The sequence below is a fragment of the Sphaerodactylus townsendi genome, linkage group LG13 (assembly GCF_021028975.2).
Source record: "Sphaerodactylus townsendi isolate TG3544 linkage group LG13, MPM_Stown_v2.3, whole genome shotgun sequence".
Taxonomy (NCBI): Eukaryota; Metazoa; Chordata; class Lepidosauria; order Squamata; family Sphaerodactylidae; genus Sphaerodactylus; species Sphaerodactylus townsendi.
This window is the reverse complement of record NC_059437.1, coordinates 38,504,255-38,648,433: the sequence shown is the minus strand read 5'-3', so window position 1 is coordinate 38,648,433 and position 144,179 is coordinate 38,504,255. Positions and strand designations below refer to the sequence as shown.

Below are 144,179 nucleotides of genomic sequence, written 5' to 3'. Positions count from 1 at the left end.
TAAGCGAAGCTTCTGATGATTCTCATCATTTAGTTCAAGGTTTGGACTATTGTTTCTTCTTCAGTTGTAATCTGGACTAAGACCGTATTCACACCTGCCATTCAAACTTCTTTCTTAGCCCCTCTCCCACTGCTGGTATGTGGGGAAAAACAGAAAGGTGGCTTTAAATGGGCTTTTATCAGGTTTCTGAATCAATGGACAGCCATGCCAAAGGAATGATTTTTCAAGACATCCCATTCTCCCTGCTCTTTGCAATGTGATTCCAGACTAAGAAATTCGGCGATGCAATTTGATAAGAAGACTTATGCATTTTGGGGATAACATAGCCGTGGAGTTGAAGGTAACATGTGGAGGCAATTATTGCCCATTGTATACACATTAATTTCTTTTGTGCCCTGATTGTGTCTGGCTGATCCACTGTGGCAGGGTTTAGAAGTATGGCGAATATTTTCAAAAACCAGTGCAAACTCCTGGCAAGTCACCCATTTCCCGACAGAAATGCTTAGACAGAATAAAAGGAATAAAAACCAATGCAGGGCATGTTTCTGCCACATCCCTGCAACAGTCTAGCATCCAGAGATGTCATAAGGGTGGTTGCATAATATGCGCTTTCTATCCGGTATGTGGTTTGCAACATTTTACATCCTCCAAGTCTGTTTCCTGTAACGGGAGGATGTTGGAGATTATGCGTCTACCCTGCAAACGTATGCCAGTCTTACATCACTTTAAGAATTATCCTACACTTTATGGAGAATAAAATGAGGTGGTAGCATTCTGGAAAGGCTACTGTTAATATTCCTCTTTGTTTAGGGGGGGGAAAGGCTCTCTGTATATGGAAAACTAGCACATCAGGTTTACAATGCTAGCAGAGTTACAACCAAGTCCATTCAAAATCAATGGGTTTAGAGGGTGTAATTCTGTTTAGGGTTGCAAGTGCTAGTTCACATGTTGAGTGCCTTTTACCATGGGGGAACATTTTAAAAGGGACATCTTATCACCAGACTGAAATAAAAGCCAGAAGTTTTCCAACATATCATACTCTGTACAATGTGTAGAATTGCTCGTTTATGACTTTCCCCATAGAGTCCCTGGAACTGTAGGTTGGGAAAGTGCCAGAGTGTCCTGCCTCATCATCCCAAAATGACGGCTAAAGAAATTTAAGTTTGCATTATGGCTTTACCCTCAGAGGATGAATTTGATCACTTCTTTTTTTTATCCAAAGGCCTGTTTTCAAATCAATACAACTTTTTGTGGCTTTGGTTTACAATAGGCGAACAGCAACATAAGTAGACCATGATGTCACTTTTTTTAACCGTCTGCATATTTGGACAGATTTTGCTATTGCTCCAAATCATGTGGTGGCATTGATCCCTCCTACATCTACACCCTCTGAGAATGCATCAGCAACATTTTTGGCACAGGCTTCGAATTCCTGGGTGTCTTGATTGCTCTACAAGGCTAAATTTTAATGCAGCCATTCTGCTGCGGAAATAAAATCATACAGAGCAGTTATTAGCCCTCAAACCCACAGGAGGTGATTAAAGCATTGCCCTCCACAGCCACCCTATGGGTCCAATTAGCTTTGTGCCAGCCTTCCCCAGTTCCTTGGAATATAGAATCATAGAGCTGGAAGAGACCCCAAGGGCCATTAAGTCCAACCCCCTGCCATTCAGGAACACACAATCAAAGCACTCCTGACATATGTTCATCCAGCCTCTCTTTAAAAACCTCCAAAGAAGGAGATGAGGGAAATATCGCGGGGCATACCCACTTGAGGACCAGGAACCGTGGAAAATTCTTGTATGGAACAGGGTATTTCTCAACCCAGGATATTTGGACCGTGCGGAAACAGCCGTAGACCCTCTGGAGAGAAACAGGTTATTTCCAGGAATTGCTACTCTCCTAGATTGTAGAATCCTCTGTTACTCAGCAAATTGCTGGTAGCTCCTGGTGACTAAAACACCATTTCAGTTATTGGAGGTGCAGAAGTAGCAGGAGCAGAGGCTGCTGACCTTGTGCCAGTCTTTGACGGCTTACAGAATGTTGCTTCTTGCTTTCCTTTCCCAAACTGCAATTGAGGGGCTTTTCTGGTAGCTGTTTCTGCTGAGCCTAGTTTTCCTTTAAAAAAAAAAGCAAAAAACCATGAATCAGCTCCTGTCTCACCATTCCAGAATTTTGAGACAGTCTTCAAATTGGGAAATTCAAATCCTGCATTTTGGATTTTTAAGACTCTGAAGCTGCAATTTCATCCACGGGAGCTGATCTATGTATCTGGAGATTAGTTGTAGCTTAGGAAAACTTGGGAGGTTGGCAACCAATACCAGAACATAGTATACTGTAGTGTGAAGGCTGAAGACTTCAACTAAGTGGGAATTTTCCTAGCTTTCTTTATTGCTACCAAATAGTCTAGGGCCTTTTCCGTATGGGCCAATAAACATGGGTTAAGGGGGGGGGAGGGACTTCGCATGGATCCTGTTCCTAAAGTGAGTCCACTCCATGTTTCCCCACACAACCCGGGGGGTTTAAGAATCATGCTTTGTGTGATTCTTTTGTTTTAACGCACCTTGCAGCCACAGCCGCAAGGGTTGTTTGGAAGATCCAGGACAAATGTAGACTCCCACAATCAAATAATTAAACAAGTATTACAGATTGTTTTTCTTGCCCCATTCTTCCTATGAACCTCCGGAGACAATAGCTACTCAATTAGCTACCTGAAGGAAAAAAATGTCTATTTTGTGGAATCGCAGTGCTGTGAAAAAAGCCATAAGGTTCCCATAAATTCATTGCTAAAGACTGAAGTTAGACAAAACAGCCATCTATAAATCCTGGGGGACTGAATGATTCAGTGATATAAAACCTTCCAGGCCTTACTGTTGGAAACTGCTGGCAAATTATATTCCCCAGCTTAAGATCTCTGTGTTGTGTTGTGTTGTGTTGTGTCATATCTTCTGAGGAATGTAGCTGCCACTCACTTTTTCCTACCCTTTGCCCTGCAACAGAACTTACCTACATAAATGATTGTTGTGTAGGTGAAAGAAAGTCTTAAATTTTTAGAGGAAAAGCTCTGGGAACTTGTGCCATTTTTAAAATATTGGTGTTATTTAGAAATATGCATGCTGATCTCAGGTAGAGGCACAGAGACTCCAACAGAGACTCCACAGAGTGCCCCCCCCCAGTTCAGGGCCCCCAATATCAGTGGGACCCATTATTGGGACTTATGGGTCCTTAATGCCATCAGAACCCACTACATCTCCCTCCTCCTTCTAGGAGGATTAGGTTTAGGTGGGATGCCATCTTAGGATACAACAACTGCTGTTTTTATTATAATTATGGAAGTGATTACGATGATTTTATGTGGTTTTATGTTGTACACCGCCCAGAGCCCTTCGGGGATGGGGCGGTATATCAAAACAAACAAACAAACAAATAAATAAACATGGCAACAAGTCTGTTACCCCACATCTCATCCTCAGAGAATGTGATCCTGAACCCTCTAAGGGGCTCCAGCCAGTTCACAAAAGCCTTGTCTCTTCCAAGTGCAGCTTCTTCATCTGTCTCCCCCCACCCCTCCAAACTCCTATGGAGACTCTACGACAAATTTTCTCTTCACCATTAGCACTCATTGAGGATATATCAACCAACCATTCTCAATTGTTAACCCAACAAATATAGGGTCAGCCAACATCTGCAGTTATATAATGGTCAGTTCCCACCATTCTGCCAGAGATCACACTCAGGGTGAACAGCAGCTAAAAGCTGAAATACGAGTTTTAAAAACAGGGAGACATGTATTCCAAATTGCAATCTGCGAGTGTCCTTCCATGCAACACCCATCTGTCATAATGATGAACATTCTGCAAACAAATCAAAACAGGGAAATTTGGGACATTTCAAAGGTTGCAAAAAGTCCTGGCGTATATCAGAACAAAGTTTCCTGCTGCTGAAGTATGAGTGATCAGAATCAGGAGAAGTTCTTGTGATGTAATATACCAGTGAATAACATGCTGTCAGTATTTTCTTTTTTGATGAGGCATCATGGATTTGTTGTTATTTCAAATCTTTAAAAAAAAAACCCAACTCATGGATAAAACCAAGCAGGAAAAAGAGCAACTTCCAAGGTTGCTATCTTGTGTATTTTCCTCCTGGTTGTATTTTGGGCCAGAGAGCGGAAGAACCTCTGGTTTGGAGGCCCTTTAGTCACAAGGAAGCTCAGTAATGGCTGCAGAATGTGCCTTTTGTCCAGCCCTGGAGGATGCCAAGGCAAAAAATAGTTTTGTAAAATCTGATGCACACGCCTCCAACACTCACTAAAACACCATTCATTGCACATTCCGCGGGATGTTCAGCTTGTACCATGGCCAAAACTTACAGAATTCAGGGCTTTGACGTGCTCTCTTTCAGACAGAAAACCCTGAGTCATGAAGTCATGACGGTGAAGAGCTAGCAGAATAGGATTACTAATACAAGTTGGCTCCCATCACAGGAGAAATTCATTTATGTTTGGAAACATTTCCTAAGGGCATTACTTAATAGAGATACTACTTACTTCATTCATTAGTAAATTTGATACTGAAGAATTCAGGCTGAATTGTAATTGGGGTGGCTGAGAGAGGACAGGGCGGAGTGCATCCCTCCATCAGACCTTGACCCAACCTAGGTGAGGACCCCTTCCTTCCAGTTCCCAAATGCCATCAGTGAGGTCATCAGAGGGAGTGGAAGAAAAACAGAGCATCTCGCAGTATTTGTGGAACAAGCTCCTCAGAAATATTTGTTACTTTTTCAAAAACAGAAAACTGCTTTGAAACCCCTGTTTAAAAGCAGAGTGAAGAAGCAATAAACACATTTACTCCCTGCTCTGCTAACTGGCTGCTATTGAAAGTGGGTCGTGCTGATTTTATCTTGCATACATTTGGACTTGACAAAGAAATGTAAGGAACTTACAACTACCAGAGGCGTAGCAAAGGGGAAAAGCTCCTGGTGCACTGGTGCGTCCTCCACCCCCGTCCCACCCCGGAACACCCCCACCGTGCTCCGGAACACCACGCCACACCATGCCCTCGCCACACCCCCACAGGGGCGTGCGCCTGGTGCGTCGTGCACCCCCCCCCCGTCCCCTTGGAGCTACGCTTCTGACAACTACCCTGAGCATTTCTTATGTGCTGATGTCCCAGTGTTTACAAACTTCTGTTTCTTTTCGGCATATACATGCTAATTAATTTAGGGCACCATTTCATACATCTGTTGGTGGGCTCTAGTTCATGAAAGTTTATGAGGCTGCAGGGCTCTGATGATTTTGCAGTGTCAGGCTAACACACATAAACAATTAAAGCAAATCCAGACCTTAGTAATAAACCCTTCTGGGTCTTGTTATTTAGGCCTGGAATTGCTTTATTTCTTCTTGTTACAGTAGATGACAGGATGAAGACTCACAAAGAGCTCCTAGTAAACACCAAAATGCCACCATCCAGACTGATGGTGATAAAGTGAGAGATCAGAAAGACAGGAAAATAACAACTCTCCCCCTTTTTCTGCTTCGTAACCAGCCATCAGTATGCCGAGTCTCCCTTAGCCCTCTGCTCAAGTAGTAGTAATTTAATAGCAGTAATGATTAAAAATTACAAAAAAACCCACCTTTTCTCAGTATTTCATTGCCAAAAGGGTGGTGTTAAACAAAAAGGGGTAGAGAAGAGAGGCCAGCATTCAACAGGACCAGTAAGTGGGGGTAGATTTCTCCAAGCTCACATCTCTTTTCCGCGATGACCAGCTAAAAGATTCAACAGTGTTGAAAATCTGCGCAAGGGGGGAAGGAATAGGGTGGATGGGCTGGTTGCACCACCCTTTTCAAGGTTTAGAAACACTGAAGCAGTAAGAACTGAGGTGGAGCAGAGGGAAGAAGATTCAGGAAAAAATGTTCAAGAGTTCCAAAAGACAACCCTAACCATATGAACCACCTTCCATTTGGAACTGCAGCCTTCCTCTGTGCTTTTCATGGGCCAATGGCTGTGGCTTTTTTGCAGAGTGGTGGGCCAGTTGTAGGAGTCCTTTCAACAGACCTCCTCCCTTCCCCAATCTGGAGACAGTGACATCATTGAATGTCCTGATGGCAAGAAAGTCTGGTTGTCAAGATGGAAAAATATTGGAGCTCCCTTTTCCCCTACCACTGTTGTTCTGTTCTGGTGGAGGGGTATCCCCCCATTGCCCCAAGTGGAAGTGATGAAGGGCAGTCATTGTTAGAGAAAGGAATGTGGATGACAACTTATTTTTGTTTCCTTAATGTTAATGAGTTGTTTGCATAATTTTCATTACTTGGTGAACTGGAAAAAGACAACAAGAAGGAGGAAGATGAAGAAGCAAAATTTATTGCCAAGAGTCGTGGGGGGCAGCTTGTAGCTATATTCTGTCTATTCAAGGTTTTCCAGCATGCTGGCCAGATGTCGTGCAGGGGAATATACAGCCATTGTGGAATAGATGGCTGCAAGGTAACTGCTGCACGCTCTTGCCAGCTTTATAATCTGTTTTACGGACGCGACACTACAGCCCAGAATCTAGAAGTTCTGTTATACGAACAGTTGGGAGGAACTGAGTCTTCTCCTTGTCTTCAGGGGGAGGTCCTGTGTTTCCAAACTGATGCAGTAGCTAAGTAATAGTGGTGTCCAAGCCATTGCCCCTCCCTCCCCAGGCCAAGTCCATGGGATTTGAATTCAAGACTCCCCAAGGACCAATGCAAGGTGGGAGCAATTAGCCCATTGGTCATCTGCTGGATAACTCCTTCTAGCATCAGGACCCCTTCGTGCCTGCCAGCGGTGCACCATGGCCGTGCAATAAAAACAAGCCCAAGGCTGCCTGGCACTCTATCTGTGCTGAGACTGGTGCTCCCTCTCCTGCCAGTTCTCAGCATCCCAGTTGTCTTCTGACTGTGTGTTGGACCCAAAGGCTGGAAACATAAAAGCGTTGTCAAATACCCCAAAGCCAAACTGTCCATAGCCTTGTGGCAGGGTGAAGAAATGCTGATCCACATTCTCAAATGGCTGTCTGCTCTGATTGCTGATTGAGGCTGAAGAGTTGGAGCCATTTTCAATATTCCTGGGCTCCTCTGGAAGCTCACCAATAAAACCAGATTCACCTTGGGCAAATATAATCTGGCAACAGCAGCATGATCTCGGTCGAGCAGCAGTGACAGAAGTAGCGCCCGGGCTCAGGGGAAGCTTTGGCCATCTTGTTTCCCTCCCGCCCCACCATGCTCAAGTATTATTGGTTTTGAAGGATTTCTGACCTCTGGCCCCATGTTTGCTATGCTTTGCATTTTCAGACTTCAGAGAACGAGGAGATACTGCTAAGACCTCAAGGGGGAAACTTTTAAGGTTATGTTGTGAGACAGCTGGTAGGCTTAATACAGGTTTAATGGCATGTCATTCAGGCAATCTTATTTACTTCCAAACCATGAAAAGCTTCAAGTGCCCATTTCTACATATTAAGCCTCTGTTAGAGACACTGGTCATTCTTCTACAGGCCTGATGAAAACACTAGTCTTTACATGGTTCACAAACATCAGTAGGGAGAAGAGTCGATGTGCTTATCCGCTCCTATGCAATTTCCTCTGCTGACATGAGCAGGTAATAAGGTGTGTATCTTCATGCCATCTCTACCCTACCCTTGACTAGGGCCGCAATAGGTATGTTTCCACGCTGCCCCTTGTTCATTTTACCTTTCATATGCTTTTTGAGGACTCTTTTTCAAGTACTGTTTAACCTGAATACTATGAAGACAAGCCCTGGAAAAAGTAAATTACCAAAAAAAAAATACTTTATAGGTTAAGTGAACAGAAGTCCTGAAAATGCATGGCTGGAGCAGCACCAGGTGAGAGAAAGTCATGGCTGCTTCATCTCCTGTGGCATCTTGGAATTTAAAATATTTGGGTGTTCTCTGGGCTGTAATGTAGTGATCCTGTTTATCATTGAGTACCATACAGAGGCGTAGGAAGGGGGGAAAGCGCCCGGTGCACTAGTACGTCCTACGCCCTGCCCCACCCCGGAACACCCCTGCCCCGGAACGCACCTGCCATGCCCCCAGAATGCCCTCGCCACACCCCCACAGGGGCACGTGTCAGGTGTGTCGCACCCCCCTGCTGCCTTGGAGCTATGCCTCTGGTACCATATAACATGGCTGACCAGATGTATATTAGGACTGGTCTCGCATAACTATAAAGTGCTGTTAAAGGAATAGGAACTCTGCTTTCTTTTGTGTTTGATCATTCTATGAAATAATCTGTATCTTACTAAAAGTATAATAAAAGGGCTTGTCTTTCTTTCTTTTTTGCTTACAGGCTCCATTTTTGAATCTGGAAGACTCAGTAGTGGCCTGACAAGCAAAGCTGTTGGATAAGGTCATATTGCTAACGATGCTTTAGTGACGTACAGAACAGTCATAGATGACAGTGACACTAACTTCCCTGGTTATCTTTTGTTATCACAAATTGAAATTTATGTGAAAGGAAGTGGCTTGAAACCTTTCTAAACCCTTGTGGTACTTTCCCCGCAAAGTCTCACTGAGGTGCTGCTGTTTCTTGATAAACGATACCTTTGTTTAGGGAATTTTGAAATGTCTCTGTGCGCAGGTGTGGGATTTCCACGCAGCACAGCAGGAAAGACCTGGGTTTGTGAGGGACAGGAGACCACAAAAGACTTTCCCTTGCTCACCAGTTTCCTGAAAAACCCTTGCACCACACAGACTGTTTCCAAGAGGCATGCTTACGAACACCCTCTGTAATTTGTACCTTGGTAAGAGATCAAAGGGAGGAAGTTATGTGATCCTCAGTATTACTCAGTGTTTTATTAGGGGTGCATGTTGTGGTTTCTTGAATTTTGACTGAAGTGAAATCTCCTTTACAGAGCAATCCCAAGTTTTAGCTTTATAAAAAGGGAGAAAACTGCCTTTTTCTGTGCTTAATTTAGAATTTCATAAACTTTTTTTTTGCCATCAAGTCAGAGCTGACTTATGGGGACCCCTTAGGGTTTTCAAGGCAAGAGAGGAGCAGAGTTGGGTTGTCATTGCCTGCCTCTGCATTGCAAGCCTAGGCTTCCTTGGTGGTCTCCCACCCAAATACTAACCTGGGCCAACCCTGCTTGGCTTCTGAATCTGATGAGATCAGGTTAGTCTGGGCTATCAAGGGCCCTTTCTGCACAAATCTCCTAAAATATTTGTAAAATGTTTTCAATTACATGGATAGGACTTCTGTTTGGACTGAGTGATCTTTACTTACTACTATATTAGTCAGATTGGATGATGACAGTAGAAATTTGGGGCCAAAATACTCATTATTCTGAATCCTGGTGGATTAAGATTTGGACAAATTTAATTTCATTGTCAGCCTCAATAATCTATCATATATGGATGATTATTTTCAGCTAGGAGCCATATGGACAATATAGGATACGGTTATGGTGTTACCACTGTCTCCTACACCCAAGAATTCCCAAGAGCATCCCCCTGTTCTGTATGTAATACTCTCAATGTTGTGAAGACCACTGGATTGCAAAGTGCACCCAACTGGGCAAAATGCCACATAAGCACTTTGCTGGTGTCACTGGAGTCACCTCTGATGGTTGTCAGGAATAAGAACTCGGTTGTGACAACAGATAGGCTATTTCTGCACAGCCCAATAACAGTGCCCTAGGGACATAAAAACACCGTTCCTGGGGCACTGTCCGCATGTCTGGCAGTGCTGCATCAGGGAGCGAGGTTTTTCAAAAGTGGCGTTTTTTGGCCGGCATGGTGCAAACCGCACCGGTGTGAGAGTGCCGCTTTTGGTGTCCCGTTTACTCATCTCTCCTCCCTGCACAGCTCTGGAGGGCTGAAGGGACACGCCCACACTGTCCTCCAACCCCTGGAGGTTGGAGGGCAGTGTGGGCGTGACCCTCCAGAGCTGTGTAGGGAGGAGAGGTGAGTAAACAGAACAATACCATGCGAGTGGTCCCAGCCCCCACTGACATTAATTATGCCAGTGGAGAGCTGTTTGTGCCGCCGTGCAGAAACAGCCATAGTGTGATGACAATAACTAGGCCCTCATAAAATGTATGGGCGTGACTTGTCTTGAGCATCACTGTAACCAATGAATGAGGCATCCTTTTGCAGCATCACTATTGCCAGTCTATCTGATATTTGGTGCAGATTTCACAACTGGTCCTCAGTAGCCTTTTCAAGAGGTCTTCTCCCCCAAAGCATGGAAATGCTCCCTTTCTCCTTATTTTAAATTATTTATATCCTGACTTATTCTTTAATCAGGATCCAAAGACGTTTATTAAATTGGACTCCCCTCCTTCAGCTTATCCTCACAACAACTTTGTGAGGTCAGGTAGATTAAGAGATTATTCCTGTATGGGCAATGAAGCCTAGAAAATGTCTACTTAAATAAACAGTGATGAAGTTTAATGGGTGGTAGTGGTATTGGGCACACTCTGTCTGCTTAGATGGGACGGTCTGGAGTTTAAATCAGTTACAAGTCTGAGTTTTTTTGCACCACTTTGGCCACAAGCAGCCTTTTGAAGGCCTGTGGATTTGGACAGGAGGAATCAGTCCTGTTTTAAAGACTAATACAGTACATTTAGCAACTTCACTGCTTCCCATACTCAACTTACGTATAGGTAAACATTTTTTAAAAGAAAAACTAGTAACCACATGTCTCAGTGCAAGGATATTAACTTTTTTGGTTCAGTTACATCATTAGAGTGGCTGTAACATTTGACAATAACTTAGTTTTATCTATTCATTACATAGTTTAAAACAAAACCAGATGAAATCAGAAAAAAACATTAAGTATATAATCTGTATGGCAAGTAAGGCAGATAAAAATTCTCAAGACTGTGCCAATAGGAAGAATACCTACTAGTTCATTACAGTTAAGGCAACCCCATCTATGTCAGTCATAATCTGTGAGCTGCTGGAATTAAATTGATTGGCTCACTGATCTTCCTCTTCTTTACTGCACCACCCACTTCCTCCTGGCTAAATGCAAGGTCCACTTTCTGTACCTGCAAGAGTCAACAAAGAAAGAGATTGGACAGAGCTGTAATATTAAAACGTGGAGTAAAAACAGTCTAGAGGCTGGAAGATCTGTGACTGAGACTGCTTCTACATGGAACATCCGCATATTGTCCCCTATCATCCGCTTTCTGTGTTTTGCCTTGCTTTGCTGAAATCTTTCTCAAACCTTGTTTATACGATCTTTTTTGAAAGATCACAGTCAAAGCATGTCTATAGACTGGGGATGGAGAGGTGGCATTTTTTTCAGGCCCCACACACATCCGCACCATTTTCTTTACCTCACATTCCACCCACCACTCGCCATTGCCCCTGCTATTAAAGGGCTTTAAAACAAATCCATAATTCACGGATGATGACATATCTTATGAGGAAATAGAGTAAGATTTCACCAATATGAAAATACCAACCAGTTCTATTTTTCAACATCTGAGTCAAGTGGGATGTAGAAGTCCTGAATGGGTGCCTCAGGAAGGTAATGGATGAGGTAATGGGATGGATGAGGGCCAATAAACTGAAGTTCTGTCCAGACAAGACTGGGGTAATATCGTTTAATGGCAGAGCCACTCAAGGACTGAGGAGTCAGCTTGTCTTGGAGGGAGTTGCACTTCCCTGAAGGAGCTGGTTCGTAGCTTGGGAGTTCTACTGTATCCTGGTTTACAGTTTATGGTTGCAGGCTCAGGTTTCCTTCCTGGCACATAGAACCTTTATTCATTTTGGGCCAATTACGCACAAGGCGTTTGCTGCATGGTGGAGGTGAATGTCTGCTGGAGCAAGATTTCTTGTACAGACATATTTCCTCTAGCCCCACTTTCACTTTCCACTCTCTCCGTGGCAAACAAATCAACTTCTAGCACGATTTTTAATTTTGCTTCGCTGCCAAAGTGGGACAGATTTGCCAATGGGCACAGCTTTGCCCCGGACGTCTTCCCTACGTTGACAGCCAGTCAGCATAGTCTTAACCCCCCAAACACACTCCCTCATGCTGCTTTGCATGCTTCCCCCTTGCCCTGCTCCCTGTTGCTGACTATTCCCACTTCTTGTCCTGCTGTATCATTTTTATTGCCTGTGGCCTCCTTGCTCCTGCATATCTTTAGATCATAGAACCATAGAGTTCTATAGATCATAGAACCATGGAGAACCATGGAAGAGACTGAAAGAGTCATCAAGTCCAATCCCTGGGCATTCAGGAACACACAATTAAAGCACTCCTGACATATGATCATCCAGTCTCTGCTTAAAAACCTGCAAAGGAGGAGACTCCACCACTCTTTGAGGCAGTGACTTCCACTGTCCAATAGCCCTGACAGTCAGAAAGTTCTTCCTAATGTTTAGGTGGAATCTCTTTTCCTACATCTTGGATCCATTACTCTGTGTCCTAGTCTCTGAGGCAGCAGAAAACAAGCTTACTCCCTCTTTGACATGACATCCCTTCAAATATTTAAACATAGCTATCATGTCCCCCCTTAACCTTCGCTTCTCCAGACTAAACATCCCCAACTCCCAAAGTCTCTCTTCATAGGAAATGGGTTCCAGACCTTTTACCATTTTGGTTGCCCTCCTCTGGATATTCCAGCTTGACAATATCCTTCTTAAATTGTGGTGCCCAGAACTGAACAGAATACTTTAGGAGAGGTCTGACCAATGCACATTAGAGTGGTACAATTACTTTCCCCGATCTAGACACTATACTCTTGTTGATGCATCCCAGAATTGTATTGGCTTTCTTGGCTGCCATATCACACTGCAGACTCATGTTCAGTTTGTGGTCTACTAAGACTCCCATATCCCTTTCACATGTACTGTTGCCATGCCAGGTGTCACCCATCCTATATCTGTGCATTCCATTTTTTCTGCCTAAGTGTAGAATCTTACATTCATCTCGGTTAAAATTCATTTTGTTAGTTTTGGCCCAGCTCTCTAATCTGCCCAGGTCATTCTGAATCCTGCCCCTGTCTTCTAGGATATTAGCTACCTCTCCTAATTTGGTATCATCTGCACATTTGATTAACATGCTCTCTATTTCATTATCCAAGTCATTGATCTTTAGATAATAAAACCACAAATAACCATATGGATAGATCGAGAAATCAATAATAATACTTAAAGATGTAAAAAATAATAAGACTAATGGATCAGTCCAAACACCTGATTTGCCCAACATTTGATCAACAAACTGGGACATCTCTAGTCTCGTGGTTTTATACACAAGCAATCAGTGATTCCAGATCACACAGGGAGTTTTCTGGACAGCAGCGAGGTCCCTCACTGCAGTTGCTGCACTGCTGGCAGTGCCATTGAAAATAGTGTGGAATTACTTTATGCCATGTCCAGCTAGCTTGTCTTCTCTTACTGGGAGTAGCCCTCTAGGGGCTTACCAAAACATGTGTCGGTAAAATCTTTTAGGGAGATGTCAGGGATTGACTTTCTGCATGCAAAGAAGATACTCTACCACTGAGTCATGTCCCCTCCTTAAATGATTAGTCTATTAGCTGAGTGTTGTGAACCTGAGATCTTCTACATGTACTCTACAAATGAGCCATTTTCTTGTGGAAGGGGTGCAGGTATCAGTATGATGGGAATGAAATGGGCAGCTGCTTCCTCTTCCTCGCTTGCAATGGCTTTGCTGTTAATTGACCACAGTGTGAGTTCATAAGGATTTCCTCCCTGACTAAACAGCCCAATCTTGGTTTCCAGCTGCAGATGCTTCTTCACATCCTGCTCCTTCGGACTTGTAATGATGCCCCATATTTAGGGGATGCTGTAACCACTGTTGCCAAGTGGTGCCACAGCACTGTGTCACTGCAGTTGTCTTCCTGTTCCTGGCTCTCAAATAAGCCCCACCCCTCCACAATTTTACTTTATGATGATTAATAATAAATCTAAGAAAATTACATTGAAGAAAACTTTGGTCAACATTTTATGCAGAATTTTGAACTTCTGAAAACATCAGCATTGCACTACTTAACTCTATTTAAGTGAGGCCCCATGTGGATATTTCCCATGCAAGCATATTGGTTGCTTCTGTCAGCAGTAAACAGTTCTACAGTCTAACATAGTTGCACAGCGGCAACCACACTGACCACATTTCCTTTGTAGCTATGTTGCTTTCAAGGCCTGGGCTTTCTTCTAGGTTTTGCATAAATATTATTTTACCTTAACTTAAAAATAAACTATTTTTATAGAAGGTCAGGAAACCTCAGATGGTTACAGAGCAAATAGGCCTAAGAGTGAGTATAGACACTATTATAAGGAAGGATCTGTTCCCACAGCTTTCTGTTATTGTTGACAATCTGCAGTGATATCTTCACACAGTTAAAAAGGGGAAGAATGTAATTTGATTGGAGGGACCATCTTGCTGCATAGGGAAATAAGCACTTTGAAAAACTATTTTAAAAAAGATCAAGCACTGGGGGTCAAAAACCCACTGACACCAAGTAAATATCATGAGTAGGGACACCAGTTTGTGGCTAATGCATGGTCAGCTCAAGATATTTTGATGCTCGAGACAGAAAATCCACATAGCATCCCTACACACCCAGCAGTTAACATGGGGAATAAAATGTACTTCAATGCAAGTCTCACTGAAACGATTAGGAGTTATTCTGGTGCCAACAAAATTAACAAATCTCTTCAGGCACAATCTACTGAGATTTTTTTCTCTGCAAGCTTCTCATACATAAATAGAAATGGAAGAACTGCCCATACAGCTACCATTTGTTCCCATAGTTTTGTATATGAGAACTTTCAAATGAATAGTACCTACTGGGCTAGATTGTCACATTTCCCAGCAATCCTCAAATTCATATGATAATAAATGAAACCTAGTTTTTCCAGCAGGAACATGCTGTCATAATTGTAAATCTAATTTTCTTATTCCTCTCCCTTTTTCATTTGCTCACTGTATAAAGGTTTTGATTTAGAGATGCAATTTCCTGTTCCTAAGGGCCTGAAATTTGAACTCCTGAAGTTGAGTTATGCTGAATCATAGCATAAGTCTATTAATGTCAGCACTGCCCACTCTTACTGGCAGAGGCTGTCCTAGTAAAGGTATTTTACCTGACCTACTACCTGATCCTTTTAAAGTGGAAATGCTGAGGATTGCAAATGGGACCTTCTTAATCAAAGCAGATAGTTTATCAGGTTTAATCCTGGATCTGTGTGTGTGTGTGTAAATGAAATTCAATAAAGTTTAACAAATTAAATTTAGGAGCAAAGAACTAAATGTGTGACCTAGTGATGAAAAATATCTTGCTAAGCATTAGTAGTGCTAAGAAGCAGGAAGGAAACTGAACATAAGGCAACCATGCAATCTTGTAGAACCCAAGGCCAATTTTACGTAGTAAAATCAGAATTGCATACAGGAGATGGGAAATAATGCAGTAGTGTGGTAGATAAAAGCATATGCTACAAGACCCCCACCCCACCCCACCCCACCTCAAATATCAGCCTAGTATCATTGTGCTTAAGAGAAAGTGCTTATGAGTTGAAGCCACAACTATTCTGAATGGAGGAGCTGTGGATCAGTGGTAGAACATCTGGTTGGCTTGCAGAAGGTCCCAGGTTCAACCTCTGGCAACTCCATTAAAATATCTGGCTGAACATGATGTGCAGGACTTCAGCCTGAGACCCTGGAAAGCCACTGCTAGTTTGAGCAGACAGTACTGACTTTCATGGGCCAAGGGTCTGATTCAGTATAAGGCAGTTTCATGTGTTCAGGTACATATTCAAAAGTCAACAGAACTCAATAGTGTGCCCTTGGGCAAGCCACCTGTCCCTTCTGCACGGGCCAGTAAATCCTGGCTGGGGACGGGAAAAAACCTGTTTCATGGGGGAACTTCACATGGCTCTCGCCCCTAAAGTGAGGCTGCCCCGTGTTAACCCACCCCAAAAAGTTTTTTTTGAGAATCACGTTATCCACGATTTTTTTCTTTTTACCTCACATTGCAGTCGCTTGTGAGTGAGTGGCTGGCAGGGATGCACTTTAATCAGACGCGCTTCCCTGTGCTGTTGAGGTCCCACCTCTCCTCTGCATAGCCCCGCAGGGTCTCAGGGACGGCAGAAGGCTGTGGGGGTCCATGCCTGCCTGCCCACATAGCTACGCAGTGGAGGGAGGGAGGTAACAAAAAAAACCCTGCGGCGCCGTCCGAAAGTACGAGAGCAATCCCACTATTGTTCTGCGGGCTCCATTCGCTGCCTGCACGGAGGCATGCGAATGGGAAAACAGGAGCAAGGGTTACTTTATCCCACCTGCAACCTGCTCTCCCTGTGCTGTGCGGAAGGGGCCTCTGTCTCACAATCTTCTGTCTATAATGAGATGATAATATTGCAAGTCTTTAATATAGACTTGTTGGAAGACTGACAGGTCCTCTGATCTGGGGAGCCAAATAACAATTCTGCTCATCCACTGTGGATAAGACAAGAACAGATGACTGAATTGTCTGAGCAGTATAAATTCCAATCTGCATTCAAACTCTTCTTCCGAATGGAGTAAACACACACAAACCTACGTCTCATTAGACGTGGGGAAGGACTGTCCCCATACTCAAAAGTCTGATGCTCTACCGACTGAGCTATCTGGGCACCTACATTACATACATTAAGCAGCATAGGCCAGGTCGCAGGGAGTACCAAAAGTGCCAAGTTACTCTGGAAAACTTTCAAATAAAAACACAGTACCTTCCCATTTGGTACTGTGGATTAACAGGAGCAGCAGCAGACTTCCCCCAAGTATTTCCTCTTGCTCCATTTACCTTTGAAACAATTGGGAACATTCCACATAGGACACAATCCACCAATGCACAATCAAGTCAGGTGCAAAGCAGGAAAGTGAAATTAATTTTTTGATAGGGCAGCAATAGAGCTGACCCCAAGTTGGAAGAAGTTGGGGTAAAAGAGAGATTGAAACTGACCCCACCTACTACTTTTGGTACTTGGCAATAAGCCACCAAATAATGCAAATATGGACAGAAGAACTTCCAAGTGGATTGCATTTTGAGGCAAATCCAGATTTGTCACTATGTAATGTATGAAATAACCACTGAAAAGAAATGAAACAGTGAGCTCTGGACAGTTTAGGTCACATTGCTCTGAATATTTGAGAAATGTTCTTGGAAGTTTCTATTTGATACAGTACAGTGATAATAAACAGATAAACTGCTGCTTTTAAACGGTCGAGATAATGTCTGTCATTTTTTAAAAAATCAGATTGTCAGCTAGGGCTCCTCAAGTGAGAGGTTTCTATCTCATAACAGTTTTCAGAGCTTTAGTTCTTCTAAAATGTCTTCAGAGTAGGAAGAGATAGATCATGAATTGTTAAGGCTGAATAATCAGTAGAAAAGTGGATGATACATAAATAAAAAGTAGTTTATGTACTCAAAAACCATCACATATATTCATATATCAATTCTTACAAAAGCCCTATAAAGAAGTTTGGTACTGTGCTAGAGGCCTAAAAAATTCACATTTGGTGGCATGGTGAGAAGGCAAAGGTTTAGTGGAAAGATGTACTTTGAAATTGGTAAACTTATTGGATATTCCATTCTCTGTATTCTTATTTTAACTAGCTCCAAGGGGGCGGGTGTGTGCGATGCACCAGGGGGGCGCCCCTGTGGGACATGGCGGGGCCTGGCGTGGCAGAGGACACACCACTGCACCAGGTGCTTTCCCCCCTTGCTACACCTCTGTTCTATGTGCTTGATTGGCAGAACATTCACAACATCAGTGATTCTTATCATAAAATGGCCTTTGCTATGCTGCTGTGACATTAAAATGGTTGCATGAATAGGCTTTTATCACACACTTATATCAGGCTGCAAAAAAACTGGTGAAGAACGAGGTTTCCTGAACATGCAAATACCTCCATTTTTTACCAGATATGGCAATGGAGAGAAAAGGGACAGTGAAGCTATTCCTTCATGGGCAATGCTTTCCTATCAAGAATCTCCACAGATTTTTATGTATTTACATCATTAGAAAAGTGACTATGCAAGAAAGGCATTTTCATCTCAAGATCCGCTCCCTGGATATTTGTTGTCTCATAACCTTCCTTTTCACACAGACAATGATTTTGCACATCCCTGAATCACCACAAACAGGGTTAATCCTTTGTGTTTCTACCCTGTTTCTTCTTGGAGATTGCATCGCTCTCAGAAAACTAACAATTTCTGGCAAAGGGTGGAGGTGATCATTCTTGGGCCGGGGTGGGGGGGGGGGGGAGGAAACTGAAAAAAATTCTGAGACTAACAGGCAAACTATATATATTTGAAGTAATACCCTAATCCTTTTTTAAAAAAAGCTATTTATATAGGGGAGTATTTATAGTAAAGATAAAGCCAGAAAGGGGGTGCTTTGCCAACCATCAATGGCTTTTCCTAGCCAGGATTCCAAATGCATGCTTATCTTTGCAAACAAATCTTACAGGGGGAAAGCCACTGAGAGAAGGGAATTTGGAGCAGAGAAATGGTTGGTGGGGAAAATGTTAATCACTCCTCTTCACAATTGCTTCTGAATTCACTGTTCCTGAGGTAGCTTTGATTTTTAAGAAAAAACATATTGAAGTACTGTATTGGACATATTATCAAATAACATGTTCTTTGGTTTACTAGACTTTACCCTAGGTTGCAAGGAAAAAAGAGTAAGGCCATCCTGATATATTTTGAGAATTCTCTTGCCTGCATTTTGCTGCACTTAAGTACAATCTGAATCCATGTTTCTGACTCACAGCACTTTGTCCAAAGTTTTGTTATGTGATTTTTTTATTACTTCCTCTCTAATTCCATTGAAGTATGCACTAATTATTTATGTGCTTTGCTTCCTTTCCTAAGTGAAACAATAGGAAGGGAAAGTCCCTTTGATGAGGAACAGAATGAATGAATCATTGAAAAAGTAATGGCATTTCCAGGCCAGTGGCCTGTTTTTGTCTAGTGATCTGATTTCCTTTTTCCTTGAAGTGGCCACATGATTGTCTCTGCAAAAAAGAAGAGATCAGTTTTGTTGCCGATAAGAAATGCCAGTGAAAATGAGAACAGATAAGTTACTTTGGTACAAGAAAGTAGAGGGGAACATGTATTCATTCCCACTCCTTGCTGTTAGAGGTGTCCTGATATTCCCTTGAGATCTGGAGCATGGAATGAGTCATGCAACTTTACTGATCCAGATAGTCCTACTGTGCATTCAGTGAGTCAGCATATCTGGACTGTTGATTCAAAGAAGTATGAGCTGATGTGAACAAGCTTTTAAACTCAAAGATAACTCCCTCTAGCAATTTTCTTGTTCCCCTTTTCCAGAAAAAGTAGCTTTTTGTTTAAAAAAAATCTTGCCAGAAGTAGCACAGGAATACTTTTTCTCATACCCAGGTCCTTATTATCATCTTTATCTTAGTAAATCCTGTCCCGTTCCTTAATCTGTGTAGTGGTTTTTTGAAAAATTATAGATGTAACCTTTTGGTATTTTGATCCATGAAGATTTATTCATTTATTTTGTTATATCTATTTATATGTTACTATTTTTAATAGGCAGGCAGGCAGGCAGGCAGGCAGGCAGGCAGGCAGGCAGGCAGACAGACAGACAGATAGATAGATAGATTCGCTACCCACCTAACCTCTGAAGGCAGGGGCATAGAGAGCAAGACTTAAGAGACAGATATTAACCGGCAGGCTTGATAGTATGGGAGGAGACGGTCCTTCAAGAATTCTGGCCTTAAGCCATCTAGGATCTTAAAACAAGAACAGGTACTTTGCATTATGCCTGGAAACAGATAGGTAACTGGTGCACGTTTTTCAGCACCGGGGTGATACAATCCTTGTAACCAGCACCTGAAATTAGTTCGGCTGCTGCATTTTGGCCAACTGAAGTTTCTAAATTGTTTTCAGTGGCAGCCCCACAGAGAGTGCATTTTAGTAATCTTACTTGGATGTGATCAGAACATGGAGGATTGTGGCCAGATCATGTTTTTTCAGAAATGGCCATAGGTGGTGAACCAGCTACGACTGACAAAGGTGCTGCATGCCATTGAGAAGACCTGAACCTCGATCTTTAGGCCAGGATCCCATAATACCTCCAGGGGGTGTGCAACCCCTTCCAGAACAGTCCAGCTCTGCAATACCTAAGAAGCTTCTCCATTGATCGATAGCACCTCAGTCTTGGAACATTCATGAATCTCTACAGAGAATCAGGACTCCTTACTCAGAGTTGAAAATAAATGAGGCATTTAACAAACTGATAGGATCTTTGCATTAACCACCCCTGTAATACGCTTTCACACATGTATTCATTCTAATTCCTTCCCAGAAGGCAAGTTTCTACCTCACACTAGCACCATCATGTGGCTCATGTGATTATCAGCCTTCGAGATAAGACATGAAGTCTCTGCACATTTCTGGATTACAGTAAAATATGCCATAAACCCTTTCAGTAAGGAGAGGGGTAATTGAGCAACAAGTCTTGTCTCATTAAAACTGACTCTTTATGCTTTAAGCTACTTATGCATGGAGCAACTTTTTTTTAGTTAAGACACTTTATTATCAACAGCAGCTATCGCTCCAGAAGGTCCAGCATTTTTCTACATTCCACTGCACAAAGATTTTTTAAACATTTTGTTTGGTGTGTTAATGTGACATAATTTATAAAGTAGCTGGGCTCCAAATGGGGAAAGAGAAAATAAAATCTCATTCTTCAAGTGCCAGAGAGCCAGCTGATGTGACTCACTTAGGACTGTTCCAGAACGCAACACTTTACTTTGCAAGTTACATTTTGCTGTGACTGCCAACATAACTCAGCAGCAAGAGGGCTTCCAGATGTTGGGGTTCCCTGCATTTTCCCTCCCTCGGTCCCCACAGGGACAGGGACCGCCAGAGGGCTTTTTCTGTTTTTTTTTAACTAGTAATTGATGTAGTGATATACCATTATATCAGTATGTTGCTATGCCAATTACCAATTTTTAAAAATTGTCAAAAAGTCTCCTCACTGGCAGGAAGAATGAATGTTGCCAGCATTGATGAAGACAAAAAAAGGTGCCATGTAGACAAGACTAGAAAATCAAGACTTTCCCACCTACATTGCAGGCATCCAAGCTTTACTGAGATCTTTTGCAAAACTTTGCAGCAAACCATGGTTGAGCAAGATAATAGTAAAGCTGCGGGAGATGTGGGAGGTATACAAATGCACTACAGCGCTGTGTGAAAGTGGGGAAGAAACCTGCTTTCCAGCAGCATTGAACGTGGAGCATATGTCCCAGGTAGGCCTCTGCGGTCGGCAGAGGCCAATTTACTGGTGTCCCTGGCCCCTCCAAGATGCGGCTAGCCCCTACCTGGGCCAGGGCTTTTACGGCTCTGGCCCCTGCCTGGTGGAACACCCTTCCATCAGATGTGCGGGCCCTGCGAGACCTTAGCGAATTCCACAGGGCCTGTAAAACAGTTCTGTTCCACTGGGCTTTTGGTGAGGCCAGCCGCGGATTCCCCCTCCAGGATGCCCCTGTGTTGTGTGCCATTCCATCATTGGCACGCCCAATATAACATCTAATTTACACTGCTGCCCCTGCCCGGCCTTGGGATCGGGCGCCACACTTTTATAATCTTGTTGTACTGTATTGTACTGTATTGATGCTGCTACCGGTAGGTTTTATGAACTCTGTAAATTGTTTTTAACTTGTTTTTAATTTATTTTATTATGTGTAATGTTGTTTTTGGCCTATTGTGTGAAATACTGTTTTGGGCCTGGTTTACACCGGCCAGAGCCCTTCGGGAGTGGGTGGTTAAAAAATTTAATATATTAATTAATTAATTAATTAATTAATTAATTAATTAATTAATTAACCAACTAACTAACTAACTAACTAACCCATGTACAGAAGGTCTTAGTGATACTCACCTGGTGATATGTTTTAGCACCAAATACTGTTTCTGGATTTTCTATTCCGGTTTTCCTAGCGGCTTCTGAAACATAAATATAATTGAGGTTGCAAATCATCACATTGGCACCAACCAAAATGCCATAAAACAATGTGCAAATCTTTGGATTCTCCAGAATTTTTCATGAGGGTAGATGGGTGGGTGGAAATGCTCCAGGTCATAATCTAAAGGCCTTATCTTGTAAACATTCTGTGTGAAAGGCTTAGCAGGTTTTCCTTGCTGAAGAAAACAGTTAGGCACCCTTGAAAAAAAATGAAAACACGAGTACATAGGTGATGGAGCAGGATATAAATCCAACCAAATAAATAAATAAATAAAATTGTTGCAATAAGGACCTGGTTTTTTGAAAAGTAGGATTGCTACCTGCTCTCTTTGGATCCAAAGACAAAACAGCCTTGCAACCTGAATCTACATCGTCTTCAAGTATGCTCTTTTTATCCAATTTCTTGTTAATGGCCTGAAGGTCTTTCTGAAAAGCAAATGTTTAATACTCTGAGATTTTTTTTAAAACTAACTTCAGTGTACACATGAGTCTTCCTCTCACTTGAAAACGCTCCTATCCTAGCTTACAATGGCCCTACAGCTTGGCCCTACAGTAAATCCTTCCACCAGAATACTTTGTCTGTGTATATATTTGCTTCCACCCAACACTCAGGCTGATAACAGCAGCAGTCCCACACTATAACTGACCACTTCCCTCAGAGATGTTTAGTTTTTCACACAGTTAAGGCAGACAGCACTTAGCAGGAGCACTCAAGACTAAAAAGCCTCACAGATTTTTCTGACAGGGAGTTAACCTCCTCCTCCCCCTGCATCATATAGTTATTTGGCCAATCAGAGTGCAGGAGGCCACACTCAATCAGTTGACTCGCCTGTTCCTAGGACTTTCTACCTCACTCTGACTGCAAACAGCAACTGTTCTAGACAAAACTGCACTTTAAAAAATTCATATTTCCTTACAGTCCATCATAGGACTTTGGAACTCCTTCCCTGGGAGATTCTTCTGTCTCCCTCTGTCCTGCCTTTTTTGGTGTATCCCCAGTAAAACTGAGTGCCCCTGCTCCCTGGTTGTGTTGTTTGTATGTCTATATGTTTTTGTTGTATTGTTATATATATTTACATATACATTTTAAATGTGGTTTTGATGCTTTAAATGTTTTAATGCTTTGAGGTTTGCTGCACTGGGGATACTTTCAGATTGTAAGGCGACATAGAAATTTTAAATAATCAACTAAATGTTTATTTTTAAAGAATGTGCTTTTAAGAATTTCCTGAGCATGACACCTTAGTGCGGTTCTCCTCTTCCTCCTCACAGTCTAGTCCTTCATGGGAGATCTCAGTTGAGCCACTCTCTTGAACTAGGCTGTTCTCCAGCATCCCCATTCTTTTGCTCTCAGTTGTAACTCTCACTTTCAGAGCATGAAATCCAGTGGCAACTGATCCTACTTTTAGGTTCACTGGGTTGCCATCAAAAAGCAAGCAATCTGGTCTGCTACCTTCCTTAAAGCCAGGGGGCTGGTAATCATCTGGTGTGACTGCAAAAGATACATGCAATCCTACATTACACACAACCTTTAATCTGCAACAAGGGATAAATGCAATACCCACAGTAAGAACGTAGGTTGGAAAGAGGAAGAGAGAATACAAAAACAATAGTCCACTGGGTACGATGGCCACATGAGGTACCTTTATATCTGCATCTTGACTACAGTGCAAAGCATCAAGAAACAATGGAACACAGGTGATAAGTGGGAGTTGTTGTCTAAACTTTGTTGTGGCTTCAATGCTATCACTACAGTTGGCCAGAAACTAATATTGTTTCTACAAGTTCCACAAATAACTGATGATACACAGGTCTGATAGGACTTTGCATAGCCCTATGAAATTACTGATTGTTACCTGAGTGCTCAATCTGAGAATTTTATCTCAGACTGCCTTTTCATCCCTCGTTTTCAGATTCCATGCCAACTTGCCCCCAGGCTACCAGTTCTGACACACAATTTGATGGGAGCAGGTTCTCACTCTCTTTATTTCAGTGCTGTTTATTGATCACTAAATGGTCAGGAGGGAGGGAGGAGGGTGGCAATCTCATCACATACCATCATTGTAGTAGAAGAGCTTCATGGTCATGGTAATATCATTAGGAAGTGGTCCAAGATTCTGCATTAAGACATACAATTTGCGGATCAGCAGGATGCTAGCTTCCTTAATTTCCTCACTGTTTACTCTATTCATAATGTTCACTTGAGTGCTACAATCAAAACAAGACAGAAATCAAAGCTTGTCCCAAGCCACTGTAAAAGAATGAGAAACAGGGGTCAAGCCTCAATAACTGCTAAGAAGCAGGTTACTGAACCAAGCTACAGAAGCCCAGTGTAACCCATAAAACTAGTGTGCTTGTACACAGATACATGGAATTAGATGCAACTACTGTTGTTCTAGAGTTAAACAGCATGGTTGGGGTGGTCTTAGCCAACAGGAACAGGGGTAGCTGCCCCATGCTTAAGGGGGGGGCTCTTACCTCCCATAGTTCATCTCCCCAAAATGAGAGAAAAAGAAATAGAGTGGGTTCCTATTATCACTTGCAGCTGCCCCTAGTGATTCCTACCTACCTGATGTGGGGTGATATCCACCCCTACTTAGCCCCACCAAGGGAGGGGTGGTGAGAGATGACAGTGATTCTGGGGCTCCATTCTGGACTTTTAGCCAGGCCCCCTTGAGCACTGTGATGTATAGTTGAATGCTGGCAGTATGAACTACAAATATTGCACCAGATCAACAACAGCGTGCAACAATGCTACTACTAAACTGGTAACAGCTGCCATTGTAAGATGTAGTGTATCCATTTCAACTGCTATAGCCAACTACATTATTGCAAATAACTAACACCTCACATAAGCAGTCCATTCTCATGAATATGGCAACATCAGATCGATTAACTCATAGGAGATTGCAACTCCAATTCCTTGAAATGAAAAATTTCTACTAATAATCCAGTTCATAGAATGGGAAACATAATTTTGCAGTTTGCAATGCTGATATTTTATTGCTCATGTTACTAGGCCATCCACATCAACAGTTGCTTGCAAGAGTGGCCAGAAAATGGAACATGGGAACAACAGAGAGATATAGTAAGTCATTCTGCAACCTATAAAAGGGATGGAAGGGAATGAGATATGTACTAGAGGCATACCTCATTTACGTATGTGCCACCACAGAGCTACTTGCAGAGAACTTTAATCCTCTGAATAGATACACTGTGGCACATCATAGCACACTATTATGACAAGAGTGCAGCCCAAAAATGACATTAACAAGACGGCTTACCATCCACAGTATCACTCTCTAGTACATCAGAGAAAGCATGTGAGTTTGTTTGAGCAACTACCTATTTTACAGGAGTGGAGCGTCAATCTCTCTGGCATGACAGAAGCTAAAATAGAAAGAGTATTTCCAGCAGTAACAGGATCATTCTCCATGCCCCGGTTTCAAATACAGAACATCCACTGACACATACAGAATACAAAAGAGCAGCTGAGTCTTTTTCGTCACTCTAATGAGATAAATCAGAAAGAAAGACAGCCTTGCTGAGAGCACTGGGCAGTTGCCCAGAATTGCAAAACATATTGCTAATGCATGAATTACTGGAAGAAGGTATATTTCAAAAATACAGAGAGTTACTTACTAACACTTATTGCTAAGCATTTGAAGTTACACCTGTATGGATTTCCTTTAAAGAATGTGGGACTAATGCAGAGACAACTACATTTCCATCACAGAGACTATACTAAGATATAATTAGAGTGGGTTGAATGGCCTTCAGTGCATCTAAACATGAGAACTCGTCCATGACAGCCAGATGCAATTGATGCAGCAAAGATGACGAATGCATGACGAATTTTCCCACCTCAGAAAGTCCCTCCCCCAATCACTTATAAGTAAACTTACAGTCATTTACTAATAAGGATTCAAAAGCTGAATTGCCCAGGATAGGTTGTCTAAATGCTAAATATGTAGGGAATCCCTTTACAAGCTGAATTTCCACATAATTTCAGCCACATGAAATGAGTGGGAGGAGCATCTTATGCTGAGAAATTGTTACACTGGCACCTCTGCTAACACATCTCCCTTTGTCTGTTAAATCAGAAGACAGACTTGGCTAGCTCACTAGTGTGTCTCAGCCATGTAGCCTGATCCTGATTATGTACAAGTAAGTCCTTCTATGTTCGATAGGATTATGCCTTCGGAATTAATGGTTTTAACTCTTCAGCTGTTAATTGGATGCTATAATGAATTTACCAAACTGTTGTGGAGAATAAGAAATCAAGGACTGTAAAAACATGATATAAAAGATAAATAACAAAATAAAGGTCTGTGCACATGGCAGCATTTTCTTCATTCAAATATGTAAACATCTCTCTTGGTTTCTCCAGAAACAGTGACAATGTACCTAGAAAAATCCATCTGGGCTCCAGTCTTTGAGTATTTGAATTTGAACTGGTAGAGTTCTGTCACATGCTAGGGAACCAAAAAGAGAACAATTGTAACAAGTTATCACAACAGATATGCAGGGGTGAATCTACAGAACATGGTGTCCAGGGCAAGCACTGAAATTGTGCCCGACATCTGACACCCATCTTTGAGATAACTTTAGCATAATATCAGTTCAAAAACACAAGATCCTTACTATTTTAATTAACAAATTATTGCACTACATGAAAATTAATTATGACTACACTGCTCAATACATCCCGACTTCCTGAAATATACAACCACAATGGCATCTGCCCACAAAGAACTCAGGGAATTGTGGTTTATGGTATGGTACGAGGACTCCTTAGTCAAAGATCCCTTTGCAAAACTACAGTTGAAGAAGAAGAGTCTGGATTTATATCCCCCCTTTCTCTCCTGCAAGGAGACTCAAAGGGGCTTACAATTTCCTTTCCCTTCCCCCCCCCCCCAACAAACACTCTGTGATGTGGGTGGGTTTGAGAGAGCTCCAAAGAACTGTGACTAGCCCAAGGTCACCCAGCTGGCATGTGTTGAAGTGCACAAGCTAATCTGGTTCCCCAGATAAACCTCCACAGCTCACGTGGCAAGGTAGGGAATCAAACGGTTCTCCAGATTAGAGTGCACCTGCTCTTAATCACTACACCACACTGGCTCTCCCATGATGATATGATTGGGAACCATTACTGTTAACCAAATTTAAAACTGATGTTAAGTTTGTAAAGCAGGCATGCCTTTAATTCATTTGATTATTAGATTCTCGGATTAAGTATGATTCCTTCTTGCTGAGTGAACACCAGCAGGCAGGAAACACTTTATTTCTCCCCTCCACCCCGCCGAAAGCTCTTACTTTGGTTTCCGCTGCTCACACCCACCATTTTGTATGCTGCAGCAGTTTCCCCATGGGGGTTTCCTCTGCTTGTAGCTCATCTGTTTGCTATTTTTCTGTAAAAAGTAGATGAATAAGGTTTGTTTAGCCTAGCCATCATATGTCGTTTTTCCTTTTTTTATTTTGTGAAGCCACGACAACACAATTAAATCGAGAAGCCGCAGTATGTGCACGTTTGTGTTGCCGTAGCTTCGCAGATAATCCTCAAAATGAAAAAAGAAGAAAAAATGACACATGCACAGGATCACTAGGCTAAACAAACTTTATTCATCTACTTTTTACAGTGAAATAGCAAACAGATTAGCTGCAAGCAGGAAATTTCCACAGAGAATCTGCTGAAGCACGCAAAATGGCAGGCACCACTGTGAAAATGATAAGGGCTCCATGAAGCAGGCAGGAAAAAGGATCAATTTTGGCTAGCAGTGTTTGTGTTCTCCCGTGCTGTGGGAACACAAAATCCCAAAACAGATCTTTTTATAACATCCTAAAGATATTATGTTTATGCTGTGTGGAATCCACCAACAAAAGTCTTTCATTGAGAAGATATGAGGAAAAACGCATACCTCCACAGCAATGGAACAACATTAAATTTCTGATTAAAGAAAAAAAACCATGGCATAGGGCAGGAAGTTGAATAAGCACTGCTGGGAAATCCAGGCAGTGGATCAAGGAAATCAAGGAACTCAAGGAAAAACCTGCCAGGTGGAAGCTCCATTGCTGCAGAACTGTACTGCAGTTACGGCAGCAGTGGGGAAACTACACATGCCTGTCCATGTCTGGAGAACATCTCTATATACCTAACAACACTTGGGAATGATCCACACTCACACTTTGGATTGGCTCTTGTTTTGTAACTGGCCTCTCTTTGGCTCATTCCGCACACGCAAAATAATGCACTTTCAAGCTGCTTTCACAACTGTTTTTGCCATTCCGCACAGCTTCAAAGAGCCCTGAAAGCAGCTTGAAAGTGCATTATTCTGCGTGTGCGGAATCAGCCTTTGTAACATCCTCCATGTTTCTGTTGTGAACATAAACGTATAGGTCTAATGGATGTATAATGCATTCATCTGATGAAATGAGCTGTGACTCATGAAAGCTTATTCTGGATTACATTTTGTTAGTCTTTAAGGTACCATGGACTCCTATTTTATTTCATTCTAACTAGTAATAGTTTTTCCTCCTTGTGGACAGTCATATTCTAATCCAGCAGTGAGGATGTTAAATGGAAGGCTGGCTGCCTTGAACTCTCCTTCTGTGGCTGGCAGATCCGTTACTGGTAAAGATAAATGTAAAGTGTCATGAGAGGTATTCTTTTAATGGTAATTGGAGGCTTTAGAGAAGATTATTGGAAATGTCCCCCAATATTTGCCCCCATTGAGTAAGCATGTGTCATGTCTGTACATGTTGAAGAGAGCATATATTTTGATTCACTTAAATATAAAGCCATCATTTCTACAATATCTTGGATTCAGACATCACTAGACTCACTTCAGGTTCTTGGGGATTAGTATAGATCTGTTATGAGAAAGCAGACTGAATTAATATTGCCATTCCCTTTCCTTGTCACAATAAAATAAAAGCAAAATACAGTTAAATACAGTAAATGACAAACTGCAAAAATTACTGTAGGGAACTTTTTTTTCATTCTCCTTCCTGCACCTATAACCGTTGAATGAACTGAACAAATTGCGAAAACTTTCAGAACTGTCTATAATACCTATCTTTGCCTCAATCAAGCAGTTTTCCATTAACTCAGTTTCTATTCAAATAATTCAACACATTTTACCACCCACAATGATACCAGTGGTCAGTTTCCAAACCACCCACCACATAATGGCAATGCTTCCCCAAAAAATTAAGTTCTAACAGTACCTCTTAGCCCATTTGGAAATTTCAGTTGCAGAGCACCAAACTACAAACTGGTTTCAGGATTTTCTTAAAGGGGAGAGTCACCACCCTTTTTAAAACTTACCATGCAAAGAGGAGAAACTGCCTTTTTAATCATGATACAGGAAAATCAAAACTTATAATGCATAGACACCACTTTTAGCAGGCATTAAACTCCAAATATTGCTGGACATCCCAGTGGCCAAAAATTATAAGCTCCTTCAAATAATATATACTTTTCAACAGTTCTGATTCTGTCTGACAATACAGGGCTAAATAAATCCAGGGCACCTGGGAATACAGAGCTTGCTAAATCCAGGATGCCAAGACACCTAGACATTTCATTATGGTGCTTTGTATTTTCAGCAACAATTTCATTGTAGTGTCTCTGAGCAATCTTCTGAAGTACAATACTTATTCATCATTTCACATCAGAACATTTTGTTGTATGATATAAAAACTTCATGTGAGGTAAGGTATTGTCACTGGGGTGCTGTGTGGTTTCCGGGCTGTATGGCCGTGTTCTAGCAGCATTCTCTCCTGACATTTTGCCTGCATCTGTGGCTGGCATCTTCAGAGGATCTGAATCCTCTGAAGATGCCAGCCACAGATGCAGGCGAAATGTCAGGAGAGAATGCTGCTAGAACACGGCCACACAGCCCGGAAACCACACAGCACCCCAGTGATTCTGGCCATGAAAGCCTTCGACATGGTATTGTCACTGTTTCTGTAGATGTTAATTTTACATTATTCACTGGTAATAGATAAATTCGATCTTCTTTCTGGTCCCTGGGCATCACACTGAAGGGCAGAAGGCAGAGACCATCTTCAGAAGCTTTCAGAGCTAAATGTTTTCAGTGCAGGCACCAATTGCACATGCCTGGAGCATGCAGAGTTGCACTCATACTCAGCTCTTCACTGCAATGGCTTTTTATGCTTTCTGGTTCCAATTTTCAATTAAATGGATCTTTTTAAAAGAATAATTAAATTATGAAAAATTGGAGAGAGGTTAGGATTACAGTTTACATTTTTTGTGTAATAATGACAGACAGGTTACTGCTTGTTTTATACAATGCAGCAGTTTTCTCCATAGCTTTAATAAAATCAGAAGAAACTGTGAAGGGCTTAGAATTTATGCTAGCAAAAATGAGAAAATATGGTCATTAAAATACAAAACCTTAAAGGCTGAAAAATGCATCTGGCTCCTAAAAGTTTGGGCTGGCTCCTAAAGCTAAAGAACTATGCCAAGGTCATTTTTCATTTGCTTCTTTATTCCAGAAATCTCTAATACATTTGCTATATTCAGCACTTCATCCTATCAAGTCAAAACAAATGCTTAGGTGATGACCACAACACTAATTCAGAGTTTTGGTGTTTTGTTTTGTTTTGCTTTGTTTTGTGGTGATTCCTTGCAAGGGAGCGAAAGGTATCCCAACCCCAAATCTGAGATGGCAGTACATCACCATAGTGTGGCACCAACATAGCTACTCAGTTTCCTATTCTGTCTCAGTACAGATCTTATATTTAGCAAAAAGACTCACTTTCAAGGAGCCAAGAGCATAGCAATTTAATAGGAGTCCAGAGCAACAATGCTTATACCCACCATCCATGGTGCGGCATGCTGACTACAACCTTGTGTTAGCCACAGATGGAAAAAGTCAACCAAGACATATGGATGCGAGCATGCTTCCTCTATGTCCTACACAGATAGGGTTTGATTTCTGTCCTGCAAATACAAACTTTTTCACAAGGCAAACACACAGGGAAGGAACTGTGGCCACTCCAACTACATGCCTCCACAGGTCATTTGGCAGAGACAGTCACAGCAGCAGCAGCAGCAAGAGGAGGAGGAGGAGTTTGGGTTTATACCCCACCTTTCTCTCCTGTAAGGAGACTCAAGGTGGCTTACAAGCTCCTTTCCCTTCCTCTCCCCACAACAGAGACCTTGTGAAGTAGGTGGGGATGAGAGAGTTTCGAAGAACTGTGACTAGCTCAAGGTCACCCAACAGGAATGTAGGAGTGCAGAAACACATCTGCTTCACCAGGTAAGCCTCTGCCACTCAGGTGGAGGAGTGGGGGATCAAACCTGGTTCTCCAGATTAGAATCCATTGGCTCTTAACCACTACACCATGCTGGCTCTCAAGTCTAGGATCTATCTCCCACAAAAGTTCAGAGCTTGAGAAGGAGTTCTCTTTTCTCAAGGCAAAGGGAATGCCCACCCTATTAGCCCAAATTAGTCAATGGAGGTATGAGCAAAGGCAGAGCTTTCTCAGAGCATTCATGGGAATGTCTATCGTATGTGGAAGTAAAACTTGTGTCAGAAACCAAGATACTGACATTAAGTGTCAGGCTGAGACCTCTAAATCTTTACCCAAAACAGGCAAGAGTAGACAGAAGTGTCCCAGGGTAATGTTGACATTATTCAAACATAAAGTTTGCAATACTTACTGCCAAGACAGCCATATGGAGCTGTAGGGGGATGGGAATGGGGACAGAGAAACAGTAAAAATCTATACTTCATATAAAATGTAAAAAAACACAATAATTTGATGGTTAGACCAATGAAGAAATTGATGAATACTAATCACTTTGTTTAAGCCACTACAAATTTTTGCCATCAATTTTCAGCCAACCTATGGAAAATCCATACAGTTTTCAAGGCTACAGAAATTCAGAGGTGGTTTGCCATTGCCTGGCTTTGTGTAGCCACCTTGGTATTCCTTGGTTGTCTCCCACCCAATTACTGAACAGGGCTGACTCTACTTAGTTTCCGAGATCTGATGAAATCTGACGAGATCTGATGAAACTCAAGGAAAATCTGGCTTGTTTATATTAAGTGAAATATGATCTCACCCACTGATTAATGCTAAGGGCTAAATATCACATGATATTTGTCAATCCATATTTCAGATATGTTGAAGTTGGACTGTTCAGATCTACATTCAAGACACTGTTCAACCATCGGAACAGCCACTGTGCCGCACCCTTACCTATCTCACCAGATTGTTGTGAGGATAAGAGGGTTAGAAAACTATGTACCAAGCTGAACTACTTGAAAGAAAGTGAAATTAAAATGTGATAGAGCGCCACAAATGTACTTTAGATTCAAAAAGCAAAAAGCACAGGTTGGGGGGCACACGGACTGACCCTCAGTGTTTAACTCTCTCCTCTTTCTGGTATTGACTCCTTGACTGAAACTGGTTCTTCCAAGCTGCCCTGAGCCCTGGTAGGGAAAAGGGTAAGCATGTCTTTTTCTCTGGGTTGAAAGAATAGCCCAGGGAGCCCAATTTCTATTGAGCAAACAGGCAGAGAAAGAATAGTTTGATTTTTTTTACTCCCCCCCCCCCCCATCTTTTTCAGCACCAACATCCCAGTCTGATTTGCTCTCTACGGCTGATTTCTGAGGCTAAATTATACTCTGAGACATACAATCAGACCTCCGGGATCAAGTATAGTTTGGCCATTAAGCTTCAAGTCTGAATGATTCCTTCCTTTCTTGCATCATTTTTTTCGATGCCATTCAATCCTATGTTCAAGATGCATCACTGACACCTTGTGGCCAATTGGTTTAATGCATGCATTCAATTAAACAGATTTATTAAGTATATAATTCAGTTGTACCCACTATCTACCTTTATTAAAGGCCTTTCCATACCATGTTATGCAACTGTTAAAAGATGCTAGAGGAAAACAGACAATCCCAGCCCTGTGTTCTGTCTGCCCCAAGTGTTCGCCACTTATTTATAGCAAAACAGGTGGCAAAAAGCTCTGAATTAAGGGTGCAACTGCACATACTAAACTTTACATCAACTACACAATCACTTTAAAGTGTTTTTGTTAACACACTTTAAAATTAATTAAATGAACACTTACATAGTTCTTTTCCAGTGCATCAAAGCATCCCTGAATCCTAATGAGACAGAAAAATGTCTAGAATAAGAACATGTACAAAAGCACAACATTCTGCGCTGTCATAAGGCCTCTGGAGTTTACAGTTAACAGAATGAACAGCTTTTGGAATAATAAATAAGTAATGATACAGTAATTTCTGCCCTGATTCGGAGTTTTTACAGAGCCAGGGACCAACTATAAGCTCCTAAGATTTACTCCACATTTTCTTGTGCCTTACCATTTGACTATCTGCAGTGAACCCAGGCAGCTTTTATCTTCCCGGAGGATTTTTAGGCACATGTCTGAAAAGCACACACACACACACAAATAAATTTGCATTGTTGTTTTCCATATACCACACAAAAGCAGAATCCACTCCAATCCCAGGATTGTGGCATTCTGTACACCATGCTTACATCTATTTATTTATTTATTTATTTTATTATTTCGATTTTTATACCGCCCTGTCCCCGAGGGGCATCTGAAGCATAAGATAATTTTTATATAAAATCCCCAGAGATTTTCAAACAGACTTCATAACTTAAAATCTAGGGGCCATTTTACATGTTACTTTCAAGTGGATTTACTGTGTTTACAAACAACTACCTATTACAGCCCATCATATACCAGATAATTCTACTTGCACTTTGCATTTACTTATCCAGAATAGTACTTCCTAAAGTGACTCTATACTCATAGACTTCTTACCATCTAAATAGCGGGTTCCATAAGAGCTCTCTGGAAACAGCCCTCTGAGGTACGTTATACAGGAGACTGAAATTGCCAGCAGCCTTTTCATCAGACTCATAGACTGTTGCTCAGTAGCAACGCTGTTTGGAAACAGAACTGTCTCCTGAAAAGACAAAGATCTCCTATTGGTTTTAGAAGGCCAAGAAATAAATTAGAGGTTCATCCCCCCCCCCCTTTCAAATGTTTATTGTAGCCCCATGTTTTGTACCTTGGATGTTTTTGGCTTTGGCCCAGTGTGCACAAGTTGAGCAGTTGCCATATTATTTTAGTTAATTTTTTTCATGCGCTGTAGAGGACCTGCTGTAGAATCAGAAGCATTGGCTTAAAAAGAAATGAAATATACCCTACGTATGCCAGACCTGTACCCAGTATCTAATTTAATTATCACTAGTAAGAATTGGCTCTCAAAAACCAAACATTAGGATATTCAAAAGCAGGACCCTCACCCTTTCCTGAGCAGGCCAGTTATCTTTATAGGCTGGTATTAGGGGGCAAGGGGAGATTTCCAGTGCTGATGTGTTTTATTCTGACTACCAATTTATGATTGTTGTAAATCGCCCCTTGTCTGCATGGTGCTGTTTAAACTAATAACTCTTAGCATTCATTCAACACCTTAGAGAAAGTAAAAACATTCCACAGACACTGGTTGATTCCGCATGGGCCAAAAACAGCAGTGTGAAAATGGTGTGAAAATGGTCTAAAAGGGTTTTAAATGGTGTAAAAGGGTTTATACTGTTTTCACACCGTTTTCACACCACTCTTTTTGGCCCATGCGGAATCAGCCACTGACTTCTATCTCACAGAGGATTTCTGCTGCTGAAAAGAGGATGGTGTTTGATCATTCTCCCCTGCTGCTACAGACCTCCCACTTCTCCTTGATGCTGAAAGCAAAGGGTCCCTGACCCAGAGGATCAGCATTTCGGGAGGCACAGAATGGCTTCACACTATGTACAATTATTTTGCTGAAAGTGCATCAATACTGGCAACAGCTCTTGCTTTTGATCATTGACATGTGAACAACATATAAACTTTGGGGAACCACCGCCCGAACAGGACAAGTTTGTGGCTGTCTACATTTATTTATTTATTGCAGAACCATCTATGGTACAGATGGAATGTTTACCAAAAAAGTTTTTGGTTGTCTACATTTATTTATTTATTGCAGAACCATCTATGGTACAGATGGAATGTTTACCAAAAAAGTTTTTGGTTGTCTACATTTATTTATTTATTGCAGAACCATCTATGGTACAGATGGTATGTTTACCCAAAAAAAAGTTTACCGAAAAAATGGTATGTTTACCAAAAAAAATAATAAACACAGTGGCACTTTTAACAGCTAACGATATTTATTTAGAGCAAGCTGTCTTGAGTCGAAGCTCATTTCCTCACATGCATCACACGATAAATTTTTGTGAGTCTTTAAAGTGCCACTGACTGGACTTCTATTTTGTGGAAGGCTGGCATTAATGATAGGCAGGTTATCACAAAATGCCACGAGGAGAAAGGAGGAACTGTAGCCATGAGAAAGGCCTGTTCTAAATCATTCCTCCTGTACGAATCCCCTTGTGAAACAGAAAGAGCGGGACGGATGCACTTGCTATGCACAATGCATTAGGAAAGAGGTCGGAGGGAGAGAATTCCCAATCCCAAGAGTTTATTCTAGGATTAACCGTGCAATATACACGAAGAACAGCTGTGAAAATGGCCCCAAGAATGTGCAGAGACCGGTCCCTTCAGCGTTCCCGCTAAGGAATGGAGGAACGGTGCAAACTCCGCCCCACAAAGAAGCGGAGGAGGAGATGGAGAAAAGGGACAGCCCAGTTTCCTCAGAGCGGGATGACTGTCCCGGACCCGAGGCCGCCGTTTTCGGTCTTTTCCCTTCCCCGGCCAAAAGTGTGGCCCCGGGCTTTTAGGCGGGGGACGGAGAGGCTCCTCAACCTGAGGGGGGAAACGGGGAGGCAACTTTTCAGCGCCGCGGTCCGTTGCTGCTAAAAGGGAAGAGCCTCAGCCCGCTCCTCTCCTTCCCTCCGCCTCTCGCCCGCCTCCGTCAGCCCGCCTCTCGCCTCCTCATATTTCGATTTTTCTATTTTCCTTGTTCATTCACGGCAAGGCGGGTTTCTGCAGACAGGCGCTTGTGAATTTGGTGGCCCGGCTTTTGCTCTTTCGGAGGCTCTCAGTCTTAGAACGTCTCTCTGTTATAAAAAAAAAAAAAAATTCCAGTCATAATTATTGTGATTATGACTATGTCTCTGTGTTGTTATTACTACACCAAGGGGTGGCTTGCTTGGGTTGAATTAGCCCATCCCCTCACAACACCCCTGCTGCTTCATGGAGGATTCAAGCCCAGGTTGCTCGCCCCAATCCAGATCTGCTAGTCACAGTGAAAGCTAACTCCATCCTAGTTAGACTTGATTAGGAAACTATGGCTCTTTCCGCACATGCAGAATAATGCACTTTCAAACTGCTTTCAGTGCTTGTTGAAGTTGTGCGGAATAGCAAAATCCACTTGCAAACAGTTGTGAAAGTGGTTTGAAAACGCATTATTTTGCGTGTGCGGAAGGGGCCTATATTTATCCTATGTCTCTGTGTTATTACTACACCCTTTGCTCCAAGGGGTGGCTTACATTCAGAGGTGGGATCCAACCAGTTCTCAGTGGTTACTAATTTTTTCTGAGTGCTGAGAAAGAGTTACTAAAGCAACCTCCCTGCCCAATAGGGACTGGAGGTGCGTGTGTGCGGTGCCACCACTGTTTGAATCCTACCACCATCAGAACCTGTTATTAAAATTATTGGATCCCACCACTGCTTACATGTCTATGTCTATGTTATTACTACACTCTTTGCTCCAAGAGGTGGCTTACATGGACTGAATTATCCCATTCCCTCCCCCTCCCAACAACTCTAAGGCTTCATGGAGAATTCAAGGTCAGGCTGTTCGCCCCAATCCAGATCCGCTAGTGAAAGTTAGATTAGGAAACTATATTTATCGTATGCCTCTATGTTATTACTACATATATGCCTCTATGTTATTACTAGCCTATGCCTCTATGTTATTACTATCCTATGCCTCTATGTTATTACACCCCTTGCTGCAAGAGGTGGCTTATATGGGTTGAATTATCTCATTCCCTCCCCCTCCCAACAACTCTAAGGCTTCATGGAGAATTCAAGGTCAGGCTGTTCGCCCCAATCCAGATCCGCTAGTGAAAGTTAGATTAGGAAACTATATTTATCCTATGCCTCTATGTTATTACTACATATATGCCTCTATGTTATTACTAGCCTATGCCTCTATGTTATTACTATCCTATGCCTCTATGTTATTACACCCCTTGCTGCAAGAGGTGGCTTATATGGGTTGAATTATCTCATTCCCTCCCCCTCACAACAACTCTATGGCTTAATGGAGAATTCAAGCCCAGGCTGTTCGTCCCAATCCAGATCCACTACTAGTGAAAGCGAACTCCATCCTAGTTAGTTAGACTAGATTAGGAAACTGTATCTACTCTATCCTATCCAGAAAGGGAGTTTCTATAATGAATCAAGTATATTTGTTTGAATAGATGAAAGGCTCTGAGTAATTTTGTTCCTGGCACAAAGACTAGACGGGCTTTGCTGCACATAATAGCCTTTCAGCACATTCCTGAATTGCCAGATTTTTACATATACTTGAAAACAAAAACCTAACAGCAGTGGCGTATGGCTCTAGGGAAATACGCGTCCCCGGCTGCATGCTTTGGTCACGCGGGAGGTGGGCTCGATGGCCCTCCCTATTACGACGCGTAAAATGGGCAGTTTCCCTTGCACCATGCTTGTAGGCAGCACAGGAGCTGGGCACCCACCCTTTTCCCTGCCTGTAAGCCAAAGTTTCCTCGCTAACTCCATGTTGTAGGCAGCGCAGGGGAGTTGGGCAGCCCCTCTTCCCTGCCTACAAGCTGAGCGTGAGTTTCCCTCACGCCCAGCTTGTAGGCAGTGCAGGGCTAACAGATTGCTGTGAGCTCTCATTTCAAGAAAGAAATCTCTCTGGCTCTTTTCGATAAAGAGAGCATATTTATTTTAGACATTTATTTAGATGTTCTGAAAATCTTAATAGTCGGTTAACTGGTATTTCTTATTCTTTTAGAGTATGCTCTTGCAATGCTCAAGATATTGAAACCGTGCAGTGTACCCTCATGTCAATATTATCAGCGTCAGTGACCACAAAGGATTTTTTCCACTTCTCTTAAAACAGGAAGATAAAACTGATTATTTTTGTGCTCAATATTTGTTGGGAGATAAAAATCCTCATGTAACACTGGAGGTGGCAAAATGTTTGGTGGAATTTTTAGAAGTAAAAATCAGAGAACCCTAAAATCTGTATTTTGAAATGGAAATTGTATGTAAACTGAAAGAACAATTATTTTAGATGGTGAGATTGTCCTTTTTGGGGATCTATCTGCATATGGTTTGTTTTGTGTAAAGCTCTCATTTCATCCTTTCCTTATGCAGACTCATGGCAGTGGCTCAGAAGAACGAAAGAAAAGAAACCACCTCTCTCCAGAGTACGGCTCATTCCGCACACGCAAAATAATGCACTTTCAAGTAGCTTTCACAACTGTTTTTGCCATTCCACACAGCTTCAAAGAGCCCTGAAAGCAGCTTGAAAGTGCATTATTCTGTGTGTGCAGAATGAGCCTACGTGACTGAGGAGGAAAACAGCCTGTGCATGAGAAGTTCAGTGTGTCCCTGCACAGAAGACAATTTGATAAACTACAATCACAAGGAAGTGCAATACTGTTTTCTAACTGGTTGGCTGTAACAGCTGAAGAAACAAGTTCCTGCCTGAGCTGGTGAACTTTCCCCTAGTTACAGAGTTGCTTGTTTACCAGGAAAGGGGCTAGACAAAAGCTGCTTTAGTTACACTCTGAGGGGTTCAATAGTCTGAAGTTCTTCTAGCAAACTTCAGTACATATATCAGCATACTGAGCTGCTACCAACTGCTTAATGACTTTCTGAAGGATGTGTCCGATTGGTCTCTTGCCCATCTGTAAATCTTATAAATGGAGGCTGGGGCTGTTAGATTGCAAATATTGGCACTGGGAATGTAGAGGAATCCATCTGTCTAAAAAGTGGAGTCAACAAACTGAAACCATGGATCCAAGCACTAGGCAATATCCGAGAGCACCGTTTGCCACCGCAGAAGCTGGGATCTTTTGTCAAGAACCACCTCGGCTTGGAAACCCATATCTGGAAGATGTATTTCTCCAGGCTTACCTGAAATCATATCTACCACCCAAGGTTTGGTTTATATGTTATGTTATGTTGGGGGAAACAAACAAGAGTACTTTTACTTCAATGATGACATGTAATTCTTATAATTTGTATGACTTTAGATTCTCCAAAGATTTCTTCATGGCAAACATGAGGAGTATATTCTCAATGGAAAATGCCCTTTCCTCCTACATTCCCTGTAATCTGTTCATTTTGTTGGATAATAATAAAGAAATCCACGTTAGATAGAAACAAGTTTCCTCCACCCAGTGTGATTTTTTTTTTGCCTCTGTAAGTAACTATATGACTTCAAAATATACTTCACCCACATTCCAACTTTTTGTTTATTGGATAAATTCTGTATACAGAAGAGAGGTTTCTGAATAAAATGTTGAATGTACTCTGTAGCTGGTTTTATATCCATAGAATCTGTCTGAATGTGAAATTTATTAAAACCTTGTGTGTGTGTGAACACAGGCCCGCTGACGGGCGCATGAACGGGCAGAGGTCGGGCGATTATGTAATTCGGCCTGAAGACGGCTTCGGGACCGCTCTGCATGGACGGTCCTTGAGCAAACGCTAAGCAGCCGCGCCGCTGAGCCGTTACCCAGCCGTATCAAGCCTGTCGCTGAGTGTTTGGGATTAATGCCTGGCCCCAGCGACTACCCGTTCAGCCCTGTTGGCGGTCCTTCGGGGCCAGGTGTCAAACCTCGGCTTACCGAGGCCTTCGGAGAAGGTGAAGTGCCAGGTGGGGAGGCGATTGGGGGAGGCTGACATGAAGCCGCTGCCGTTCGCTCGGCAGCGTTCATGCCGGCGCTTTCCCCAAAAAGAGCTTGGGAAGCGCTCTGGGGAAACGCCGCCTTCAGGCCGGCCGGGCGGTGCGAGGGCGGCGCGGCTGCGTTGCAGCTGCGCCCCCCGTGCGAATGGCGGCCTGGAGACGGTGTTTTTACCGTCTCCAGGCCGCCATGAATTGCCCGTGCAGAAACGGCCACAGTAAGCACTGGATAATATCACAGGATATTTTATGAAACATTCAAGGAAGAAAAGAGGAAATGATAAAAGGAAGCAACAGTGCAGACCTTATGGAAACATATATTTCAGCAAGTTGAATCATATGAAGGTTTTTTGATCAGTAGCATCTGTGTGGCTCTGACACAAGACGAGTACTGTATTCATTTGTGTTTCTGAACAGGATGGTGTTTTGAAGAAGAATCTATGCCATCTGCAAAGAGAATTTCTCTAAAGAGGCCCCTACATTGTCATCTTCCAGACTGTTTAATCTATAATAATTTCTCCCTGAGATAGTTTTGCTTTCAGTGTGTTTTCACCCTGTGCCTAATTAATATTTAACACTTCTGAAAAATTGGCAATCAGAAGCCAGCCAGGAAGCTGGTCTTAAAAAACTCACTTGATTCTTGTCTAGGAATAATACTTTCATCTTACAATATTTCTTTTACTGCACTCAGCCTTGGGCATTCTCATACTGCTTAAGCAAGCCAAACTAACCATTTGGTCTGGAATGGGCATAACTGATTCAATCAATGTTTACAGAGAATCCAGACTACAGCGTCGCCAGCAGTTTGCACTCCATCATTTTCTGTTTTGCTTTCCCATCTATTTTCAGACCTACGTGTGCTTTCTGCCTTTGCATTTAAAAGGGTCCACATGATATTGTGCTCAGCGTTACTGGAGCATTCCTCTTTAAGCCAGGAGGAAAAAAATAAACCTATTTTAATCTGGCTCAACCCTGAGCTGGATAACCCAGTTAGCCCAATCTTGTCAGGTCTTGGAAGCTAAGCAGGGTCAACCCTGGACAATATTTACATGCGACACCACCAAGGGAATACCAGGCCTGCTAGGCAGAGGCAGGCAATGGCAAACCATCTCTGAAACCCCCACCAGATGGCCATCAGTTGGCTGCAACATACTAGCAAATAAAATCTGGCTCAAAGGGAATTTGCACAGTGGCTGTAGGGGAGTATTCATGTGGCTATCCCTTCCATTGATGCTACAGAAGGACAAGAGTTTGGATTTATACACCCCTCCTTTCTCTCGTGTAAGGAGACTCAAGGTTGCTACAAGCTCCTTTTCCTTCCTCTCCCCACAACAGACACCTTGTGAGGTAGGTGGGGCTGAGAGAGTTCCAAAGAACTGTGGCTAGCCCAACGTCACCCAGCAGGAATGTAGGAGAGTGGAAACACATCTGGTTCACCAGATAAGCCTCTGCCACTCAGGTGGAAGAGTGGGGAATAAAACCTAGTTCTCCAGATTAGAATCCACCTGCTCTTAACCACTGACTACACCATGCTGGGGGGGTGAGGTTTAGTTCTACTCAAAATGGTGTACCATTTCCCCCTTCCTTTTTAGCTCTTCACAGGATTTTTCCCTTTTGATCAACAGTGTAGTGTTGCAGCTTGGCTTGGTAGGGAAAGTGAATACGAGAGGAAAGGAGGGGCCCAGGGCTATGTGGAGGGGTCCTGACATGACTGCCATTGCACACAGGTTTTTGCACAGGTGTGGTGGGGGGAAAGTGGAGAATCAGGGGTGCAGGTAGCAACAGCGTAGTGGCTCAGGCATCATGTAAGTTGCATGCAAAAGGTCCCAGGTCCAGAGTGGCATCTCTAGTGAAAGGGTTTCTGGGGTTGGCAAAGACTTCTGCTTGAAAACTTGGAAAGTTGCTGCCACTCAGAGTAATCATTAGATTAGATAAACCTGTGGTCTGATTTGTTAGGAGACTTTACATGCGTTCATATTTTGAATTCTTTGTCTGTTCCCCCTTTTAATCCTGAATGTGTTCCTTCCTGGCTGTTTTTGCATGGCCAAAATATCCCAGGGTGAGCACAGAAAATATCTCTGGGCAGCCAGGAATTCCGCAGAGTTCCCAAAGCTGCACTCTGCCCTGGTGTTGCCCCACTATTTTTCCTTTGCCCTGCAACTTTCAAAAATCACCAAATTGGTGGTTCTTTTAAATGCCCCTGTGTGACCCCGCTGCCATGCAAACACCATGGAAGCAGACCCGGTATGTTTTTCTTTTTCCCGCCTCGCAACTTCTTCTCGCTCCTTCTGTCTCCCCATCACCAATCAGCAACCAGGGGCGTTCCGCCCACTGGGGGGTGGGGGGGTGGGAGAGGACACGGCGCTTCCCAAACCAGCCACACAAAACCCTGGAAATGCCTCCTGCACAAAGCAGCTAGTGATTTCCATTGGCGCTGCCCCGCCCCCCCCCACAGACATAGAAAAACACAGGCAGCTCAAGTGGACCAAGAGCACCCCAGCCCACCCCAAAGCAAGGAAGCAGCAAGCCTGCAAGACCATAGTGTGTGCGGTGTGGGGTGTGGGGAGGATGGGGGGAAATGTGAGGGGAAACCAGCCGCACAAGCCACCCTTCATACAGGGCGGGGTGGGGGGTGGGGCTCAAATTTTGCACTGGGCTACATTTTTCCTAGATACACCTCTGTCAGCAACTGACAGAGTCCAAATCCAGTTTGAAATACCTCCTCCTGTACACTATCTGGTTAGATAAAAGGAAGGAGGGGAATCTCAAGAAATCTTCAAGAGAAGGTAAAAGAGTGGAGGCTTCCAAGTGTGAGGGAGAGGGACCTATCAAAAAAGATTTGCGGGACACCAGGCACAGCTGAGATGTGCTCGCTGCTGCCACTCAAAAACAACAGCGAATCAGAATGCAGGTATGCTCAGATGTGTCCTGTGCCCGTGTGGAAGAAAATGAAGCATTACCTCCCAGTCCTGCCTCAGGTCCTGGAAAGAAGCGGGAGCCATGCAGAGGAAGAAACCGGGGCAAATTTGTCACAGTATGTAAGATCCCGGTTCTACCCTGGGATATTTTGACCGTGCAAAAACGGCCCCTGTTTACTTCTTTTCTTATACTAACAAAAGACTGAATGCCGTGGACTCTTGAGTAAATAAAGTAATTACAGTGGCAGACTGGTAAGAATAAATTGTTTTAAAGGAAAAGGGTACAAACTACAGATGCAGGAAGCGGTAGGATTTTTGCTGAACAGGACTGACTTCCAACTTGAGTAAATATATAGGATTTTTTTTTGTGTGCAAATGGGCAATGCCAGATTTTTGCAGGAATATAGTGCTAAATTAAATGTTGTTTTAGTTCTACGTACAACTTACTGAGTTTATTAAAAGTAGAAGTGACTAAAACTCAGTCCAAATAAGACAGTGGTGGTGGTGGTAGTTAGTGTTACTGCTGACCAAGATGGTCAGTCTACTCTGGCCAGTTAGCGTTGCCCTGCCCCTTCACTAACAGATTCATGACCCGAGGTGCAAGGTATTAGGACAAGGCCTTTTATATTGTGGCAACCATCCATTTGGCTATGGATTCTTGTATCAGACTTAGTAATTGTAAACTGCTACTGTGTTTCCCCGAAAATAAGACAGTGTCTTATATTACCTGGGGCGTACAGACTGCCGCGGTGGTTAAGAAAGCCCAGCAAAGACTGTACTTTCTGAGACTTTTAAGGAAGCAACAACTGGATGAAAAACTTCTGGTGTCCTTTTACCGCTGTGCTATAGAGAGTGTCCTAACCTACTGCATCTGTGTATGGTTCTCCAGTTGCACAGTGGCGAATAGGAAGGCGCTCCAAAGGGTGATCACTACTGCACAAAGGATTATCGGCTGCCCTCTTCCCTCCTTGGAAGAAATCTATAATTCCCGAAGCCTAAATAAAGCCCAAAATACATTCTGAGGGACCCGTCTCAATCATCAGCACATTCTCTTTTAAACTGTTACCATCTGGCCCAGGACGCATACAGGGCCCTCAGAACTAGGACAAAGAGGCTTAGAGACAGCTTCTACTCTAGAGCTGTGGCTATGCTAAACTCCGCTGCTTCATATTGATGTATTTGGGGCTGTGTAGGGATGGGTGGAGGAAGGGGAAAGTGAGGATGTTGTATGAGTCTGAAATTGTGTGCATCGAGGAATGCTGCTGTTAATTTCGTTGTGCGTGCACAATGACAATAAAATGCTTATGCTTATGCTTATATTAATTTTTGCTCCCAAAGATGCACTATGTCTTATTTTCAGGGGATGTCTTATTTTATCTGTGTTCTGTTCGTCGGGCATGCTTCCACACAAAAACTTTGCTACGTCTTACTTTCGGGGGATGCCTTATATTTCGCACTTCAGCAAAACCTCTACTACGTCTTATTTTCAGGGGATGTCTTATATTCAGGGAAACAGGGTAACTGATTTCTTGTTTTGGGGTTTTGGGGTTGGCTTAATATTGTTGCTAATTTTCTAATTCCACTTTGCATAATTTGAAGACTTAAGATTTATTGTCTTTGTAACCCAACTTAGGGTTTAAGAGGGATATTATCATTGATGGAAAGGGAGTTCAAGTCTCTGACAGTGTGATCCCACCTTGTGACCCATACCATTCACCAGACTTGCAACAAAAGAAGGCTTTAAATCTGTGCTCTGTTCATTATAACAATAATGTGCAATACAACAATGAAACGTGGTAAACCAATGCCGAACAATAATCAACATGTAATAGTTCTGGCCTGTTGTGCAAAACAGACTAGCAGGGTCTCAGTCCTTTGCAGTTTTCTCTAGCTGTGTCCTTTGGCACTGTTGGTGGACTTGCAGCTTTGCTGTTCTTTGCTGAGCCCTCTCTCTTGGTTATCAAGCCTTCAAGGGTAGCCCTGAAATATGCAAATATAGTTCATAATAACAGAACTCTGTGAAGTAGGCTGGCTCCAGTCACAGGCCTCTAACAGATCTGAGGGAATTGGAGCTCTTTCTTCCTTATATGTAAAATCTGAGCTCTTTAGCGCCCCCTATTGGACCTGGGTTACATCTTGACATAATGACGTGTGCTGGCTTTTGCTGAATTTTAACACTGATATTTTGTGTTTCTTTACTGATTGTCCTTACTCTTTTATTGTGTTGTATGTTGTTGTTTTTTACCTGGAAGGCATTTCAAATATATGTGGCGAAAGCAGTACGGAAGTGAATTTCCACCATGGTTAACAAGGGAGGTTGAGGAAATTATTAGGAAAAAAAAGATGTCTTTTAGAAAATGGAAGTCCAACTTAACTGATGAAGAATACCAGAGAGAACACAAATGGTGGCAAAAGAGAAGCAAGTTAGCTGTAAGGGAGGCAAAAAAGGATTATGAGGAACGCATGGCTGCGAACATCAAGACTAGCAACAAACAGTTCTTCAAGTACATCAAAAGCAGGAAGCCAGCTAGGGAAGCGGTAGGCCCGTTAGATGATGAAGGAACAAAAGGTGTGCGTGCTAAAAGATGACAGGGAGATTGCAGAGAAGCTGAATGAATTCTTTGCATCTGTCTTCACCCAAGAGGAGGTGAGGAAAATTCCTGCACCTGAACCAAGCTTCTTAGGAGGTGAATCCGAGGAACTAGCGAAGTTAGTGGTAGACAAGGAAGAAGTTCTGGCAGCCATTGATAAACTAAATGCTACCAAATCCCCTGGCCCAGATTGCATCTCATATCCAAAGAGTTCTTAAAAGAGCTCAAGCATAAAATTGCTGATGTTCTCACATTAATATGCAACTTCTCTCCCTGAAATCCCAGGCTCCATCCCTGAAGACTGGAAGATGGCCAATGTCACACCAATCTTAAGAAAGGGTCTAGGGGACCTCGAGGAGAATTACAAGGCCAGTCAGTTTGACATCTGGTTCCTGGTAAATTAGTAGAAATCTATCAGGTTAAAGATAAAATTATTAAACATGTAGAAAAGCAAGACCTGCTGAGAGGAAGAGTCAGCATGGCTTTGTGTAGAGGCAAGTCCTGTCTTACAAACTTACTAGAGTTCTTTGAGGGTGTAAACAGACATGTGGATAAGGGGGAACCAGTGGACATTGCCTACTTGGATTTCCAAAAGGCTTTTGACAAAGTTCCTCACCAGAGACTGTTGAGAAAACTCAGCAATGAAGGAATAAGAGGGGAAGTCCTCCTATGGATTAAAAACTGGTTGAGGAACAGGAAACAAAATGGTGGAATTATAAATGTGGAAGTTCTCACAATGGAGAGATGTAGGGAGTGGGTGTCCCTCAAGCTGATCCATTTTGGGACCAGTGCTCTTTAACTTCTATTCATAAAATGACCTGGAAGTAGGGGTGGGTAGTGTGGTGGCCAAGTTTGCAGATGATACCAAATTATGTAGGGTTGGTAAGAACCATAAAGGATTGCATGGAAGAGCTCCAAAGCGGACCTTTGATAAATTAGGTGAGTGGGCTAAGAAATCGCATAAAATGCAATTCCAATGTAGCTAAATGTAAAGTGATGCACATATAGGGGCAAAAAATCCAAACTTCACATTAACATCGCCTCTTACAGGGGTCCAGTGCTATCAGTCACAGACCAGGAAAGGGATTTAGGCGTCTTAGTTGATAGTTCCATGGGAATGTCAACTCAATGCCATGGCAGCTGTGAAAAAAGGCAAACTCTATGCTGGGGATAATTAGGAAAGAAGTTGATAATAAAAGCTCCCACAAGGATTGTCATGCCTCTTTATATAAGAGCGCAGTGGAGATGCGACCGCGACTTGGAGAGTACTGTGTTCGAGTTCTGGTCAGCCAAGCATCTCAAAAAAAAGGATATTGAGGAGATAGGAAAAAGTGCAGGAGAAGGGCAACGAGGATGATTGAGGGACTGGAGCACCTTCCCTATGAGGAGAGGCTGCAGCGTTTGGGACTCTTTAGTTTGGAGAGTAGGCGGCTGAGGGGGGATATGATTGAAGTCTACAAAATTATGCATGGGGTAGAAAATGTTGACAGAGAGACATTTTTCTCTCTTTCTCACAATACTAGAACCAGGGGGCATTCATTGAAAATGCTGGGGGGAAGAATTAGGACTAATAAAAGGAAACACTTCTTCACGCAATGTGTGATTGGTGTTTGGAATATGCTGCCACAGGAGGTGGTGATGGCCACTAACCTGGATAGCTTTAAAAAGGGCTTGGACAGATTTATGGAGGAGAAGTCAATCTATGGCTATCAATCTTGATCCTCCTTGATCTCAGATTGCAAATGCCTTAGCAGACCAGGTGCTCAGGAGGAGCAGCAGCAGCAGAAGGCCATTGCTTTCACATCCTGCATGTGAGCTCCCAAAGGCACCTGGTGGGCCACTGCGAGTAGCAGAATGCTGGACTAGATGGACTCTGGTCTGATCCAGCAGGCTAGTTCTTATGTTCTTATGTTCTTATGTAATGAGTTAATTATATTGCAAGACCAGATGTTTTCTGAGCAAAATTAAATAGCTTCTTTTATCAGTGCCCAAATATTTAATGTTGATTGCTGCCTCCCCTCTCCGGCTTGCACTCCTACTTTGTAGGTGTTTGCTGAGATCGATGTTGACCTTATGAGGTTTGGGGCTCGCCTGAAGAATGAAATTGACTCCTTGGGACGTGAGTGTGAGTTAAACCCACCGAGGCTGCAGCAATTTGATGCCTGGGGCCGGCGTGTGGACCACATAATCACCTGCGCAGCCTGGAAAAAGATGAAGGAGATCTCAGCCGAAGAGGGGTTGATTGCTGAAGCTTATGAGAGGCGATACTCCAACTGGAGGTAAAATGTAGATCTTGTTGGCCCCTGTAGCCTTGTATTTAGCCACACCTTGACATGCATGGGGCTGTATATTCTCAATACTATTCAGGCTAGGTGTTGTGAAAAATAAAAAGTGTTCTGGTTGTATTCTGTCCGTGGTTGAAGATCTTAAGACTTGGTATCACTGAACTGAGGGAGGCATCTTTTGGGTTTTTTTTGTTTCTCTTTCTGCAGCCGGGTTCATCAGGTAGCCAAACTCTACCTATATGCACCTTCTGCTGGCTTATTCACTTGTCCTCTGGCCATGACTGATGGAGCAGCAAAAGTAATTGAGGTGAGACTCCAGCTTACAGCCTGCGCTGCATCGTTTTTACAATCACAAAAAGGCATAAGCTGCAGCAGCTCAGAAATGCTCTTGCTAAATTAACCATATTCAAGAGGTGTCACCCTCCCCTCCAGATACTCACAACAACAACAAACCATTAGAAACGACTATGTAATGAACATATGGAAATATCCAATCTCCATCTGTTTCTTCCCTTTGTCCTTTCTACCATCTCATTTCCTGTAAGGAAGAATTTGGAACTGCTTGGTCTTATCTGTGTTACCGGGTTCAAGCTCCTTGGAGGAAAGGCGGGACACAAACATAACGAAGAAATTAACATTTGTCTATGTGACATATCCTTCCTCTGATCACATGAGCTGATTGCTGTTGTCTGTAGAGGCGCTAGAGGTGGCTGCTTGCTGTTTCCAAATGACCATCAGCGCAGATGCAGGAATGCCTGCATCCCATATTCTGCTCCCTTTCTGATGCTGGCAGGCCTGCCTCTGTGCTGATGGTAATTTGGAAACAGCAAGCAGCCACTGCCAGTACCTCTACAAGACAATGGCCCCTCCCGCACATGCAGAATAATGTACTTTCAATCCACTTTCACAATTGTTTGCAAGTGGATTTTGCTATTCCACAGTTGCAAAGTGGACTGAAAGTGCATTATTCTACAATGAAAGTGGATTGAAAGTGCATTATTCTGCATTGAAAGTGGATTGAAAGTGCATTATTCTGCATGTGTGGGAGGGGCCAATGACTGCAATCATAACAGCAACCTCCATTTTTGGATTGAGCAAACACTTTAGGAAGTAGATTGTCATAAATATAACAAACTCAGCCAAGGTGAAGACCCCAAGGAAGACACACTGGCAAAGCACAAGCGGTGCGCTCCTTGGTTCTCTTACAAGCCCCAAGGGCTCTGCCTACCGCAAAAGGCACGAGAGCAGTGCTTCTGCCCTGTCTCCCAAGAGTCATGAAGGGACTCAGGTAGGTTCGCCAACTCTGGATTGGGAAATTCCTGGAGATTTGGGAGTGGAACCTGGGGAAGGCAGGGTCTGGGGAGGGGAGGATATCTTAGCATAGGCTGACCAGCCGTCCCGCTTTTGGCGGGACCAGCCCGCCTTTGGACAATTTGTCCCGCATCCCGCGGGTTCTACAAATTGTCCCGATTGGGGAGGCTGCTGCACTGCCTTGGGGGCGCAAGGCAGTGCGGCAGCCTCCTGTGCGCCCGGAAGTCACTTAGGGGAAGCGCAAAGAGCCAGAGGCTTTCTGGGGCTTGCCGCCACGCTCTGTCACAGGGCTGGCAGTAACGGCGAAGCTCCCAGAAGCTCCCGCGGCGCTGATGTGTTGAGCGCACGCGCACGGCCGCCTCCCCATCCCGGATAACAAAGGTGACCACCTGGTCACCTTATCTTAGCAGGTTATAATGCCATAGAGTACACCTTCCAAAGCAGACATTTTATCCAGGGGAACTGATTTAGTTCTAGGATATCTCCAGGTCCCATCTAGTGGTTGGCAAATAGGGTTGCCAGGTCTGGGGGCAGGAAATACCTGGACATTTTGGGAATGGAGCCTGATTGGGTGAGGGGAGGGGATTTAGTGGGGTATAATGCCACCTTTCAAAGCAGCCATTTTCTCCAGGTGAGCTGCTCCCTTTCATGATAGCAGGAGATCTCTCCAGCTGCCACCTGAAGACTGGCAACCCTATTGGTAACCCTACTGGCAACGACCCCAACCTAGAGCTCACATCAGGCACCCAGTGGGATCGTGCCACGCCAGGAACGCCCAGCAGGACCATGGCAGGCTCCTAGCCTGGAGCTGGCTGCTGCCACCCCTCCCCCTCTGAGACACACCCCAGTAGATTTGGAGGCATTTTCCACAGCTAAGGAAATTCTGGTTTTTCTCCTGTTTTTCCCCCTTGCAATTCTTAACAGTCCTTGGGTATTCCCAGGCCCGTGCGAGAAGCCTATGCCAACTTGACATCACGTGATCCCAGGAAGTTCTGGACCTCTGGCCAGTGGATGACTGAACGTAAAGGGGGCTCAGATGTAGGTAAGTATGCCATAAAGTGGGAAGGCCACCGGACCTCTTCTCCCTGCTCCTTATGTCATAAAATCATAAGTTTTTAAAAAGTCAGTGAGACTTGATTGGAAGATCCATTTTTATGCCATCAAATTCATTTCTGTCAGTGGTTGCGAACCTATGGCACTCCAGATGTTCATGGACTACAATTCCCATCAGCCCCTGCCAGCATGGCCAATTGTTACAAATTGTTACAAAGTTACAAAGATTCCCTAGCAGCTAAGATCCTGCTTTTTTCCCTTGCAGCTAATGGCACCGAGACAGTTGCCCGGGAGCTGCCCAATGGCACCCACACCCTTCATGGTTTTAAATGGTTCACATCAGCCACTGACGCGGACATAAGTCTGACCCTAGCAAGGGTTGTGTCTGCTGAAGGGCAGATAGAACAGGTCAGTTTCCTGGGAGAAATGGGATAGTGGTGGAGACAGACACGGGTAGCATATTTCCTATTGACCTTCATCAGGGTTTACTCATGTGAGCATCATTCCGGCCACAGGGCTCCAAAGGTCTATCTCTGTTCTACCTGGAAACACGAGATAAGGAAGGGAAGCTAAATGGGATCCAGATACAACGGCTGAAGGAAAAGCTGGGCACAAAGCAAGTTCCGACAGCTGAGCTCTTCTTGGATGGAGCCAGGGCACACCAGGTAAGCCAAGCAAGTGTTTCTAGGGGGAAATATTGGCCCTAATCCTTTCATCTCTCCTACCTAACACAGTGAGATGGGCAGAAGAAGAAGAGGAGGAGGAGGAGGAGTAGTTTGGATTTATATCCCCCCTTTCTCTCCTGTAAGGAGACCCAAAGGGGCTTACAATCTCCTTTCGCTTCCCCCCTCACAACAAACACCCTGTGAGGTGGGTGGGGCTGAGAGAGCTTCAAAGAACTGTGACTAACCCAAGGCCACCCAGCTGGCATGTGTTGGAGTGCACAAGCTAATCTGGTTCCCCAGACAGGCCTCCATAGCTCAAATGGCAGAATCAAACCCAGTTCTCCAGCTCTTTAGCACTAGAACCAGGGGGCATTCATTGAAAATGCTGGGGGGAAGAATTAGGACTAATAAAAGGAAACACTTCTTCACACAACGTGTGATTGGTGTTTGGAATATGCTGCCACAGGAGGTAATGATGGCCACTAACCTGGATGGCTTTAAAGGGGGCTTGGATAGATTTATGGAGGAGAAGTCGATCTATGGCTACCAGTCTTGACCTGCCTTGATCTCAGATTGCAAATGCCTTAGCAGACCAGGTGCTCAGGAGCAGCAGCAGCAGCAGGCCATTGCTTTCACCTCCTGCATGTGAGCTCCCAAAGGCACCTGGTGGGCCACTGCGAGTAGCAGAGTGCTGGACTAGATGGACTCTGGTCTGATCCAGCAGGCCAGTTCTTATGTTCTTATGTTCTTAAGCACCACACCATTCTGGCTCTCAAGGAACTTGCTTTAGAAAGAACAAAGTCTCTGTGAGATTTGGGCAACCAGTGGTGACTGATATCTGGTGATGAATGCAGCCTGCTCCAAATTATAGATTTTTTAGAAGCAAGTTCCCACTTGAAAAGAGCATGACAGTATATAAGGTGACTAGTGAAATCTTCTAGAATCCATACTCTTCCATAACACGTTTATCAGCATACTTCATTTTTAAAAATAATCAAGGTTCATGGAAGGGTTTATATATTTTTTAATTCCCCTTCTTTACTTTCATAGCATACAATCCACTCTTGCCCCTCCTCTCCATCTCTGATCTTGAATAGAGTATTAAAATGCATTTTACCAGGACAAATGTTCTCATTTTGCATAAATATGGCTGCAGAGGTCGAGGGTGCTTACCACCATTCCCTTCATGTCAAGCCCATGGGTGAAGATTTAGATTGGGTCCAATACTTACAGGAAGGGAAAGCAAAGAGATTCTATGTGTTTCCCTATCCTTGACAGAGCATCCCAAACTCATTCTAAACTATTGCTTTGATGCTTCCAGATATCTGCATTGGGTCGTGGAGTGGCCTCCATCGCTAACATGTTGACCATCACTAGGATCCATAATGCCATCTCTGCAGTCGGAGGTATGAGGAGGTAATTTCTGTCCTCTATTTCTGTCCTCAACTGCCCTACAATATTTAGTGTAGAACCAAAGGACCTGAGCAAAGCAGCAAAATGTTGATTCAACAAATATATCTTCAAAGTTCCTGGCACCCAAATCATGGCAGTGTTGGAACTAGCTTTCTAATTTATTGCACACAACGAGGGTTCAATTTATCCGTTAGTATTCCTGTTTCTTTGCAGATTAATAATTGTTTGATGGTAGGTCCCCTCTTTAAGGAAAAGACAATACATTTCTTCTTAAAAATGGGATAGCTTGTTACCCTGAAAGCAGGCCATGTAGATGCTGAGGCAGGATGTTGTCACCTGAGAAGGGGAGAATGAGCTCGAGGGTGCGGAAAGGCGACACAGGCAACCACCTTGTGTGGAAAAAAAATTGGCCACAGTCTGTTTATTGGTATGCTGGCTGAAGGAAGCAGAGGTGCAGCATAGGGGACAGATCCGGCACTGGGCAGCACGTCTGCTGTCCCCCAGCAATCTTCCCCCAGCCCGATGCATGGGGAGAAAACAATACCCAGTGCAGCAAGATAGTGGGAGCCATCTGGGCGCTGGCCTCTGGATGAACTCCCCTTGCTGCCAGGGGGCGCAAGTCACCCACAGCCTCTGCCTGGGCATGCGGTACACATGCTTGCTACCACCCCCTAGGCCTGCTATGGAGGCCCCCACCAAAAGGGGAGGCCCGGCACGCAGGGTCTTCCTCCTCTGAACGGATCAGTCCCCATGTGCAATTTGTCAAAGAGCAAGGCCACCTCGCTCCTGGCAAAGCTTCCAAAGCCAACAACCAATCACACACCGCAGATCTGATGCCTTGCAGTCAAAGGTCCATACCTCGTTCCGACAGATGTAGAATAAGATCATAGTATGCATGCATGAATTCTTATTGACTTGTTTCACTCCCATTCCCAGAATGATCAGTATGGCAAAGGACTACGCCACCAAGAGACAGGCCTTTGGTAAGCCCCTAAAGGAGCACCCCTTGCACATGCAGACCTTGGCGAGAATGGAGGTATGCATTCTGAAGGGTGGGTTTACCTGTGGCTTGTGTACCTAGATCAGGGGTAGGGAACCTGCGGCTCTCCAGATGTTCAGGAACTACAATTCCCATCAGCCCCTGCCAGCATGGCCAATTGGCCATGCTGATAGGGGCTGATGGGAATTGTAGTTCCTGAACATCTGGAGAGCCGCAGGTTCCCTACCCCTGACCTAGATGAAATGCCTGGTGTAGATTGATCACCACAGTATTTGTGCTGCTTAACACATTCTCCTGATATGTTGGATGAAAACTACTGTCTATGGTAGGAGCCAATCATGAATAGCCTTCAAAGGTAGCCAAGTTACTTTGGAGGTGACAATTAATTTGGCCCTCTCTGTGAACTTGCTTATAATTGGCTACCTGTGATTCTCCCACCCTCTTTTAAGCTATGAATGCTGGGTCCCAGGAACACAAGAGGCATTTATATAATCAGTCAAAATACTGAACTCAGCGAGTCTAAGACCCCTTCCGCACACGCAAAATAATGCGTTTTCAAACCGCTTTCACAACTGTTTGCAAGTGGGTTTTGCCATTCCGCACAGCTTCAAAGAGCACTGAAAGCAGTTTGAAAGTGCATTATTCTGCATGTGCGGAATGAGCCTAAGAGTCTTTTCAAGTCATCAGTCATCACCTCCAGTGGCCTTGCTTTGGAGCATGTAGGTACAATTCAGTTCCTTATTGAACTCTGCCGGACGGTGGCTGTCAATAGACATCATCTCATTGAAAAACCTAATTCCTTGTAGTCTGTTTTGGGTTAGGGTAAATTCCTCTGGCCTAAGAAGTTTTCTTTCAACTCAAGTTATTCTTCCTTTTGAGAAAAGCCACTTAGGTTGAAGGATGTCTTCAAACTTTGCTCCGTGATGCAGAAGGAAACATGCCAATCAATATGCGCAACCTTAGTTCTTCATACACAGGAACAAATTGTCAGGTCTGAAACTGACCATTGCTATTAGATTTATCACAGCAGCTGAGAGTGTGATTTATGAGCTCAGCAGTTGGGATCTCAGATGGGTCCTGCTCTGCTCTAATTTGTTGTAAAACTATTTGCATAGCGTTCGCCCACATAGACAAACAGGAATGGTGGCCTTGTATACATGATCATTTGTACAGATTACTGAGAGAATGCATGCTAAGCATTCCGAAAGCTTTAAAAAGAATTCTACATAAATGTCAGCATTACTGGGGGGCGGGGAGGGGCAGGTGGTGGTATTAGATGTGGCCAGGAGCTCCGCTGCACAACAGAATCACATGTGCTGGATGACTCAGAGCACTTGTGAAGGAAAGTTGGGACTGTTTTCAGTGTCAGATTAGCACATTTGTCTTGTAGTACAGACATAATTGGTGAGGACCAATTCTCCAAATATAATATCTGTAGCTTTAGCTTGGTTTTGATCCGTTTGAGAGTGCTTAGTTCTCTTCGGGGGGAGGGGCAGATCCTGCATCCCACAAGTTATCCCCAACTTTCTTAACTTCATAGGTGCAAGCCCGTGGAGCATTCCTTCTCCTTATGGAAACGAGCAGACTGCTTGGGTTGGAGGACACCAAAATGGCTACTGAACAGGACCTGCACATGCTTAGGTTGCTCACACCTGTTGCAAAACTTTACACAGCTAAACAGGTACTGTTTCACATCCTAAACTTGGTGCTTTGCTCCTGTGCTTTCCTGTACTCCAAACCACAGATGAAATATGAACATGTGTTTAAATTATTGTTAAAATACCCTGTTCAGTTCCGCACTGTGGGTTTGGTTGCATGCTCAAGGACAAAATGCTGGCAGGGACAATTCCTTCAGTATTCTCTTGCCTGGGATCAGTCTCAGCCTAGGTCTGCTTCCTGATGACGTTTCACCATTCTCTCTTCTGTATACCTTAATCCAAAGAGGAAAGGCAGGGTATAAACATTTCAAAAGAAGAGTTTTTTCTACCACTTTTTTTTCTGCCATAAGGAGTCTCAAAGTGATTTACTACTGTCTTCCCTTCCCCCCTCAAAACAGGCACCTTGTGAGGTAGGTGGGACTGAGAGTTCTAAAAGAACCCAACGTCACTCAGCAGGCTTCATGTGGAGGAGTGGGGAGTCAAATCTGGTTCTACAGATTAGAATCTGGTGCTTTTAACCGCTACAACATACCGTTCCCATGTCTTGAACAAGCTGCTGTATTGTGCCCATCCCACTCCTTGACTGTACATAGCAGGCACCATGTGCATCACATTCAATAAATGTCTGTGAACCAAACTTAAGTAGCAGGACAAGTGAGAGTAGAGACATGGTCTGCAGACTATATAGGGATAATCACACATATGCACATCACAGTTTCATTTTACAGGCTATCGCTGTTATCTCAGAAGGGCTGGAGTGTTTCGGAGGGCAGGGCTATATGGAAGACACAGGCCTGCCAGCTGCTCTCCGGGATGTCCAGGTAAGGAAACACCACATAGTATAGTGGTCTTTCATTTTTTTCCCCATAGATGCTTCTTGAAATGTTACAGTGTCAGAGAAAGAAGAGAAGGGTCAGCATTATGGGGCTCTAGTGTATTTACTAATTTATTTGGAATATATATATGCTTCATCTCCAGAGACCAACTCAAGGTGGCTTATATTAAAAGACTGCAGCTGATTATGCATAAGGTGTTTGCTGCATGGTGAAGATGAATATCCACTGCAGCAAGATTTCTTGTACAGATGTATTTCCTCTAGCCCTGCTTTCACTTTCCACTCTCTCCGAGGCAAGCAAATCCACTTATAGCACGACTTTAATTTTGCTTCGCTGCCATGCATAATTGGCCTGCCACTAAAACAAACCAGGGCATAAAAACATACCCTGCCACTGCTGTCTCAGACTGCATTTTCATAAAGATCCCACTAGAACTGGTCCAGTTCTGTGGTCTGGTCTACCCACTCTATACCTTCCCTACATTCCAAATTGTTATGAATAAATGTTTAACTAAGCAAATATAGCACTGATACAAAGCACTGACTCACAATTAACCAGGTATTTTGGGCAACGCCAGTTACAAATAAGAAGTAATTATCTTCAGTTCTGCAGATGCTATTCTAAGGATGCAGCTGTTGTGAGGGATAATGTATATCTTCAAGAAGTGGCTGTTGGTGAAGGAGAAATGTAAGCCTTTGGGTTACTGAACTTTACCAGGCAAAAATAGAAAGGGAGCCTTTTCTCAGAGCTATAGAGAGCGCACCACATATACTGTGCTTACATAGACGTATCTGTTCACAGTTGGTCTAATTTTAGACCTGCTGAAAGCCATCACCACCGTGCACTGCAGCCCCATGCAACAAACCCCAGCAATGCCTTCACTTGTGCAAAGCACTCCTGGTAGAATGCATGTTTAATGAGAAAATGGATGCTGAACCTTTTCCCTACTAACTGCTTTCCCTTCAGCAGTGTATATCCCCTTCAAGTTTCAGATCATGTTTCGGGTTGGGAATGAAGGGAAGGATTAAGCAATTGCACCCCCTCCATTATGAAGTGTCTTCTGTTGAGGGGACTTTGCACTGGAGAAAGGAGCTGTTGAGTCTTTATTAGATCTAGCATTATTATAAGTTTGCCTCCAAGCTTTCCCAAATCCCACATTCACTCCACAGAGGAAAGATTCCTGCACACAGAATTTGTCAGGAGGGACCTCTAGATTTTCTTACTCTTTAGTCCCTTACTAGCTCAGTCTCCCTCCAGTATTCTTTCTTTTGGCGACTGTTTTGACCTGATGTGGGTGGGAATGTCAATGAGCTTCGTTTTTCCACATGGGCTATTCACTTGAACAGAGCTCTGCACCTCCCTTCCCATAACAGGTACTGAGCATTTGGGAAGGAACAACCAATATCCTTTCCTTGGATGTCCTGCGTGCCCTGATCAAAAGTCAAGGAAAAGCACTGGATGCATTTTTCTCTTCGGCACAGGTAAGCATATGCTGTTCAGTTTTGCTTTAGGAGGTGGTCCTTTGCCCCTCTGTTGCAGAAGCTTTTCAGTTCACCAATGAGCCCAGCAGCAGTGTACTAAATCAACTGCCCATGAAGTCTGAGCAGCTTTCTTGCTTTTAAACTAGTACTGAGGTGCTGTAAGTGAACAACATGGAGCCATGGTAAATTTGTCTTCTTAAAGAAATGGGCAGGATTACATTTGACTTCTGTTGTGCTGCTGTAATAAGAAAGATCCTGTTGCTCTATGCAATGCATTCAATCTTGTGTTAGCAATAGAAATCAAGATTCCATATGGCATCTCTTAGGGGAACATGTCTCTGAAGAATAGGACGGAGGGCTACTAGGTACATTTTTCTGGCTCGGTCTCATTCTTGCAAGTAGGAAGTGCAGTGACTCACTGCTTGGAAGACACTTCAGCATATTAGTACGAATGACACATCTGGAACGGAAAAGGGAAACACCAGAAAGCACAATGCAAGTTCTTCCAGGGCAGCCTTCTGTCACACTTCCATTCTTATGGTCTAAAGTCAGAAGCCGACTTCTTAGAATTTCAGTCTTAAACAGGGCATAATCAGGCTTGCAAACTTATGTTAACGTTAGTGTAGATGTAATGGGCACACCACAATTAAGACCCAAAGGAATATGGGAAGGGTCGACAGAGAATAAATAGGCTAACATCTTATTCTGCATTGCTTAGTCATGGATAAAAGATCAGTAACACTCTGTATGAACAAGGCCACAAAGTGTTTTGGAAGTGCAGCTTCAGAGAGAAAGGCATCATCATTTAGAACTTGAAGATAGTTCTCCAGAAGGTGAATAATAGCTATGAGCCAGGATAGCAAAACAGAACCTTAGTGTACAGAGATAGACAGAATAATTGCACTTTCTCCAAAGCAGTGCCTTCTAGTTACAAACTGTGGTTGGCCAGCAGCAGCAGATTTTGGGAAACTCAGCATGTCCAGCTTCTTTACAGGCCAAGTTGGATGCAGCTATCAGCCTCTCCGAACTGAAACCTTCTGCACAAGCAGTTCAAAGTGCTCTCCACAAGCTTGGACAGTTTATTCAGAAATCAGGCTCCAAGGCGGATGCAGAGATGCAGCTGGCAGCAAGAGACCTTGCCTACACTCTAGCCCGGACATATGGAGGTAATGAGGGTACAATTAAAGCAACCCTTTGCCAGTTAGTAAAATTTAAAAATGACAAAAATTATCATCACAGGCAACATACGGCTCTTAGATCCCATCTGTGGCTTTCATGCATGCATCATTCAGGTTATTAGAAATCAAGTCACATTTCTAGGCACTTAAATGAAAATACACTCAGTAGGTTTCCTGTTTATTCCCAGAAACTCAGCTTTGCACCAACTCATTTGCATACTTTTAGACTCTCAAGTGAACAGATAATCCACTTTGTTATACTTTATCACATGCTGTGTTGGTTTTGTTTGGAAACTGAGACCCTTGTTTGCATCAAGAACATACGAAAATTTTGTGCAACTGACTTAATTCTTTTTGGACCCTCCCCAGTGTATACTGGAGGAAGGATCTGTTTCTAGTATCAGGATTTGGGATTCCATTCTTAGCATCACTTACCTTCAGGCCCTTTTCACACCTTGAGAAGATTCCATTGCTGTCTGTCCATAGTTATTTTAAAATAATTATAGGCTCATTGTGTAGGATTAGGGGTGAAGATCATTATGCAATGGCCACAGATCTACATGCAGGTTGCTGAAAACGCTTCCATAAGGAATCTTGCCCTTCCCTGTTCTAAGGCCCCTACTGTTCCTTTGATGACAGAGGGGACTTAGATGGAAGGGGCTAAATCCCTGGACTATAAACGCCCACAAATGCCAGAGTAATTAAGCTGCATGTGGTAGATTTCTCCAATGGAATAAGACTGTTAATCTAGTTTGGAAACTTTAATTATGCATTTGCTGCTTGCAGGAGTGCTTTTACTGGAATATGCCACCAGACCCAGTGCCTCAGCTACGGACATCGTTACTGCTCAGAGGTATCAAATATGCCTAATTTCCTCTCCCTCCCTTTTTTTTCCTGCTCTCAGGTCACAACCCTCCTCCCCAGATGCTTTTACTATTATTTTGGCATTTTTTAACCTCTCCAATATGTCAGTGTCTTTTTTTAGATTTCCCCATTTGACTGAGCTGCTGTGATGTCACTGAAGGACAGGGGCAGTCATAATACAGCTGTTGTGAAGGATAGAGGGCTGTCTGAGTGGAACAATACCTTCTCCAAGGGGCCTAGAGGCCAAAGGGGTGTGCACTGCAGGACAGAAAGACAGAAGAGTATGATGGTTAGGCTCATGCAGGGTCTGAGACAATGGGTTGTGGATTTTTTAAAATCTACTTTCTGTGGCCTGGTACAAAATTAGATGATGATTTTCAGGGTGAATGTTATTTTTCCCTTCCCCACACAATTTCCTGTTTTTCCTTCTCTGGCAATCTCTGTATTCTCACTTTCCTCTGCTTCCTTCTGCCTTTCCCACCCACCAATTATCCATACCTTTTATTTTCCCCTTCAGCCATATTTATTATTTCATTTATACCTCACCTTTCTCCACAACAGGGATTGATGCAACTTACCTCATTCTCTTGTCCTCCATTTTATTTTCCCAACCATCGTGATGTATGACACTGAGTCAGTGACTGAGCCAAGACAACCCAGCATACTTCCATAGCAGAGTGGAGATTCGAACCTGGGTCCCACAGACCTTAGTCTAAAACTGTAATCAGTACAGCACAGTGGCTTTTTGGAGGTGGCAGCTGTTGAACAGTAGGAAGTAGCTTGCCCTGAGTGGTCATGCGAGCCATATGGTAGCAAGTTGCCCATTGGTAGCTGCCTGGCCTGGTCCCAATGAATCCAAGCGTAAAGTCCTGGAAAGGGCCCTCCCCCCTTTGCCTCTTTTACTGAAAGAAACTAAGGCCCCTTCCGCACATGCAAAATAATGTGTTTTCAAACCAGTTTCACAACTGTTTGCAAGTGGATTTTGCTATTCCGCACAGCTTCAAAGAGCACTGAAAGCAGTTTGAAAGTGCATTGTTCTGCATGTGCGGAATGAGCCTCAGTCTTGAAGATTGGCAGTTCTGTATGGCTGCCAAACACCCACTGAAGACATCTATTTCTTGAAACTACAGATGCTTTTACTATTATTTTGGCATTTTTTTTAACCTCTCCAATATGTCAGTGTCTTTTTTTAGATTTCCAATTTGTCTGCAACCTGTGGTATTTTTCAGATCTGTAGAGAGATCTGTCTTGTCTGTCCATGACTCCAATGTCCAGTTTTAAGTATCCCTAGCTTTAGCCACACTGAGTATATACAGCGATGACAGAGAGATAATATTTTCCAGTTCAATATTAGTCCACTCTTAACAAATCAAAGAAACACTGAACCAAACTTTAAATCTGAATCACAGTTTCAGCTTAAACGGGATACATTTATTGCATTTCTTGTAGGTGGTGCCACCAGGAGCTTTGCCCTATAGACAGAGGAGAAAAAGCCGGCTCGTACAACACTGAAGCAGCTTTTCTTGATCTCTCTTTGGTTTATACCGGAAGTCCAGTTTTGGAAGCAAAATTGTGACCAAGAATCAGAACATTCCATCCGCTTGATTGGAACAGAAGAAGCTGCAGGCGTAGCTCTGTGTATCTGATAAAGCAAAGCCATTATTGTCATGGTGATCGTTGGAGTGAATGACACTATGACAGCACGCCTCATAGCACCAACTAATCTACCTCTTCCTGCCAATGAAAGAAAAGTGCCCCAAAATATTATGATGCTTCAGTAAGGCAGAAAAGACTTGTAATTTTAATTTTAAAAAACCAAAGTTTCAAAAGTTTGATCTGCTGCTGAGAAAGCAATATTTTGTTTTAAGTTAGCGTGTCCAGTTAGGCAGCTCCATCTTCTTCTGTCCACGTCTTAATCAGAACACATGGCTACAGTGCGCCAGTCTTGATCATTTCTTACTGCGGTACTCAGGACTTAGAGGAAAGTCGCACTTGTTTTGAAACAAGAAAAATTACTTCATGACTTATCCGGATGAGGTGATGGTTAGAATGAAAAAATCTGCAGATGTTGATTTGTAGCCCTCCCACCCTATCTCTTTTTCCTAAGATCCACCTCCCTCTCACATTTGGCCATACTGCATCCTTTAAAGAAACAAACATTAACTCGGATTTAAGAAGAGTTGGATTTATATCCCCCCTTTCTCTCCTGCAAGGAGACTCAAAGGGGCTTACAAACTCCTTTCGCGCCCCCCCCCCCCCCCGCAAAAACACCCTGTGAGGTGAGTGGGGCTGAGAGAGCTCAGAAGAACTGTGACTAGCTCAAGATCACCCAGCTGGCGTGTGTTGGAGCGTACAGGCTAATCTGAATTCCCCAGATAAGCTTCCACAGCTCAGGTGGCAGAGCAGGGAATCAAACTTGGTTCCTCCAGATTACAGTACACCTGCTCTTAACCACTATGCCACTGCTGCTCCAGTGTAATAGAAGTGTAATTCCATGCTGCTTTAGTATAATATAACTGCATTGGGTTGTGCTGTGTAGGTGCAGCTGAAATTTTCTTTTCCAAGCATATACCAAAAGACATATGGAATAAAAGACAATAGGAATGATCCAGCTGAACTTATTTGCTGTTCATTAAACAGTGAACTGTTCAGGCAGGCAACTTTGAAATGAAGACACAGCACGATCTTCATCACACCTGAAATTAACATGTTGGAAGGGCCTGTAAAGCCAGCCCCTTTCGCATGTAGCATCAGGATGAAGAATGTAGAAGTCAAGTGTCTAGTGTAAAAACTGTACTGTTGAGTTTTCTTACTTCAGTTTAGTGTACAGTAAATGGGTATTTAGGTAAGACCCATGAAACCAAATTGCCCTCATTTGCCAGTGGAAATACTTCTGTTGTTTTCATGGGAGACTGCATTTGACCAATATCACTGCAGAGCTATTTTACATGCTGGGCATAGCTGTAAATAGGCCTTTTAAACAAGGATGAGAGTACAGCACAGGTCTTAATGCATGAGCCTGGTATCTGCTGCCCCCACATGTGGAAGAAAATAATCTTAATCATTGCCATCACTCCCTCCTTCTCAGGACCGTAGGCTGGATGAGATCTTGAGCTTTCGTATTCCCTGCTCTTATACCAAGCAGAAAATCAATCATGGGGAAAAAAGACCTTGTGTTCAAATTGTGAGGTCACTCCAATCATCCATTAATTCTTTTCCCTATCATCATAGAAGGAAGCAGCTTGCAAGTTCAAGGACAAATTCCAGGTGTCCAGTTACAAGTTAGCTGGCCATTAAGTCATTTATTTAATGCAACATAAAGTGAACATCAGCTCTCAAGATTTGATACTGAGAACTGCTTGCAGGGCTGGTTAACACAGTAGAGAGCATGCTCTGCTGAAAACATGCATTTAAGTTATGGACCTGACTGACTTTGTTCCTGTGCAGTGCTTGCAATCTTACTATGGTACTTTTAAATAAGTAGCGATGATGAAATGTTGCAGAGGGTTCCCAGTTTAAACTCATGCAACCATTTCAGTTTGCAATTTCAAAAGGCAGCAGGGTCAAAGGTTTCTAAAAATGTGGAATTACTCAGTGTATGTACAGCCAGACCATCCACCTCCAAAGTGAGATTAACTGCTTCTGAAAAACTGGAGGGCGGGGAGGGGTTGGTAACGGTAGCCTCACCACTTGATGGGAGAATACAGATCATTGGTTTTTGATGCTAGGCTTTCAATTCCACAAATGTTCTCAAGGAACCCCCCAAAGACACTGGAAGACAGGTAGTGGTTTTTACATGGAGAGAAAGGGACTTTTAAGCTTGAATATTCCTGCCAAAACACAGAAGTTGAAAGGGAAGTGCTGGGCCTATTCAGACACATGTAGCTACACATAATCAGAAAAATACATAAAACATGGAAGTGGGAGCACAGGAAGGGTTGCTTACAGCAGCAGTTATCACCCCTGAATGAAGTAGTAGAATTAGACAATACGTTTTAATGTCACTCCACATAAAAAACTAGATGCAAAGAGAAAACCAGCACAGGAAGCTTCTGCCCCTGCTGTGGTTGTATTCTGTTTACATAGGAGATAACTCCTGTGAAATACTCTCTGTTGACAGTCTGAAATTATGAAGTCCGTTCTATCAGCACAGCATTCTACTGCCTTGTTCTCCATTTCCTGCATGTATCAAGAAAGCCCTTAATAACGGCTCCAGAGTTGGAATTTTACACTACACTGAAGCAGGATTTAAGCGGTCAGAAAATGGAACTTGTCTTTCCCATATACTTTGGGTTTGTTTGGGACTGGAACAAAAAACACCTCTGGACCAACTTTTAAATGTAACGGCCACTATAATGGACAGAGAAATCTGAAGAATCAAAATGCTTCCTGGTTCTTAAGCAAAACATGAACAGTGGGCAGATCACTTGTCTTCTAAAGGCAGCAAACACCTTACCCTGGACATTCTGTGCTGCCACTGCCAGAGGCTTATAGGGAAACAGGTGGGAATGGAACCAAGAGCACTCACCATCACTGAATACCAGATGGGTCTTCTAGACAGGGCAAATCCAAAAGTAGGAAGCAGGTCAGCAAATGCTCCCATGCAAAACTCTAAACTTTATTTACTTTTATTTATATATTTAACAATTCTAAAGTATTTACGTCTTGCTTTGACAAAAAAAATGAAAAATATAAAGGAGACACTGTACTCCTCTTTAGGAAAGAAAGGGTTATATACAGCTATGTCGAGATAGTTTCCTGCTTTACATACAAAGAAAAATATTAATAAAAAAGTGCTTCATTCATCAAAAAAGACTAAGAGCTGCAAGCGTTTATTCACACTGTACATCACAGACCCCAAAAACCCGTATCAGAACCTCTTGGCACCTGTCGTTATGAACTGCAGAATATCAGACTTGCTCTCGCCATCTACTTGTACCAGAAAACACACAGCCGTCAGTGTGTGATGCTATTCCATTTCCCTTCAAAACTACAACACCGCCCCCCCGCATTAATGGACCAATACAGAAAATCTTTTTCCTCCCATTTCCTGTTCCAAAAATCTCTGCTGTACCTAGAACTGCAACCTATACAGAAATACTATGCACTGCTGCATAAACCCCAATAGTTTCAATTGATATATTTAAAAGTCCAAATGGGAATTTGCATGGATTCTCCCTGTTGGAAGAAGTGGAGAATGCCAAGAAGCTAGACTCCACAACTGCCTTAAAGATAAAAAAGACTCTTCTACACTAGACTCTTGGGATCGTGGTTTGCATTTCCTGCACACCTTCTTTGTATTGTGTTATAGACAATACGTGGACCTTTCTCAAATAACCTGGACAATTCAAACATCGAGAGTCACAGAGGCTGACACATCTTTTCCACAGATCAGATAGTCCAAACAATCTGAGTCTTATGAATTTCATTTCAGAAAGCAATCACCTTACGTGACACAGAAGGCGAACTCTTGTGTTCGCGGTAAATTTTTTGTAACTGTCTGCAGGCTCTTTTCTTAAAGCTGGTCCACACATTTATGACACTATGGCTGCAAGAAATGATCTCCCTGGAGTGGCTCCTCCTCCTGTACAGTTCAGACACACCAGGTGAAGAATTCTCATGCCATCTTTGTGGCAGGTACTAACTCTGATGTGGAAACCACAAGCAAAACTCGCAAGAATGCTGTGCAAAGCATTATTTGCATCAAGCTGACCATGCCAGCGCAGGAGAAGCCACCTCACAGATGCCATTCCAAGAAGTTATAGTGCAGTAAGGTAACATGCAGACTAATCCGAATTCCAGGGATTTGGGGCAGAGGGGGCGAGGTGGCAGGCAGGAACTGCTTCAGTTTAGCCATGACAACAAATTGGGGAAAGTTGTATTATAGCCCTTCCAGCTATCAAGCAGATTAAAATTGGGGTTACAGGCCAATATAACCACCACCACCCCGCCCAAATGTGAACACTGTCACATTTTAACAGGAAAACATTTTAAAAGTGATTTTAAATGTAAGGGAAGTTTAAAAAACATTTTTGGTCCAGTCATATCTTTAAATGTAAGATTTTTGTGTGGGAAGGAAACTGGGAGAAATTCTGCTCAGCATAAAATCATGATGTGGAGAACCTGACAAGCCACATTATGCAGGCAGCCTCTGCCTGCAGCCCCTGGAGTCTCCTGCGTAAACCACTCTTAAGAGGCGGGGAGATGCTTCACAGGTTCTAAAGAGCCCTGCCGCCAATTTGTTTAAAAGAGGTGCCAGTTTTAAAAACGACCCTGTGAACAGGTGGCCTGCCCCATCACCTTCCTTCTCACGTCCCTCAAACAAGCACATACTTTCTTCAGCCATAACCGCCCTGACGTTTCCCACTCCGAGCCACAGGTTGGCTGACATTGGCAAAGAATCGTCCGGCGAGGTGAACTGCAACCAGCTCCCGCTTTTCATGCAGCAAGGATAACTAGACCCACTCTAAGAACAGAGAGGGAGAGAGTTCTCTTGAGAAGGCAGCTTCCACTTCTTCTAGCAGCAACAACTTCCCATGCAACAGTGCGTCGCTGGGAAGTAACAGGAGTGACTGAAAGCACTAGCACTGATGCTACAGGTATTCACAATGTCCCTGAACTGATTGCACCTACTCTCATCTCGGTAAGACAGGAGTTCTCTGTCTGCAGCACAGTTCATCAGCAGGGCAGCAAAAAAAAAATGCCTGTGGGGAAAAACAGATTCCAGGCCCAGCCCCCTTTTCACAGTCTTTCAGCAAAATCAACACAATATAACACACAAGTAGGATGAGAAGGAAATGGGGAGCAACAGATGGAAAGGAAAGGTTTCCACACTCCACCAGTACATCCTCATGCGCGCCCTCTGAGCAGTGTTCCATACTCCCCGCTCCAAAGTGCTCGGCCTCTCCAGTCCGACCAGCTTCAGTCCATTGAGGATGTGCATGTCCACTTAGGGGGCAGAGGCGGTGGCCTCTCCCCCGACTTCCTTGCAGGCTGGAGCTTCAGTTTGAAGTGGCAGTAATAGGCTTGTCCAGTTCAAGGTCAAGGCTGGAACTACTAGGGTGCAAGCTGCTGTAGCAGGATTTGCAGACCCGGCTAGGTTCGAAGAGCTGCTGGCTGGGGACCGGCACCTTCTGGTTACAGCAGCTGGAGCAAAACACATTCCCACAATTCCTTCAGTCAGGAACAGGAAGAAAAGAAATTGAAATAAATTTGCAACTGAGGAGTGTAGTTTCCACAACAAGAATACATAAATGCATTGCTTGCAAAAAAAAAAAAAAAAAAGGGTTGGGGGAACCCATTGGTCTAAGGCTAGTTGCCGAAGAACAGAGCTTGGCCAGAGGACACAAAGAGCTCTCCCTCCGGCAACTTGCAGTGGACCAGATCGCCATGGGATGGTGATGTTCTTATGATGCCAGCCCAAAGCAGGAGTGAGGACCTGGAGGGAGAAAAAAGGATGATACCTCTTAAATTTTGAGCTATTGAGGCCTTATGCACCACGTGTGGGAGCGATGGAACACTTCAGCTGCTCCGCCACGTTCTTCTGGTTAATGTTTTCCAAGGGTTAAAGGAAGAGAAGCAAATTGGGATAAAACCTCAAAATTGGCTAGCTGGTCACTACTCCCAAAATATACAGCAATGGTAAATTGAGCCAGCTGCAGCCCGGAGGAACTGCAGTAGCATCGTCCTTCAGCATGGAGAGTGTGAGAGTCAACAAGGACCATGCAAAGCCACACAGGTGAGCAGCCAGAGATGACCCAGCCCATATGCTCTGAATGAGAAAGCAAGTCACATTCCTGTCAGGTATCAGTCAGCAGGGGCACTCTAGCACATGCGCCTTCAGCAGGAAGGGGTGTGTGTGTGTGTGTGCATGTTTATATATGAAAGAGTGAGAGTGTCAGAGACCAGAAAGTGCAATCCCACACTTTTGCTCTCATATCCTCTCCCCCGCAAAAGGGGTTCTGATCAACACAAATTGACAAGGCAGAAGATCTCTGTCCTCCAAATCCAGGCAAGTATTAAATAAAAACTCATGCAGTTTACTTTAAGTGGTTTGAGTTTTTGCAAGTTAATTTTTTTTACCGACACAAAAGCTTGCAACTCGCATCTGTTCCACCTCAGCATTCTGTACCTGTATTGACTAACAGAGGGAAGGCTGAAGCACTCAGCAGGTTTTATGGGAAGAACAATCTGACGATGCATCTCACACAGCCTCGACTGAAAAGCTCCAATGCCAGAATGGGGTTTTTCTGGATGCTAATAACTAGTGCGATGACAGTCAAGCAAAGAGCCTCCACATTTTCCATCTCTCAGCTTGACCTTTCTAGCGTGGCAAAACAGACTCTAGATATCAAGCTCTATCCTTAACTCTGGGAACTCACAGACTAGACTTGGGCAGCAGATTTGGAAGTCTTCTTATGGACTCCAATAGAAACTGCTATTAGGAAAAAAACAGCAGGAGTGAAAACTTTAGTACAGTGATTTTTTAAAAAAAAGAGTCATGAACAAAGCCATTCCAATGTCCTTGTGGCTTTGATACCAAAGTGATGATAAATCACAGCAGACACTTGCCAGGGACTAACATTTCCTTTAAGAGAAATTCCTGAACGTTTTTGAAAAATAGAGTCAATCAGTATTATGTTCAAATGTCATAAAAGAGACTATTTGCCCTCAATCAGGCTCTTCACAAGGCCTGCCCAGAGTCACAGCCCAAATGGTCCAATTTCGTCTAATTCCACAATTGGTGGTCACCTATTTCATTTCATTCTTCTCTACCAGATTCCTCTGAGCGTACTGCTGGCAAAGATCGTACTGCCCCTTGCTGCCTCATCCCAACTACTATCCATACCAGCCTGAGCCTATCAGTTCCAAAAAAGGCTTTTACTCTCTTTGATCAGGCTGCTCAAGAACTCTCAAACCTCCCTCAGACCTCTCTGATACTAACAAGAAGATACTCGATGGTTCCTAAATGTAAACTCATTGCCTGATTTCAGAAGTGAAGTATTCCTCAGTACTCACGGAAAACACTTGGGGAGGAATGTGAAACAGAAGGCTGGATTATAAAGTTTATTGTGGGGAGAGATGCCTGATTCGATGACCACGGACTGAATCGCGCTACGCAGGATGCCGCCATTCACCTCAGGCTTCATTATATTTATGTATGGGGGAAAGGGGAGCGTAGGGGAGGAAGTTAGTCTGGAGAAGTTATCAGAGAAATGCAGACAGACAACAGAGGCTGTTGCAAATGCTCACCAAGTCTGATCAACACGTTCAGGGTCCCTGCAAGGAGGGGAGAGAAAGCTCAGCGGGGAGACTAAACTGAATAAGTTTGAAAAGAGTGGCAAGGTAGTTTTTTACTTCAGTCTTGACGGAGAGTACTATATAATGGATTTTATTTTGTTACAACTATTCCCCCACCCCCACCAAAAAAAAGTGGGCTGTGAAATAACAATTTGTGCGTTGTGAGAAGAAAATACCACTGTACCACTCACAGAAAATGCTGCAGCCCAGTCCATCCCTACATAATTAACCACTTTGGACTAGGACTTCCAATGCCCAGAACACTGACTCATACAGAGACAAAGTGGGTGGGCTTTATTGAGGAGTAACTCACCTTCAGGACTTCCTCACCATGGATGGAGGGGAAAATGTGCCTTGGAAATCAAATGTTTTGTTAACTGTTTTGACTATTAAGGGGGTGGATGTGGCATTCTTCACCCCAAATTTAACAAACTGCCAAGGCCTACTTGTTCCTTACAAACCTCAGACACTGAAGATAATATGATTCTGATTTCAAACAACAAATGGGAAGTTTTCAGTACTTCAGTGCAAAACTTCTGTACTATTTTAGGCCAGAGTGGAAGCACTCTGTGTATTACGAGAACTACCTTGTGTTCAAAAGTAGAGTATAAGGCAAGCAACTACCCAGATGCTGCCGTAATTGGCAGAATGAATTTGGGGAGGAAAACTAATTACAAAAAGAGAAAATACTGCTTCATGGCAAACATGACACAAATAAGCAAGACAACATAAAACAAGCAAACCTACTAAAATAAGGGCAGAGGACCAACCTTTTCAAGTTCCTCTGGCACATACAAAAATAATCACAAAGATGTAGCATTCACAGAGTACTTTCGATTGGAAGAAGCAAGACCTGCCCTTGCCAGATATAGGCATTTGGAAATGCATAATAGTATTAATTTTTCAACTGACTCCAAAGGAAGCAATGAGGCTCTAGCAAGGTGAAAAAGGTGCACAGGCAGCAGCACTTGGGTGCTAATAAGGAGGCAGTGGGGGAAGAAGAATCTATTTCATGGAATTCTAAACAGTGAGAAGTTCTCTGAAACAGCACTGCCCCTGTGCATACGCCCTGTTCATTTCAGTGGACTTGGAACACCAGAACTACCCAATGGGCTGTGCCCCATGTTAACAGGGAGGGACTGGGTGTACCATATGGATTTTCTGCCTTGAGCTCTAACAAATTTGAGGGGAAGCCATGACCACATCAATTATAAACTGAAGGGGATAGGCACATCTCTGACTGTAGCCCTCTCAGCAGGTGTAGTGCAGTGAAGAGTGGTGGACTCTAATCTAGAGAACTGGGCTTGATTCCCCACTCCTCCACATGAAACCTGCTGGGTGACTTCAGGCATGTCACATTCTCTCAGAACTCTCGCCCCACCTACCTTAGAAGGTGTCTATTGTGGGGAGGGGAAGAGAAGAACATTGTAAGCCACTTTGAGACTCCTTACAAGAGTGGGCTATAAATCCGGACTCCTCTTCTTCATGTTGGCCCCTTAGTGAGGGAGCCACACAGAGGTAACATAAAGGAACCAGTATGCTTTCCCCATGGGCCAAATATTAGCTCTTGAGGAGATGGGGTAGACGGAATTTACATCAGAGACATGGTGCATGTGGGTGTCTGTTGCTCTCTAGCTGACTACAGGCAAGCTACCACCACTCTACCTCAGTCTAACACCTACAAGGGGAGAGGGAGAAGGGAATAATACTGATTTACCTTGCAGGACTATTACAAGGATTCCTTGAAATTATGGACAAAAACACTTCGAGCCCTTGAAAACATCCTATGTAAATCCCAGGGTATTTTTTTTTCCTTGCGTTGAAGAAAACGAAAAGGGGCAGCATATTTCTAAACAATCCTGCAGCCTGTAATGAGCAAATTGCAGGGAAGGACAAAGAACTGATTTCCCACAAGAGACATGGAGCAGATGCAAACAACATGAAGTGCAGCTATCCTTGCAGCCCTACTTTTCCTAGAAGGGGCTTATGCTTCCTGCAGTAGGAGATATGATAATGGCTCGGGTTGGGGAACAGGCTCTGCCAAGGAAGAGTGCTGGCAAAGTGAACAGGAATCCCTCCAAGGCAGGACCTGGCTCACCAGCAACATCTTCATCACCCTATTCCGCCTGTGGCACACATTACCTGCAGTGATGCTTCCTGCTAGCAAGCCAGAATGCACTGTCGCAGCCATAACAGTGTGCAGCCAGGTGGTCAGGAAGCCACCGCGTCACCTAGAAAGGCAAGAGACGGCTTTAAATAGTCAAATGTCATGCAAGTTTAATGTCTAAAAATAATGGAGCAAAGGAAGGAAATTGCGTGATTTGCAACCAACAGCAGACACTGATTTTCGTCAAAGAATAAAAGACAAAAATCTTCTCAGTGTAACCCAAACACCAAATTCTATTAGCCGCTGGGGGGGAAAAAATCATAGACAAGCTTCCCAATTTCCGTGTATAATTAAAAGCTACACAAGTCAAAGACACTGATGCTGCATGTACTAGTCATCATTTTTTAATGAGAGTCCAGAGACAGGTGCTGGCAGGGGGCTCCCCAGCATGGGAACAAGGTATTAGAAACAGGGACAAAAGGCAAGATTTACAAAGACCAGTGTTAGAGCTGAAAGGATATATAAGGCAGCTGGATCATTAGTAGCATGTGCTGGTGTAAGAAAAGGGAGAGGAAGGCCACGGAGATGAATTTTGCCTGTACCTCTGTGTCCTGTTTATCCACCTGCTCCCAGCTGGCTTCAGAGAAAATCTCTGTACTGCAGCGAGACAAGCAGTTCTGATCCAGATTGCTTTCCGAGTCAGGTATTGAAGTCTGTTGGTAAACAAACACAGCTGAACAGAACCTAGTGTCAAATTCTAGGCAACACGGATTAGGCAGCTGAGAGCGGGGAATCTGTACATTCCTGCTAAAAAAGGAAAAGATTATGGAGTAGGGAGGGGCACTTCTACTATTTCCCATGTTGAAGCAAAAATGCTGCAGGTGAGAACTGTGTCTTAAGTGGTTTTGGCTGCAGTACCTCCAAGTTTTCATTATGTTGATAAAAATACAGGTTTGGAAACTAAGATGCACCTGTTATCTTTGCTATCCTACTTGTCTTAATGCAGCAGGTAGGTTTCAGGGGTGGCAGTGATGCAGAAGGACAGAGCTATCAGATAGAGTTGCAACAGAATGCAAAACCACCAATGATAATCTCTCAACCACCCGACACAGAACCTCTGGATTCCACCAAGACAAACTGTTCTCACGCCACAACAGCATCAAAGGATTCATTCCCTTCTGACAAGATGATCCCCCAGCCCCACCCAGGCCTACGATAGTTCAAGGACAAGCGAAGGAACAAGACTTGCCTGAACAGAACTGAAGCCTAGCAGATCGGCCTTGAACATGCAACCATTCAATGTGAAGGCAAGAGAAAAACCAGCCCAAGAAGGAGGTGCAGAGATCATGCACGGAAAACAGGATGGCAGCAAATATGTGTGTGTGTGCACCGATTTCTCTCTAGGTAAGGCTGCTGAGCAGTTTTGGACAGGCAATGAAGATCAAAGGCTGCAGCAGTGGCCATCAGACATCCCTATCGGTAGCAAGAGTGAAGACATCCCCAGTGAAGGTGAGAAGAGTCCTGGGAGGCTGTTCCACTTGCAGGCTCGGCAAGCTGAGTCTGGCATTGCTCACAAGCTTCCTATGCCAGCAGTCACAGATGCTATTTTCCTCAGTTTTCTCCTCTGAATATAGTTAGCACCCTCTCCTCCGTGGATGATGTTTGCCAGACAGGCACATAGAATACATTCAATGTTGCCTCCCTTAAGTCAAGAACCTTATACCAATAATGGGCCAATCATGGGTTTCTAGGTATGAAGAGACGAAAGGGTGTTTACCCATCAGCATAGTGTGGTGCCCGTTCAGCACAGTGGCTTGAAAGCAAACCGGGTGTTATAAGCACGTTGTTGTTTGAACAGTCATTCCTGCTAACCTAGTTTGAAGATCACTGCTTCTAAAAGAAATGTTCATAACAAGACAGCTTCAGAGGGTAGCCGATTTGGTCAGCAGTAGAAGAGCTAGATTTGAGTCTAGTAGCGCCTTAGAGACCAACAAGATTTTTGGAGTATAAGTTTTCAAAAGTGTCTGATGAAGAGAGCTTTTGTGTCTTGAAAAGTTTATATCTCAAAAAGTGTGCTGGTTTTCAAGGTCCTACCAGACTCAAGTTTAGCTGTTCTCAATTACCCCTTTGGATTACAATGGGTATAAAAGATTACAAGCAAGAAATTAAAACCAGAGATTCAGTCTTTGGACCAAGCATTCCTTAAAAGAATTTCACCTATCTTTGTTTACAGTTATTCAGTCACATAACATAACAAGTGCTTGTTTATAGTTATGACTGAATCAAAATTCACACCTCTAATACCGTTTTGGCATTTCTAAGCCCAGATACAAAGATATAAAGACAATGCCACATCCCAGCACAAAATCCAAGGAGTCAACAATAAGCAAGACATGGTTTTCCATGAAGCTCAGCAGAACCTACATTAAACATGTCAGGACTGTCCCAACATAGTGGCTATATCCACAGCACCTGCTACTTCAAACTGGCCTGAAGTACATCCAACTCCCCAACCCCATTCTTTATGTGAGAAACAAGCAAGTGTTTGTTACTCGCACGTATAAGATTTCCTTCTTTAGTCATTTTCCAGCAAGGAATGAACACGAACAGCATACAAGGAAACAAGTTTTCCTCATTCATGCCCTTTAGTTTTTCAAATTACTTTGGCAGTAAGAAAGGAAAAATGTCAGGATAGGGAACACATGGGGGGAAATTCTCCCTTGCAAATCCATGTCAGTCTCGCTGTAAAATTCCAAGAAAAGGAGAGGGATTGAGTGAGGAAAAGTGTGAAAATAGCCCTTAAGGTATAATGTTGATTTCAACAGGGCCTTAAAACCCTTACTACTTCCCTTTAAAGACTGTACCTGGAAGAACATGAACAGTCATAACCAATACATAGCAAAACATGAATATGTAGAAAGAGCTTTCCCCCAAAGTCACTTTATGTTGGAGTACCAATCACAGTTAGGGTAATATGTTCATTCAAAGAGAGAAAATTACATCTCCCTTTACCCTACAAAGGCTTTAGGCAGCAGCAACTCAGTTGGCCATGGGGTGGGGGTGGGCCGGCGGGCAGTCTAGACTAGAGACACAGATAAATATGCAGAAGGCGTCTCCCAACATTTCCCCAAATGTCAGGGCTCATCTTGATACTTCTGGGCAAATGTGCTTTCAGCCAGCCATGAGATTACAGTGGAAAGGGCAAGGGACATATGGCATATGGCTGGTTGCCTATCAATCTTCTAATCTACACAACTGCCTACTCCTTCGAATAGGTCTCACGGGGCATGGAACTGTCTATGGGACAACAACAACGATAGTTATCTGGACAGTGCAGAATGGGTTTGTGAAAGGACTGTGAAATGCTGAGCACTAATGGAGGGGCTAGAACAGGGGTAGGGAACCTGCGGCTCTCCAGATGTTCAGGAACTACAATTCCCATCAGCCCCTACCAGCATGGCCAATTGGCCATGCTGACAGAGGCTGATGGGAATTGTAGTTCCTGAACATCTGGAGAGCCGCAGGTTCCCTACCCCTGGGCTAGAAAAATCTATGATACTTGAATTTGTCAATGGCGGGAGAAGACCTGGACGCCAAAGAACACGATGGCTAGATATCATAAAAGCTGGTACAGGCATGAGCAGCAATCAGCTGAAGGAAGCAGTACTTAATCGAAAAATGTGGAAAGAGCTTGCATATCGGGTCGCCAAGGGTCGAGAACGACTGAATGGATAACATCATCATCAATGGAGAGGCTCTGCAGCATACAGAAGTCCTATTCAATTGCACATCATACATGACGACTTAGCCTCTGCTCCCCCCACCCCCAACTGCTGCTATAATTTTCTACACCTCTGGGGCAGTCATAAATGCCCACACATTCATTCACCGATGTCTGGTCCTTTAAGCCACCCACAAAATGAAACTGATGGCAGCAACTGCTCTCTTGAAAAATGACCAGGAAGCATGAAAAGAACAAACAAAAAACTAATACGAGGTGGTGTGCAACCTTCCCGTGCAACCTTCCAGATCCAACTGTTGTACAACCTCCTGTTGCTTCAATGGGCTTTAAGATGGCAATGAGATGGATTGGTGGGCTGTACACTACCATGCCACCAGTCTTTCAGCATCTCATGACAAAAGTAGAAGTCGTTTTAACATGTTTGAGGAGTCTACCAGCCTCCCCAACTAAATAAAGCATGTGTGGTTTTACAACTTTTGCTGAGCAATACCAATAATTTTAGACACATCCACATACACCTGCCCATTCTCCTACCCAAAAGTAGTAAGCAAGGTGATAAAAGGCCACTTGCCTAGCTGTGTGCAGGAATTAAGGATCACCTCCAGGTGACCAGAGAAAAGCATTTGTGAATTGGAGGAAGAAGAGAGAAGAGCTTGGATTTATACCCCCCCCCCCCCCCGGCCTTCTCAAAAGGGCTTACAATCTCCTTTCCCTTCCCCCCCCCCAAAAAAAACCCATGATGAGAGGTGGGTGGGACTGAGAGAGCTCTGAAACGCTGCCACTAGCCCAAGATCACCCAGCTGGCGTGTGTTGGAGTGCACAGCTTAATCTAGCGCCCCAGATAAGCCTCCACAGCTCAAGCGGCAGAGCGGGGAATCAAACCCAGTTCTCCAGATTAGAGTTCACCTGCTCTTAACTGTGACACCCCTGCTGCTTCACCCAAACATTCCTGTCCATGCTTTCAACATGCTGCAAATTACTAGTGCACATGTCTATGGGCAAGAAGGTTAGAAACGTTTCTCAGCTGTTCATTTTTGCAGACACAGCCACACTGGTAGCTTTGCAAACCTTACACAGCACCACAGGCTCAACTCAAAATGACTGTTCCCTTGACTTACCACTTCATCTCCATAGTCACCATTGAAACGCAGCGAACTGTTCAGGTACTGGCTCTCTAACCGGCTCCTCAACTCTTGCACCTGCTTCTTTAACGTCTCCACCTCTTGCTGGTGTCCACTTTCGATCTGGCGGAGGCGCTGCTGAATGACATCGGCATAAATTGGCATCCCGTCATCATCCAGATGGTTCCGCGCAGGCTGGTCCGGGCTGTTGCTGGCCTGCTGCCGGCTTGCATTGGTATGGACCCCCTTGTGGTGCAGGTTCCTCAGATGCAAAGGAGCAGAACTGCAACTAGCCGTAGAGACCTGCCGACTCAGAGGGGCCTTTATCCTACCTTCCTCTCCGTTTACACAGTGTCCATTCGGCGCAGGGTATTTCTGGGTAACACTGAACCCTGCAGGTTTCTCGGCCACCTTGTTCTCAGACTCCAGCTCCCCATTACAGACAATTTCCTCTTTACATTCACTTAAAGGCAAGGCACAAGGTGAAGGCAACGGGTTGTGCATGTTGCTGATCTTAGGAGTCCTGTTTACGTTGGTTGCCAATTTGTTAAGTTCTACTGCGTCCTCCCTCTCAGGCCTACTTTCCACCATCTGAGGAAGTTGATCAGCATTGTTTTCCATAGAACGGAACCAATGGCAAGGGACGTTTTGGATCAGCTCTGGCTTAGTTCCATTCTCTGTTAAGGTTTCAGTAGAACTCTCCATGTTTGATATTCCTGCCTCCTGCAGGACAGGCAACGGTGGGCTAGGCTGGGGGACACCAGGTGGGTTTTCAGTTTCTACAAACAGACTTCCACTGTCCTCCTCCGCTCTTTGAATGCTACTATTTACAAAGTTGTCCAAAAAGCCAGTCTGCAGTTCTCTCACCTGAGATGGCTTCTGGACAGCGACATGTTCGTTCTTTTGTCCTTGAAGCTCAAAAGCACCCTGTGAATCCACTGGCTGGATGGAAACTGGATTGTCCACAAGAATATCTGCCTCCATCTCGACCTCTTTATATGTACTATCAGCATAGCCATCCAGGTCTTCAAGCCTGCTTTCTTTATCCTGGGAAACATCCTCTTCCCCCTCGTTGTCTGCTGTTTCTACAGTGCTCCTCACACTCTCCTCCAGGCCTACTTCCTCCTTGGTAGCCTCCTGCAAGATGTTCACCATCTGTCCTTCCGCTACCCCTGCAGCCACAGAAAGCTCTGCCCCCACCAGAGTCCTGCCTTGTTTGCTCAGGTTCTCTCCATCAAAGAGATCATCCCCTGGATTCCCAAGGCCGCTGAGCTCTAGAGACCGCCGATGCTCTTGCCACTTCTCGTTGAGACTGGGATCGCTGCTCCGCCGGTTGGTTGTAGGTATGCCGCTGTCACAGGCAGTTGTGAGATTGTCAAAGGACCTTGTCTTTGGTAGCCTGAAAGAGAAAGGAACAAAATGCTAGGCACCTTTTAGCTGTTAATTGCACTTTCCTTCAGTCATAACAACAAATCCCTTTTGTAAATTTCTGAGAGCTTCAACAGGCTGCTGCACCGGCCTAACAAGTTATGAAATCTACAACCCACAATTACCTGGACGGAGGCACTTCCCCCACCTACCAGGCATTTGTTTATCTGAAATTATACCACCATTGGAACGCTGAATTCACCTGCTCAGAGGCTGATCTTCAGGAGTGGAGTTTGGGACTGGATAAGGGGCACAGGTATCATCCGCTGGGGTAGAAGGAGAAGAACATGGCAAGTAAACTGCACTCCAAAGCATTAGGTTTCGTACGTGGCACACAGGATACAGCACCTTAGAAGAGAACAAGGGTAACACTTATGACTCGCTATGCAAAATTCTGCTGTCCCTTTGTTAAGACTGATCTGCATCACTTATCAATGTGTAATTAAATCATGAATTTATGCAAGAATGGCCTTGACTGTCCCCCTCTCCCACTGAAATTTCTTTGCCCAAAAATATGACACTTTTGCCAGAAGACAGCATCTGTTCTCACCAATCTGGGGAAAAAACTGGAAAATAGAACTAACAACTAAACAGGAGTTAAATGAAATTAGAGTGACAGCTGGGATGTCAATTTAGAATGCCCCTCAAAATGATTTTGTGAATTACACTTTGACCAGAGGAGCTGACAGGGACTTATGTGTTTGTTCTCAGTTGGCTTCCCCAGACAGGTAATCTCTAGTAGGTTGCTTTCAAGCCATACTCTGAGCTGATTACCATCCTGGGGCGCAGCTCCCATATGTTTGTTGCCTGCTTTCTTTATCCTGAGAAACATCCTCTTCCCCTTCTTTCAGAGGGGCTGGCACAGGGGAGTTTCCCACTGCATTCAGACTACCATGTACAATGACTCTCAAAGTGCCGCATCACTGTTTGTCTTCTTGGCATTTGAAAAGTCTGGCTATCTAGTGCAAAAACTGCCAACACAGAGTGGGCTCAATGACTAATCTAATGTAGTAGTTTGTATTCCAGTATAGTAATTTGCAGGTCCAGGGGTCTGCAAGCTGCGGCTCTCCTGATGGGATTTGTAGTCCATGAACAACTGGAGAGCTGCAGGTTGCAGACCCCTGATTAGACTCTCCCAGATTAGATACAAATTCTTCATCCACAAGGCAGATCAGAAGAGCCTCATCTCAATCTAGTTTCCCTCCTAATCTGACAGCTATACTATCTATTCCACTTTTGGAATTCCACAAGGAATTAAAAAAGGTACACACAGATTCTGATTGGGAGGAGTAGAGCAGATTTTTGAAGGCTTTGTTTCCTGCTCGCAGCAGAGACCAAACTGAACACGTCCTTTCTTGGGTGTGCTTTTCTCCTCTCTCCTTCGCATTGTTGCACAGGAATGTACCAAAAAGGCAAGAGTAGGTGTGCTGCACCAACTTGACCTACACAGAAATGACAGTGTCAGCACATAAGCCTGAAAAGCGCTCACATCTGAAGAAAAAACATAAAATGATGCATTTGTTTGAGGTTTTATTTATGTCAAGGGTCTGGAAACAGGTGCTACACAAAAAATGTGCAATTTCTGCATGTTTTGCTACAAATGGGTTCTAGTCCACAAAAGCAAATGTGGAAAAAAAAAGGTAGACCTGAAGGTGCCACAAGACTTTCAGGAGGGCAAGTTCATATGTGCAAGATGGCTGCTTATTTTTTCGATGAGTCATGGAAGCAGTTACTGACTGCCATCGTATTACACACTGGGTACTATCCAGGTTACTCTGAGGTGCTTCCACATATTCGTGGCAAACAGAAGCGCATAAGCAAAAAAAAACCCGGCTAGTTTATATATGTGAACAGGCCTAAGGATAAGCGATGTGACCATTTTTCTTCCTTTCGCTAGTTTTAAGTTTTTTAACACAACAAAGATTAGAAAACTATTAATTTTCCAATACTAACAATCAGAAGAGGATCCATATTCTAGTTTAATAATTAAGTAAGACAAGATGCTGAATGACAAAATCCTAGGAGTGTTTTATCATTCACCTAAACTGCCTCCTGCATTCTCTTTCTTCTAACTGCAGAAAAGGCTAGGGACCTTTCAGCAGAGGTGGGAATCTAACAGTTTATCTGGCTAATCAGTACCAGACAGTGGTGCTGGGGATAACGGTTTGAGCCTATGGCTCTGGAACCTCACAAAGTAGCATCACACACATCTATATTTTAATAGCTACAGAAAATCTTTGGATGAGATTATCTGGAAATCTGGAGTAATACGAGAAAATAAGTAAGTAAATAAATAAGGTGTCGCTAACGTACAGGTGACAATTTTTACTCTCCTTTTCCTCAGATCCAGGAAAAATGATAAATATTCTGAAAGAATACATGCTCTGAACCAATTTGGCACTTCCATCAGCCCAGTGACACCTATGTGGTTCTGATACTTCTGTCATCTAAATGACGGGTATTGGTGTGATTTCTAAATTCAAAACACAAGCGACACTGCAACACCAAGCCACATGAGCTTCTGAGGAAGAATCTGCTCCACTAAGGTTCTGATGAAGATATACCCAAATGAACTATTTTGCTATGGATGGCCAGATAGTTTTCACATCTTTTAGGGAACTATGCCACAAAGGCAGTTAGAAAAGTGAGCATCCCCTATGGGCTGGCTATTTAGAATATTAATCTGTTGATCTAGATGTGGTTTGGAAAAACACACTCAACTCACAAGGAATGCTTCATTAAACTCGAAAGAGCAAGGGAATTGCCTCTGGAGCTGATGTACACAGTCGAGCCACTGCAAAAACACTGGGCAGCGTTCATTCAGGTCATCCGAATTCTCACCATGGCCACAGCGATCGGCAAATTTATGGCCAAAATCCAGCCACTCCGTTTCCACCAGCACCTGGAAACCCTGAGAGAAACAGTAAAATGAGATCTGCTCATTTAATTCCCTTTCACTCCAGTGGACCTGCCAAAAACATTTTGAGATCTGAGGCGGAAAATCCAAAATTGCTCCATTCCTGACAACTAATTAACACAATCCACCAGAAAGTTTTCTTGCCCAGGCCCAGATTAAATGAACAGCTGCTCCTATTCATTTCAGTGAGTCTCAGAATGTACAGAACTGCTTCCTTCTGGATTGTGTCCCAAGGCAAGACTTGTTTAATGTTCTGCCACCATTATCAGCATCTAAAATCCATCCTTGTTTCACAATAGTCACCTCTGCCATTCTAAGACTCAACTGCACTTATGCCCGACAGGTCTGAAATGTCATTTTAACATTGATCTTATTGTCTTTTCCCGTTTTTATTCTGCACCGGCTCGCTGCTCAGGACAGTAAAATGCAAATACTTTAAACAAGTAAACATAATTAGAAATACCACCAAAATATTTTCTAGTAACGTTCAGAGGTAGCCCCGCTTTGCTACTTCTCATCCCTTCTGTTACAAACCTCTATGGTCCTGTAATATGGATCCAGTAGCAACTTAGACAGAGCCACGATCTGCGGTGTTCGGTCCCAGCCATCTGAACAATGCACCAAGACAGGTCGCTGGTCTCTGTCCACTGCATGAACTACCAGCAGTGCTGATTTCAGGAGAACAGACAGGTGCTGCAGCCATTTGGTGCTTTCCAGAGCTGACAGCCAGCTGCAGATGAAGGGAAAACAGTCTGAGCCTCTTTATTTCACAAAATGAAGTTTCAGGCCGGCAAATTAAGTTACTATTTTTCATATGCACTGAGAGTCAGTATAGTTCAATGTAGTGATTTCTCAAACTATCGTCTAAGGATCCCTGAGGTGGCACGGTAGCTTGCAGGAGATTATCTGAAAGGAAGACTCAGAATGTGAGACAACTACTCTAAAAATTTACACACAAGAAGTTTTTTTAAATTACTGTGCATACTTGTAACTTGTATGTGAACCTAAGACAACCCTTCCTCCTAGTCTTACTTTTTGAGTAAGTACAGTACATCAGAATTGGGAGAAAAATGGCAAAAAAATGAATTAGTCACATTATGTCCAGGGAAACCCAGGTATAAATCCCTACACAGCTGTGAAGCTCACCTGGTGCCTTGAACTACTCAGCCATTTAGGCTGATCTACTTCTCAGGGCTGTTCAGATGATAAAATTGACCATGGGAAAACCACCCCTTAGAGAAAGTGCATGCTAAAAAATGGACAGATTGCCCACTGCTACTGATTCTCCCCTACTACAGCAGAGAGAACATGCTTGCTGTGGTTGGGACAACAATGCTCAAAAAGTCTACAAACAGAGCAAAGGTGCACCTTACATCCTACGGCAAACCTGCAGGGATTTCACAGCAAAAGTTTCCCCAGTGGGAAGATTTCTTTAAAGGGAGAAAATTACACGGACACTTATCTAGTTGTCAGGATGGTGCAGTAACTGGCCAAAAGTCATCTACTTTTTAATATAGGTTACAACACATAGTTGTAATGAAACAAAAGTGATGGAAAACCACTATACACTGCTCTGAAAAAAAGTTTCGCATCATTTACCTCACATAATTTAACTTTCTGAGTAGATACTGATCTGTAACACTGCAAAGTTTAAGAGGGGATTTTTAAAGTTTATTTGGAACACTGCAGCCAGCAAAATGTTGCCAGCAAACAAACAGAGATTGAAAGCAAAATACTAAAGGACTCTTTGACAGGAGAGCATACCTTGAGAAGGAAAGCATAAGAGCAGCGCTTCTCAACCTATGGGTCGCAACCCCTTTGGGGGTCGAACGACCCTTTCACAGGGGCCGCCTAAGACCATCGGAAAACACATATTTCCGATGGTCTTAGGAACCGAGACACAAATAATTTTATGGTTGTGGGTCACCACAACATGAGGAACTGTATTAAAGGGTCACGGCATTAGGAAGGTTGAGAACCACTGCATAAGAGAAAGTTTTTAATTGACTTTGGTAGAGATAAGTGGATATAAACTTTACCATCTGTCTCTGTGAACAGTTCAGAACCATGTCAAATTTACTTATTAAAGGGACGCGCATACACACATGTATGAATATTGAACACAGCATAGGGCCTAATGGGGAATAGAAGGGGGGGGGGAGAGAAAGGATGCCACTTACTTTCCAGGGTCAGGCATTTGCGTGCAGAGCAAACGCAGCGACTGAAAACTCTTCCGGATGGAATGGATGTTTGCCATTCCCATAAACACTACTTCACAGTTTGGATAATACTCTGTTAAAAAGCAGAAGCATAAGAGAAGCCACTTCAAACAAAGGAGAAACTGAATGAATGAAGCAGCTTTACCATAAAAACAAGCTGGCCGCAGCTGTAGCCCATGCTAAGCACCATTATCTCATTGGCCTTTGAGGATCTCAGGCAGTCCAAACATTAAAAACAAAGAATGATTGTCATGACAGAATAGAGGGGTTATTCTACCACACAGTAAGGAAAACACATGAACTTATTTATCCACTAGGCTGGGAACAACAGGGTTCCATCCACAAAATCCCTTTCAAACCGAGATTTTTCACCCCTACAGGATGCAATTCTGAGAACTGCCTTAGGTAGCTGGGTGGCATGGCAGGGAAGAAGAGAATGGTGCAGAGTGCCGTTATTCCTAGGGCCTCTTTCGATGTAATCACCATTTCAAACTCTTTCGTTGTTTTTTTCAGCCACTACTTACTAGAACGTGGCACCTGTTAACTGGATGTACCAAACCAGCTGAATCTTCAAACTGCACCACAGGCAGGAATCTTCAAACTGCACCACAGTCACATGAAGCTACCTTCTAATGAGTCCATCTCCTCCACTACTTACTAGAACATGGCACCTGTTAACTGGATGTACCAAACCAGCTGAATCTTCAAACTGGACCACAGGCAGGAATCTTCAAACTGCACCACAGTCACATGAAGCTACCTTCTAATGAGTCCATCTAACCCAGTATTATCTGACAGGGACACTTCATGTCTTAGGCAGGGGTCTGTCTTTCCCAGCCTTTTAAAGATCCAACTGAACTGGAGACAATCAGGATTGAACTGTGGACCATGCTGAATCCAAAGCGCGTGCAGTATTAATCGAGCCGTGTGCCTTTCCTGTCGCGTAGGCACACCAGTAAAGAATCATTCCCAGCAAACTTCCACGAAACAAATTTGTTCTCCACACATTCACATATCCCCATGCATGTACTAGCTGATGATCATCCGAAGCCCCTCCTGCTAGCTCATGCCAAAAAGAGGCCCTTCCATTGTTGTAGCAATATGACTCTGCCACTTTTAGCCTTGCCAGCACCAACAGGACTCAAAACAGCATGAGAAATCATCCAATCTCATCAGATCTCAGAAACTAAGCAGAGTTTGTCCCGGCTAATACCTGTGGGGGGCGGGGGGAGACCTCCAAGGAATACCAGGGTCCTGGCATGGAGGCAGGCAGTGATGGAAGAAAAAAAATGTAGGGCACTTTCCTCCTTTGTTATCATGTTTCTGTCTCTAATGACAGCTGCTCTAACCAGCCTGATGATGTTTAAGTAACTCCTATTTTCTTTTCTGTGTAACTGTTCCAATACAAACAATGAGTACAGCACCGCAACTTACCTGGGCATTCACAGCCTCCTCCTTTGGCCCTGTTGGCCACAGCAGCTGCATAAGAGCGTGCATCCAAGATCAAGAGTTTCTGAGGCTGGATAGCTAAGCTTTCTGCTCCTGAAGCATTTGACATGGAGGAATCTGTTTTGTTTTGTCAGGGTGTGGGAAGAGAAAATTATTCTGTAGCAATTATCTCAAAACTACACAGTTCATACACAGGGCAACTTAATATACTTTTCACACGTGAGGTGCAATCAGGCAGTTTAGGATGCCAACTTCAGAACAGCCTAACTGTAAATGGGACTGTAACCAGTGCCTTGTATCTTTCATACAACAAACATAAAGAACTGGAGTAGACAGTTAAAAATTCCCTGAAATGTTTCCATGTAGAGAAGACTGTGGAAATGTGGAGAAGACTGTGCCAGGAAGAGCAGAGTGAAGAGCAGAGTGAGCTCTGGAGTTCATTTTTGAGGGCTTTTCTCAAAGCCACAGCTTTTAAAAGTGTATTTTAACAGGGGTTATCTCTTTTTCTCCTTGTGAGGCTCCTGAGAGCTGAGACTGCTGGAAGGTGGGGCTTAACAGGGGTTACAGAGTTCATCTCTTGTTCCTCTTTGTCCTGGGCTGCTGAGAGGTGGGGCTTTAGTTCAGTCTCTGGAACCAGAGGTGGGGCTTTAGTTCAGTCTCTGGAACCAGAGGTGGGGCTTTAGTTCAGTCTCTGGAACCAGCAGAGAGGAGTAACAGTGGGGAAGACTGTGCCAGGAAGAGCAGAGAGAAGAGCAGAGTGAGCTCTGGAGTTTATTTTTGAGGGCTTTTCTCAAAGCCACAGCTTTTAAAACAGTGTATTTTAACAGGGGTTATCTCTTTTTCTCCTTGTAAGGCTCCCGAGAGCTGAGACTGCTGGAAGGTGGGGCTTAACAGGGGTTAACAGAGTTCATCTCTTGTTCCTCTTTGTCCTGGGCTGCTGAGAGGTGGGGCTTTAGTTCAGTCTCTGGAACCAAAGGTTGTTGTTGTTGTTGTTTTCCATTTTTTTAAATTAATAAGGACATTTTTGACAAATAGTACATACAGATAGCTCCAGAGGGGCACTGACTAAAAGTTTAAAATTTAAATATCTAAACAAAATCAGATATGAAGCCAGGAAGCCAGCAGGGGGATGGGGGCTTTCCAGTGTTTTGCACTGAGTGTCACATGTACAACTATCTGCCACTAGGACAGAAGTCGTGGGTGTGCCCTCGCTGCAATGAGCTCCTGGCACTCAAGGAACGTGTGCGTTCTCTTGAAGCCAAGGTGGCAGACCTGGAGAAGCTGAAAGAGGCAGAGAGGGTGACAGACAAGGCTTTCAGGGACCTAACAGCCAGGTCCCACTCCCAAGGTGACATCTCTTCAGATGTCATGGAGAATGAAGGTCTGGGGGACGGAGGGTGCCAGTCTGAGGTGGGGGAAGATGCTCCCTTAGATGGGATCCCTTCCTTAGCTGGTGATCAGCTATCCTCTCGCACTGAGGATACCCCTTGGGGAGGTGGGGGGCTCCTCGTAGTGGGTGATTCAATCATTAGAAGTGTAGAGAGTTGGGTTTGTGAGAGGCGTGATGACCGCATGGTGACTTGCCTGCCTGGTGCGGATGTCACGCTTCGTCTAGATAGGCTTTTAGACAGTGCTGGGGTGGAGTCAGCAGTTGTGGTCCACATTGGCACCAACGACATTGGGAAATGTAGCCGGGAGGTTCTGGAAGCTAAATTTAGGCTGCTAGGAAACAGGTTGAAGTCCAGGACCCCCAAGGTGGCATTCTCAGAAATGCTACCCGTTCCATGCGCAGGGCGAGCTAGGCAAGCGGAGATACAGGGTCTCAATGTGTGGATGAGAAGGTGGTGCAAGGCAGAGGGTTTCAGATTTGTCAGGACCTGGGGAACCTTTTGGGACAAGGCAGGCCTGTACAAAAGGGACGGGCTTCATCTTAACCAAAGAGGAACCAGGCTGCTGGCGCTCAACATTAAAAAGGTGGCAGAACAGCTTTTAAACTGATCCTTGGGGGAAAGCCGACAGGAGCAGAGGTGACTTCGGTTCGGAATACAGTATCTATGGGGATGCAGACAGAGGGAGGTGTTTCTAAATCAACCACATACAAGCAAGGAACATAGCAATGTGCCTGTGACAAGGGATAGTGTCTACAAAAGACTTAAGGGTAAAGCACATAAATCCCAGGTTAAGGACAGAGGCAGGGTATACAGGTGTCTCTATGCTAATAGTAGAAGCATTCGACCTAAAATGGGGGAGCTGGAGTACAGAGTTTTGAAGGAGGACTTTGATATAGTGGGCATTACAGAGACATGGTGGAATGAGGAGAACCAGAGGGATGCTGTTATACCAGGCTACAGGCTCTATAGGAAGGATAGGACAGGGCGCATTGGGGGTGGAGTTGCCCTTTACATCAAAGAGAGCATAGTGTCACATAAAATAGACAATGAAAGGGGAGCTGGTTCTCCCACAGAATCACTGTGGATATCAATACCAGGTGTGAAGGACAGTTTAATATTAGGAATATATTATCGTCCCCCTGACCAAAGTGCACAAGAGGATTCTGAGATGGAAAAAGAAATTAGAGAGGCCAACAAAAACAAAAATGTAGTGGTAATGGGTGATTTTAACTATCCCCATATAAACTGGAAAAATGCATGTTCAGGTCATGGTAAGGAGAGAGCATTCCTGGATATGCTAAATGACTGTGGCTTAGAACAGATGGTTGTGGAACCAACCAGAGGAGAGGTGATCCTAGATCTAATTCTATGTGGGACCCAGGACCTGGTGCAGGAAGTCAGTGTTGTTGAGCCAATAGGGAACAGCGACCACAATGCTGTCAGATTCAGTATCTCTGCATGCGAACAAGTGACAACTACTAACGTAGTTACATTCGCCTTCAGAAAGGGAAATTTCTCAAAGATGAGGGGGATTGTGCACAGGAAGCTGAAAGGGAAAATCAAGAGAGTCAAAACTGTCCAAGATGCTTGGAGGTTATTTAAAAACACAGTCTTAAAAGCTCAGCTGGAATGTGTTCCGCAGGTTAGGAAAGGCAGCACCCAGTCCAAAAGAAAGCTACCATGGTTAACAAGAGAGGTTGAGGAAATTATCAGAAAAAAGAAAATGTCTTTTAGAAAATGGAAGTCCAGTTTGACTGATGAAGAATATGAGAGGGAACACAAATGGTGGCAAAAGAGAAGCAAGTTAGCTGTAAGGGAGGCAAAAAAGGATTATGAGCAACGCATGGCTGCGAACATCAAGACCAGCAACAAACAGTTCTTCAAGTACATCAAAAGTAGGAAGCCAGCTAGGGAAGCGGTAGGCCCGTTAGATGACAAAGGAACAAGGGTGTGCTAAAAGATGACAGGGAGATTGCAGAGAAGCTGAATGAATTCTTTGCATCTGTCTTCACCCAAGAGGAGGTGAGGAACATTCCTGCACCTGAACCATGCTTCTTGGGAGGCGAATCTGAGGAACTAGCGAAGATAGTGGTAGACAAGGAAGAAGTTCTGGCAGCCATTGATAAACTAAATGCTACCAAATCCCCTGGCCCAGATTGCATTCATCCAAGAGTTCTTAAAGAGCTCAAGCATGAAATTGCTGATCTTCTCACTTTAATATGCAACTTATCCCTGAAATCAGGCTCTATCGCTGAAGACTGGAAGATGGCCAATGTCACACCAATTTTTAAGAAAGGATCTAGCGGGGACCCGGGAAATTACAGGCCAGTCAGTTTGACATCTGTTCCTGGTAAATTAGTAGAATCTATCATTAAAGATAAAATTATAAAACATGTAGAAAAGCAAGACCTGCTGAGAAAGAGTCAGCATGGCTTTTGCAGAGGCAAATCCTGTCTTACAAACTTACTAGAGTTCTTTCAGGGTGTAAACAGGCATGTGGACAAGGGGGAACCAGTGGACATTGTCTACTTGGATTTCCAAAAGGCTTTTGACAAAGTTCCTCACCAGAGACTATTGAGAAAACTCAGCAATGAAGGAATAAGAGGGGAAGTCCTCCTATGGATTAAAAACTGGTTGAGAAACAGGAAGCAAAGAGTGGGTGTAAATGGGAAGTTCTCACAATGGAGAGATGTTGGGAGTGGTGTCCCCCAAGGATCCGTTTTGGGACCAGTGCTCTTTAACCTATTCATAAATGACCTGGAAGTAGGGGTGGGTAGTGTGGTGGCCAGTTTGCAGATGATACCAAATTATGTAGGGTGGTGAGAACCACAAAGGATTGCGAAGAGCTCCAAGCGGACCTTGATAAATTAGGTGAGTGGGCTAAGAAATGGCAAATGCAGTTCAATGTAGCTAAATGTAAAGTGATGCACATAGGGGCAAAAAATCCAAACTTCACATACAAGCTACAAGGGTCAGTGCTATCAGTCACAGACCAGGAAAGGGATTTGGGCGTCTTAGTTGATAGTTCCATGGGAATGTCAACTCAATGCATGGCAGCTGTGAAAAAGGCAAACTCTATGCTGGGGATAATTAGGAAAGGAATTGAGAATAAAACTGCAAAGATTGTCATGCCCTTATATAAAGCCGTGGTGCAACCGCACTTGGAGTACTGTGTCCAGTTCTGGTCGCTGCATCTCAAAAAGGATATTGAGGAGATACAAAAAGTGCAGAGAAGGGCAACAAGGATGATTGAGGGACTGGAGCACCTTCCCTATGAGGAGAGGCTGCAGCGTTTGGGACTCTTTGGAGAGGAGACGTCTGAGGGGGGATATGATTGAAATCTATAAAATTATGCATGGGGTAGAAAATGTTGACAGAGAGAAATTTTTCTCTCTTTCTCACAATACTAGAACCAGGGGGCATTCATTGAAAATGCTGAGGGGAAGAATTAGGACTAATAAAAGGAAACACTTCTTCATGCAACGTGTGATTGGTGTTTGGAATATGCTGCCACAGGAGGTGGTGATGGCCACTAACCTGGATAGCTTTAAAAGGGGCTTGGACAGATTTATGGAGGAGAAGTCGATTTATGGCTACCAATCTTGATCCTCTTTGATTTGAGATTGCAAATGCCTTAACAGACCAGGTGCTCGGGAGCAACAGCCGCAGAAGGCCATTGCTTTCACCTCGTGCATGTGAGCTCCCAAAGGCACCTGGTGGGCCACTGCGAGTAGCAGAGACCTGGACTAGATGGACTCTGGTCTGATCCAGCTGGCTTGTTCTTATGTTCTTCTTATGTTCTAAGGAGGAGGGAAAGAGATATTTCCCCTGCTTATCTAGTCCTGGAAAAAATGGTAACTTGGAGAAAACTGAAATATGGGCAACATATTTTACTGCTTTAAAATGGAAAGTGTGGCCGTTTCTGCACGAATGCGGAAGCGGACGGGTCAGCGTAGTCGACGCCGACCCGCCGACGCTAGGACTGTCCGCATGGACAGTCCTAGAAAGAGCTGGGCAGCCGGCGCAAAGCGCCGGCGCCCGGCCGACCCGGCGTGTCGCCGGGCCTCCGGCATGTCGCCGAGGCCTGGGGACAAGGTAAGGACAGGGAGAAAAGGGTGGGGGGAAGCGCTGGGAAGCCGGCGTTTCCCCAACAAGTGCGCTTCCAAGCGCACTGGGGAAACGCTGGCGTGGGGACGGGCGGGCGGTGTGAGGGTGGCGCGGCTGCGAAGCAGCTGTGCCCCCTGTGCGAATGGCAGCCTGGGGACGGCGTTTTTGCCGTCCCCAGGCCGCCATTAAACGCCTGTGCGGAAACGGCCTGTGTATTTTAAAACACAGTAATCATATAAAATTGTACTGTTTGGCATATTAATGAATTTTAAAAGAACTGCTTATGCAAGCCATATAGTGAATATCTATCCCTTACTAGAAAAAAAAGAGGGTGGTAGATTGCTGCACTCTGAGCTATATTAGCACATGTATCTTAATTTCTGCCATACAAAAGATAGGGTAAAAACTGTGAAAATAGAGCATACAGATGTTCTAACAAGCTACTATTTGAACTGAGTCATAATAACCAGCAAATTTGAATATTAAGTTAAACTTCATATAATGGAAAATACTCACCTATTCAATAGAGTATTATAATTGTACACATACTATGTTGTACATGCTTGTAATACACAACACACCAAAATTATTATTTGTTCATAATTATTATATAATGCTTAATACTTAAATACATGGCTAAAGTAGATTTTGGGTAAAAAGCATTTTGTGTTTTCCAAAAGCAAAATGTTCCATTGTTTCAGTGCACCAAGAGCATAGATTCAGGGATCCTAGAACATCCTTTTACTAAATTTTGTTTCCCTCCTCTGAAATGTACCTATCTGCTAAAAAATCAGCGGAGGCATCTCATTTTAGCTTCATGCGACAAGACACTCAACATTTCAAACTGTAAGGACTTTGGGAGCTTACCAAATTCCATATCAGAAAAGTCCCCTCCATTGGAAAAATCTCTTGAACAGTTTCCATTCATTAGTTTATTGTTGTTGGACTTAGAGTCTGAAGCACAAGCTTTGGCCACTGACTGTACAAGATGTTCATCATCAGCATTTCTCCAGCCCCACCAACTGACTTCAGGCTGCCCACAACGGGAAATGACAGCTCCGTTGCTCTGGTGCCTGTGCAGGAAAACAGAAATCAAACCGTTGAAACATCGAAAGAGGACCCCAACTCCAGATGCTGCTAGAATAAAAAGATTTAGGAATTGCTGATTCATTGGCAGATTCCAGAAGTGATTCAAGCTCAAATGTTTATAATGCCTGCATGCCTCACAGAACAGTAATTGATAGAGACAATTTTGACTAAAACCCCAAGGTATGATTCTGTCGGGACAACAGAAGCTCCTCGGATGGTCTGGCATTGCTGTGGATGGGTGTGTTGGAGGAGAGGTCTAAAAGAGTTTGTTCATGTGATATGACTACGGTTGAAACACTTGACCATTCTTTGTTTCTATGCCCTAAATACTATGGCCGTTTCCATACGGCGAAAGGTACTAGCGCCCGGAAGCCTGAAAGGCATGAGACGCATGGGCCGGTCCTTGTAAAACACACCTGGGCAGCAGTAGCCGTGACTCGGCATTAACTGTCCGGACCTCCGGTGTAGCCGACTAGGATTCAGCCCTCGCAGCGCCTGAAGCAGCGCGCCAGGTAGGCGTCCCCGAACCTGCGTATAATGCGAATTGAGGGAGGCGACATGAAACGCTGCCGTTAACGACAGTGGCTTCATGCAGCGCTGGGAAGCGGCTCTGGAAACTGCCGCCTTCATACCACGAGCAGGCGGCGGCTCGTTAATGCGCCCATCGGCGGACCTGGAGACGCCCGGTGTTTTGCGTCTCCGGTATATACCGATGCAGAAACGGCCAATAAGATACGCATGAAATACATGAATTCCATTTTCTTGCAATGTTCTCAGTGGCATGAGTGTTATAAGATACCTAATCTCCTGAACAGCTCTGATGTGCTCTTTTGTGAAACTGTTGCAAATTTTATACTGGAAATTAGTAATTTTAACTGTATTTCTTAACCTTGTTTTGTTTTAAAATTTTGTCCTGTTTTATATGCCAATAAAGGCTTGTGTTGTGTTGTTGGGTCTTCCAATTCTCCCTCCTGCTGCAGACTTCCTTTCAGTTTTTTTGACCAGCAGGATCATAATTATAAGGAAGCACAAAAAGCTGCAGTAAGAGAGGGAGGTGGGAAAACTGACTTCCAACTTCACCCTCACTGCTTAGCATGGAAAGTTGCTGAAACGTTACCAGAATTGGCTGATACGCCATTCCTCAAAAGGTTGCTTTAGAAATCTGTTCAGAAACATCCATCAGTCCAAAATGCTGCACCGGGTTTTTGTTAGATGCTGGGTACAGGCATCATATCACCCTCTGCTGAAAGATTACAGGGGCCACCCATTTGCTTCTGAACACGCTGGATCTTACCTTTAAGGTTTTGAATGGCTGAAGGCCAAGGTACTCAAAAGACTACCTTCTCTTGTACTCTCCAGCCTACCAGTTAAGATTCTTATCCAAAGCCCTGCAGAAGTGAGGTAAGGTTGATGGGAACCAGAGAGTGCTTTTTCAGTTGTAGCCCTGCACCTTTTCAAGTCCTTGAGGCTTGCTAGATATTTACTTTACTGTCTTTTAAGATCAAAACATTTTTCTTTAGCCAGGTTTTTCACTGAGAAGTTTCAGTTTTCAGTTGTTTTAAAAGGCTATGTGATGGTATTCAAGGAAAATATTTCAAAAAAATTGAATCAGCATGTTACGATTTGAATCTGCTTTTGTCTAGGCAAGTATGTGGACAAACGATACACATCTAAAATTGAGCAGCTGCCAGTTTAGTCCTCGAGAGAGTAAGTGAGATGCACAGCTGAGGTTAATTCAGATATGCATTTTGTTCGGAACAGACCATCATGAAAGCCCATGCATAGTTTTATGTAAACTATGCATCACCAAAGCCAGGTATCTTGCTACGGGCAAATGTGAGATATTAGAGTTAAGACAACATCTGTCATACAATATTATTTCCAACATGCAACTGGTCGTTTGTGTGTGTGTGTTAAATATTCCTCCTACAAAGCTGATTTAATATGACAGCTTTGAGTCTGGGTACACGCTCCCTTTGTAGTAGGAAATTTTCAAGAGAGAACAAGGACATTCTTTGAGAGTAAAAGGATCCAAATCCTTCTCCATACTAAAACATATTGTTCATTAAGAAAATTGTTTTAATTTGTTTACTATAAATGGAAGATCTGGAAGGCAGAGTGTCATAACATGGAATGCAGAGTGTCATGACAGGCAATACTATTCTTATATATACACAGATGGATCACATGGATATTCCTGAGTATTTGAAAATTTAAGTACTGCAGCAAATATTCAGTTTATGTATGGAGACAGTGATCCTTTTCTTAATTTTTCTCAAGTATGTTGGTTTTACACAAAGTCAGAAGTGACTTGATAGTGTATACACACACTACTGTGGTTTTCCAGAGATTTCCCAAAACCCTGGCTGATTTGGCTTGCATCAGAGCAAGTCAGTGGTTGGCTGCCTGAGAAAGGAAAGTTTAAGCTCACTTGTGCCTGTTTGAATATCAGTGGGGCTGACTTGGACCCAGAGCAATGAGATTTGAGGATAAGATTACTGCTTTTATTTTACCTGTAAACTACCTGTAAAATCTTACCTGTAAACTACAGCAGGGATGCGCTTCCAAGATCGGAAGCTTGCCACACTCTCCAGCTCTTTGTCTGTGATCCAAGCAGGAACAATGAGTTCTTGAGGGTAGCTACTGCAGAGTCTATAAGAAAGAAGAATGTTAACAGAAAAAATGCAAGTGACAGGCTAACAACCAACCAACCAGGTATTTATAGCTCATATTTCACCATATCCAGCAGTGCGAAGCAGTGTTTGAAATACACACAGCTCAATGAAAACTGCCAACCTGCTAAGATTTGTCTTTGGACCCCCTCGAACAGGTTTATAACTGCTGAAGTTCAGCTCAAACTGCATGGTGCCCCTTCCTTGCCCTCTGCTGTCTTAATGCTCCAACAGGAATAGAGAAGATTGGTTTCACAAAAGGAAAGTCCACCCTGGACCACTGCATGACACTGGAAGCACTTGCAATCAAACATCTTCACAAAGGAAAATCCAACCTATATGTAGCGTTTATTGATCTCAAGGGGGCTTTCGATATGATCCGACCAAACCTAAAGGCGTTTCAGCGTTAGAGCCTCAGTAACAAATACATGGTTAGCTTTTTATATAGAGAGATGAAATGCTGTATACCGCCCTGAGCCTCCGGGGGAGGGCGGTTTAAAAATGTAATAAATAAATAAATAAATAAAATAAATAAACATTACTGACAGTGCAAGGCTCAGCAAAAAGATTCTGTCTCAGCTGGAGCCATGACTGATCTGCTCCAGAATACCAGTATTGACACCATCTAGCCCAGGAGTTTGCAACGTGCAGCTCTCCAGATGTTCATGGACTACAATTCCCATCAGCCCCGCCACTTGGCTATACTGGCAGGGGCTGATGGGAATTGTAGTCCATGAACATCTGGAGAGACGTAGGTTGCAGACCCCTGATCTAGCCGATGATCAGCAGTCTACAAGTATCCACAGAACTTACTTGTACTTCTCATTGATATTGGAAATCCTCCAGGCATTGTTCATATCAAAACCCATCCTTTCAACTTCGTTTTTAAATCTTGATGTTACATGATCCCCTAAGGGTAAAAAAAGGGACAAAACAGCATTTTTTTTTTAAAAGGGACCATTTCTCTCACTGATTCAGAAAGAGAAAAAACAGACCTGCTGAATTTCTCTCCACTGCAAGAAATCTGTATTCAGTATTGGTCTGTGATTTCAATAGTTCTCTACACACACACAATCGATACTCAACGGTTTCATTAACGGTTTTAAGATTCAAATCTCTCTAGATTTACCCTGGAACTACCACACTGATGTTTCAACAGATCAGATGCAAGCACAACAGCTAATAGAAGATCAAGTTATATGAGTTAGTTCTGCCAAACTCTCAGGAAAGGTTCAGATGACATTGTCAAACCTCAGGTATGAACTACAGAACCTGCATCCATTTTACTGCAAATGTGATAAACAGCTGCCAAATAATACATTTTCCACCCTGCGTGGGCATGGTACCCAAAACAGAACAAGTGTCATGTACAAAGATGCCTTCAGAAAGCCATCTCCAGCATTTCAACTCCTTTTAAATTTGGTTATATCCACTTACTTGACTATCATTATTTTTGTGTGTGTGATGCTCAAAAGGAAGGAAAGTTTACAGGCCAGGAAACAGAACAGGTATATAATTCTCCTTTCTACATTTTTGCTGACCACAAGATATTTTTCCCCAGAATTGAACTCCCATAAAACAACAACTCACAGTATGTTAAATACATGTGGGTACTTTAAGATGCTCCTTGGTTCTCATAGGTACCAGGGATGATCTCAAAAATAGTAGTAATATATATTTAGCCTTCACGCAAGATTTTTAGAGAGATGTGGGAGAGACAGCAGGGAGCATTCTTATGGCAAAAAACACAATGAAATACAGTCCTCAAACAAAGCCCACACACTGCTCTGAACATTCTTACATCATCTGGAAAATGGAAACAATTGCAGTCCACTGTGAAATGCATTTTGACCTGCCCAGGTATGTGTAATAATAACCTGCAACTAAGACCATACATCTCCTTTTCCAAAGTGTGGCAAGAAATTTTTTAAAGGAGAGGCATACAAATATTTGCAGGATATTAGTGAAGAACAGGCCTCCCAGTAAGCAGGCAGCAAAGATGAGATGTGCACTATTTGGATACCCCAAGAGTTTTATTCATGGAATCACTGAAGTCATCTATGGAGAAAACCACCACTGCTACAGCACATCTGAATTATTTACTTTCATTATTCATGGCACACTTTTCTCTGTGAGACTTAAGGTGGATTATATTGCTTTCTGATAGCATTTTTTCTGTTAGCATTCTGGGTTTTTCTATTCTATTGAGGGGGGGGCGAGAAAAAGAATTGGTTTTTATACCTCATTTTTCTCTATCATAAGGAGTGACAAAACTTTGCATTTGCAATCTGGTTCCTGCCTTGCTTGCTGGTACCATATGGGATAACCAAACAAAATTTCTGGGAGATGCCCACTTTAGTCAGTGATGATCCACCTGCTACTTCACTATGGGTACACCAGATGAAATGGTGGTGTCAGATCATAGCCTTACTTAGCATCTAAAGGAAGGCGTTTCCCAAGAAGATAATCCAACATTGCTTGTTTCCCGGCACTCCTCTGCCTGGCTTGCCTTTGTCAGAAGAAAACAACTGGGCTGCTTTTCATGATAAATCAGACAGTGCTGATTCAGCTGCTAGATAAAAGCCCCTTTAACTATGGAACAAGTTTTCACCAAGTATGGCACCAAAACCCTGCAGCCCCAAGCCTCCAGCTCTACAAAAACACAGCTCCGTGGACTGTATTTCATTAGTTAATGTAACAACTGAATGTATTACAGCCGAGCAAACCATCAGCATGCAGGCAATAATGGAACTGTCTCTCCAAGGTGTAGTCTCTAGCTAGGTCAGGTTTCTTCCCCACTCAAAGGGGACAACTTAGCCTTAGTTCTGAGGCTTACAAGTTTAGCTGCTTTTGCTGTTGAGCTCCTGATCCTATCTCTCTTTTCTGAAAATTTTGTCCTCCACTGTTGCTCCAAATTCTCCCAGGCAAAAAACTAATGCAGCCCTAAAAACTATAAGAAGTTAACTGATATTTGGGCATACAATATTACTACATCATACCTGGTCTACACAAATCACCATGCTGTTCCTTCTCACTAGCATACACCTCCATACACCAGGCATGGTAAGCAAATGAAAACAGATCTTCTATCTTTGATGGAGGGCGGATTGCATTATTCAGCCGTTTCAGCCATTCCTGACACTGCTCAAAGGTAGAAAACTGACACCTATTAAAAACAGACATATATATTAATTTTCACCCAGTGAGATCCAAGCCATAGTACTCACACCAAACCAGAGAAGAAAACACACTGGCATTCATGAGCTTATTTAATGACAAACAACTGTATATAGTAAATACAAAAATGCAGTATATTGCCATAACACAGAGAACATCGTTAAGTATTGCTATGCATGATGATCTGGAAAAGCAACACATTGTTTTTAAAGTATTACGTTAATCTCATGTTTCTTCTGAACAAACTTTCATTCCTTTTCTACAATAATGTAATTTCCCCCCCAATTCACGCAAAGCTGCATTAACATCATTTTCTTGCATTAAGAGACATATCCAGCATATCTTTGCCATCTAGGTCTAAGCTATAGAAATTTCAAATTAGTTCTAAAGGGCTGGATGTCAGATCAAACCAGATTTGCCACTAGTGAAAAAGGGAGGAAAGAGGTCTTCTATGGCCACCAAAAGGTTATACTGTGAATCATGGGACTGCATGGACAAAAGACACAGAAGCTGTAATATGCAGAGTATCTGGTGAGAGGGCTCTGAGACTGAGAAAGAGAACTGACGGGATCTGGGCCACAATCTTAGCAGGAAAGAAGGGCTTAATTAAATGGAAGCATGACCCCAAGAGCTGGAATCCCAAAGGTGGGGAAAATGAAGCTTAGCCCAAATTTAGTATTTTCTGATTTAAATGAAAATTGGTAGTTAGTGCCTGAAAGATTGGCTCGTATATAACTACAATTGGTAGTTAGTGCCTAAAAGGTTGGCTCATATATATCCGCAGTTCTTATGCCAACAAAGGCTTATGAATGATATATCCATCGTATCAGACCTATCCTGAAAATAAGCCCTAGCATGATTTTTCAGGATTTTTGGCGGTGCAGCTGATCTGGTCATGTGGGGGGTACAAAATCATGGAAAAAATAAGACATCCCTGAAAATAAGCCCCTTTGGAGCAAAAATTAATATAAGACCATGTCTTATTTTCAGAAAAACACGGTAGAGATGTTCCTCCAGTAGTGTAGATTTCATACACAGATTTTGGACCTGTCCTATTAATCAACTTTCCTGGCAACAAATTCTGAATATTATGTAGGAGCTTACAGGGCACAGTGTGCCACAAGAACCTATAGCTATGCTGCTCTCTACCTAGAGCAGGGGTAGGGAACCTGCGGCTCAAGAGCCGCATGCGGCTCTTCTGCCCTTGCACTGTGGCTCCACGAGCCAAGCCGCCGGCCCCATCCTTGCCCGCCCTGCAGGCAGCAGGGCGGGTGCACCAACTGCCCACGGTTGGCTGGGCTGCGCCACGGGCTTCCCCTCTTGCCCGGCCCGTTGGAGCGGGGCGGGTGCTTTCCCGGCGGCCGGCAAGGCCGAGACGCTGGCTTCATCCTTGCCCGCCCTGCAAGCAGCAGGCAGGTGCATCCATGCGCTTCTCAGAATGAGCGGAGTAAAAGGTAAAAAAACCCCCTATATATAGTGTTATCGTTATTTTAAATGTCAAAAATTATTTGCGGCTCAAAATGTTTTTTTTTTCCTGTGGAAAACGGGTCCAAATGGCTCTTTGAGTGTTAAAGGTTCCCTACCCCTGACCTAGAGGAATGTATTAAAGCCACAGACTGGGAAATACTAGTCACCCTATCAACAGCAATGTGACAATGTATTGCTTCCCAATGGAAATCAGAAACATCTCCTACAAGTGACCGGATTTTGAGAATTTGGAAAACAGCATCAATGGCTAAGTTACCATACTGATGTATATTCTTAAGGATCTTAGTCTAAAATCAGATAAATTCCGTGAAAAACTATCAATGTTTACAGAAGTGTGGAATGATAAAACCAGACATGGAATTAAACCTTTCATTTTTAATCGCTGTAATAACAATGAAATACTTCTGAAATGTAAAAAAAACCTAAAATCCTTCTTGCCAATTAAGATCCTAATCAAGCCATGCTCTCTGTACTCTATCACCAGAGGTAAAATTGTGGACTGTTAGAAAGGCCTTTTTTGGCTCATTTGATTAGTTTTAGTGTGATTTTTACATGTACATTTTATGGTTTTATTTAATCGTATGCTGGAAACCACCTCAAGCAGTTTTTTAGGAGAGGTGGCATACAAATGCTTTAAAACTAATAAACTGACACATTCTCAGGGGCTTCCACAATTAATATCATTAAACAACACTGTGAAGAACAAAGCTGAGAATTAAGGGCAATAGTGGATGATGGTGATGAAAAGAGCTGCATTGTAACAATAGAAATACACTGACAGAGTACCAGAAATAGAAAACACTTTTTGAAAACCACAAAAATGAACACAGGATAGTTTCAGTTCAGCTCTAACAGGGATACTAGGATAGGGTAGACTCAGGGAATTCCCAATGTCTTCAAACATAAGCTGGACTGGATTGTGAAATGTTCTACTGGATAAGTACAGATAATAAAATGTTTCCCTTAAAGAGGGAACAATCCATAAATATTTTTAAAAGGCCACTGACCGCAGTACTGCCTAACCTCTAAGGCAATTTATACGTACCTTATCACTTTACAGTCCTTACAAGTCAAATGAAGCTGAAATATGTCCCGGCATTCAACGTTTTCTATAAGCTGTAATGGAACCTGTGATTAAAAAGATTAAATGACTTTACTCAAAGAAGCTCTGAAGTGGCAGTTTCTCGGCATTCATCATTAGGATTTATTAGATAATTAGGAACCTGAAATGAGCTATTACTCTAAAATGAATGAATGCTCTCACTCATTGCTTCCCAAATGAACAGGCACCATGTGTTAAATCATGAAGAAGGCTACATTCTTGGAAACATTAGCGAAGATATGAAAGACCATATTAATTTAACCCACCCACCTGCTTTGACCTTAAGTCACCGCTGCTCTCCACTCCCACAAACTATACCTTGTTGCAAAACAAAACCACTCCAAAAGCTGGGTGTAAGGAGAGAGATCTTCACTGCATGGGTGATATAAAAATCGACCCTCTCCAGCTCTGATATTGGCATCACCAGAGGAGTGAAACTGAACAGTGCCCCAACACACAGCTCTTCTACCAATTAGGCTGAATGGCAGCCTCCTATATACATGGGACAAAGTGAAATGCCACATCCACAGATCTTGTGGAATAAGTCAAAATCCACCCTCCTTAGGCCATGATTGACTCAGAATATGCTGTCAAGCACCCAATGGTGCATGAAATGTACTCCTCCAAGTGAAGTGATATACAGGCGTGCCCATCAAAATGATGTGCATCTTGCTAGCATTTATAAATTCTGCATTTCATATCTCTTTGTAACTCCGCTTCTGGTGGAAACTGTGCACTCCCGTCAACAGAAGAGCAGCTAGTAAGATCGAGTAACAGTGGAGGCATTGTCTCCAGAATTCATCGCATACACATTCACCATACAAATGCAGAATGGATGGTCACTGAAGCCAGACTGCAACAAACAGAGAAGATCGCGCTCCTCTCACCCCTTACGCTGAATGGAAACAGGATGGCAACAATTCCACAACAGGTAGGGAGCTACAGGAGACAACAACTTGTTAGATTAATAGGAATCACACTAGTGGAGAAAAGGAAGTACTATAGTGGCCTTGCTGACTGGGCCTCCTTTCACGGCTAGGGCTTCCTTCATGTACTTCTGCCATTGAACCAAGAAGATTGAAACAGAGCCACATGTGGGCTTGGGCCTCAAAAATCTCTCTGGCACAGAGGAAAGCCCTGCCACACTGATGATTTAAAACTCTGAAGACACAAATATGCAGGTACAGGTGATCTGGTAAACATGATATATTTGCAGAAAGCTTTTGCCAAAGTCCCTCATTAAATGCTCATAGGAAAACAAGCTTGCTCCAAGAATTTTCACTTTTAAGTCAGTTTCTCTCTTCCCTTCAGTAAAACTTTCCAACATCTAGTTTAAAAAGCTTTCTCTACCTTATTTGTTCAAACAGATGTTCCTTAGCACCCTCTCGACGTTCCCCCTGGCCAGTCCCTTGCCTTCATTTGTTCTTTAATGTCTTTCTTTCCTTCTGAACAAACTTCCTTTATCAAATATAGCCTTCTGCATCATATGCTACAAAATTTGGCACAAATGCTTCCTAGTAAAGATTTAAATATCATGCTCCATTATGTCTTCTGGTCATGCATACCACTTCACTTTGTCATGCAGATTCCACATGCCCTTCCACCTTTCTTGGTCCATTAGACAGTCTAAACCTCTTTTCCTTGACCAACTTCCATGCTTGAGTGTATCACAAATCATGTCACACCATGCAATCAGTTTACTCTCCAAATAGCAGTCTGCTGAGTCTGACAGACATATACCAGTTCTGAGTAGGAAGCAACCACTTAGCCTTTTAGTGATCATGCAAAGCTATCCAAGTTGACCAGAATCATTCTCTTAAGAGTAACTGCCAGTACCTTAAACTAGCTTTGCCTTACCAGATGTTAGGGCAAAAAAGAACAATGCTTCTGAATTTGCTGTGGTTTGTAGATAAGAGCTAATTCTAGGGTATTAAATGCAGGGGGCAGGGATCAAGACATTAATTAAATAAGAGGGGGGAACCGTCATTAAAATTCTCATCTCTGACTTCTCAAAACCTACTGTGCCGTATTTCAAAATTCAGTTCAAGGTCTTAATTCTTTGTGGTGGCACTCAAAACCACATAAACGTATTAATTTCTCTACATTCCCCAGATGCTACGATTCAAATGTCTTTTTAAACTGAAGCCAACCAAGAGACCAGTCTGAGCATTCAAATTTAGGTTTGCACAGAAGTTGTCGCTTTTGGGTATACAAATGATCCCATGGATGCATGTGTCAACACTTTTGAAAGTCACAATGCCATCAGCTTATTGCTTGGTCTACTGAGCCTTTTGTCTTTTCTACAAGGAACATCAGCTTCCTATTGTTGGGTCATCCATGAATTTATCCACTCAAACGCCTCATGCACGATAGCTCTAGCCTCTACTGCAAGGTGAGCACACTGGTCAGCACAAGTTTATTCTGTTCCAAGCAAAGGTGCAGCAGGAAAAAAAAAGGTTATACAGCATCACTAGTTTACTTACTGAAGTCTCACAAGCAGCAAATTTACAGACATTCTATTGAATTATAAACAAAGAACAAAATTAGGGTAAAACCAAGAGGCAGACTTCAGACAATTTTAACTATATTTCACCTCCGCTACCTGCGACGTGCCAGACATGAGTAGCTAGGGTCCTAGTTGCTACTGCCCTACCCAAAATATCCAGCAACTTTAGGATCATTATTTTTTGGGGAGTCAGGTAACAAACCAAATCCTCAGACTTTCAAATCTAACATTACAAGCTAGGTGCCAGTAACTTTGCAAGGAGCCCATTCCATTTTCATGGCTTATTAATGCTCACCCCGTAAGTATAAAGACCTTGTAGAATAAAATTTAATTATGGTAATCACACTAGTAAACATTATGTATATTTATTTAGTTCAGTAAAGGCAATAAACTTGCTCCTCAGAGAGCTGAAGATGACAGCAATATTATATGTTCAGTAAAACCTGAAGGACTTGTTTGCTCAGAAAACTATCTCAGAAGTTCTTTGGATTTTCTAGCATGCATGTGAATGTAAACATAACTGACATACTAGGATCAGAGCACGAGACCAAATCTTACAATAGAACGACAGGCTGAATTGCAATCTACCTCATTTCATTAACGTTATGAACATGACTCACAGCTTGTGAGGAGACATGAAGCAAAAGAAACATTACTTGAGGTGTCAAGTATGGTTTGCAGCTGCAACCAGGAGAACTGTTGTAACTTGAACCTGAAGGATTATGACATGGAAGCCAAAATACATGATTTTTAATCATACGAAGCGTTTCTTGCCCTAATCAACATTAAAAACCATCAAAGAACTGATCACTAAAACTCAGATTGCCTGACCACATTAGCACAAACACACAAAAAACGTAGAATCTCTTTCAAGCAGTGGAACAGCTTTCTCCTAAATGAAATTCAGTGAACTGTAGTGTTGTGTAGAGCAGAAGGGCTGCCCCTGCGTAAGAAAAAAACCCTGCAAATGCCACATGTGCCATTTACAAGCCAGGGACTTTTCAATAAGTGGACTTCTGAACCTACTAACCTACTAAGAAGAAGAAGAAGAAGAAGAAGAAGAAGAAGAAGAAGAAGAAGAAGAAGAAGAAGAAGAAGAAGAAGAAGAAGAAGAAGAAGAAGAAGAGGAAGAAGAAGAAGAAGAAGAAGAAGAAGAAGAAGAAGAAGAAGAAGAAGAAGAAGAAGAAGAAGAAGAAGAAGAAGAAGAAGAAGAAGAAGAAGAAGAAGAGGGAGGAGGAGGAGGAGGAGGAGGAGGAGGAGGAGGAGGAGGAGGAGGAGGAGTTTGGATTTATATCCCCCCTTTCTCTCCTGCAGTAGACTCAAAAGGGCTGACAATCTCCTTGCCCTTCCCCCCTCACAAAACACCCTGTGAGGTAGGTGGGGCTGAGAGAGCTCCGAAGAACTGTGACTAGCCCAAGGTCACCCAGCTGGCGTGTGTGGGAGTGTACAGGCCAATCTAAATTCCCCAGATAAGCCTCCACAGCTCAGGCGGCAGAGCTGGGAATCAAACCCGGTTCCTCCAGATTACATACACGAGCTCTTAACCTCCTACGCCACTGCTGCTCCTTGGTCTAAACCTACTAACTCAATCTAGCAACCTGGTCTAAACCTACTAACTCAATCTAGCAGAGTGCTGGATGAAGGACAGTATGATTCACTGCATATAACAGCCCCAACAACAACAACAAAAAACAGAGTGACATCCCATTTCAGTTTCTTTCAATTTCCAAGAAGCCTTACCTTTTCTCCAATTTCGAACACACATATCCCAACCCAAAGAATGCTTGCCAGAAGGCCCTTTCTGCATGGGCCAATAAACACGACTTAAGGGCGGGATAAAACCGAGGGGGGGGGGGGACTTCACATGGATCCCATTCCTGAAGTGAGTCCACTCCGCGTCCGTCCATCCCCGCAAACCCAGTTTTACAAGAATCGCAATTTGCCACGCAGGCACTGCTGCCTCCAGGAAGGCTCTGGGGGACCATGCGTTCCTGCCTGAATAGCTGCACTTGTGGAGGGAGGTAAATTTTTTAAAAGGTTTTTTTTAAAGCACCTCATGCGAACGGCTGAGGGCAATGCTGAGTTCGTTTATCCTGGCTGCAACCTGGTCTAAATTTGATGTGGGGGAAGGGCCTTAGAAATCCAATGCTCCATTCTGCAAGTGGGGCTACATATTTACTATCAAGGGGAAACTGAGTCTTACTATTCTGTTACCTGTTGCCATTATTTCCCGATGTGGCAAAGATATTCATATGGAACTACCAATGTCTGGCGGCATATAATGGAAGCTGCAGCTCATGTTCCTCCAACAAGCTTACTTGACAGAGTCATAAGCAAAATTGAAGAGCAAAGGCAGAAACCAACACTTACATTCACAATGGATTCCTTAAATTTGATGTGAAGCCTGTAGTTGGAAAGTGCAATAACGGCCTCTTCTGCTCGTCCCACATATTCTGTGCTTTCACCGTGAAGTTCTAGAAAAGGGACCTACAGAGCAAAAGGAAAGGTCAACTTAAAAAAAAACCCTCTTCAGCTCAGTGGGTGCTAGCATACACATCCCGTAAGTATAAATATGAAACATGACATGACAGATTTGTGGCACTGCTAGAACAAAGCTTGAGTCACAGAAAGACAAAAGAAAGAGGAGACATTCTGGTGGCAGTTACTGCCGCTTGATAGTCCCATAACAAAAATTACGGGACATTAATTTAGAAGGGAGTTAAATTCAGAAGAAACTTTCAGGATCCCTTCCATATAAAGACAGTGCATGGTCACCATTCTCAGAAAGCAAGGGTTCACAGGAGGGCAGATTTTGTTAAATGTCTACCCTAAATAATTTGGACTCCTACAGATTTGCACAACCCCTGCCTGGAACCAACATTTTCAGAGATGAGGCTTAGCCTAATATTAAATTTGACAGCAATTTTGGAAAGGTGGAGGAAGACTAAAACCTTAGAAATATTCAGGAAAAAGGCTTTTTTTTTACATTGTATGCAACTACAAGAAGAGCTCACTTACTTGGATAATTTATATTTCACCCTCCCGCTCCTCACTCACTCATTTTCTCTCACGCACACACATTCACAATCACAGAGAGAGAAATTTAAAAAATTCACACATTATCCTACGGAAGAACACTACCAAGGTGAAGAAAACACAGTCACAAAGGCCCTCAAAAGTAAATGATTACAGCTTTTGAGTAATAGTAGTTGCAGGAAAATTTCTGACAATGAAATGCTCCATTTCCTAGACCCTTCAACTCAATAACAAATTAAATGTGCAACCACATTTCTGAAGTATGCAATAAATTCTGAAGAATGGTTCCATTACACAGATTAAATCAAACCCATTTAACTTCTGCTGTCTGGTTTTGGCAAGAAGTAAATGCAATTAGGCCTGCACATGCTATGAGAGCAGAAGACAGTCAGGCAGTTACCTGCAGATTCTCATCCTCTCGGATCAGCTGCTTCCTGGGGAAGATCTGATTAGCTTGGATGCATTCAAGGCTGTGCTGAGTCTCTTCATCCTGAGATTAAGATCATAAAGTTGATTCCACGGCATTCATACATGTTTCTAGTTAGTGCGAAGTTTGTCTCATGAAGTTTGTCTCGAGACTCTGACTTAAAACTTGGGTTTTTTTAACATGCTACTTAGCAAACTTGGATCTCCCTAATTCACAATCATTATCTATTCTGGCTGGAAACATGAGGAGATTCTTACATGATGCCCATAGGAGCACATGCAAATATGTGGATCTGGGCAAACAGATTTCAGAACTGCTACTTTCTCTTTCCCAGCCTCTCTCAGTTTCAATGCCTGACAATAGGATCTGCCTGGACATTTAGACACTGGCCCAAGGACAGGACTTGAGTAGCATACTCCTGCAGCTGCCAAGTTCTCTCCCAGGGTCTGAAATGCGGGCATGGAGGGGAAACAAAGGTAGACATCCAACTGTTGTTCATCTTCCAACAGCAGAGGATCAATCCCACCAGGTATCTCAGCATTTGCAAGCTTCCTGCAGGTGTCCTGCAGGTGTCCTGCACAGAAGCGGTACTGATTTAATGAAGCTCAACGTGGTAAAAAAAAAATACCAACCATTGCAACTAAATGCAAATGTATAGAACCATACAAATTATTTTATATATCCTTCACTTGCTAACCATGAAGAAAGGAGCTTTCGTTTAGGAGACACAGCTTTTAGAAGCCAGATTATGCATTCACAGTAAATCAAATGATCAGTTTTCACCTATAGTTCAAAACTACCCCATTCTAGGATGAAACCTGCCAGTACTCTCTTGCAACAGATCTCATTTAATTAACCTGAATTTTGACAGAAAAATACAGCTCCCATCTCAGATGCAGCATATTATCAGAACATGAAAGGAACAGCGTCCTCTAAATCACAGGTTTTTCAACTTTGGAAGCTCACCAATACGAAAAGTCTACATATAATTACTAAACCGATATAATTTACTAAACTAATTATAAACCCTGAGCATACAGCAAAAAAACAACTGAAATTCCATATTAAGGAACCCTAAACTAGACACCTATTATCCATGATGAACAGACAACTGGAATTCTTTCCTCAGACTCAAATATTATGATGAGGACTAGAAGGAAGTGTTGAAAACTAGAAAGGAGTCATGGCCTTCAAAACCAGCAAGGCTGGGGGCTCTGAACATATGGGAAGGGGAGGAAGATTTAGGTTTTTGTAACTCACTTTTCTCTACCTTAAGGAGTCTCAAAGCAGTTTATCATCATCTTCCTCTCCCCACCACAGACACCTTGTGAGGTAGGTGCAGCTGAGAGCGTTCTGAGAGAACTGTGACTGGCCCAAAGTCACCCAGCAGGCTTTATGTGCAGGAGTGGGGAATCAAACCCAAGTCTGCTGCTCTTAACTACTACTCCATGCTGGCCCTCCTATATAGGACAAGAAGAGTGGTGCAGGACTAAAAAAACCTTCAAACACATCTCTGGTGTCACTAACCACGAATTTTCAGACATCTCAGAAACCATGCAAACGACAGGACAGGAATAGCAATCTCTACTTAAACTTACTTTCTATCTGAGCCATTCAAGACGGGAGGAAAACAAAACTGGTAAGAGTGAGAAAGAATGGTCTCTCTCACAAAGACCACTTCAAGAGCTCCAAAAAGTGAGTAGAACCTATAAAATCAGTAGTAACAGTTGTTTTCCACACATCTCAAGCAGTCCCAGAAAAAAAGGCCTAGCCTCCAAGATTCAAGGGATGCTACTTGTCCCACTTGAATGAATGGAGAGAAAATATTTACACCGTACTGCAGAACAGCCACACGTTCAACTTGAATTCCCTGAATAACTTACTACAGCTGGCACCTACATATTAAAATTATGTACTCAAGTATGGTTGCAGGAAGTTTTACCAGCCCTCGCTCACATCAAGCAGAAAAGGACAGCAGCAGTATCTTCTGAAGAAACAGTGCCTGTGCTTAATTTAGATGTTCATGTAAAACCTGCCATTAGTAAACAAGGGCTGCCACTGGCCACTTTCTGGTGCTTCAACCTGTGTTGTCTTGGTCAGTCCTGGAAGGATTTACATGCTTACCATGACAGAGCCAGGTTAAGAGGCCAGGTCGTTGTCACCCTTCTTTGCAATACTTTTGTAGCACTATATATAAAGCAAAGTTCTGAAAGATAAACAAAAATCAGAAGTTGGTAAGCATAACAAAAAGTTCACCAACCATTAGTAAATACCATTCGTTTACATTACTTTAAGCTGCAGATGTCACAAAAACTTTACTCTGGGATCAGAACAAGCCAACGTCCTTGGCCCTGCACAGTCCCCTCGCTTCTCCCTTCATGTGCAATGCTGAAACTGCAAAGCAGAAAATTTTCTATAAACCATAATTCGCTGTGATGCCTGAAATGCTGCACTTTAACAAACTCCAGATCAGAGGCCCTTTCCACACAGCCAAGGGAGAGAGCCTGCATTGGAATTAATCATGCCGATGCAAGCTCTGAGGCTGTTCACACAAACGGCCCTGTGGGCTGCATTGCTGTTGGAGCAGGCTCCGTACAGCCGTGCAGCCCCCTTGCTTTCTGCTGGCAGTTGTCGCTCTGCTGTTGCTCTGAGGAGGCCAGGGGACAAGTCCCCATGGCCAGAGCAAAGGCTGCAGCTACGGAGGCCATGGGGCATGTCCCCTGGGCTCTTCAGAGCGACAGCAGCCAGCAGGAGGTAAGGAGGCGTTTGGGCCTGGGGAAGGGGAATACGCTGGCTTCCACCTGCTGCCGTTCGTATGGCAGCGGATGGAAGCCAGCGTTTGCAGAAAACCTCGCTCCCTGAGTGAGTTTAGAAAACACCGTTTGGGTGGGAACAGAGCACCGCTGCATCGATTTGGCAGCGGCGTCTGTGTGAAGGGTCCCCGCCAAAACGGTGTTTTACCAGGCTGAAGTCGTTGCTTTCCGCCCGTGCGGAAAGGGCCAGGGTCCATTAGGTTCCTACCCTCCTGGCTTTCCACAAGGACATATGTTTTATACTGATAACAGGAGCTGTACTGTAGCAAAATGTTTCAGAAAGATGCTTTGGTAAAAGGAATACAGATTGTGGGCTACAGTACTGTACAGTACTACTGTCTGTTGATGTAAGTATGATCTTCCCATTTAATTTCTGCATCATTTAACATGTCATGTTAATGATTATGCTTTGTTTCAGCTCCATTTTCAGAGGTCTGTAATCCAAACTTCATTGGTTTGTTTACTAGATGTCCCATCAAGTTGACTGTATCTGATTATAAAGAAGATAAAACAAAAAAATTGTCTTTACGTTAGTATGAGTATTAAAAAAAATTGTGAAAGATGTGTGAATATAACTTTAAAACTGTATTGTGTCCTTAATTTAATATCCCCCTAAAGAAGTACTTCACTTTGTAGCTAGTGGGAAAACTTTTGTTATATTTACATTACAAATAAAACTGACATAGGTTACATTTTTTGTTCTGTTTACTGAATATTAGATCATTTGTGTGCCTATTTGGGGAAGACTGTGATGATCAGTAAAAAAAAAGTCAAATAAATATGCTAAATCAGATCACATCATTTAGACTTAGAGCATCACAAACATTTCTAGAAAACCCACACTAATGAATGAGAAAACAATGAAAATCTACCTGCTCTTCAAACAACTTGATCTGTTCGCATAATTTAAAAGTCTACTCTCAGTTCTTTGTTTAGCATCTATCAACTTACCAGCTAGTAATACTCCTTCTTTCAAATAAGGTTCAAAAGTTGTTCAGATGTTCTGTTCTTTCACATTGAAAACTGAAAAAAAAACCACAAGGAGTCGTATTATAATCAAATTATAACGGTAGTTATCTGTTCAACCTACTCTGAAAACCTAATTGATCAAAAGTTATAAATAAAATTGAAGTTACATAGTCTACTAATTAACTCCCCTCGTTTCAAAATGGCATTTAAGTAGTCAAATTAAGGTATGCAAGCACCTTCAGTTCTGGGGGTGTTCCTGAATTCATCTCTGTCCTTTAATGTTCAGGTGACAGCGGTGGCCACGATGGTCTTCCAGAAACTCCGTCTGGTTTTTTGGACAAAGAGGACCTGATCACAGTGTTACATGCTCTGGTGATCTCTCAACTGGACTACTGTAATATGCCCTTGAATGGGGTTGCCCTTGAAGATTGCCCAGAAGCTGGAACTCGTGCAGCATGTGGTAGCTAGAGTGTTAGCTGGTACATCTGGCTGGACACAGATCACCCCAGTCTTTAAGGAACTGCACTGACTCCCAATTCACACCCAGGCTCAAGTCAAGGTGTTGATGTTCACGTACTAAGCCCTACTGCCTACCTGAAGGAGCATCTATACCCATATGCACTGGCCCAGGAACTGAAGTCACAAGGGGAGGTACTCCTCATGGTACCTCCTCCAGCCGAGGTGCAGGGAGTGGGTGCTCAAGGAAGATCTTTCTCCATGATTGCCCCCAGGCTCTGGAATATTGTCCCCTTGGAGATTCACCCTGCGCCTAGCCTTTATGTGTTTAGGTGCATGATGAAGACCTTCCTCTTCACCCAGGCATTTGGTTAGCCTCCCTGGACACCCCCTCTACCACTGCTGGTCTAGGAGTGGGGGAGTCTGGGAAATTTTAAGGGTATTTTTATTGTAGTTTTGTTATATTTTTTAAGTTTTTATTGTGGTTTTTAAGTGTTTTTAACTTATGTAAGTCACCTAGAGATGCTAGCATGAGAAGGGGCATAAATACTTATAAATTCTAAATAAATGTATCATTGCATGATAAAAAACCTCACGGAAAGCAATGATTTTTTTCAGGAACTGAAATATCAGTGGAATTTGATTATGGAGGTTTGTGATCTGACTCAACTGTCAGGCATCCCTGTTACCTCTCTCCTCTGCCTCACAAACAATTCCCCTCAAAAGAAGAAAAATGAAACATAACATGTTACAAATTCCAAGACTGCAAAAGAACTCCTTAAATCTATTTACCCTAGTTTATTCTTAGAGTAAAAAACCCTCAAATAACCTAAACTTTCAATGCTCAAGACTGAAAATACTCCAACACACAGCCTTAGAACAGCATACAACACAAAACACTACTTTACTTCAGTACTAATAACCTAATTAGATGCAATGTCGTAAACCCATTCCAATGCCACTCTTCTTGTATGTATTCAGAAGATTATATAGCATGAACACAACTGTGCCTATGAACAGCTTCCAAACCAAAAGCAAGCGACTGAGCACAGGTGACTGGGAATACATATAGCCTCCTTTTTCTACCAGACAACCAGGCTCTCACAACAGATAGAAGAAGGCATAAAGGGAAGAGCATCTGATGTTTTTAACAGCCTAAAGAAGCACTCTGTTGATGACCACCAAGCCACAGGCTAATAGCTGCAAAACACTGTGACACAGTGAGGAAAAGCACATCTAGCAAAGCTGCTATGATAGAAGATTGTAGATTCCTCCACAACAAAACAAAGCATGCCGGACCTTCTTTGTTGTAGAATGTTCTTTCTAGGTCCAAGTGCCCACCTAGCCCTGTTCCACCTTCCATTTGAAAGTTCGAAAGTGAAAAATGCATTTTGTCATACTGGAAAATGCTCTTGCATCAAAGCACCAAGTTCAATAATGGTTTTGACAAAATAATGGTTTTGACAAAGGCAGTGCGTAAAAATGAATAATTGTCATATTGGTTTGGGACTTCATTCTAATATGGAAGCATGTTACTTTCTCAACCGCTGCACCTCAACAGACCGAACTACCATCTTTCTGAGGAACAGACTATAACAAGACATGAACAGATTTTATTTATATTTTATTTATTTATACTTTGCACTAGGATGCATTTAGAAAACCCCAATCTCAGAAACTGGACATCCTATTTCTAGTCTTCCTTACCCAGTGTATTTGGTAACTAAAGGTAACTTCCACATTCAGAGGCAGTAAACTTCTGGGTACCAGTGCCAGGAAGCAACATCATGGGAAGGCTTTAGCTTTTAAGCCATATTGTTGGCTTCCCGTAGTTACCTGTTGGCAACTATGACAGACAGAATTAAATTAGCTGGCTCTACTTATGTTCTAAACCAGGGGTCTGCAACCTACGGCTCTCCAGATGTTCATGGACTACAAATCCGATCAGCCCCCGCCGGCATGGCCAATTGGCCTTGCTGGCAGGGACTGATGGGAATTGTAGTCCATGAACATCTGGAGAGCCACAGGTTGCATAACCCTGTTCTAAACAGTATGGTCATAACAGCTGATCAAATCTTGAAAATTTACAGGCAAGTTTCTCTCAGCCTCTTAAATTCAATGGATGGCCTTGGACATGGCATCACCTTAGGGCAGTGGTGACAAACCTATGGCACTCCAGATATTCATGCACTACAATTCCTATCAGTCCCTGCCAGCATGGTCAATTGGCCAAGGTGGCAGGACCTGATGGGAATTGTAGTCCATGAGCATCTGGAGTGCCATAGGTTCGCCACCACAGCCTTAGGGCTTGCTGCAATTCCCTATACTCAACCACACAGCAAGATTAGGATTGGATCTTCAACTGACACTTCCTGACATCGCAACCCATCACACAATGAATGTAACACATGAACTGGGAGACACTATGAGACCTCCTCCTGATCTCACTGCACCAGAAGGTGAAGTATTTTCTGAAGAGTCCTTTAGACAGCACCTCAGCAGTAAGAGCGTCTTGAGTTACTTCCAGTACTTCATGTACAAAAGTAAATGAAAAGAAACCACACACCACACAGAGTTACTTTTCAGGGTTTGTTTAGAAGAATTTACAGTGCAGACACTGGTAACCACAGTCCAAATTCCCAACTGAGCTCTGGAAACCAAGCCAAAGAGTTTGTTATTTTTAGATGACGTTTTATTTGCCTGAACAGACTGTCAAGAACCAGTTTTGTACTAACAAGTATCACAACAACTTTAATATTCTAAAGCTACGCTAAGGATTCAATTTTACTCACACTTACCTGGGAGTAAGACTGAAAGAACACCATGTGGCTGACTTTTGAGTAAAAATGCATAGAACTGCACTGAAGGTTTGCTGAGCCCCCTTACACTGCAAACTTTATCTCAAACCAACAGAAATGCACATGACTATGTCATAAACTGAAAAACACAATTTGCTGATAACATTTAGCACTATTTCCTCCTGCCTAGCAATTTTTGTTTTTCTGTACCAAATGGATGACTCTTCTATGACAATCCACCTGTTCAAATGGTTTTTTACAAGGGTTCCCCCACTTTTTTTACAAGGCTTATTAAACAGCAACATGTTCAAACTTAATTTATTCTTCCCCTAATACATTAGTTTCTGCTTATCCACAAAACATTCCACACTTTCAATAAACATCTCCTTTAAAAGTGTAGGAAAAGGTATACAATGTTCATAATTGAACGTGTTACACACACAGCATGTCCAAATTCACAAAATTAAACAGCCAGTTCTTCTATTCTTCTATACTTCTTGTAAGAGTACAGGTTCTATACCATACAGTTGGTCTTAAAGGCTCCACTGGAGTCAAAAAATTTTCTGCTGCTATTGCCTTGGTTACCAACTCGTCCTACTGTTGTGCAATGGTTAGGGGGAAGAGTGGAGCCAGATTATTTCTGCCTGTTGAAATCAGTGAAGCCATACAAGTCTTAACATGTAGGGTCAGCTTAGCCTAGCAGTCCCTCCGATATTGTGCAGTACTGTCTGAACAAGTAATTCAGCACCAAAAATTGCTATTTCTCTCATACCCTCCCTTCTTTTTTAGTAAAATGGATGTCTTACATGTAGACGCAATAAGTCGAAATATAGGAAGAGCATTGGCTAGGAGTAGGCTCTTTCATGCAGCAGTGGCATGTAGGAGGATAACAAGGGAGGGCCCCAAAATGCATATCCCAAGACATCATAAAATAGTCAGACGTGTGCCATCCTCACACTGGTTCCTAACTCTGGCAGCAAAGACTGTCAAAGCGGCGCAATTTCTCTGCCAATGAAGAGGGATGCTTCTTCACCATGAAGATTAAAAGGGGAGACAAGAGAGCAGGGAATCAAATCCGGTTCTCCAGATTAGAGTGAACCTGTTCTTAACCACTACGCCACTGCTGCTCCTGTATTTCAAGTTAAAGCAGCAAAAATAGCTTTAGGTTTGATAAGAAAGTTTTATCAAGTTAGATCTATAGGTGCAATAAAGGCAAATTCTCCTCCAAATTTGTTCTTATTGCTTCCCAAAATAGGATAATATGCATTTTCCCCAGAATTTCAATTTTTTTTTTGGTAATTTTACATTTCTAGGTCTCCCAGCAATAAATTCTAATACCCACCTCCTCCAAAAACAGAGGAGCCTCCAGGGCCACTTGCTGACCCTGATCAAGGAAATTCTATTTAAATATCATGTGGAATATAACCAACGATAGTTTTTCTCTCCAAGAATTTAGGAAAGAGATCTCTCAGGGAATGTTTTAAAACAACCTCAATTGTTGCAATAATCAAGAGCCTAATTTGTATGCAAACTATGCAAAGACTATAATGCTTTGAGGTCTTGCTTTTTTCTTTTCAATATGCATCAGCCCACCTTTATTTAGGAGAAGCTGGAGAGCTCCTTTGCTAAGAGAAAGTGGGGATGAAGAAGTTTACGGCCAGTTACAATCCAAATTGAAACATGCAGACTAGGTCAGTGGGAGGGAGCTCACAGCACAAAAGACGAAGGGCAGGAAAAAGGATTGCCTCCTTTGTAACAAATGCCTTCCCGCACGGATCACATTTTTATGGATATAACTTTTAAAGTGTTTTTACCTTATTTTTCTTTCTAACATACTGCTGATACTAGGCAAACGCTTAAGATAGCAAAATGGGTTTCAAATAACGTGTACACTGCTCTAAAATTTCTGGAACATCTTAAAACAACTTTTTAATAAATAAAAAGCCATGCAGTAATAAGATTCTCTTGGACTTGTATGTGTGCATTTGATTAAATCTCCTATAACATCTGATACGCTTCTTTGAACTTCTAACCAGTATGTCGATCTATTCCTATCTGCACTGCTGAAGAAATCCCACTGTAGCAGAGCTGTCCTTTCCGTTGTTGCCGCCTGAGTGGCTTTCACTAGAATACTTTCAGAGCGGCAAAGCTCCCACTTGGCTGGCATTCAAGTCTGACATCACACCTAAGAATGAGATGGCCTCTTTCCACTGCGGGTATAATGAAATAATTCCTACCATGTATTTCATTACCTTGCTTTTCATTCAAGACCTAAAAGCATAGTAAACGACACTTTAGGAAGATTAATTTGGGATTTTGGCAGCCTTAATTAGATAAAAAAGGATTAGAGCCCAGTGCTACTGTGGCAACCGCAATTTGTGCCGGTTACTTGTTAAGGAACTACTTGCAGCAAAGTTGTATTATGCTACTGGAAAAATGTATTTTCCACATGTGCATCAAGCCTGAATACTAAATTCAGGACGGAAAAATGATGATGGCAAAAAATGATGTGGCAAAGGTGCCACAAACAGCAGGAGTAGTAAGTTGATGGATAGTCCGAACAGCAACAAGATCTATAGGTGCAGTAAAGGCAAAGTTTTATGCCTGCCTTTCTGACTAAGGACAGTAGAGGCAGAAAACCTACTTCATGCCACAGGAGGCCTTATATGTATTTAAGCACACATATTTGAGCATAGAAAAATAGAACAGTCATGATTAGCTACTACTTTACTACAAGCTTTTTTTAATTGACTTTTTTTGTTAAAAGATTGTCCTGCCCCAGCACTATCTGGTACACAAGACCTTTTTTTGCCAAAAGTTGGTATATACCTGTGCTCCAGTCAAGAACAAGAAATTATATCTTATGTTCCTCCATAAAGAGGATGATGAGATATACAAGAGACTGAAATGAGGATTGCGGTTCAAATGAAAGCTACTGAGGGGCTCTGGGTAGACCACTGACATGATCTAACCTGTTCTCCCCCACCCTTCCCATAACTGATATAGCACTTAAAAGTTATGATTCTGTAACAACCACAAAATTTCTCTATGCAGATAGGCCACAACATGAGGAATGTCACCCCCATTATAGGAAGGTCCTCCATAGATGCAGCATGAAGAACAAACCAAACTTTGCAGAAAAATGACTGTGAGGTCCAAAATCAGTGCTATATTGAGCCTAATCTATACACTTAATGTACACGGTATATCTGTACACGTAAGTCTGCATCTGTACACTTAATGTGACTAGGCAGATGAAGCAAACTGTTTCCAAGGAGGTACTCACTCAGTTATGTTTAACTTTTTGGTCATCAGGGAACACGAATTCCATTGCACTGAATATAAGAACACAGTGGACACATGCATTTTCTGAACCACGCTGGTGACTCCTGCCCTAACCAAACGTTGAACAACAAAATCAGCACAATATTTATTAGTTACCCAATAGGACATTAACAGAACAATAAATGAATTTTCCTTACTGGACAGCAAATATGCTATAAGACATCCTACTTTCCAACACTGGCCTTACCTTCTCAAGCAACTTAAGTCTTGTGGGAAAGAGTAATATATTTTAAATCTGCCTGTTGCTGAAGGCCTGTTACACAAAATGTCAGTCCTGGGTTAATTCTTTCCATTAGGAGAGGAGGGGTGGACAAAGTACAGGTTCCTGCAATTCACCTCATAAAGATCAATATTTTAAGAAGGTATGATTGCTATTAGGGCAATATTTTATCTTAGAACTTCCTGAAGCTATACTTCCACTTGCCATCCATTTTACATCAATGCTGTTCAATGATGTTCAACAGCCACTTCTACTAGAGGAAAAAAAACAATTTTCTAAGAAGAGTCCCAATTCCCTTTGTATCAGATTTTTTTTTCTGAGCAGAGTGATGAAAATAACTTTACTAAGTGGTTCTGGCACCAGAGCATTTAAAACGCATGTAAACCTGTCATAGAAATTGCCTGACAACTAATCAGTAATGCAAAACATTTCCCCTTAAACCACACTGTTCCAAATACTAAATTTTTGTGCAAATATTTCACGTCACGTCTGATTACGTGCACTGGAAAAATGTACAACTACTACTTAAATCAGACTCAAGTCACTTCAGAAAAATGTGCAGTGGCTAGTTAAAAGGTGATTATAAAGCCACCCCCAGAAAAGAGCAATCACAAAAGGCACAATTTTATTGCAGCATAGTAGTATCTTTTCCCCAGTTTAAGTTATTGAGCAAAAAGCTATTAAAATGTTTCTTCAAAGCAACCGGACCTGGAGATGTAGTATAAAGGAGCAACATGTAACACAGGTGCCACAAGCAACAGATGTTTGCAGTATTCCTCATTGGGAGCATGAAAGCCCATGAGCCTTGATGTAATTCATAACTAGACCAACTACTTCAGCATAGTACTGCAGCATGTTTCCCAACTATGTAGCTTATAGAAAAAAAACAAAGCACAGAGGGGATGGAGTGATATTTGATCAATTTTGGAATATTTCTTCAAAGGCTGACAACAAATGGATAAACTCATTCAACATTTTTCTTACTGAGAAAGTGTCAGATATCAAGAGGACTGTCTACAAATTGGACGTACTGAATTAAACTTCTATTTACACAGTAGCTGTCAGTTTTTAATCATTCTGTATAGAACAAGATGATTCCCAAGGGAGCTACATGAAAACCAACACCTCTGAAACATGTGTTTAGATATGAGACAGAACGGGTTAAATTGAATTTATAAGCCAAAGCAACAACATGAACAACTAGCTCTACTCACCACGGCAGATCAATATTATATATTACAGCTACAAACTAAAGCTTAGCAGAATGCCAGTAGCAAGCAAACTATTAGATCTCAAAAATGTTTACTTTGCAAAAACAAGAAGGGAGGTGCAAGCAGAATTCTTTCTAAAATCAAAAGGTACATTATTTTCTGTGGGAGCTTGTCTATTAAAGAAAAAAAGGTTCACTGAATACAGACAAAGAGCATAATTTGATTATGAGTATGCTGCCAGACTATAATGCTCCTGTTCACAGCAAATTCTTGTTACAAGGAATATGAACAACAGAAATAACAGAAGCATTTGAGTTTTCCCCAAGTTATGAGCTTACTAAACCACATATGGTCCTTTTCCCGGGACAAATGAGAACTGAGAACATTCCCCCTTCTAGCCACACTGACTTATTTTCTCTATGGCCAGCAGTTTGGTTAGATTTCACGTTTTATGTTAAGTATTAATGGTGAATAAACACACAAGGAAATCTTATTTAAAAACTGTCAGCAATTGTAACAATATATTTCTTCACATGCTTATGATTATCAGCCCTTCCATGTGAGTGAATTCCACATGGAATTCCACAATTCTACAGTGGAATTCCACAGAGGGAAGAGATTGCTGCCTTGCAATACATCCTCCTTGCCCGCCCCCCCCCCCACAAGGTTACAGCCTAATTTTCCCCTGAAATGCTGCTCCTGGGGAAATGCACTCCCCAAAAAAACACATGGAAGGGAAGTCAGGCCTGTAGTTAGAAGGAAAAAAATCAGGTAAAGTTATCTTCCATGGGATCCAAGTCCATGCTTTAAATGGAAGTTACTTACTGGACAATTCTGATTCTAGGCAGCCTTAACTGTGGTGGAAAGTGCCATTCAGTTGCAGCCAATTGATGGCAACCCTTTAGATTCTCATGGCAAGACATGAACAGAGGTGGTTTGCCATTGCCTGCCTTTGCATCACAACTCTGGGCTTCCTTGGTGGTTTCCTATCCAAGTACTAACGTGGTATAGTGGTTAAGAGCAGGTGGATTCTCATTGGAACATAGGAGTGCAAAACCACATCTGGTTCACTAGATAAGCCTCTGACACTCAGGTGGAGTAGGGAATCAAACCCGGTTCTCCAGATTAGAATCCACCTGCTCTTAAACACTACACGTCGCTGATGTTCAAGATTCTGTGGGGGTGGGGCAAATAAAGCACAAACCCATTTGTCCCATGCTTTCCTTGTCTGAAACCATCACTTGCAGCTGGAAAAAATGGAAAACACAACGTTCTTCAGTTAGTTTTATGAGATTAACCTAATTTTGTAATCTTTGTATTTGCTGCCTTGAGGTTCTCTTTCAGAAAAGTGAGGGTTTGAAGTAAAAATATATATATATATTTCAGCAGGTTTTTAATACATGGTAGATCTAGGGCAGATACTTCTTATCTGGAATGGAATCTGGAAGGTCTGGAATGGCCCTTCACTCTCCCGAAGTTTGTGCACAGTCATCACGTACATTAATGTGGCCACAAAGCAACAAAGCCAGAATACTATTTCTCGAAACTGCATGGTTGCCTCCTTAGAAAAGCAATTTAGCAGAGCACAGAGTAAACATAATGCGGGCAGGGTTGAAAAGCTGTTTTAAATTCCTACAAAATCACACCAGGTTTTTTTTTTAATGACATCAGTCCTCGGTGGGAAAGGGGAAATTAATATTTCAAGTCCCTAGATACTATAATCAAATATTCAGGTACCCCTTCCAAAAAACGTTTCTGATTTCCCGCCCAAGCCACTATAAGGAGGTTCTCAAATGCTAACCTGAGGATCATGCAATCCCTCTGAAAGCATTAAGAATCATCTTGGCCTGCAACCATTTGGGGATATTTTTTTCTTTGCAGGTTGTAGAGTAATTGGAGTATATTATAGGGCACCATTGGTGTATAGGACAGAATATATTATTACCTTAGATTTTATTGTTTTAATTATATATTACATTAAATTATATTGCTTAGCCCATAATAAAGGCTTTGCAGTGAAAATGGGCAGAGCCACTTGACAGGTCCTGCCATCCCAAAACAAACAGGAATCTTACGACACCTTCAAATTTTAAATCAACATTAACTTTGTGGACTAGAATCCACTTCTTCCAACACATAAGAAGTGTACTCTATTATTCAAAAGCTTATACAGGAGTCAAATGCAGTTGGTCTTTAAGGTGCCACATGACTCAAATTTACTTTTGCCGTAACAGACAAACATGGCTATCCTTTTGGAATGATCATATTAAACAGGCACTACATTACAAATTGTATAGAATCTGACTAATATTTAATATTAACATTGTATTTGTGATACCAACATTAATCAAAATAGGCTTTCACATTTCAGCTTCTTTCATTTCACATTTTAACATAGATCTGCGCGTCACAAACTTTACATATGAATCTTAGAAGAATTAAACAGAAATGAAACATACGATAATTTAACCAAGAAAATACTACAAATATGTGGTTCTGCATCTTGCAAGAGTTTCTCCCGCAAGGCTATACCAATTACCTCATCAAACAGTTATCCAGAGCTCTTTAAAATCGTCTTATTTGTCCTAAAATGCCTGTGTTTGATTCTGCTTCCTACTCTCTAACAAACTTTGTGCTAGAACTTCCATTTTTCAGATAAACCCATTTTAAGGTACTGGGTTTTAAACTACGAATGGTATTTTCCTGCCAATGTGACCAGCAAAAAAATGAGGGGGGGGGGAGTAACTCTAAGATGAATGTATTCAGTTCACCTATTTGTAACAAGATTTTGATGCATTAAGATACATATATGCAAGCTTGACAGATCCCAGGTCACCATGGCATCTAGAAATTTTACTGTGGCACCTAGTATTATTGGCCCTCAGTATTTTTAGCAATGATTTTTGTGTAGTGTCTCTCCACGAGAAATGCATCAGAATATATTTTCTTGTATACCAGGGGTCTCCAACCTACGACTCTCCAGATGTTCATGGACTATGATTCCTATCAGCCCTTGCCAGCATGGCCAATTGACAGAGCCGATGGGAATTGCAGTCCATGAACATCTGGAGGGCCATAGACTGAAGACCCGGGCTGTATATCATCAAAATATCTTGCATGATGTCCGTAATTGTTTGCTTACGTGTTAACTTTACATCATTCAGTGGTGGTGGATGAATTCATTTCTTTACCAGTTGCTTTCTATATCAGCTCCAATATTCAATTAAATGGAGCTTTTAGAATCATAATGGAATGGTCAGCAATAGGGGACAAGATAAGTTAGGGGTAGAGGTTAGCTATCCCTACCTTTATTACACCTAACACTGGATATAGCTTTAATAAGATTACGAGAAACTGTGAAGAGGTTAGGATTAGACTTTGTGGTAACATCTGGCAATTAATACACAAAACTCTGATGACTGAAAGCAACTCTAGCTCTTAAACGTTTGGACTTAAAACATTATCCTCCTACATGCCATGTTTGGACTGGCTCCTGAAGTCAAAGAACATTTGCTAAGGTCTGCATATATGCATATTTAAGAGACTTGGGCTCCCAGAAGAGCTATTAGCTGATCGTAAGTGCCAACTGTGCCAAACTGCCACGAGAGGACAGCATGTTTCGGGAACTGAATCACAAATGCTTCTTTGGCGTTACAACCACACAGCTACAGCTTAGCTTATTTCTCAAAATAATGATTAAAGTTAATTGCTGGGTTCCAATCTTCAAAAAGCTGATAAACCGCGTATCAAATTATTTCTGAGTACCATGTGTCAGTCACGAGAAGCAAGTTTAACAAAATGGACCACAGCAGCAACATCAGTTCAGGAACATTCATATCATATGAATTCCACCCATGGTATGACACTGTATATACAGCCAGGCCCAACATTACCATGTCTGCAAGCAGACCAGTGCATTCTACTGCCTTCATTCAGGGTACCAATAAGGTGTGCTGAAAACTGACTTAAATAGTTCCTTGTCCTTGGCGTGAGGGCTACAAAAAATGCTACATGTGTCTGCAAAGATGCTGGCATCAGGGTGGATTTGATTTAAATAAAAAAGAGTTAAATCACGATTTAAATCTCTAGCGAGTGAGTCAGGCCTTGCATTTTTTTGCTGCAGTGTCTGCATTTTTTAACCTCAGTGGCTGCTGATTATGGCTCCTCAATGGCTTCTGTTCCTCAGAGACAGCATCATGTACAGCTGCCTGGGCATTAAGATCACAGGGAGAGGCCCTCTTGGTTGCCTCATTGACCATGAAGCTCGAAGCTCGTCTGATGTGTATATGAGAGGGCCTTTCAGCTAGCAGCCCCACAACTATGAACAACCTTTCCAGGGAAGTGGTGCCTGGCCCTCTCCATCTCAATCTATAGGAGCCAGCTGAAGACTATTTTCTTCAAGACAGCATGAATTTAGAAGAGGCAGTTTTAAATTACTGATTTTAACTACGAGAGGCTTGTATGTGTTTTATTAGATTAGGTTATTATATCAGTAGTTTCCAAACTTCTTTCACTTGCAAATCCCTTGGCAACCCATTTCCCTAAAATTGTACCCCCATATTAGCAAACCCATTACACAGTTTTTCATGTACCCTCAAGGCCTCTGACACACAACCCTGAGGGTACACATACCGCAGGTTGGGAACCACTGACTTGCTCTGTAAGCTGCCTTGAGTTACTACAATGTAGGAAGACAGCTAATAAATGTTGAAATTAAATAAACACCCACCACTTGTACCACAAACTGATTGTACTGAACAGCAATTCTGTGCACTTGTGCAGGTTTTCTGGCTCAACTACCCCTTTGCTTATATGGTACAGAAAGGAACCTGGCGTGCCAAGCAAAGCAGTCTGGAATACTGCCAATTGCCACAGGTTGTCCAACTCTACTGAGATTTCCAGCAGTCCTGATATGTAAAAGAACCATCTAAAACATTCTAAAATAATTCTCCAGTGTATTCATAATTCATGCAAACAACATTAAGTGGCTTGATAATATGCTCAATCAACTGCATTTCCTTTCAGCCAAATAATTTACTCTTTCAAGAGATGAAACTGAACTGGGATGACATGATATCTCTTAATAAAGTGCTACTTAACGCATGCTAGAAATTTCTTCATTTCTTGACATGCATAAATATTAAATACGGCCATGCTTAATCTTTTTATCTAAGAAGCAAGCAGCCCACAAAGTTATGTTCTCCAGCCTTTAAAAAGATAATCACTTTGTTCTAACTAGCTGGCACCTCAGAGCAGAACAGCATTTCCAAAAAGGACAGCTAGTCATGGTGTTGCATTTCAAAATGGAAGAAATGAGCATTGTAAATTCAGAAGCACCCACCCCCTCCTGGACTGACAATTCTAAAGATTGACCCTGAGTCAGAAGGGACTTGGCTCATTACCAGCAATCTGCCTGGCCAGCACTCCTTTGCCAACCATAGCTTGTGTAGCTGGAACTGGCAGCAGGATGTTTCTCAGGAGAGCCAGCGTGGTGTAGTGGTTAAGAGCAGGTGGACTCTGATCTGGAGAACCAGGTTTGATTCCCCATTCCTCCACATGAGTGGCAGACTCTTATCTGATGAACTGGATTGGTTTCCTCGCTCCTACACATGAAACCTGCTGGGTGACCTTGGGATAGTCACGGGTCTTCAGATGTCTCTCTGGCCCCTTCCGCACATGCAGAATAATGCACTTTCAATCCACTTTCAATGCATTTTGCAGCTGGCTTTTACAGTGCAGAACAGCAAAATCCACTTGCAAACAATTGTGAATTCAGGCTTTCTGAATTAAGACACTTTTTTGACAACATCCTATTAAAAACAGAAAGAAGATGCTTTGGGGGGAAATGCAATATATAAACCCAACTTGCTATAGAACTACCCCTACTTACAACATGCTTACATGTGAAACCGCCTATTAAGACTATCTCCAGAGTCTAAATGAGGCACTAGAAGCTTCTCATTCTTCTTTTTAATCCTCCTGCTATAAAATGCACGGAACAAGCACTTTCAACAAACAGTGGAAATTATACCGTCTATTCATGTGGGTAGAATCACATCCATAAACTCCAGTAGGTGGTGCTAGTAATGCTGCATGGCTTCGTAGCTTTTCAGCCGTGGGATCCCATAGCTTCTCTCTCCAGCTATTTAACATCTACATGAAACTGCTGGGAGAAATCATATAGGGATCTGCAGTAATGTGCCACCAATATGCACAGGACACCCAACTCTACTTCTTAACAGCTGAGTCAGGGGACTCTGTGGTAGTCCTGAACAAATGCTCGGAGAACAGAATGTGATGGAGAGCCAATAATAAACTCAAGTTCAGTCAAGGCGCTGCTGGTCAATGGCAAAACAGCTTAAAGACTGAGGAATCAGCCTATCATAGAGGAAGTTGCATTCCCCTTGAAGGAGCTAGTTAGTAGGCTGAGAGTACTACCAGATCCTGGGATGCCATTGAAGGCTCAGGTCTCTCCTATGGAACGTAGCTGTCATCGCCCAGCCAAGCTCAGCTGCGTCCAGAGATTCAAAGGACTCTTCTGAGGAGCAGACAGAAGGTCAGACCCAGGGTTCCAGCTGGAAACCAGCACAGAGGCTATGGGAGCAGACTCTGGGCCCCAAGGAGGGACCAGCTCAAAAGTTCCTCCTCACCTGCCACCAGGCCTGAAGCACAGAGCTCACCTTGTTCTCCCCCTGCATCCCCTGAGCGCCATGAGAAGCAAAAGAGAAGGCTGAATGGCAACCTGCTGTGGAGGAGGTACAGCATGCACTTGGCAGCACTACATCCCCCCAGGCTTAACAGCAAAGAGGAGTGTCTGCAAGAGCAGGGATGCTGTGAAGGCCAGGTGCAGGCTATCTCCAGCTGTTTGGGCAGCGACCTGTTAAAAGAGACTGGGAAACAGAACCATGGAAGCAACATATCTGCATAGAAGCAACATATCTTCTTGCCGCTGTCCAGCCTGTGTTTGTGCATATTGATTACTTCATTCTGATGTTGGCCTGCACTCCTGAATTCGTGTTGGTCAAGTTGGCCTTATTTGGATGTGACACTTTTAAGGAAGGACTATCTGTGCTGACTGTGGATTTTGATTACCATGAACCATCTATGTGTGTTCACAAGCGCATGACAGTAGCATTTTCAACCAACTCTGGCTGACAAACCAGGCAAGGCCATTCCTTAAAAAGCCTGTTTTGGTCATGGTGATTTACGCTTTGATCACGTCCATAGTAGATTACTGTCATGTTTTTTACATGAAACTGTTTTCGTTCAGTTCAAAACCGGATGACTAGGCTAGTGTAGTTGGACCCAGGAACTATATCATCCCTGTGTTGAAAGACAGAATCATATAATCACAGAGTTGGAAGAGACCACAAGGGCCATCAAGTCCAACCCCTTGCCATGCAGGAACACACAATCAAAGCACTCCCGACATATGATCATCCAGCCTCTGTTTAAAAACCTCCAAAGAAGGAGACTCTCTTCCTATATCCCTAGAGAGGGAGGAAGTTGAATGCAGATTTCTACCTATACCTTCTTGAAGTACCCATCACTTATTTTAGTTCAAAGTTACACACGCCTGAAAGCTTTTTTTAAAAAACAAACAAACTTCCATACAACTTGTAAGATTACTACAGAAAAAAAATGAAGATAAAGTAGTAACCGTAAAAAGCTAGAGGGCATAACTTAGAAAAGATAGAAAAAGAATAAACAGTCTATCAGCTTTTGATACCATTGGGTCTGAGTCCATGTATGTCTCACCCTCCAATTTCAGGGTTGCTTTTAGTTGGGCAAGTACCCCAGGATAGAGGCTAGGAATACAACAAGAGCAGGGGGCTGCTCTTCACCCAATTTTCCCACTCTGCTCAGCCATTTATCTATTCCCTGCTATCCTGGAATGGGTCTAGACTCTAGCTCTTCCTCCCTGGCTGCTCCTAGGCTTCCTTCATCATCTGAATACCTGCCACGCAGTCATATGCTCTGGCAGTAGAATGCTTCCTTCAAGTGGCAATCTGTTCAGAGAAGCCACAATTCAAGAATGGTTGCTACTCAACAGTCATGAAGGATCCGGGTGTGAAATCAAACCCTGCATTAACAGGTCTGCTGTGAATGGACTCCTCCATGGTGACGCTATAAACAATTCCACAAGGCTGGACAAGCCAGATCTTTTGCTCCAGTGTGCAGTGACACAAATTACTACACTTGGAGGCCAAGATGCCTCGAGAGTACTGATCTGCTGTACTTCTGGGTGTCAAAATTGGGAGAAGAACCCTGGAAGCTGTGTTTTGTGGGAATGAAAATATGTCCACTTGAGGGTGCCAACACATCAGCAGATCTTCCTGATCCAGCTGTCGTCTGCTGAGACAGTTCCCAAGTGTATTGTGGACTCTGCTGTTATGTTCCACTCTCAGGGTTAGATGTTCTTCTGCCCGAAAAAGGTATCTTCGCTTCCCACCACAGCCTGCAGCACTGGGTGCCCCTGTGCCTGTTGACATGAACTCTGGCTCATTAGGATGCAAACAGAATCTCAGAATCTCAAGGCTTCTTCTGCTCTGAGGTAAGGTAATCTTGAAACTAGAGTATTTCTCTGAAAGGACTAACACAAGATAGAAGGGAGTTGGTAAGGGAGTTCTAGCTGTGAGAGCCAAGAGACGAGTAAAAATAAAGGTGCAGAAGGAAAGGAGCAAGAGCAGAATTAGGAATAGTTAGGCACCACACACGACTGTTTTGAAAGCTCTCCCTGGCAAGGCAGGAATAAAACTGAGACATGAAACCCTGGTTGGGAGACAGGAAGTGGAAGTTTTAGTTCTGCCTCCCTAAGCAGCCATTGGGAAACACCGTAGCAAGAATATGAAGATTCAACGTTCTCTGATAGTATAGTAACAATGAATGAATTACTCTCAGTTTTATTGCTTCATGCTTAAGGCTGACTCAGGGAGGGGCACATCCCTTGTACCTGGCCAAATGCACTATGTGTCCCTCCCTCCCATATAGGCTTTTATCAGCTATGATGCTCTTCTCAGTGATGTGGAAATATTTCCTATCAAACGGAGGACTCTCTACAGGCCACCATTTCAGGCTGAACTAGAGTTCATTGTATACCTTGATAGTGCTTTGCTTCTAAAAGGGCAGGGCACTGCACTGAAGGTGCCACAAATGGGCTCTAACCCAGGGTATGGCCTATGGCAGGGGTCTGCAACCTGCAGCTCCATGGACTACAAATCCCATCAGCCCCTGCCAGCATGGCCAATTGGCTAAAGGTGGCAGGGGCTGATGGGATTTGTAGTCCATGAACATCTGGAGAGCCACAGGTTGCAGACCCCTGGCCTATGGTCACAATCATGAAAACTTTGAAGCTTGGCTAAAAATGCAATGTCCACAGAATCTATCCCTGTCACCTTCTGAATTATTTCTGGAATAAATTTTTTTTCCTACACAGTGTCTATGAAATCATTCAGATGAAGCAGATATGGGTGAGGTTGCTTTCCTTGGTGTGGATTAGAAAGACTGCATGGTGTGTTGGTGTGTTGGATGACTTGAACTGGTTCATTCCTGGATATGGATCTGATTGGTAGATCATGTGGAAAAGGGTGAAATTGAAAAGAGACAAAGCTCCAGAAGAATACTTGGGGGGGGGGGGGATCAAACACTTTCTTTCTATTTGAATGGAAATACTGGTTAAAAACAAGGGTTTCTTTGCTCAAAATGTGTAGCATGAAGATGTCTGCATACTTTTCGCTCCAAATGAAAAAGTTGTGTAAGATTCCTACAACATTAGACAATTCCTATGTACACTGCAAACATGTAACAATTTCACACATTTAATATATTAACTGTTGCAAAAATTAATTACAGCATATATTTGAAAATAAACAAGCGTTCAATGTTTTACTGCTGTTTTTATAACTTCTGCCTTGCTAGTTTTATACTTCTAACATGAAGTATAAACTATTTTATTACTGGTTCTGATTCATTTTTTGTTTTGTTTGCTTTCCTGAGTATTTTGTTTTATGCTTTCCTGATTAATTTTACTTTATTAGCTGCATTGAGCAGGTTCACCACTGTTAAAGAATAAATAAATAAGTGCCTCCATACCAGCCGGATAGGTAGTGAACCATCTCATCTAGGTAGTGAACCATCTCATTTAAAACAACCAACTTCTACGTCTCATCAAAGAAATAGTGAATTCATTCACCGCCACTTCCTCTCCCTTCAACCCTCCCCCAGCCCCCCGCTCGACATCAGTCCTTCCAAGTCCCCTCTAACTTTCCCCATGTCCCAAACACCAAGTTGTGCTGGAGGCAGTTGTGCTGGTGACAGTGGCAACAGACTCCCTATTCCCACACATTCCCGGGACAAACACCAAGTCAGGCCAGCTTCCCCGCCCCCCCAAACTCAGTGCTCACTCAACTGCTCATAGGCCTCTTCCACACATTCAGAATAATGGACTTAAAATCCACTTTCAATGCACTCTGCAGCTAAATTTTACTGTGCAAAATAGCAAAATCCACTTGCAAACAATTGTGAAAGTGGATCAAAAGTGCATTATTCTGCATCTGCGAAGGGGACGTAGTCCTTCAAGACCATTTTCTACTGTGCAAGCACACACTTCTGCCTCACCACTGCTGACTACACTTGGTACTTTTTGTGAAACAGAGCATACTAATTTTGATAGGCTTACTTCAGGCATCACACCAAACCATAGTTAAGGAAGCAAAAGCAAGATTGGGAGCAATCTGTGAATTCACAGACTAGTCAGACACTGCTTTACCTCCAAGAACTGCTACATCATGGAAACGGGAGTAACATATGAAGTAAAGTGCTAACAGGAGGAGAATAAGTGCACAATGAACACTTGGCAAAGAATGCTCCTTTCCCAAGCCTTATGTGCGTTTATTTAGAATATTTCTATACTGATTTTCTTTTGGACACTCAAAACAGTGTTGGCATTTCAAGTTATTTTGGGATCTATGGTTTCAGTTTGGGGTAAGTAACTGAAGGCGAGAATGTCAAAATGGAATGAGCCTAAACGAATTCCAAAGCAACTTCAGAAACTCCAGTGATATAAATATGTAATATATGACCTAAATAGAAGCATACTATAGGAATCTTTTATTCATTTTTAGTTTTGCCCTTTTTCAGCATCCAATAGAACACTCCAGTGCTAGTTGGCATGCCAATCAACACAGGAGGGACTGAAGAATTAAACACTTAGCAATTTCTGGTGAACGTGTTCTAAATTGTATAATGACAACCAACATTTTTACCTGCAGTTCTCGTTGCCCAGAGTAGAAGCATTTAACAAAAGTTGCTCAAGGACATGTTTTAAATGGTTCTGGGATGGCATACATGGTACCTTAGAGGGATTACATGATTTTTAAACAAGCAGATCTTCAGAACTTGATAACTATTGCTTTTTTTTTCCACACTGGAACCTAGGGATGTAGTACTGAAGCATGATGGACCAGGAAGATCAAGGTTCAAATCCACACTCAGCCATTAAGTGCTCTTTTGTGACCTTCTGCCAGTCCCATTCTCTTCACCTATACTGCTTCACAGAGTTGTCGTGATGACAAATTGTGGGGAGAACCATGTTCACCTCCCTGATCTCCTTGAAAGAAGGGGGGGGGGATTATATAGACAAATGTAAAAAATTTAAGCAACAAAATAGATCTGTATCTGTAGATAAGCTCATCAAAATTAGTGACATCAGGCACTGATAATTGTCATCTGCCTAAGAGCAGTAGGTTAAAACAGGGCAAACATTCAAATGAAATATTTTCTCTGATAATGTTTTCTTTGACAGCTGCTGAACTGTAAAGCGTATTCATGAAATATATCATGCCCCAGAAAAGTTCACATTTTTTACTAAGGTATAAACATCTAACATAAGCAGAGTACAGTCAGTTAAAATCACATTCTTCAATAAGCTCTATACTTCAAATAAAGTATTCAAGGCGGGAAAACCTCCCTTCATCATACTGATTGTAAATTTTCTTATGAGCAACAACCACTTGCAATTTTGCCCTGGAACAATAAGTATCCCTTTTGCATTCATCTTAACTCCCACTTCCCTTCTCAGAAATCCCATAGAATGTTATCTTCCATGCTACCGTGTTTCCCTGAAAATAAGACAGTGTCTTATATTAATTTTTGCTCCCAAAGATGCGCTATGTCTTATTTTCAGGGGATGTCTTATTTTTCCTCTCCACAGCTGCATGCTCTGGTGTTTTGTTCGACGGGCATGCTTCCAAACAAAAACTTTGCTATGTCTTACTTTCGGGGGATGCTTTATATTTAGCACTTCAGCAAAACCTCTACTACATCTTATTTTCAGGGGGTGTCTTATTTTCAGGGAAACAGGGTAAAAGGTAGTGAAAGGGGGAACAGACTTCAAAGAAGATGGGAAGAAGTAGAGAACCACTCTATACCATAACACAGCACCACATACTTTCAACCATTCTAACTACTTATGCTTTTCACACTTCTGAAACATTACTGCCATATTCAAACCCTAACAGGTATCTAAACCTACACATATCTATCAAGACAGCCAGATCCAAGCTTTAAAAAAAAACGATTAAAAAATAGCTATAACCATGGACCATATGGGGGAGAGGGCAAAAATGTGGAAGCCACATTGAGTATTTGCACAAACAGTACCTAAATAATATGCAGAAGCCTTCTAGTCAGTCAAAAGGAAATGACAGGCCTACTCCACAAAATGTATGTGCAGAACCTATTCTTCCAAAACAGAGAGATAAAACAAATGAGTACCTACTCTCTCCCTGTGATATGGAGGTTGAGAATTTGATTGGCAAGTCCAGGGGTAAATTTTCAAGAGTTGTCCATTAGTGAATGGCAGACTCCTACAAACCCACTAAGATTGAACACTTAGACTGGAAATGAACTGAAGGACTCACCAGCAGATCTCTGTACAGAAATGTTTTGTTCTTTGTGTAAACACCTGCAGCATCTCTTCAGCCTCCACCTAAGTACTGATATTTCATGCAAAAAATGGTTCATTAACACTTACTTCTTTACAGCTGATTGATGGTGAAATGTAATGTACAGAATTAAAACCTCTTCAAAATAACTATTACATTGCCACTGCTATAAGACAATATTACCACTGCATGCAAGAAAATCATGATATGCCAATTACTCTTTACATTCAAGAAACAGTCCCTTGAATTCCAGAAACAAAGGTAATATTTTCTGAAAGCCTGCAAATAATCTTTCATACACCAAAACTCATTCTCTTAAATATGCGAAACTGAATCACATACCTGAAACAGCCCAAACAGTGTTTACAACACAATGTAAACTGTAACTGGGTCCTATGTTACAATTCTTACTTTTTTCTAGCCATACTCTTGCAGCTATAGAATCCACTCCTTCCAAAACATGTCATCCACCAAGAAAGGTATTCTCTGAAGACCTCCACATTACTATCACTTATCCATGAAATCTAGCCTATCATCCAGGAAGAAAACATCGGAAGAAAAACCAGCATCTACCTCAGAGGAAAACCTGTATTTATAATGGGATGATTGAGTCTTTCTGCAAGATGGACTGAGATTAACTTGGGTTTCTTCACAAGCAAGGAACCTTCCTGATACCCCACAACAACACAGAGCATATCTCACACAGAAGTGAGCAAATATCATGCAGGAAAGGAATGCAATACATTTAGCCATGTGTGGTCTACAAAAGGAGAAGAACCAATTTCTGAAGGGTGTCTAGTTATGGTTGCATCAGGGCATTTATTCCTCATAGGCAATCTGGTAAGTGGCCACTATCAAACCAAATTTAAGCACAAACCAAAGAGACAAACATGTAGATTTCTTCCTCTGCCTTTTCGATCTGGACAGTGATATCGAATAATCAAGCAAAAGGAAGTCACTCTGAATTACTAAAGAATATAGAAGTGACCTGATAATAATGTTGGTGCGCGTGGTGGGGGTGGGGAAGTCAAAATCCCCAATCTCCTAATAAAAAAAGAGTTCCAACAATCACATCTGTAAGAGAGTTAGACAAGGTTAGGCTGAAGAAAGCATTTGGTCCGCTGTACAAATCAGCTTTTCCCCCCAAATCACATATGTGACCGTCCAGCACAGGGCAAGCATGCACTCCTCCCTGTCTGCATGCACACACAAGCTACTACCGCTCAAAGGTTGCAAAAAGACTCAAGCTGCAAAGTGAACCTGAAGCTCCCCAGTCCAAATCTCCTCTCACACCTCATAACCCCCCCCCCACTCCCCATTATCATCCACAATAACCAGCCATCTATTGTTGACCACTACTATAACGACCTATTTGACAGGGCTGTCACCCCCGTTTGAGACGAGTGCACCGGGGCAGGGGATGTAAAATGGTTTGCCCATCAGAGCCCCCACCACCACCAACCCCCCGCTCGCTGGCTGGCTAACGTTGACTTCCCAATACCGGCTTGCCTGGGACAATGTCTGCGAAAAGCGACTCTTAATTTAGCGCTACAGAAACGTTTAATACCAGATTAGTATCAGAAGTGGGGAGGGGGGGGGAGGAGAACAAACAGCTCCCAGACAAGGGCAGGAGTCGAGAGCAGACCCCAGAGACCCCGCGACCCTCCAAGGCCCTGGCACGAAGAAGCCCCCTCCCCTTTCGTCCCAGCCAGGCCCGAGCTGCCTCAGCAGCGCCCGGCCCCGCTTTTTCGGCCCGGTCCTTCTCTTCCTATCCCCCTCCACCGCTGTCTTCTCCTTACCCGACATGGCGGGGGTCCCTCCCCACCCCCCAACGGGGCGCAGCGGCGGTGGCGGCGGCTCGGAGGGGGGTGGTCGCTCGTCTTCCCTTCGTCGCCTGCTCTCTTGCTCTGCTTCAGCCTCCGCCTCCCTCCTCACAACCACAACAACATGGCGGCCGGAGCCACACTGAAGGGGAGGGCGGAGGAGGAGGAGGGCCGGGCCTGGCCTGGCGGAGAACGAAAGAGCCAGCAATGGAGGGCGGGGAGAACTTCTCGCTTGCCGAAGGGGACTGAGGGGCGTGTTGGGGGTGCGTCTCCTTCCAGTCCTCCCTTCTTCATTAGGCGGCTGCCTCAGGAGCCGACGGCAGTGGAGCTTCCTGCCCTGTTATGACTAAGCTGGTTTCTGCTTTATTCCAGGCTGCCACGGCTGAAGTTCTCTCTCTCCCGAGACATTCTGCCTCGCAGACTGAGGGGACATTATTTTCTCCTCAGAGAAGGCGAAGTCTTGCTTACATTTCTGGAGAAACTGAGGCGCAGGTTCGCCTGCCTGTGTGGAAAGAGGGCCCTTTGCCCTGAAGCTTTGCTAATCTGCGAGAAGGGAGAATTTTACTGCGCTTTAAAAATTAACTGATTTAGGCCCCTTCCGCACATGAACTTTCAATACACTTTGCAGCTGGATTTTACTGTGCGGAATAACAAAACCCACTTGCAAACAATTGTAAAAGTGGATTGAAAGTGCATTATTTTACATGTGCGGAAGGGGGTCTTAATGTGGCCGAAGTTTTCATTTTATGGCCTCTAGATTGAAGGCCAGTAACACCTTAGAGACCAAGAAGTTGTTCAGGGTATAAAGTCAGGGAGCTTTGACTTTTTAGTCTAAGGTTATTCCCAAAAATGTGGCTGAAACTTCCATTTTATGGTCTCTAAATTCGAGACCAGTAACATCTTTAAGACCAATAAGATGTTCAGGGTATAAGTTAGGGAGTTTTTACTCTTTAGTCTAAAGCTTAATCCCAAAAATCTTGCAGGTACTGTTGGACATGCTAACGTACTATTTGACTCCAATCTAGCTGTTCCACAATAGACCACCATGGCTACCCCATGAAATTATTCCCTTCTGTTTATCTCAACAAAACTACTAGCTAAAGGCAATTCTTAAATGGATGTATATGCTACTGATTCAGTCATAGAAGTAGTTCACAAATAAAGCATAAAATAAAAATCAGAATAAAATTTAACAGGCAAACATTTTGAACCCCCAGGACAGTATTGCTCAGAGTGCTTGAAGAATGACTCAGAAGCATGAAGGATTATTGTCAGTTGGTATGCAACATGACCCAAGCTTCTGCTGTAAGAAACATATTCTTCTGGAATTAATCACAAGTGATGATGGCAGAAAGGCACTCTGCACTTATTCTGAGGAACTTTCATCCATCCTTCCCATGTTCCATGACTGCATGCTAGCGCTGCAAACAGATGCTAGGGCTCAGCGTCTGATACAAATTAAGCCCTTCAGCAAAGAACAGGAAAATTTGTTCTGAAACAACAAGCAGATTACAAACCAGTTGGGCCAGGTTCAAGGAGACTGTAGGATGTTTCTGCATCTACAAAACGAAGGTTGGAAACCAGCAACAGTTTTAAGAGAGAGCTGAAAGTGGTTTGAGAGAAGCATCACTGCCCAAGACACATACTTATTTTTTGCACAGTATCACATCTTGTCATATAGGTACTGCAGGCTGCTGAAACAATAAACAGCATGTCCACACTGTTTATTTGAGGTGAAAGCAGAATGTATGTACGCAAGCAGCAAAACTTCTTTGACTCTTAAAAAACTATTTTCAAAGAATCCTGTGATGCCTTAAAGAATAACAAACATATTTTATGGACTGAAAACATTCATAACCTTGCATCTTAGCACCTGCTCTCATGCAAACTTCCAAGAATCAAATTAAAAACTATTATAGCACAAATAAAGACTGCACAGCAAAAAACCTATGTAAAAAAATGGAATAAAAATAAAGGAATAAAAGTAATATAAAACCCAATTAATTGAAAGTTCATTTTAAAATGGCACAAAATCAATTAGAAAACTGCTTTAAAAAGTTAAAACAGTAGTTATTCAAGACACCAGATATATACATAAGGTCGGAAAAAGGACAATGAGAGCAGAAATTAACAAAAAATTATGGGAGAAATAACAGTTATTTTATCATACAACTGGTGAAACTGTGTCGGAAGTGAGTTCCATATAAAAAGTAGAACAACTGCAAATGCCCTGTCTCTGGTACTCACTTAGGCCGTTTCCGCACGGGCAATTAATGGCGGCCGTCTCCAGGCCGCCATTCGCACAGGGGGCGCAGCTGCATCGCAGCCGCGCCGCCCTCGCACCCCCCGCCCGTTGCAAAGCCAGCGTTTCCCCAGAGAGCTTGGAAGCGCTCTTTTTGGGGAAACGCCGCTTCGAAGCCGCTGCCGAGCGAACGGCAGCAGCTTCGCGACACCTCCCCCACCCGGCACTTACCTTGTCCCTGGGCCTCCGGCGTGTCGCCGAGGCCTGGGGACACGCCCCCCTGCCCTGCGCCGCTGGAGCAGGCGCGCAGGGCCAGGGGGGCATGTCCCCAGGCCTCGGCGACGCGCTGGAGGCCCAGGGACATGCCGGGTTGGCCGGGCGCCGGCGCTCTGCGGCGCCGGCTGCCCGGCTGTTTCCAGGACCGTCCGTGCGGACAGTCCCAGCGTCGTTGGGTCGGCGTCGTAAACGCTGACCCGGCCGCTTCCGCCTTCGTGCAGAAACAGCCTTACTTTGCCTTTGTTGGTAAGGGCAGAGCAGCACCTAAGAAGAAGGTATTAGCTGATGAACCAAATATATCAGCAAGAGCTCACAAAGTCCTGCCACAGCACTTGCAAGTCTTTATATTGCTGCAGCATTCCTTACTAGGGGGTCCAAAATGTATTACCATATTTCTGAGTGAAGGTTTTCATGGCATAATAAATGATGCTTCTCCTTTTCACTCAAACACACACCATGCCTGGGAATTGCTTGCCTCAGATTTCCTTCGGCTGCGGGGTGGGTTGGTATACATTAACAATTTTTTATTCTTGCACGTACTTTTGTGGACTAGAGTCCACTTTTTCAGAAACAATGGTTAATCCCCAGACTTTTTATGTGGGGGTGGGGGAACAGCAAGTCCAAAATGCCATGACATTTTTAAAAGTACAGGGTAAAATGCAGTGGTGGGATCCCAAAATTTTAATAACAGGTTCCGATGGTGGTGGGATTCAAACAGTGGTGGCACCGCACACATGCACCTCCAGTCCCTATTGGGCAGGGAAGTTGCTTTAGTAACCCCTTCTCGGCACTCAGAAAAAATTAGTAACCACTTCTAGAGAAGTGGTGAGAACTGGTTGGATCCCACCTCTGGTAAAATGTAGTTTTGCAGAGTTCAACCCTAATCAAGAAAAAATACAATGACCATTCACTAGTTTTGCTATGGCCGTTTCTGCACGGCCTTTTTATGGCGCCCTGGGAACGGTAAAAACGCCGTTCTCAGGGAGCCATTCGCACAGGCGGCGCTGCTGCTAAGCAGCAGTGCCGACCTGGCGTCGCTCCCCCTCCCCCAGGGCGGCGTCAAGCCGCCCTGAAAAACAACCCTTTAAATGGTTGTTTTTCCCTCAACAGCGTGTTCCCGGCGGCATGGTGCGAACAGCACCGCCGGGAACACGCTGTTTCCCTTCCCCGTCCAACTCACCGTGTCCCTGTCGTCGGCCTGCTGGCCGTCGAAGCCCCGCCCACGCTGTCCTCCGACCCCTGGAGGTCGGAGGGCAGAGTGGGCGGGGCTTCGATGGCCAGCAGGCCGACAACAGGGACATGGTGAGTCGGACGGGGAAGGGGGCAGAGGCAGCTCCATGCGGAGCCGCCTGCCGTCTGCCGGCCTCTCCGGAGGCCGCACGCGTGCGTGCGAACGGCCTCCGCCTCCATGCCGGCAGAATTCTTGCCGGCGTGGAGGCGCCTGGGGGACCATGCAGAAACGGCCTAAGCTAGTTAGTACCTAGAGAGAATCCTAGGGTTTGCTAAGATAGTTAACACCTACAATGAGAAAGTAATCTCAAGTGCATACAAAACTACCTTCATTTCATGGCTCTGCTTAAGATGCCACAAGGCCTTTCTTTATTTTTGCTTTATCAGGCTACAGTTGCCCTTCTGAAATTACTTCTAGAAAAATGCTTACCTGACTTGAGCACTGAAGATAGTTATTTTGTATGCCTATCCTGAGATTTTACCTGCAACATTTATCCCAATAACACGTGAATAATAACATGAACATGTCTTAAAGTGAATATTGTTGCAAAAAGGAAAATGTTTATGCATATGACAGAAATTTGATGAAGGCTATCTTGGTGAAGCTAATCTACAAGCATTTTCTCTAGACTTCCTCTAGCAAGAATCTTTAGCAACATGTGCAGAGGCAACATAGTAACGAAACACCCCAAACAAGTACATGATAAGTATATGAAATGTTGGTGAAGCCTAAAAATTACTTTTCTGGTGAGGCAGTAAATCAAAGCTATGTAAGAGAGCTTATAGGGCAGCTTCAGAGATACAGGTGTAAGCACTGGCTTATCAGATCATTAGAGTATTTTAATAGATATTAATTGTTGTATTTTATTTATTGTTATTCACCTTGGGTCCCAACTGTGTCGGTAGAAAAGTGATGTACCTAAATACCCTAAACAAATAAATCAATTCCAGTTGAGGTAGTAGGATACTCTTACTAACGGAAGCCAGTGGATCAGTACTTTGGCTTATCTTGAATGTTCTTTATTTTATGGTGCAATAGGTTAACATGGCTACTGGTGCAGAGAAAAGGGTTATATTGTTTATGGGGTCCATTAGAAGCTTAAAGATGATGCAAGATTTACTGAGCTGAGTGATCCCAATCTTTAGAAAATTCTGTAAATAGGGCATTTTGACATGTAGTTGTCAAAATAAAGGCCTTGATCTTTACCTTACAATGGAAGACAAGACTTGAAATAGAGAAACCCAAGTAACACCCAGCCTAGAATTGAAGGGAGTTGGGATTTCCGGGCCAGCCAGGGACACTTCACTAAGTGTGCATCGGTAATTCATGGCTGCTCCGAGCCGTAAAAGATTGCCTCCAGGCCGCCATTCGCGACGGGGCGCAGAGCGTAACGCAGCCGGGCCGCCGCGACCGCCTCTCGGTTGAAGGGCGGCGTGGCAAGTTTTCCCAGGTTTTTCCCCGCCTTTTTTGGGAACGCTGCATGAAGCCGCTGCGAGCTTAACGGCAGCGCCTTATACCCCACCCGGCAGCCACTCTCCCCGCCGGTTTCCGATTCTGCGCCTGCTTCAGGCGCGAGGGGCTGGGCGGTTCCTGCGCCCTCGGGCGACGCTGCTGGAGGCCAGGGATAATACCGCTACGCTGTGCTCAGCGGCGCCGCTGCCCAGTTGCCAAGGACCCATGCGATCGTCCCCAGCCGCTCAGGTGGGTCAGCGCAATGCTACCTCGCCAAGGCTTTCCGGCCGCCGAAACGCCCGCGGTGCAGACAACTCCCTTTAGAAGAAGAGAAGAAGAAGAATTTGGATTCATATCCCCCCTTTCTCTCCTGTAGGAGACTCAAAGGGGTTTACAATCTCCTTGCCCTTCCCCCCTCACAACAAACACCCTGTGAGGTGGGTGGGACTGAGAGAGCTCAGAAGAACTGTGACTAGCCCAAGGTCACCCAGCTGGCGTGTGTGGGAGTGCACAGGCTAATCTGAATTCCCCAGATAAGCCTCCACAGCTCAAGCAGCAGAGCAGGGAATCAAACCCGCTCTGGGTTTACTGAAATTTCCTCTCAGCACTATAGTTCCCACAAGACCAAGATACAGATCAGGTCAATACTTTGCTTGGAGTTCCGCCAATGTGATCTCTATCAAAAACAGGGTAGTGAACTTGGCAAGATTTTGTATACATAATATATATTCAGCAAATTGCTGCAGTGGGGAATCTGCCCCAAACCGTTGTATTTTTTAATAAAGGGGAAATGAACTGTTGTTGCAAGGGTGTAGAGTTTAGAAAAATGAAAAACCTACTAAAAAAAAGAATTAGCCAATGACACACACAATTGCAGGAGTCTGTGAAAAATGCAACCACATGACAGCAATGGATTCATCAGGTAAGCAAAAAATGCCACAACAGCAGTCATTTGTTTTATCCTGCAGCCAAAGCACCACCTCTCATTTAGCCCTCATCCCTGGCTACGTGCCTATGTGTTTACATGTTTCACTTAAATATTTTATATAAGTTTACATTTTAAATTTGTTCTTTCATTTGTGGGGACTCTGTCTCAGAACATCTGCCACAAGATAAAAGTTCAGACCTAGCTGATTTACTTGCTTTGAGAGTTATTTATTTGATTATGAAAAAGAAGATGAGTTTGGATTTATACCCTCCCCCTCCTGTAATAAGACTCAAAGGAACTTACAAACTCCTTCCCTTCCTCTCACTACAATAGACACGTTGTGAGGTAGGTCAGGCTGAGAGAGTTCTAAAGAACTGTGACTGGCCCAATGTCACCCAGCAAGAATGTAGGAGTGAGGAAACATATCTGGTTCACCAGATGAGATTTCACCACTCATGTGGACGAATGGGGGAATCCAACCCAGTTCTCCAGATTAGAGTCCACCTGCTCTTAACCATTACCATACTGGCACTTCCTCCAAGGAGCTCAGGACATCGTATGCAGTCTCGGCCATCCTATTTTATCCTCACAACAACCCTTTGAGGTAGGTTAGGTTGAGAAAGAACAATTGACCCAAGCTGAGATTCATGGCAGAGAATACCCAGGGTTGAGTGGCACAGTTTTTCTGGTCAGGACAGGAGGAGGTTGATTAGTGAAAGGAATAATCCAGTCAACATTGCCACTCAATCTCTATCTCAGCTGATCCCCCTTCCCTGGTGAGATTTTCTGTAGCTGAACCCATTCCCTTTTTGGATCCCCCTTTTGACAAGCATAGCAAGAACAAAAAGGAAAGAGGTTAGTGGTGCAGGGGATTTTTAAATCTGCATCATTTGTGCATTATGGGCTATGCGCATTATAATGATAGGAGGCAGGAGATGCAAACATTGATAGGGGGTCAGGTGGTGGGGCTTGTAAATTTCAACAAGGGCCCCCTTTACCTGTTCCCTGTAATTCAAGCACTGCCAGTACATGCCAATTAACTGGAATTCTTACAAATCATTGTTGAGGGCTCACTCGGATGACAGAAATTATTCTTCATTATTTACCTTCCAACATGAGATTCAAACAGTTTTTCTTTGCAACGGACAAGGCTAGAGACCAGTCTGGAGGGAAAAAAAGCCAGATCATATCATCAACTTTGTTTCTGTAAACGTAAGAAAACATAGCAGATATTTAAAGAATTTTCATAAAACCCGTGCAGTTGGGCAATACCGATAAAGATATGTTTAGCTTTCCAGACCTTTAAACATGATGAACCTACTTCCTGCACTCAGAACATTCCTTGAGCAAAGAAGATGTTATCTACACTAAGAGTTGAAACTAAATCCTTCATTCTACCTTGCTGGAAGAAACAAAGATCAATCTGTCAAAGAAACCCCTGGCTGCCAAAACAAGCCTGAAAAAGTGTGTTTGAAATGGCTGATTTTTGAACAGCAACACATTCTTTTTCCTATCTGGTTCCACTCCAACTCTAGAGGCACTTGGAAAGTGATACCAGTACAAGGAAGAATTTGTGACAAGAGTGGTAGACTATAGACAACAGCTATCACTAATTGTACTCTGCCCTGAGGTTTTCCTCTTTCCTAAAAAGCTCACTGTCCCCCTCAAGACTGTCACCCCAAAAAGAGGAAGGAAATGCTAACTGTGTGGTAAGTTATGTGACATTACTCACTCTCAGCCTAAAAGGACAGCCAGCATGGTGTGCAGTGGTTCTCAACCTGGGGTTGGGACCCCTTTGGGGGTTGAACGACCCTTTCACAGGGGTCGCCTAAGACTCTCTGCATCAGTGTTCTCCATCTGTAAAATGGATAAATGTTAGGGTGGGGGGTCACCACAACATGAGGAACTGTATTAAAGGATCACGGCATTAGGAAGGTTGAGAACCACTGGTAGTGGTTAAGAGCAGGTGGATTCTAGAGCAGGTGTTTTATTTAGATAGGGGAGACTGAAGTTAAAGACTCCACTCAGGAGCAGCATTGGCGTAGGAGGTTAAGAGCTTGTGTATCTAATCTGGAGGAACCGGGTTTGATTCCCAGCTCTGCCACCTGAGCTGTGGAGGCTTATCTGGGGAATTCAGATTAGCCTGTGCACTCCCACACACGCCAGCTGGGTGACCTTGGGCTAGATCATACAGTTCTTCTCTGAGCCTCACAGCCCACAACTCCACCTCTACAAGGGGTGTTTTGGTTGTGAGGGTGGAAGGGCAAGGAGATTGTAAGCCCCTTTGAGTCTCCTGCAGGAGAAAAAGGGGGGATATAAATCCAAACTCCTCCTCCTCCTCCTCCACTCAGCTACAAAGATCACAGCTCGTCACTGAACCAGTTACTTTCTCTTGGCCTAGCTATGTCAAAGGATGGTTATGAAGATAAAACTGGGGCAGAACCCACCCTGAACTCCTTGCAGAAATTGCAAGATAAAAAAAATTAACAACAAAGGCTCATTTGGACTCTGGAGTGTTTTTATGCCATCTCCTTCTCCATTGCTTGCTGGTTAAGAAACCTTAGTGAAGGTATCTTTCCCAGTGCCTTCAAAATTATGAAGCTATCCCTACGATTCAAGCACAACACATTTCTAACAGAGAGATATTTTTGTCTGATAGAGGCACAACATCATGTTTGTAAATTAGGTGCAAACCTATTTTGCCAGGAGCCTATATTTGGAAGCTATTCCACATGGCACCATTCTAAATACAAGAAAGATCTGCATCATTTCCAAACATGGTAACAGACACCCCCGCCCCCATGTCAACTTTTCTCTGCGTAGGAGAAATGTAATATTTGAAGAAAACCTGGTGTGTTCTGAACTACTGATGGATTTGTAGAAGCACCTCTACTGCCCACTGCCTCAGTAAATTAGTAGCAGAATGCTGTTGTTAGATTTGCATGTTCAAGTTTTCCTTTGGGGGTAGAAATAGGAGCTTAAGATAATTAACATCTCTAAAAGCTTTCTTCCTCTGATCATTATACAGTTTTTAATTCTGAACCAACCCATACGCCGTGGATCAAAAAATCCACACAATGAGACCAGGGACAGGCAGGTCTAGGGAAAGCCCCAGGTTTGGAGGGAGAAAATGAAATATTAAAAAATACATTTAGGGTAAGTAACCCACAAAATTGTTGCCACCTGATAATAGGTATATGCACTAGACCACACTGTAGGAGCTCAGTGGCCATTTTGAAGGTTGCTAACCATCACACCTGCCTGGATAGCCCAAGCTACCCTGATCTCCTTAGAGCTCAGAACTTAAGCAGGGTCAGTCATGGTCATTATTATTTACATGGGGAGCCACCAAGAAATTCCACAGGGGCATGTAGAGGAAGCAATGGCAAATTGCTTCTGTTATTCTGTTGCCTTGAAAACCTTATAGGGTCGTCATAAGTCAGTTGTGACTGCACTTTCGACCTCACCACCAACATGGCCAAGGATTCCAAGCCTCATTGAGTGTCAGTGTGGAGTGTCTGTGTGGAGAACAGGGCAGGTGAGAGAGAACCAAAGACTGAAAAAATGCAAAATACAGGAAGGAGATAAGGTAAACGGGGAGGAACAGAAAAGGCAAAAAATGGAAAGGTGAAGATAGGAGAGTGAAGCCAGAAAGTGTGGATGAATAGTGAGAGAGAAGGAAAGAGGAAAGGCTGCAAACAAAAGAAATCACAGAGAAAAGGCAAGAGGGAGATCCCCCCCCCCCGAGTCCTAGAGGTTCCCCTTTTATAAATACTGTTTAGCATAGCTGAGGGTAAGTCATAGTATGTTTTATACAGGTGATTAAATAATCCACTCCAAAAGTTAACTATCTTCTAAGAGAGTGTTTGAAAAGAAACAAGTAACAGGAAGGAAAACGTGACCCTCAGTCCTGTTTGCCCAATATTACACAATTATTACCGCAGAAACTGTTTCAAAATATACAAAGGGCATAGTAAGAGAAGGAAAACAATAATTTCCTCCTCTGTAAGGCATCACAGTGTGGTTCTGGAGCACAGTAAAGATATCAAGGAAGGAACATGAAAGTGGTAACACAGCTCCAAGATGAACAGGCTATTGCAGAATAAATGAATAGAGCAGAGCATTCCATGACATTCAAAGGGCAAAGGGAAGGGGTTTGGGCAATGATCTTTGGTGTGAGAATAGAGGAATTACAAGTACATACCTTGTGAAATATTCAGCCCACACTGGAGGCTCCACCCATAGTTATGGACTTGAACAGGCACCTCTCATACAATGAGCAATAGCAACTTCGGCTTGAAATCTATAATGACAAAGATGGCTGCATAAGGAAGAATTATTGTGGTGCAAAACTAAGAAAACAAAATGTAGAAACTAGCAATGAGACAGAACTTATTTAGAGGGAAACTGAAGCACACAAAAGACTTTTACATTTTTAAAAAATCAGAATGCAAAACCAAACATTAATTTAGATTCGATCATACGTGTTAATTTTGCTTGACTAAACAATTCAGACATAAGAAAAACAGTGATGTATTCGGACACTAATCTGAAGAAAAGTCTCACAGGCTGCAGATCTACAGTGCAATTCTAAATAATGTGATGCCCTTCTAAGTCCACTGAAGTCAGTTGGTTGGTATAACTTTGCCTAGGACTGAAGTGCAAATAATCATGTTTTAATTTTACTTTAATATCCTCCCAAGTTGGTGGGCGACAGCAGTATCTAGCCTTTGCAGAATGAATCCACATTTAGCTCCAATTTTCAACATGGGGTCCTTTTGAAAACAAAATTATCTTTCAACCCTTTCTGCTTTCAACTCTTTCTTTTTGCCCTCTCAATTTCTACATTTTTTTCCAATTTTATACTTCCTTTAAGACTAAGCAAACCAACTGACAAACAGAAAAATATGTGGATACTGCCACTCTCCTTCAGCTGGGATTTGGGACCAAGCTAATTATGACTCCAGGCTAAAGGTCAGGATCCAATTCAGGCCGCTAGACAGCTTCCCTGTCTCTCTATTCTGCTGACCCTGTTCCACGCTCAGCTGTGGATCACAGAGTTCCCACAGCTATGAAGTTCTCCCAGATTCTAGAGTGATTTTGCCCAGCCTGGCAGGAATGAAACTTTCAGATCAAACTTGGATTTCAATCTTGGGAAAGATTTGGATTTTGTCTGGGCCACAACCTATTTTAATCTTGTCATAAAGGAACCCATTATTGGCCCTTTCCGCACAACCAATATAAAACGTTTTGAGGCAGGAAATAAAATGTTTCCTCCAAGAAGTTCCACAAGGTTTCTTCCTTCCTTGCATTCTGGAAAAAAAACCATTTTATTTCCAGCCTAAGAACATTTTAATGCAAACTCATTTCTAGTGATTCTTTTACCTGAATTGACTCTCAGTCCTGTCTATCAAATTCTCCACAGATCTTAGTCAGGGGTTGTGAACTCCGGTTTGAGAAATTCCTAACAATTTGGGAACAGAGTCTGAGGAGGGAGCTCAGAAAGAATATGAAACCATACAATCTTCCCTCTGCAGCTGCTATGTCCTTCAAGCTGCTAGTTTCATGGACTGAAGATCAGGAGAATTTCAGGCCTTGGGCTGCCTTTGACCAATATCTGGCCAACTGAAGACATTGTGTGACCTTCCCATATAACTCCAAATGAGAAAAAAAATTGAGCTTGCAAATAGAGCTTGCAAATAGTGCAGCATTGTACAATTCATTATTCCTTTACTTCACATTCCAAATGTTATAAATCTTTTACGAGTCTTTGTCACTCAGTGGAAGGGCCGGGATGCCTTTTATTGTGTAATTATTTCGTAACTTCTGGATCCCTTCCTCTATATCCCCAGTTTCTAATATATTTATAGCTTAACTTATTCACACTCCTCAGGCTGCTTGACCTAGTTGTGGGAAGAAGGAAAAGAAAATCAACAACACAACCCACCAGCAGAAACTTCAGTCTGCAAACACTTCTTTGTGTTCTCTCCAGGGGGAAAAAGAATGAAGAAAGCACAGCAAGTCAACGGTAGCCTTGTTTGCATGCAAGAAGGAAGGTCATTTGGCTGCACTGAGGTTAAAGGGAGCTGGCGGGAAAAGACCTTTAAACGGACCTTGGAAGTGCAGAAACACAGGTATTATTTTAAACTGTGGCGTTGTCACTTGGAAACTCATTTGGTACTGAAAATAACTTTGGGCAACTTTTCAGATTCCTCACAAAGAAACAAAATATTAATATTTTCAGCTTGCAGCTTGCATGAGACATGTATGGAAAGCTGAAAAGCCAACCTCAAGTCACTCTTCTCTTGGTTTCAATTTGTGCTTTCTTTTAAATGAAAATGTTGCCTTGTGTCTTATCACTGGCTGGGCCAGGAGAATTCCTTCAAGGTTTGAAGAGTGCCACGGAGATGAGTGAAATATTTCTGTCAAACTCTTGTGTAACATCGAAGCTCTGACTGGATGGGACACTGTGGTTAACTCAGCAGTTACATTCAATGCTCAGCAATTTCCTGTCGGCCATTTCTGCATGGCAAAATTATTCCGGGTTACAATCGGAATCTTACAATCCGGGTCTATTTTATCCCAGTTTCTCCCTTCGCATGGCTGCCTGTTTTCTGTGAAGGAATTGAATGAAGACCGGGAAGAAATACTCCAGTTTGTTTAGCACAAGCCCAGGTCTATTGTATTTACACTGCAGGCGTATCCGCACATGCGTGAACATCACTAGTGTCCCGTGCTTCTGATTGGTTGACCCACAGTAAGCAAGGGAAAATGAAGCTCCCTCCTTTTTCCAGTTCTGGACACAGCAAGCAGCAGTAAAAAACAATGCGGCGCAGCATCACATCACATTCCAACTCACGTTCTCATATTTTTGTGGAAAACGAGATACACCCCCCCCCCCCGATATGCCAACTAACATTTGGCCCAAAGTGCATATCTCCCTAGCTATATGCTCCAAGCAACCAGTACACATACAGAAAAGAAAATGGCAACATTTTGGGACTCCACTCCTGATTAACTCAGGTGAAATGGCATCTG

At 43.1% G+C, this 144,179-nt stretch overlaps 3 protein-coding genes and 1 pseudogene across 16 annotated transcripts; 1 reads left to right on the top strand and 3 right to left on the bottom strand.

Moving 5' to 3' along the window:
• Positions 1-6,256: 6,256 nt before the first annotated feature.
• Positions 6,257-7,215, bottom strand: LOC125442473 (annotated as a pseudogene).
• Positions 7,216-10,684: 3,469 nt separating this feature from the next.
• Positions 10,685-34,133, bottom strand: HORMAD2 (HORMA domain containing 2). The gene is made up of 12 exons (XM_048514676.1): positions 34,083-34,133; positions 33,833-33,977; positions 33,363-33,426; positions 33,107-33,143; positions 31,682-31,702; positions 28,834-28,860; positions 26,398-26,465; positions 24,047-24,198; positions 23,232-23,482; positions 22,311-22,416; positions 21,907-21,971; positions 10,685-11,027 (listed from the first exon to the last, which is right to left on the bottom strand). Exons 1-12 carry the CDS (start codon positions 34,131-34,133, stop codon positions 10,920-10,922), a joined length of 1,095 nt encoding a protein of 364 aa, XP_048370633.1. The 3' UTR covers positions 10,685-10,919.
• Positions 34,134-38,572: 4,439 nt separating this feature from the next.
• Positions 38,573-60,960, top strand: LOC125442344 (acyl-CoA dehydrogenase family member 11-like). Of its 3 annotated transcripts, none has more exons than XM_048513631.1 (14): positions 38,573-39,154; positions 47,458-47,690; positions 47,904-48,003; positions 49,932-50,049; positions 50,326-50,468; positions 50,576-50,725; positions 52,047-52,141; positions 53,075-53,174; positions 54,679-54,819; positions 55,525-55,617; positions 57,006-57,113; positions 58,108-58,279; positions 59,078-59,144; positions 60,605-60,960. In XM_048513631.1, exons 1-14 carry the CDS (start codon positions 38,876-38,878, stop codon positions 60,729-60,731), a joined length of 1,926 nt encoding a protein of 641 aa, XP_048369588.1. In that variant the 5' UTR covers positions 38,573-38,875; the 3' UTR covers positions 60,732-60,960. The 3 variants fall into 3 exon arrangements, with proteins under 3 accessions (XP_048369588.1, XP_048369589.1, XP_048369590.1); XM_048513632.1 differs by having other exon boundaries at positions 55,512-55,617; XM_048513633.1 differs by lacking the exon at positions 38,573-39,154 and adding an exon at positions 46,296-46,350.
• Positions 60,961-63,752: 2,792 nt separating this feature from the next.
• On the bottom strand, positions 63,753-131,159 carry MTMR3 (myotubularin related protein 3). Of its 12 annotated transcripts, none has more exons than XM_048513755.1 (23): positions 130,989-131,159; positions 114,756-114,863; positions 108,198-108,269; positions 106,558-106,639; positions 104,407-104,496; positions 103,341-103,457; positions 100,948-100,980; positions 98,408-98,490; positions 95,697-95,863; positions 93,511-93,607; positions 92,564-92,677; positions 89,804-90,009; positions 83,424-83,555; positions 81,951-82,062; positions 80,305-80,500; positions 79,579-79,764; positions 78,125-78,295; positions 77,056-77,201; positions 75,423-76,824; positions 71,165-71,275; positions 70,598-70,686; positions 68,408-68,434; positions 63,753-66,328 (listed from the first exon to the last, which is right to left on the bottom strand). In XM_048513755.1, exons 4-23 carry the CDS (start codon positions 106,558-106,560, stop codon positions 66,157-66,159), a joined length of 3,654 nt encoding a protein of 1,217 aa, XP_048369712.1. In that variant the 5' UTR covers positions 106,561-106,639; positions 108,198-108,269; positions 114,756-114,863; positions 130,989-131,159; the 3' UTR covers positions 63,753-66,156. The 12 variants fall into 12 exon arrangements, with proteins under 12 accessions (XP_048369712.1, XP_048369711.1, XP_048369710.1 ...); XM_048513754.1 differs by lacking the exon at positions 114,756-114,863 and adding an exon at positions 108,452-108,540; XM_048513753.1 differs by lacking the exon at positions 114,756-114,863.
• Positions 131,160-144,179: the final 13,020 nt, after the last annotated feature.

What these genes read in the sequence shown, in the direction of transcription:
- HORMAD2 (XM_048514676.1), bottom strand. Translation starts at nt 34,133, where the DNA reads ATGGCAACTGCTCAACTTGTGCACACTGGGCCAAAGCCAAAAACATCC. An exon ending in CAAAGCCAAAAACATCCAAG is followed by an intron (nt 33,978 to 34,082) that starts GTACAAAACATG and finishes TTGTCTTTTCAG; the next exon opens with GAGACAGTTCTGTTTCCAAA. An exon ending in AAGAGGAGAACCGCACTAAG is followed by an intron (nt 22,417 to 23,231) that starts GTGTCATGCTCA and finishes TTTGCTTTTCAG; the next exon opens with AAAGACCTTCAGGCCATTAA.
- MTMR3 (XM_048513755.1), bottom strand. An exon ending in TTAAGGAATCCATTGTGAAT is followed by an intron (nt 100,981 to 103,340) that starts GTAAGTGTTGGT and finishes ATAATTCAATAG; the next exon opens with AATGTCTGTAAATTTGCTGC. An exon ending in AATATCAATGAGAAGTACAA is followed by an intron (nt 92,678 to 93,510) that starts GTAAGTTCTGTG and finishes TCTTTCTTATAG; the next exon opens with ACTCTGCAGTAGCTACCCTC.
- LOC125442344 (XM_048513631.1), top strand. Translation starts at nt 38,876, where the DNA reads ATGTGTCCGATTGGTCTCTTGCCCATCTGTAAATCTTATAAATGGAGG. An exon ending in GAGCAGCAAAAGTAATTGAG is followed by an intron (nt 48,004 to 49,931) that starts GTGAGACTCCAG and finishes AATTCTTAACAG; the next exon opens with TCCTTGGGTATTCCCAGGCC. An exon ending in AGACCTTGGCGAGAATGGAG is followed by an intron (nt 53,175 to 54,678) that starts GTATGCATTCTG and finishes TTAACTTCATAG; the next exon opens with GTGCAAGCCCGTGGAGCATT.